General features: G+C 43.1%; 3 protein-coding genes across 3 annotated transcripts; 2 read left to right on the top strand and 1 right to left on the bottom strand.

Annotated features, from left to right (window-relative positions):
- The first annotated feature begins 3,078 nt into the window (after positions 1-3,078).
- cldn5a (claudin 5a) lies at positions 3,079-5,781 on the top strand. The gene has a single exon (XM_068005545.1). The coding sequence runs from the start codon at positions 3,365-3,367 to the stop codon at positions 4,013-4,015; it is 651 nt and encodes a 216-aa protein (XP_067861646.1). The 5' UTR covers positions 3,079-3,364; the 3' UTR covers positions 4,016-5,781.
- A 16,048-nt stretch (positions 5,782-21,829) lies between these two features.
- cdc45 (CDC45 cell division cycle 45 homolog (S. cerevisiae)) lies at positions 21,830-75,699 on the bottom strand. The gene is made up of 19 exons (XM_068005543.1): positions 75,573-75,699; positions 67,284-67,343; positions 65,688-65,780; positions 63,261-63,398; positions 59,463-59,609; positions 55,283-55,341; positions 53,693-53,741; positions 44,485-44,546; positions 44,271-44,321; positions 38,594-38,713; positions 37,457-37,588; positions 36,497-36,595; positions 35,131-35,289; positions 32,363-32,501; positions 31,522-31,605; positions 27,618-27,736; positions 26,547-26,623; positions 25,606-25,672; positions 21,830-24,614 (listed from the first exon to the last, which is right to left on the bottom strand). Exons 1-18 carry the CDS (start codon positions 75,621-75,623, stop codon positions 25,608-25,610), a joined length of 1,704 nt encoding a protein of 567 aa, XP_067861644.1. The 5' UTR covers positions 75,624-75,699; the 3' UTR covers positions 21,830-24,614; positions 25,606-25,607.
- A 4,689-nt stretch (positions 75,700-80,388) lies between these two features.
- ufd1l (ubiquitin recognition factor in ER associated degradation 1) lies at positions 80,389-109,612 on the top strand. The gene is made up of 12 exons (XM_068005542.1): positions 80,389-80,566; positions 85,830-85,959; positions 86,975-87,007; positions 87,720-87,841; positions 89,761-89,891; positions 92,705-92,777; positions 94,426-94,494; positions 95,937-96,002; positions 97,118-97,168; positions 99,315-99,403; positions 103,230-103,311; positions 109,203-109,612. Exons 1-12 carry the CDS (start codon positions 80,564-80,566, stop codon positions 109,275-109,277), a joined length of 924 nt encoding a protein of 307 aa, XP_067861643.1. The 5' UTR covers positions 80,389-80,563; the 3' UTR covers positions 109,278-109,612.
- The last annotated feature ends 9,025 nt before the right edge of the window (positions 109,613-118,637 follow it).

Below are 118,637 nucleotides of genomic sequence, written 5' to 3'. Positions count from 1 at the left end.
ATCCACAGGATGCACTGCAGCAACTCGCCAAGGCTTCTTCGACAGCACCTCCCAAACCCGTGACCTCTACCACCTAGAAGGACAAAGGCAGCAGGCATATGGGAACAACACCACTCCTCCAAGTCACACACCATCCAGACCTGGAAATATATCGCCATTCCTTCATTGTTGGTGGGTCAAAATCCTGGAAATCCCTCCCAGCATTGTGGGAGAACCTTCACCACACGGACTGCAGTGGTTCAAGAAGGTGGCTCACCACCACCTTCTCAAGGGCAATTAGGAATGGGCAATAAATGCTGGCCTTGCCAGCGACACCCACATCCCATGAACAAATGAAAAAAAAGATCCCTGAAGCACTCCACTCTCCTCCGATTGGGATTTCACTGCTACACTGGGGGTATTTTTCTTTTTATCACCCAAGCCTAAAACTAGCATTGCAGATCGGGCGTCTGCTTTTGAAATGGAAGGACTTTCCTTTGCATTAATTTTCGTTGGTATCTGTAACAATGACTTGCATTTATGTAGCACCATTAACATAGTAAAATGTCCCAAGGTGCTTCACAGGTGTGTAATCCGACAAAAATTGACACTGAGCCAAAAAATGAGATATTATGACAGGTGACCAAATGCTTGGTCAAAGAGGTACGTTTTAAGCAGCCTCTTAAAGGAGGTGAGGTTTAGGGACTGAATTCCAGATGGCTAAAGGCAACAAGAAGCCAGAGTTGAAGGAACGCAGAGATCCCAGAGGGCTGTAGGGCTGGAGGAGTTACAGAGATAGGGAGGCCTTGGAGGAATTTGAGCACCAGGATGAGTATTTTGAAATTCAGGCGGTCACCGGGAACTAATGTAGGTCAATGAGCACAGGGGTGATGGGTGAACGGGACTTGGTGCGAGTTAGGACCCGCAACGCCAGTTTTACGCTGCAGCATAGGTTGAAATTCACCCCCATCCTCTCTCCACCACAGGAACAGTGCACTTGGTAACCTGGCCACCAAAAATTCAATCCCTCGGGACCTTTGTATGGTAGCGTTACTCTCCATTTCACAAAAGTGTCGTATTAACCGTGGATTTATTTAATAATAAACAAAACACTATACCCATAGAGGGGTTTGTTGGCGGGAACCTAAATGCATCCTCCATTCTATTTGGCCTCATTCCGGGTCACTGCCCCCGCTGCAGAAACACATAAAGGGTCTGCACCCGAGAGGCGATCAGAGAGGAGGTTTTCTCTTCAGTCATCGTGAGTATTTCCAGCATGTTTCTGCTCTCGTTGCAGAAATTAATCTGAGTTGGAAATCCTTTACATAAATCATAAGCAGCCCCAGTGAAGCTGCGGAAGTTTAGTCACGTTTCCAGCTTCTGTTCTGGGGCCTCGTTTCCCGGGAGCGGGGATTGTTCGTTTCCTTATTTTTTTTCTCTCTCTCTCTCTAATGCACTTGCTCCCTTTTAAAATGGAAATGGAGAGAGGCAGGAGAAATCCGCGCAAACTCTCGGTAATCGGTCTGTGGGAAGGCTCCCAACTCCCAACTGTAACCATTAGTAGCCGATGCCTCAAACGTAAGCGCACAAGGCGCTGCTCATCTCCCATGTCAGTTTAACTCCTGTGCGTTTACGATCCTCTGAGCATTGTGTGTATTGTATATGCGTTAAAATAGCGCAGACAGGAATTTATCTGAACCTTTAGATCCAGTGCTGAAGACAGCGCACAGAGGAAATTGAACCTCAAATGTAGGGTTTCTGGTCAATGCTTGGAGAATAATTTCATAATGAAAATTTCTAAATCATATTTTTCAAAACAGTGCAACCTCACCACTGCAACTTTCTGTATATTTACATTCTCACCATTGCTTCTTCTCCGAACGTGTCGATTCTCAGCTCTCACCTCTCGGGGTCAGTTCACGGTCTCGCTGTTCACCCCTCTCTGTATGTGTAAATTCTCACCGTTGATCCCACTGTAAATGTCTATTATCACCTTTGATCTCTGTGTGTATGTAAATTCTCACTATTGATCCATGTGTGTGTGTAAATTCTCACCTTTGATTCGTGTGTGTAAATTCTCACCATTGGTCGATCTATAAGTGTAAATTCTCACCATTGATCCATCTATAAGTGTAAATTCTCACCATTAATCCATCTATAAGTGTAAATTCTCACCATTAGTCCATCTATAAGTGTAAATTCTCACCATTAATCCATCTATAAGTGTAAATTCTCACCATTGATCCAACTATAAGTGTAAATTCTCACCATTAGTCCACCTATAAGTGTAAATTCTCACCATTGATCCAACTATAAGTGTAAATTCTCACCATTGATCCATCTATAAGTGTAAATTCTCACCATTGATCCATCTATAAGTGTGAATTCTCCCCATTGATCCCTTTCTGTCAATATAGATTCTCGGCACTCATCCTTCCATGTAACTGCACTTTCTGATTATTTATCCTGAAATGTAATTATATTCTCACCACTGATCCTCCTCTGTACCTGTACATTCTCACGTTGAACCCCCTTTTGTATTTATAGATTCTCATCATTCATCCCTCTCTATCATTGAACACCAAATAAAAACAAAACAATTGTAGATATTGGAAATCTGAAACAGAAACAAATGTTGGAAACACTCGGCAGGTTAGGCAGCAAGAGTCCGCACCTGGAACGTCAACTTGTCTCCCTCACCTCCTTTAAGACCCTACTTATAACCCAACTATTTGACCAAGTTTTAATGACTCCTCCTAATAGCTCCCTGTGTGGCTAGGTGTCCATTTGTGTCCCATTACACCTCCGTGAAGCGTCATGGGACGTTTCTTCGAAATGCAGGTTGTTATCTGTTTTCTCCACAGATGCTGCCAGACCTGCTGTTCATTTGTATTTTAATCTCTCTCGAGATGTGCTCATTCTCACCACAGATTAGAACTGGTATTCGGAGATAGGAGGGGAGGGGGAATTCTGGTCCATCTCCGCGTTTTCCTGCTGTATTAGAAGGAATGGCGCAGTGTTACATTGAAGTGCCCTTTATGCAGTTGCCTCAGTCGCAACTGTGCAGCCCCCGGTCACTGGTTAATCCAGCTCCATCTAGACTCTTTGATGTGTGAACTTTTTGTTTCTGTTCTTCTCTCATTGGCTGTCCCTTGGTTCCGATGCGTGCAATCGGCTGCGGTCTGGGTTAGTCCGATTGGTCAGCTGGTCCGCCTCTGGATTTTATTCTCCACTTGCCTGTTGCCTCAGTTTCTCAATTTGAAGCGAAGGGGTTGAGGGATCGGGAGTCATGCGAGTCATGCACATCATTACCAACCAGAGCACAGGAGCTGCTCGCTTTCACTGATCAGCCTCGCCCCTAACACAAGCCCATAACTGCTCCGGGATGCCATCAGCAGGTTTGGAGATCGTGGGCCTGGGATTGTGCGTCCTGGGCTGGCTGGGAGTCATGCTAGCTTGCGGGCTGCCCATGTGGAAAGTAACGGCTTTCATCGAGAGCAATATCGTGGTGGCGCAGACACTCTGGGAAGGACTGTGGATGAACTGCGTGGTGCAGAGCACCGGCCAGATGCAATGCAAAGTCTACAATTCCCTGTTATCCCTTGGGCAGGATCAACAGGCAGCCCGGGCGCTGACTGTCATCGCCTCCATCATGGGACTCATCGGGTTGCTGGTCACTATCCTAGGAGCCCAGTGCACCAACTGCACAGAGGGGGTGACCACCAAAGCCCGGATCGTCATCAGCGGAGGTTCCATCTTCATCGTGTCCGGCTTCCTCTCCCTCATCCCCGTGTGCTGGATGGCGAACACCATCGTGCGCGACTTCTACGACCCGATCGTCCCCGTCTCCAAGAAGAGGGAGATGGGGGCAGCTCTGTACGTGGGATGGACGGCCAGTGCTCTCCTCTTCATCGGGGGCTCTCTGCTCTGCTGCTCCTGCCCCCCGAAGCAAGACCAGACGTCCTTCGCCGTCAAGTACACGGCCCCCAGGAGAGCATCGGCCAACGGGGACTACGACAAGAGGAATTACGTGTGAAAAGGTCTCCACGACGATCAGGAGAGACCAGAATTGGACACAGGGGGCCAGGGGAGCGAGCAATCGTAGAACCTGACCTCCCACCAGCTTTCTTACTCCTGCTTATTTAAAGCAGTCTTTTTTATTTAATGGATTTGTATTGTGTTTTTTTTTAAAGAAACGAAAACAGAAGTGTTCATTGTGTATCTGCAGCAGTTGTACAGCTTTGGTTTGGGCGGGTTAAGCCTTCGAGAACTGCAAACGCGCCCCGAGAGTGGCTTTACAAAGTTGGACCATGAAGTACCATTGTCAAGAGACTTTTGAACAATCATACGGACACTGATCGATTTAATTTGCAATGGACATTTCTGTGAGCATAGCTGTTTTAGTGAAAATTGCGGGGAGAACCTCTTCCCTCTCTCGGTCTCAGACGCTCTGGCTTCCTCTGTAGCGGCTCCGCCGGGAATTAGGTGGTCGATTTAGATTGAACATTGTAGAATTAATTAGAAAGTTTATTTGAAAAGGGGCAGAGAGCGGCTCCGCAATCTGCTTTTGTCCCGTGTTATCAGCCATAAGTAACCCAGCTCTTACTTGCATCTTTAGCCTGAGTCTGGCATCAGATTGTTCGATTGATTGTACAATATAGATTATTGCAGAAATTTTAATGCGGGGGAATTAGACCTTCGGGCCTGGCCTTGTATTCACACTTTAATGCGGCTAAGTTTAGTGTGCTTGATGCAGTTAGGTTTGTAAATGAGAGTCTGGTCTCGGCGGAGAGTGAGTTAGTTCACGATCTGCTTTATGTGGTTGTCTGTTTTCAGATTGGTCCAGTTAAAGTTGCTCACATTTTCTTTGTGACTTAAGTCCCTAGCGAATCGTCAAATAATCAGACCGCCTGAACCGAGATCTCACTGTTTCTAAAAGCGATGGTCGCTTCGTCGTGTTGCTTCTCTTTAGAGCATCACGACGAGCAGAAGAGTGGACTTTATTTTCACAGGGCGGAGTCCCAGCTCGCTTCTCTCCCTCCCAGTGTGAATAACGGCTCATATAACCAGATACCTATCTGTCCGTTCGAAAATTCAGTGCCTGCAGTGGGCAGCTCTCTCCGGAAATAGCGAGGCGAATATTAACGGTAGGTATTAATGATAGAGGGAGCATGGGAGATGGGGGCAGTACTGGCGATGTAGTGAGTATTAGTGGCGGAGGTAATGACCTAAACAGTATTAATGTAGTCAGTATTATCCAGTTAACGCGGAGAGAGTTTTCAGAGCGCAGTGTTGCAGATGGAGAGTGTGTTCACGATGGGAGCATTAGCAGAGATCGTGAGAATCATGGATGCAGACACAGCTCAAGATAGGTACCGTGTCTTTGATGGTGAGAATGTGTGTGGAGGAGACAGTATTATCGACGTTCATATTGAGACAGCACTAACCATAGACTGAGTACTGATGGAGATAGTGTTGATGGTTGGATCAGTATTAATGATGTCGCGACTGTTAATGATCGAGGCAGTTATACTTTTTACATTAATTTGCCAAAGGCTTCAGACAGGAATGAAGAACTGCCGACTCGTTCCAATAATGAATGCGCCGCTCTTTGTACTGTGATGTAAAGTGGTGGCAAAACCACCTCACATTTGAATCGTTTCTGTTTCCCGTTTCTGTGAGTCGGTGGGTGAGAATTCTCCAAAAAAAACCCGTTCTGATGACTCGCCTGCCACCCCCCTCCCCAGCATTTTGTCTTTTATCTTTGTCTGAATGTGAATGTAATAAATGCACAAAATAAACGATCACGTGCCTGTTTCTAAGGGGAGGGCTGCGCTGGATTGCTGGCGAGAACACATACTGTCGCCACGGTTACCGGAGATGCTGCTGGTAACTAGGAAACCTGCGACCATTTGATGGGCCCCATCCAGTGTGCCACTGAGCCCTTCATAGCACAGAGGCTTCACATCACACGCCCTCGCTGAATATACCATCAGAACACAGCCCCTTAGCAGCACAAATCCCCAGAGCACAAAGCACTTCAGTGGGCTGGCTCAGTAATCTTCTGTTCCATCCGCTTGCCCGTCTGTGGGCAAGTGAGAGGGAGGCAATTTTGCGGAAAGAAACAATTCTAATCTACACTCAGCACTGGGGAAATTTTAACTTTGGGTGAAGATGTAAAATGGAAGATAACGAATCATCCGCCCATATACATAAGGCCCGATTTTCTTTTCCATTGAAGGCAATGGAAGGGAAAATCTAGCGGGGCGCATAATGGGCGGTCAATTCTATATCGTCCATTTTATACCATCGCCCACAATTAAAATTATCCCAAATGACTTAGCATCAACAACGTAGGCTCCATAGAACCCAGGGAACCCCAACTAGTCTCAACAGGATGCTGCGATCCCATCTTCGGAAGAGAGTTTATAATCTCCCAACATTATACACCTTATGGGTGAATACTACAAACCCAGCCTCACAGGAACATCCCAATAATGTACTATAACCCCAAACTAAAAAAAACGCTACCAACTACCTCCAACGGGGTTCTGTTATCTTATCCTCACGTTGCATTAATTTTCCCCACATTAGTCATCCTTATTGCATGAGCAAGATTGCCAATTAATAGGACATTTGGAGCACAAAATAGCACAAGTACGTGTGGACCCAGACAGACCACTGGGCTCATCAAATCATTCCCCTCCATCGACCGTGTTATGTTCTCTGCCCAGTCCATCCAATCTCCTGAGGGAGACGGAAGACGAGGAAATAAAACATCCAAGAAGTAATCTGGGAAATCGTTCACTGACCACCAAGAATAATTGAGCAAAAACTCCTGAATATTATTCCAATCGTACTATCCTGGCCAGTCGGATTGGATTCTGCCGTAGTGCGCGTTTCAGGGTTTCATTCGCACGCTGTTTGTAAGTTCCAACCTCCATTTAAAAGATGGAGCTGCCCCAGGACACCTCCCCGTCGGTGACCTGACCGGGCCGGAAAGAAGCAGAACTATAATAGTGGATCCCCACTGAGCAGCATATATATATATATATAAATATGAAGTATTTGTGCGAATACATTTTTCGTGATCAATATGGGGAAGGGGCTTTAAACAGATTTCGCCCCCGCCCCCCAAGGCTTTCTTTCCTATTTGAGTTACAGAATTATCCTTGAACCCGGTCCAATGAATTAATGTCGCTTTGAAGGTGGGGTTCCAACATTGCGCAGAATGTTGTAAATGTGGCCTTACTATTGAGTTGTATACGTTTAAAAGAACCTGTTTGCACTTGTAAGTTACCCCTTGAGATGCATCTCGGTGCTTAACTAACCCCATTGATAACAGCTTTACACTGCCTGGAAACTTTTAGCGAAAGGTTCATAATCACAACCTTTTCCGTTTGCACTTTTGCTAATGGATACTGATTGATTGCGTGCAGGTTCGATATTTCCTGTGCTACTGTGTATCATCTCACATTTATCTACATTAAAAATCATTGCTATTCCTTAGCCTACCTGCTTAATTTGTTGAGAAACTTCTGAACGTTATTAATCTCCCCGTCACTTGTCACCTGCCAAATAGCTTTGTGATGTAGACTGGTTGAGACTGAACTCTACATTTTTAACGATAGCAAGGACTAGAGAGAGGAGGTCGTCACCTCTTCTGTCTAGCCTGGTTTGAACCCAATACCAGTAGTGAAAGGACGTCAAATATACTCAGCCCTACAATGACGCCCTTGTTTATTACTGTTTTAAGTTAGCAGTGGAGTTTTGTGCTTTGTTAATTATTTTGCCTGAGATCAATCATTTCTGTTCATTTCATATACTTGGATATTACCTCTGTCCTTAGTTCGCATGAGAGGGCATTAAGGGGCTGGGGAAACTCTGCTCCCGGTACCACAGCAAATTGACCAAGATTCTCATCTTCAAAAACATCCATGGTTTTGCTTTATTCTAGCTAAGTGAGCTCCTCCAGCCTACATCCCTGTCCCCATCCTCTCCTTAAGATTAATGCTTGCCCCCCAGTCCCTGAGGCGTCAGTCTGGCTCAGTGATAGCAACGTAATGTGTTCAAGCCGCACTCCATGGACTTGAGCACATAATCCAATCCAATGCTTCGATGGAGTATTGACCCAGTGCAGCATTGCCAGAGGTGCCGTTTTTTTGATGTGACGTTAAACGGAGGCCCACTCTGACTACTCAGGTGGATTTAAAAGATCACACCGCACTATTGGAAGATCGGAGCAGTTCTCCCACTCTCCTAGCCTTTTTATCCTTCAACCAACACCACCAAAAACAAATTAGCTGGTTATTTATTTCATTGCTGTTTGTGGGACCTTACTGTGCGCAAATTGGCTGCCACATTTGCAAATATAACAACAGTGACTGCACTTCAAAGTAATTCATACCCAGGAAGCACTTTGGGATGTGGTGGGAACAGGCGAGGTGTTTGTAAGAGGCCATCACTCAACCACTGCGGTCCTGGAATTCTATCCCTAAACCACTTTTTCCTTTTGCTACTTCCCTCCCTTCAAATAACCTCCAGTAAACAACAACAATTTGCATTTATATAGCTCCTTTAACGTAGTAAAACGTCCCAATGCGCTTCACAGGAGGGAAGAGGTAGGTTTTAAGGAGTGCCTTAAATGAAGAGAGAGTGGTAGAGAGGAGGAGGGGTTTAGGGAGGGAATTCCAAAGGCTAGGACTTAGACGGCCGAAGGCACGACAGCGGGAGCCCAGAATGGAGTAGCGCGAGGCCATGGAAGGGTTTGAACACAAGGATGAGAATTTTAAAATCAAGGCGTCGCCACTTTGACTGTGATTTCAGTTTCCTTCTTAAATGTCCCCTCTTTTCCGACTGGATATCTACCCTTTCGCCTTTAGGTGATCGAAGGGGCTTATTTTAGGCGAGATTCGCTATATGAGGGACGTCATTCCCTTCTTTTCTGGGAGCAACAAAAGTAACGACAGTTAACACATGTGTGAAACAAAATATTGCATTTTGACATGAACGAAGACATCGCGTTGAATGTAAAGTCAGAAAGAACTGCGATCACCTCTGATGGAAGACTGGCCTCTTTAAGGCATTCGTTTCAGTGTGAAAAGTACAATAATAAAATCCCGAGCGTCAGTGCTCACGCTCCAGGGAATGAGTTGCCTCCAGCGCTGTTGTATCTGAAGCGACCTGTGTAGGCGGTGGGGTTAATCTCACTCTCTACCCTGGCCAACAAACGGCTATGTCGGACACCAGATAATATAAATAGTGCAAGATACTCATAAAAAAACGACCCCCATTTTACTCTCTGTTCTTAAATGCATTCTGAGCAAGTATCACATAAAAAGTTGTAATTTGCCATTAGAAAGGGTTGTCTATGGCAGGCGCTCTGTCGCTCGTCAGGCTTGTGAACAGCTCCAAGAAAGTGGGAACATCCTCGAGGTAAAGCGCAGAATTAGTTTGAGCCTCATTTCAGTGCGGCTGTTGCTTGTGTCACTACAACTATGTAATGGTTTCCCAATACAATTTCTCCCAAGATTTTCTTGTGTTTCCAGCAGGGTCCGTTTCCTGAGACACTGACTATTACTGTTGCCCCTGTTGTTAGGCTACCTAATAATGTGCGTATTAATATATTCTACATCAATGTCACATTACATTGCGTGGCAGGAAGAGCTCCAAGTTGCTGTTTCCTCCAATATAATTAACGTGCTGATTAGCCTGGAATACCCTAACCTGCTCCTGACCGGCAGTGAGGGGCCCAAAAGTTTTGTGTTGGACTCATCGCTGTAGGGAAGCGAAGGATTGCCCCGAGGAGTGCGGAGGATTGCTCCGGGGAGTGCGGAGGATTGCCCCGCGTAGTGTGGAGGATTGCCCCGACGAGTGGGGAGGATTCCCCGGAAAGTGGGGAGGATTGCCCCGGAAAGTGGGGAGGGTTGCCCCGGGGAGTGTTGAGGATTGCCCCGCGTAGTGTGGAGGATTCCCCGGAAAGTGGGGAGGATTGCCCCGGGTAGTGTGGAGGATTCCCCGGAAAGTGGGGAGGATTGCCCCGGGGAGTGTGGAGGATTCCCCGGAAAGTGGGGAGGATTGCCCCGGGGAGTGCGGAGGATTGCCCCGACGAGTGGGGAGGATTCCCCGGAAAGTGGGGAGGATTGCCCCGAGGAGTGGGGGGGATTGCCCCGAGGAGTGGGGGGGATTGCCCCGAGGAGTGGGGAGGATTCCCCGGGGAGTGGGGAGGATTGCCCCGGGGAGTGGGGAGGATTGCCCCGAGGAGTGGGGAGGATTCCCCGGGGAGTGGGGGGGATTGCTCCGGGGAGTAGGGGGGATTGCCCCGAGGAGTGGGGGGGATTGCTCCGGGGAGTGGGGGGGATTGCCCCGAGGAGTAGGGGGGATTGCCCCGAGGAGTGGGGGGGATTGCCCCGACGAGTGGGGAGGATTGCCCCGGGGAGTGGGGAGGATTGCCCCGGGGAGTGCGGAGGATTGCCCCGACGAGTGGGGAGGATTGCCCCGGGGAGTGGGGAGGATTGCCCCGGGGAGTGCGGAGGATTGCCCCGACGAGTGGGGAGGATTGCCCCGGGGAGTGGGGAGGATTGCCCCGGGGAGTGGGGGGGATTGCCCCGAGGAGTGGGGAGGATTGCCTCGGGGAGTGGAAAGGATTGCCCCGGGGAGTGGGGAGGATTGCCCCGGGGAGTGGGGAGGATTGCCCCGGGGAGTGGGGAGGATTGCCCCGGGGAGTGCGGAGGATTGCCCCGGGGAGTGGGGAGGATTGCCCCGGGGAGTGGGGAGGATTGCTCCGGGGAGTGGGGAGGATTCTCCGGAAAATGGGGAGGATTGCCCCGGGGAGTGGGGAGGATTGCCCCGGGGAGTGGGGAGGATTGCCCCGGGGAGTGGGGAGGATTGCCCCGAGGAGTGGGGGGGGATTGCCCCGGGGAGTGGGGAGGATTGCCCCGCGTAGTGTGAAGGATTGCCCCGACGAGTGGGGAGGATTGCCCCGGGGAGTGGGGAGGATTGCACCGGAGAGTGGAGAGGATTTCCCCGGGGAGTGGGGAGGATTGCCCCGGGAAGTGGGGAGGATTGCCCCAGGGAGAGCATTGCTCGGGGAAGGAAGGATGGCCCCGGGGAGGGAAGGAATGCTGCGGGAAGTGGGGAGGATTGCTGGGCAAGGCTGCTCTCTCGGGTTTAGTCCAGATTTTCTGCGGCAGAAAGCTGAAATCTTTTCAGCCTTCAATTAGATAAAGAAACTCTTCATTCCTAACGTCATTGAAAGAGAGAGAAACGCCATGGCAACAGTAAAGGATTTCCCCGTTGCCTGGATACTGTGCGCTCTTTATAGCTTTGTAAAAGATGCGTTTCTCCAAGTGTCAGTTGCTACATTATCGGACAGATTTCGGCCATATCAAAGGGGGAACCGTTTCTCGAGTCGGGATCAGGGCACGGTCCGTTCCATTGTTTTCCAATCATATTCCTGGAGCATTAAGATATTAATTTTTAATTAGAAAGGACTAAGCGGAAGATGGGAGGAAACGGGAGGGCAATTAAAATGGAGAGAAATGCCAGCAGCACATCACAACGCTGTGGATTTGGGGAGGCCCAGTGAAAGGTTTAAAGTGGCTTCATTAGAACAAAGAGAACTTGGATTAGTTTGTGAGCTCCGCTCGCCGATTATTTAAACGAGAGGAGGGAGAGGAGGAACGAGATGGAGATAGTGACACAGAGAGAAGGACGGAGATAGGGAGGGAGAAAGTGAGGGGGAGGAGAAGAGATTCCAAGAGACGAAGGCGTAAACAGAAGCAGAAAGGGACAAAGGCATAAAAGCAATTAGAAAGTGCAGGAGACACAGAGACAGAAAAGAGAGACAGCAATGAGACACTTTCAAAGAAAGTGAGAATGAGCAAAAATAGAAAGCAACATACACTCAAATATCGCATCCTCTCCTCCCAGGTGGCCCCGTTAACACGCGGTCTTTAGCGCTCTTTCACAGTCTATTCAAACAAAGCCTTGGAAGTTTCCGAGTGTTTTCCTGTGCTTAGTCATTGAGTGATAAATAGCCATTTCTAATCCCATCGTGTTAGCCATCTGCAGCAGGGAGCTTTGTGAGAGCAAATGGGAAATGCGAGGATTGTTAACGATATTGTGATGACTTTATTGGAACAGATCAACTAGTTAGACGGATAAAGATAGAGGATCGGTATCACAAACACGAAGAAGATGCGCGGAGCTGCACTATAAGCGAATCGTTAAGTTAAATTCCAATATCGTACTAGGAGTGATCGAAGGCTAAACAAATCACTCTGCCTGTGCTGGTCATTAACTTGATTATTTCATATTCTCCTTACATTATCTGTCTATCTTGTTGTAACCTTACAGCAACTGCAGCCAAGGCTCAGTGTGGGATCGGATTGTCTAAGGATTTTTTTTTAACAAGTCCTAATTAAAAATGGAATCCAGGGGCTGTTCGAGTCTCAGAGTCGATGCTCCCTGCAGGGTGTGTGTTTAAAAATTGGCACTCGGGGTCCACGCGCCCTCTAGATCATAAATAGAAAATCGGAGTGAAAATAGCATTAGAACCGCAAGAACAAAGCTACGGGAAGGATTTAATGTCACAACACCATTCGAATAAACAGGTGCAAATTGTAACAGGACCAGAACACAGGTGTGCAATTCCGTCTCTCCCCAAATACCTTATCTCGTGTCCAATACAAAAGCTGGCTCCCATAGGTGATCCCACACTTCCTATGAACTGGTGAGGATTTGTGTGCAAAATAACTTGCCATGGACAACAATAGAGTCGTTTGTTAGTTCTGGGATTTACACCATGCCCATGGCACTTTATATGACGATTAATATCAGTCACTTCAGACACTTTCTAACAGACTAAAATACCAAACAGGTTTATTCACACATAAAACCATTTACAGAAGCAAGCAGCGACAGTAAGTTAGTCCAAATGGTAATAAGATGCCCGCCTTGACTCAGCGGTAGCTCTCTCTCCTCTGAGTCAGAATTGTAAACAATTTTACAACACCAAGTTATAGTCCAGCAATTTTATTTTAAATTCACAAGCTTTCGGAGGCTACCTCCTTCCTCAGGTGAACGATGTGAAAATCTGAGGAAGGAGGTAGCCTCCGAAAGCTTGTGAATTTAAAATAAAATTGCTGGACTATAACTTGGTGTTGTAAAATTGTTTACAATTGTCAACCCCAGTCCATCACCGGCATCTCCACATCCTGAGTCAGAATAGCAGCCATTCTCCAAACAGACAGTTGCAGAATTATTTTGAGGCTAGTATCTTTATTTAACATTATATTTTAAGCTAACAAATGCAACGCAGAGAGAATTTATAAACTATGGTCAAAACACTCAATTTTCTGTTCCAGCTCGTTCTTTACCACACATACAGTCCAAAGAGGACCTGAGGAATTCTAATCACACCATCAAAAATAGCCCAATTTGGACTCTATCAGAGGCCATTCTCTCTTTCTGTGTATCTTTCTCTCTTTTGCAGGAATTGCTTACGTGTTGGTAAATTTAGGACGAAGATTAACGTGAATGAGTCTCACTCCAAATGAGTGAAGCTTAGCAGGTCTGTGAGTTGGCAGTGAACCGGAGTTCCCCAGGGTTCTAAGACTTGTTGAGGTGCAGCGAGGAAATCGGTTCAGCCAATCGCTGCCAACGTATGCAAGTCCATTCGCGGACTGTTTTAGGGGAACGGGTGATCGCGGCCGCGTCCCATCCTCCTCCTTTATAACTAGAAACGCAGAGATCTGCCTTGGCCTTACAAATAAATACTGAATACGTTCCGAGAGAAAATATTTCGGATCAGATAAAAATATGATTCAGGTCTAGAAATTCAGTGGCTCGTATCCGCATATCATGATCTTTAAGTGTGCACAGATGGGGAATTATGGTTGAGTGTTGGTGCAGGTCTCTGATGCTCTGCCCGTTTACAGTTCTCTATAAATGTAGAAAACAAAAAACGAAACGAGGATAAAACGAGTATTGAGGTTATGCTGTGTATTTGTTGATAATATTAATAGTCCAGTTGAGTAAAGATACTAACTCCTCTCACTCAATTGTTACGTATATCTATTTTAAATAGTTCAGTATTTAGAATTCTACATGGAACGCCGAGTCATGTTAGCCTTTCACACATTAGTTTATAACTTACATTAGCGAATTAGTCAGCATACTTACTTACTGGATATGTCACATTTACGCATTAGAGATACCCACCACAGGTGTTTGTTTTCGGGGCTATGGAGGTAACTGAGGATATGGGTGGAAATAAGGGAATGAAAAGCGGATGCTGGAAATCTGAAATAAAAACAGAAAATGCTGGAGATGCTCAGCAAGTCAGGCAGCATCTGTGGAGAAAGAAACAGAGTTAACATTTCAGCCTCTGACGAAAGGTGAACTCTGTTTCTTTCTCCACAGACGCTGCCTGACTTGCTGAGCTTCTCCAGCATTTTCTGTTTTTATTTAATATGAGGTGGAAATAAAGGGGAGGGGCAGGCTGAGGTTCATTTGTTGGGGTGGGTCAGTTTGTGGTGAATTGATTCCTTGGTAACTATTTTTGTATGTTGGTGCAGTTGTTACTTTCCGCCCATCTTAGATGAGCCCAGCAAGAGGAGGGATGTTAACCCGGAGAAATCCAGGCTCGGTGAGTTCACCTCCCAGAGCTAGAATGGCACGGTTACTGGTTGGGTGACCGGAGACGCAGATGTAGGAGTTTGAAAATTGTCTAAATTTAGTAGGGATAGTTAAGTTCGCAATCGTTTCCCTTAGTTGCTGTAATTGTTCGGTTTGTGGGCTTTTTGGGTATATGTGAGGAGTTTGGTCAGAGCTGTCCTCCCGTTCACGGTATTTTCCCTGCTTGGGCCTAATAGTATGGCCTACAGTTCTTTTTTGACTTGGATGAGGAGCGACTTGATCATTGCCGTTTGTGGCGGGCTTCCATTTCTTGAAGTCTGTGATCCAGGTCTCGCTGGATGCGACGGCCCTTCCATTTCTTGCAGGTTGCATTGGAGATAACGGGGGTAATTTTGACTTTGGGCAGTGTAAAACTGGCGTTAGCGGATCAGGCGCCCTATACATCTCTCCCGATTTTCATTTCCCGAGGAGAGCTTTGGGGTTTTCCCTCAGTGGAGTTGTGCAGTAGCGGGCTGAGGCTGGATAGACTCTCTTTTCGGTTTCCCATCTGCTTTTCTATTATGTATTTAAAATACATTTCAAGTCAAATATATGAATGAAACCATTGCCCCGTGTGCTATAGAGAATTCCTTTTGAGCGGTTAATGCACAGCGCCTTGGAGGAGCCGTTGGAATGGGCACGGTTAGCCTTGGTCACAAGTGCTTCCGAATAGAGAAGGTGCAATTGTTGTAATCACCAGAGGCAGCCGTGGGATTTAACTGACATCCAAATGTGTTCACTTTGCCGTTTCCATAAACGGAATGAATTTACCCTTGGTAAATGAATTGATACCAGGTAACTCGGGTGCTACATAACATAGCACCACTTGATAATATTGATTTCAACTGAAATAATGGTGTCCTGGATTGATTTATACTCGTTCATGGACCTGGAGTTTCCTTATTGGGGCAAACCGGAAGTTGCACCCGAAATTGCGCCAAAAGCTGCGCTAAATTTGCGATGTCAAGTTATGCTTAAGTATCCTATGTAACTGTGACGATGGTAAACTAACCCTCCTCATCTGTCTGCAGCCATTGACATGGTTGACCACACCATTCTTCTTCAACGCCTGTCCTCCGTCGTCTTGCTGGGTGGGACCGCACTCACCTGGTTTCATTATTATCTATCCAGTCGTAGCCAGAGAATCACCTGCAATGGCCTCTCTTCCTGCTCCTGCACCGTTATTTCTGGAGTCCTCCAAGGATCTATCCTTGGCCCCCTCCTATTTCTCATCTATATGCTGCCCCTCGGAAACATCATCCGAAAACACGTTAGTTTCCACATGTACCCTGACGACACTCAGCTCTACCTCACCACCACCTCCCTCAACTCCTCCACTGTCTCTGATTTGCCACATTGCTTGTCTGACATCCAGTACTGGATGAGCAAAAATTTCCTCCAACTAAATATTGGGAACACCAAAGCCATTGTCTTCGGTCCCCGCCGCAAACTCATTTCCCCAGCCACCGACTACATCACTCTCCCTGGCCACTGTCTGAGGCTGAACCAGATGGTTCTAAACCTTGGCATCCTATTTGACCCTGAGATGAGCTTCCAACCATATATCCACTCCATCACCAAGACCGCCTGCTTCCACCTCCATAACATCGTCCGTCTCTGCCCCTGCCTCAGCTCATCTGCTGCTAAAACTCTCATCCATGCCTTTGGTTATTCCATGCTCTCCTGGCGGCCATCTTCCACCCTCCATGGACTTGAGCACATCCAAAACTCTGCTGCCCGTATCCTAACTTGCACCAAGTCCCATTCACCCATCACCCCTGTGCTCGCTGAACTACATTGATTCCCGGTCCGGCAACGCCTCGATTTTAAAATTCTCATCCTTGTTTTCAAATCCCTCCATGGCCTCGCCACTCCCTAACTCTGTAACCTCCTCCATCCTTACAACCCTCTGAGATCTTTGAGCTCCTCCAATTCTTGCCTCGTGCGCATCCTCGATTTTCATCATTCCACCAGTGGCGGCTATGCCTTCAGCTGCCTAGGCCTTGAGCTCCAGAATTCTCTCCCTAAACCTCTTCACCTCTCTCTCCTCCTTTAAGACGCTCCTTAAAACCTATCTCTTTGACCAGACTTTTTACTACATTAAAGGATCATGTTGTTTTTGTTGTTATACCCAAGTAGCCTCCCAATCTTATTACAACACCCCCCAACTTAAAATGGACTTAAATCAGCGTAAATAATGGAGCCCAATGAAACGCAAAACCCACACTCCTATATTTCTTCTTAAAAGTTTCAACTCTTTTAACCATCATTCATGCACATTAAATGCAGCATTTTTAAGAACCTGCAATCAGGGAAGTTTTACTGTGACTTATACTTGCCATAAAAATGCATTTAAAGAAACAGAAAATTCAGAGCAGGTCTGAGTGAGGATAATTTTTAAAAAACACACAAAAAGAATTTAAATTAAATGACCAGAAAAAATGACTTTCGTTCCTGATGCGCCTGAAAATCTGGTTGCAATGTTGACAGATCGCCGAACAAGTGCAATTGGAAGACACTCGCATTTGAGAGTCAGAGGCGTGGCCAATTTTGTGAACTGAGATTCGTTCTGACTCAAGGTTTGTTGGACTAACGGTGTATCTGGACCAAATGATAAGGAAACTCCAGATCCATATGTATTTTAGCGGGTTTCCTTGTACTGAGAAGCCTTTAGGACCCAGTGAGAACCTTTCTGATGGGAGGAATCTTCGTTCTCCAGGCCAGGGGAGTTCAATCCTCCCCTGGTGTGTTGAATTCCAACCCATTGCAGAATTTCTTTGATTTCTTTTTTTTCTGCTGACTTGCTGCAAACGTTTTAATAAACAAGAGGGGAATTCCAACGATTCAGAGAGTGGAAAGTGAAGCTTAACAGGGGCCTGACCGGAAACACGGGCTACTGGTTAGAGAGTAAAGACTAGCAGACAATCTGGCAAAAAAAGAGCCAACGAGACAGGCAAAAACACCAGCCTATAGCCACAAATGCTGTTACACTAGGCTGGAGACTGGCTACAGAAATAATGTTATTGAAGTCACCATTTCTTGAACTACATGGCGTTTAAAGTACCTGCTTTCCAAGGTGCTCGCTATTTGAGGTATCTACTCTCGAAGACATATATTTAAACTGCAACTGGAGTACACGCTCGAAGGCATCTCTGCTCTATGAAACATGTATTCTAAGACTTCAACTGTCTAAGGCAGGTTCCACTAATTGTTTTCATGGGGATGTACAATTTTCAATTACTAGTTTTCCCTTTGCTTCCCCCCTCCCCCGTTGCCCCTTTTCTGCTGAAGGCCGCTGCTCAGGGCGGTGCCCTGTTCCACATGTGGTTGTGGTTCTCCGGTGGACTCGAAAGAAGCCATTCTCCATGTGTGTACCTGGACAGTGTGCGTCAGTGGACTATTCAACCACCAGGGTCACCACAACTAAGCTTAACTTAGTCCTCACTCAACATGCACACAGGGATCACTGGAAAATAGGAGCAGGGATCTTGGCTATTTTTGCATCTCCATAGGCTGGGGATACTGAGGCCGTGCGGTGCCTCCCACCTCCCCGTCCCCCTCACCGCTCAAACTTGGGACCTTCCTGATCTGTATGACTCATTAGCCTCCGAGCCATCAGGAAGCTACAGGGACTGTATTGGGGTGAAATATTATTTGCTGTCCCATTGAAACTGACCAGTTATTTCCATTAATTACATCCGATTATATCCCTGAGCGCTGCTGGACTACCATGAAAACAATTAAGTTTAGCAAGTGTACTTTGTTTAATCCTTATGCACTTTACCAAATACCTAAGGTCCCGATCACAAATTATATAAAGTCTGCTGGAGTCAGCCTAGGTGAAGCGTAACAGAGCATGTGGAATGACACTGGATCTGACGTGGCAGTTATACTCGTTCTTTACATTCTTAAGACTGGCCATTCTAATGCAGACATCCTGAATTGAGCCTGAAAGAATTTGATGTCCAATATAATGTAAAACCTCGACTGGATCAGCTCCCCCATCCTTCACATTTACTCCCAGAAAACCAGTAAAATGATTCCGCTTGCAGAAGCCACTATCCACTTGCGCCATTATTGAGTTCCCCTATTGTTGAGCTGCATTCTGTCTTTCTATTACCCTGTACCATGTCACTTCTAGGTACCACCATCTGATTTGCTTCACTTACCTTCTCACTTCGGAAATTCATCTCTACACTTTACTTACCTCAACCACACAGGACCTTAATACCGTAAACCTGTTACAGGTCTTCACTGCACCACCAAGGATACTTTTCCTAATGTTCCATTATTGAGACCTTAAGGAACCCTTGGTCCTCTAGCAGATTTTCTAATCTTTCCACCTCTTCAGCAACAACTTTTATTTACACAGCGTCTTTAATGTAGTAAACATCCCAAGGCGCTTTACAAAACAGAATGGATAATAAGCAGTGGAACAACTAAGGAAGACTAATGAAGGCATGATCAAAGAAATGGATTTTGAAGATCCAACAAGTTTCAAGAGCAAAGAAGATAACAGCAAATTGCATTTATATAGTGCCTTTAATGGAAAAAAAATCCATGGCACTTTACAGGTCAGATAAAGGAACAATACCTAGCCAGGATATTAGGAAAGGTGACAAAAAGCTTGGTTGACAAGGTATTTAAAGGTGGAGAAGCAGAGGGGTTAAGGGAGTGAGTTCTAGAGAGTAGGGCTGGAGCAGCTGAAGGGTCTGCCATTAATGGTAGGGCAAAGGGAGGGTGAAACACACAAAAGGTCAGAGTCAGCAGACTGAAGAGTGCAGGTGGGGATGTAAAGGTGGAGGATGTTCTAGAAATTGAGGGAGGGGTGGCAAAGCCATAGAGGGGTTTAAAGATGAGGACAAGGATTTTAAATTTAACACATTGGGAGTCAATGTGGTTCAGGAAGGATGGAGGTGATGGCCGAGCAGGACTTACTGTGGGACAGGATATGGATGGCTGAGTTTTGGACAACCTGGAATTTATGTAGAGTGGAGGATGGGAGGCCAATGGAGAAATTTAGCCAGAATTGATAGAAGTGTGGATAAGGGTTCAAGCAGTGTTGGGGCTGAGGTAGAGGCAGAGATGGTAGTAAGTGATTTTGGTGATGGAAAGACATGTTAATCTGGAAACTGATTTGTTGAGTGCAAGATTGGGTTTTAAAAGCTTTAAGATTGTCGGAGTGAGGAAAGACCAAAGCAGGTAAGGAGCTCCACAGTTTTGAGATCCTGAAAAAGAATGAATGGTTTCTTTCTCAAACTCAATGAGTTTAGATTTCAACACAGATGAATCCCATTGGAGACTCTGAACCACAAAGAATTTTCCCGTTTTTTTGATTTGCTGGGATCCTGTGGCTTCCACAGCAACTAATGTAAAGTCACAGGCTAGTTCCAATATAGGTGCTGGAGGACATATTACAGAACAGTCAAGTGAGTAAGGATACTGAAATTACAGCAGACCATTCACAGTTTAAAACAGGGCAAGAAATTTCAGAGGAGCAGCAACCATGTAGTTTCAAAATAGGGCAGGTTGTGATGAGAGGAAATAAGATCAAATGACAAGTAAATAAATTCATTCTATCTACTGAAATAAATTCTATTAACTTTGCACATACACACTGCAGAATATAGTTGTAATTAATTTATCCAAAATTTAGTATAAAGGGCTCCTTTCAGTATCCTGTTACCTTCAGATGTAAAATTATTCTAACCATGCAAGACTGGATATCTTCTTAATTGAGAATGGCAGCAATGGGAAAGATTATGTACAAGATTGAATCAATAGCGGAGCGTTTCTGTTCCTGTTGTATTGTTGGTCCGATGTGTTAAACAGCATTTCTTACTCTACTTAATCCATAATGTCAGTTGGGGAACATATGGTCTGTGAAAGGAAAAGGTTTGGCAGTTGAATGTCCATTCTTGTTTCATGCCTCTTTTGTTCTTGGATCAATGACAAATGGGAACTACAAAAGGTACCTGCAAAAATACCGTTTCTCCCACCCTAAGCAAATTGATTGTACTCCCCTCCTTTGCTGGAGGTATTGATTTGGCTGGTTTATAATTTCATGGATGCTGGGGCACTCGCCACACAGCCCATTCATGCGCGTGACCAGTTAGTGAGTCTTCGCAGGCTGTATGACACTGCGGGCATCACAGCTAAGCCAGGTCCTGTCCTTGCTTGCCATCCCACTTATGCAATAGCTACGACCACTGGATCACAGGCAGGAAACCTGCCTCCTCCTTAGCCCAAGGATGTAGAGGTCAATTGTAGTGTCTCTTCTACCACCCCAGCTGAGATCAGCTAACTCAACACAGGTCAGTAATCCAGCCAATAACGTTCTAACATTGCTCATCTCCAACACATGATAAGTATGACAAAACCATATCTATATTAGCACAACAAGAAAATATCAAGGAGGTCTGTAAATTTATACGGATTTAAATTACACCAAGAAGTCTGGCCGAGGTGTCCACGGAAAGAGTTAAGTTTCCTCTGTCGAACATTAAGGAGACTTTTTTGGGCTGCAAGTCGAGACTGTTGCAAGATCTGTCCAAATGCAATTCAAACATCTTTTCTCAACATTCACTTAACACTGAACGTGAATTGTAAAGCAAAGAATTACATTTGGTTACCATACTGCCAGTTATCAGGAAGTTAGGAAACAGCTGCACAACTTGATGTAGTTTGAAGTCATTAAATGTCCTCCCACTTCTTTGAAGTTCTTAAGAAAATGTTGGCACATTCAAATTGCACTAAACATCAGGGAAGGCTGCTTCCCTTCTGAATAAATCGGTGAAGAATTGGATGCTTTGGGAAAAAACTATTTCAATAGTTAAGATTTAAAACCTGGATATTGCAAATAAGAATGCAGAGATAAGTTTTAAACCATAATTATAGCATAATCTCATTGTTACAGTTCAGGCATTTTCACAATGTTTTCTGTGATCTTGGTTAGACTATGTTCCATAAACAGATTTTGAGTTTCTTATCAGCAGAAACCAGTGTCTTTATTCTGGGCGGGGTATGTGTTAATGCAGCCCAGGTTTAACAATTATCTCTGACTTGTGGTAAATTGCTTACTGAGGAACACGTGGGATGCACACCATGTTCTCCTGTAACCAAAGAAGGTGCAAAAATAATACGTCACTACATCATTGCGTTTAGGCCCAAATACTTGGTCGGATTTATTTATAGATAAAATATATCAAAGCACAAAGACACAGCAAGATTCCAAACAGCTCAATGCACATACAATGGAAGTGGAATCAGATCACAAGGAGTTCACAAGGATCACAACTCTTTTCAGTAAGGTGCCTCTTACTGTCTCTTCCCACAAGTTCTTAGAAATCCAGTCTCTGATGGTAAGTTACATGAAATCAATCACCACAGAGCCCCCATTGTGATGTATTAGTAGCAAGGCAAGTGGAGAACTGCAGACCACGAGGGGTCCCTAGATTATAAGGGTGTCCTTGCTTTGGTGCAGAAACACAACTGATGAAGATGATCAGCATTGATTGAATTAGCAATAGTGATATTTTACCCCATGGAAATGTTGTCAGTCCTAAATCACATTATACATTGGATTTTCCAGTGGGTTAACAATCAGGAGTCAGCTGCATCAGACGGTCAAGCTGTGCACATTAACATTAACACAGACCTGTTCCTCAGCCATAAATGGGGTCAAAACTTTTGTTATTTGTGCTGTTGCAGACTGAGTGCCTGTCTTCCAATTTGAAACTCAGTGAAGAGCTGTGTCTATTTTGACCCTGGGTATTAAAAAAAACACGAAATCTGTGTCATACTCATGTTTGCAATTAGTATAAATTCTAAAATGGAAAATTGCTGGCGCTAAAGCAATGCAATTTGACGTGCTGCTATAGAGCAGCTAATGACTAAATTATCTTTCTTCAGCAAAATAGAAAATCAACAAATTCAAAGAGATGCCTGTAAGGGAGCAATCCCTGGGACAGTGACCATAATAGCCTTTCTTGGGAACCTTCTCAAGCAGCAGAATCAACAACTGATTTTAGAAATTCGATGCAAGTACAACACTATTTTTTTTAAAAATGCATGTTTGGCATCAATTTACAGTTGTTCTATGTGTGTATGTGGTGATAAAACTTTAAGTATGGGGTAGTTTTAACTGCATAATACACTGTAGTTACTTCCTACCTCTTAATTAGGTATTTGATCACAGTCAAGCCTCTGTTCATCTACCAGGCAAACAAAATTTGAGTTTGATGGAGCAGATGCACTCGCCATAGTGACACAGTAGGTGTAACCTGTAATGTGACATATGGACTGATGCAAGATCCAGGGTACCCTCAAATCAGTCTAAATTGGATCTTTAATAATGGCTAGCAAGAGTTGGGGATAAAGGAAAACAAGTGACGATTGCAAAAGACATAAATTCCCAGAAGCTGCCTCCGTCTCTCAACCAACAGGGATTAATTAATTTTGGCGTCCGTTAATGGAAGTGGTAAGGTTTAGGACACCATTCAGTCATGAAGTTGAGTTTTTAGGCATCAAGAAGAGTCTTGCACCAGGGACTGAAGGCAGCAAATTGAATTTGACTGTAATTGCCCCATAGTATCTTCAATGCCAATGGAGCAGATTGATCTCATTTCAAATACTTCACTTCAGCATGTGCTAGCCAGCATGGCTTTAATTTCTAAAAGGTGCTGAAGGCAGAGTCCTTCCTGATAGGACACAGGAAGTTAGTGGTCTGGAAAAAAGCCCCAGTACTGTTTATGGAAAGATCATTGTCATATTGATAAATTTCACTATTAGATGGCAGAAGACTAGAATACAGCGCCTGAGCAAAAAATAAGATGGTCCCACTGGGTAAAAACAGACCTATTGCTTAAAAAAAATAGGAACAAGTGAAAGGTCAAGACCCACAGTGCAGTGCACAGACCAGATTGTAAAGAGTAGGAGAGAGGAGTAGGTGGCCAGGATTTTCTGCTTCTGCACTCGGCAAGCAGTGATTTTTTGAGCACTTACTTTAATCGTCAGAAATCCGCAGGTCAGTGAGCACAGAAGCAGAAAGCCTGGGCGGATAAATCAAGTAGTGATCAGGCAATGCCAAATTCAGAAAAGACTTTCCCTCAATAAAGGGCATATTGCTCAGACATGTCCTGTGGACAGGGGAGGGAAGGAAGGGGGTGGGAGAAATAATTGAAGATGCCCTTTTTTTTGTTGGAGCCTCTTGCTGTGGGAAGAAATTGTATTGTTTGCTGTCATAGGAACAGGAGTAGGCCTTTCAGACAGTCACCAGGTTCCTTAATGGTGCTTCAAAATTCTTGGTTGTATTCACTACTTCACAATGATGCGAGAGGAATTACAGCTTTGTTCTAGTTCTTTAAACCAGAACTTTTGAGCGCTTTTATTAACTTGACGTGAGGCTGTACTGGTGTATTCTGGGAACCAGCATAGCCACAATGAGAAATAATCATCAGTTAAAGTGTTGGGATGAGACAGGAGTGAGGTGAAAATGATCAGCAAACATACAAGGAACCACGAGTTGATCCGTGCAGCCACATTTGTTTGAAATGTTCTCTTTTTAGCGAATGTTGGTTTTGGAGAGTCAAAAAAAAAATTAAAGCATGGATGAGTCTCAGTAGCAGCCCCAATAGGTGATTCTCTATGTCTGTCAGGAATAGGCAGAGAGCAGGCATTTCCACAAAAGAGAAAATGTATGAGGCAAAGTCATTCGGCAATTCAAACAAGTAAAATTGGCACTGATTTTATTTAAAATTTATGGCAGAAAATCTGGCAAATAGCACACCTACAATATTATATAATTTACAATCCAATACTTAATATAAAAGGTCAATAAAACACAACATGCCACCAGGACAGACAGGCAATTTATACACTTTACACAATACAAGACTAAATACAAACAAAAGAAGAACCTTGTGTCTTCTCAGAGTCAAAAATCACCAGGCATGCTCCTGAAGAACGAGAAACAGGAAATATTAGTTGAACCTCACATCAGGTTCAGGAAGTTAAAATACAGCGAAGATTTATGATATCCCTGGTTGGGCAATAAGAATTCAGAATGACACACTAGTTTGTTTAATCAAGTGTCAAGCCTCCCAAGTACATCATTTTAGAGTTAATTGGTTAAAAAAATTACCATGTGCTTCTTTAGAAAGAGGGGCAAATAAAATCAGACTTAGACACAACTTTGTGTCACTGACCTTCCATTCTGAACTCCAGGGCACGAATCAAACCCAGTGATAGGAATGATGTTTCCCAAAAAAAACTCAAAAGTTCATGGATAATTATGTAGATACAAGAGGCATAAACAGGACCATAAAACCAGCAACAATCTTGTAGCATGTGCTTGGAATAAAGAGTAAACATTGTAACAAGACCCATGATAGCCTGTAATAAAAATGCCAAAACACTACCATAATTAAGGTCACATTGCTTGCCTGTACAGCTTAGCTAGCTCCTTATTCAGCACTGTGAATGCCATTCCATTACAAACATCCGCTTATACTTTATACACCATTTTCTTTTGATCTCATCCCGATTACAGTAATATTTTACTATTTTGGCATAAACCTTTATGTTTTGCCTTTCCATTTTCCCCCCTGCAGTGTTCCTGGATAATGCAGCTCACATCTGCATCTGGTTTGTTCTGTCATCACAGTTTACTGGATAGGTTTAAAATTACAGTTGATTTCAGTTACCATTTTTATAGTGCCCTCGCTGCAAGGAGATGGGATAGTAGGTTGGATTGAAGTCACTGGTTCTACAGTTCAGGGGTCTGCCCCCAGTTTCAGGACCCACTGTTTCACAAGTCATTCCACTTCAAAAAAAAGGTATTTTTACTTTCCTTGGGCACATGATGAACAGTGGGTTTCTGGAGAGTCAGTGCCCCGTTAGACCAGAAATACTGGGTACTCCCTACTTCCTAAGTGATGCTGCACTCACCTTTATGACAGCAGAGAGATCAGTGCATCCAGAAATTTGCTACGATCCTCAGTTTTCAGTTCAATTACTGTAATAAAAAAAGACTACTGATTAATTGGAATGCTATTGCTTGGCATCCACACAGGGCTGGCAACATCTTAAACTACTTAACATCTGTACCAATGTGACTGGCAACTGGTTATGTTGGTCTGACCAAATCAAACCAGTACCAAATAGATGACTTGGGGTGGGGGTGGCAGGTGGCAGGGGGAGTGGGGAAGATGCCCTGCTGGAATAAGTCCATATGCACAAGATGTAGTACAATCAATCTGGAACAGGGCATACATCACATATGAGATACTGCATGTGAGTTATAGAGATACAAGCGGATAAAGGTGTAATTCACAATACCAGTGGTGCACAGTTGTTGCTGTGAAATGTTTATTCAGCCAGCACTGTTCTTAAGTTTACAATTAGGATATCCCACTGAACAGCGATGTTATCTCGAAAATACATTTCATATTAGTTTTCATGACAGACACGAGAGGATCAAAAACCCATTAGGATAAGTTTCTTATTTACCACATACTATCACCTACCCAGAGTATTTTTTATATATCGAATGTGAACTTTCCAAAGTTACGTCAACTTTTTTTCCCAGTTAGCATACAAACTCCATCCTATAATGGTAATAGTAGATTTCCCTCGACTGTATTATAAGGAAGTCCTAAAACAATTCTGTTTGAAGTGATGGACAAAAACCTTTGACATGTATTCCCCACACACACACACACACACACACACACACACAGACTTCAAAGGGATAACTCCCTGCAATCAATCACAATTACACTGGGAAATTAAGAAAATTCTTCCTCATACTGGCTTTCAGGGAGAGTCACTGACACCATTATTACTGAACTTGATCTCACAGCTGCACAGTGATCTAAAAGGTTACTTACTGGAAGTATCAAAGTGATCATGCAGAGTCCTTGAGCTGGTACTTTCTGCTGCCTTCTCAAATGCTTTGCCAAAGAAACTGGAAAAGAATGGTGATTATTTAATGAATTTCCTGCACCACCTTCTCAGCAATTTTACACCCTACTTCAGAACATAAAACGCAGTGCTCTACTTAAAGCTGCAGAGTTGACCCAAAGAGCAGCACATGAGACTTGCAAACCAACTGGTCTGAGTTACGAGGCAGCTGCAGTCTGAACCCACTCATAAAATATTTTTCTTGTGTGAATTTTGTGCTCAAGGTGAAAGATGTTAATGCTGTGGAATGGAACACTTTACATTTTGTCACTCAAATCAGCATCACACTGTGCACTGCAACTAAATGCCAAGTGAAGCTCATTCCACTCTATCCCAACCTCAGAGCTGCAGCCCCAATTGCACCAAAGAGACACTGTTCCATTTCCCGTACCAACCTTCCTATGGTGTTTCCCTGTGAGATTGGCTATTAGTGCTGGTTGTTTTGTATCGTAACCCATGCTCTCAGGGTCAGGATTGAGAACGCCCAAACTAATTTCACATAGAACCTTTACAGCTAGAAAAGATTTTCATCCCATCAATCAGGGCTGAATTTGAACCCAAGTTCCAAAAGTGAAAGGCCAATGTCTAATCATCACCATCACTGAGCCTCACAGACTGCCTTGATGTACATCATTAATGTTGTAGGCAAATCTGACAGACAAAGAAACCCCTCTCAGCAACTTCAAAAGCCAAGTCCTGTGTTTCTTGATCAGGTCTCCTTTGATACAAAGCTCTTATAGCAAAATGACAGTGAAGCAATAAAAAACTGATAAATATGAAGATAGAGACAATGATTCAGTTTCCTATTTGATCCTTTTCAAAACCACATTCATGGGAAGTGCTGCTCCAATTGAGATCAGCAAACTCAGCCGAGTGCCTTCCTGCACTGTCTGGCTGAGTACAGTTCTGTACCATATCAGTTGCTGCATTCATCATTGGGGGAAGTACTGCATCTCCCATTAATACACCATAAACATGGTGCTTAGTTACAGACTCACTTCTTTTTGTCTGAGCTTTCAGTTTCTGGTGGGATTCCAGTCACGATCACAGTCCCCTTCTCCAGGTCCATCGGTGCCGCCAAGACCAGCGGGAGCACCTTACACCGTTTGTTCTTGGTCTGTAGGGAAGGGTAAATGCAGTGAGCACAGTGCTTATTAAACACCAAACACAGACATGGAATTCAAGCAGCGTCCAATGATCCATTTGAACAGACAAGCTCTCTTTTTGTTTTCCTCCCTGGATCAGAAATTAAGACTGCAATTTAACAATTACTTCAGATTCCCGAACGTGACACAACTGTATTAGAATAGTTCCACGATGTACTATGGGCTCAGATACACTTGACAGTAGGTTATGGAAGCTTATAGGTTTGATACCAGTCTGTGCTTAGTTAGCTGACCTCAGCTTTGTGTTATAACAAAAAAATAAATTCACTGTAGTGGTAAACGTGTATACATCTTTCCTGCAACTCCATGTTCGAATCCCTTCAATCAGGTTTCTGCCTCTTCCACAGTACTGACATGGCCCTTATCAAATTCACAAATGACATCCTATGTGACTGTGACCGTGATAAACGATCTCTCCTCATCCTTTTCAACTTGCCTGCAGCCTTTGACACGGTTGATCACACCATCCTCCTTCAAAGCCTCTCCTACGTCGTCCAGCTGGATGGGACTGTGCTCACCCGGTTCCATTCTTATCTATCCAGTTGTAGCAAGAGAATCACCTGCAATGATTTCTCTTCCCGGTACCTCTGGAATCCCCCAAGAATCCATCCTTGGTCCCCCTCCGAGCTCATCCAAAACTCTGCTGCATGTATCCTAACTCACACCAAGTCCCGTTCACCCATCACTGAAGTATATTGGCTCCCGCTCCAGGAACACCTCGATTTTAAAATTCTCATCCTTGTTTTCAAATCTCTCCATGGCCTGGCCCTTCCCTATCCATGTAACCTCCTCCAGCCCAACAACCCTCTGAGATCTCTGCACTCCTCCAATTCTTGCCTCTTGCGCATCCCCAATTTTAATTGCTCCACCATTGATTGCCGGGGGGAGGGAACGAGAGCAGGGGGGGGGAAAGAGAGCAGGGGGGGGGAAAGAGAGCAGGGGGGGGGAAAGAGAGCAGGGGGGGGGGAAAGAGAGCAGGGGGGGGGGGAAAGAGAGCAGGGGGGGGGGAAAGAGAGCAGGGGGGGGGGAAAGAGAGCAGGGGGGGGGGAAAGAGAGCAGGGGGGGGGGAAAGAGAGCAGGGGGGGGGGAAAGAGAGCAGGGGGGGGGGAAAGAGAGCAGGGGGGGGGGAAAGAGAGCAGGGGGGGGGGGAAAGAGAGCAGGGGGGGGGGAAAGAGAGCAGGGGGGGGGGAAAGAGAGCAGGGGGGGGGGAAAGAGAGCAGGGGGGGGGGAAAGAGAGCAGGGGGGGGGGAAAGAGAGCAGGGGGGGGGGAAAGAGAGCAGGGGGGGGGGGAAAGAGAGCAGGGGGGGGGGGGAAAGAGAGCAGGGGGGGGGGGGAAAGAGAGCAGGGGGGGGGGGGAAAGAGAGCAGGGGGGGGGGGGGAAAGAGAGCAGGGGGGGGGGAAAAGAGAGCAGGGGGGGGGGAAAGAGAGCAGGGGGGGGGAAAGAGAGCAGGGGGGGGGAAAGAGAGCAGGGGGGGGGAAAGAGAGCAGGGGGGGGGGGAGGAGGGAAGGAGAGCGGGGGGGGGAGGAGGGAAGGAGAGCGGGGGGGGGAGAGGGAAGGAGGGGGGGGGGAGGGAAGGAGAGCGGGGGGGGGGGAGGGAGGAGGGAAGGAGAGCGGGGGGGGGGGGGGGAGGGAGGAGGGAAGGAGAGCGGGGGGGGGGGGGGGGAGGGGGGAAGGAGAGCGGGGGGGGGGGGGGGAGGAGGGAAGGAGAGCGGGGGGGGGAGGAGGGGAGGAGGGGGGAGAGGAGGGAAGGAGGGGGGGGAGGAGGGAAGGAGGGGGGGGAGGAGGGAAGGAGAGCGGGGGGGGAGAGGAGGGAAGGGGAGCGGGGGGGAGGAGGGAAGGAGAGCGGGGGGGAGGAGGGAAGGAGAGCGGGGGGGAGGAGGGAAGGAGAGCGGGGGGAGGAGAGCGGGGGGAGGAGGGGAGGAGGGGAGGAGAGCGGGGGGGGGAGGAGGGAAGGAGAGCGGGGGGGGGAGGAGGGAAGGAGAGCGAGGGGGAGGAGGGAAGGAGAGCGGGGGGGGAGGAGGGAAGGAGAGCAGGGGGGGAGGAGGGAAGGAGAGCGGGGGGGGAGGAGGGAAGGAGAGCGGGGGGGGAGGAGGGAAGGAGAGCGGGGGGGGAGGAGGGAAGGAGAGCGGGGGGGGAGGAGGGAAGGAGAGCGGGGGGGGAGGAGGGAAGGAGAGCGGGGGGGGGGGGGGGAGGTGGGAAGGAGAGCGGGGGGGGGAGGAGGGAAGGAGAGCGGGGGGGAGGGGAGGTGGGAAGGAGAGCGGGGGGGAGGGGAGGAGGGAAGGAGAGCGGGGGGGAGGGGAGGAGGGAAGGAGAGCGGGGGGGAGGGGAGGAGGGAAGGAGAGCGGGGGGGAGGGGAGGAGGGAAGGAGAGCGGGGGAGAAGGAGAGCGGGGGGGGGGGGGAGGAGGAGGGAAGGAGAGCGGGGGAGGGGGGGAAGGAGAGCGGGGGGGAGGGGAGCGGTGGGGGGGGGGGGGGAGGAGAGCGGGGGGGGGGGGGGGGGGGAGAAGGGAAAGAGAGTTTGGGTCAGTTGAAACTTGTTGCTCACTAGGTAAAGTAAACAGATTGAGGCATGCTTCAAGAAGTGGGTTTTCACTTCATACCTCTCACCCAGTCCCCTGCATGAGCAACATCTGTTGGGGTTTCCAGATGTCGTACAGGGACCACAGTCGTAGGAAGGCCCAACGACTGCAGTAGAAGAACGGAGGCGTTGACAAATGCTATTGATCATTTGTAAGCCGTAAAAGTATTATATTGAATCAAAAAAGTTTGAAACGTGCAAAAGATTTGGAGGTCTTCCTCTAGTCTAGTAATTTTTGCTGCAAATCCAATGTTCCAATCGAATGGAAACGTATGCTGACTAACGAGGGCGATATACTGCCACTGTTATTGTTTTAGGATCTAACATTACGTGACATCTAACACTGTTAATGGCCTGTCACAGAGCCACCCACAGGCATAACGTATTTCTTTCCCTCCATCTATTCCTCCAACACACAAAAGACACACACAGAAACCTCCAAGTTTTTTAATCCTTCCAGCAGGTTTAAAATTTCACATTAAAATTTTAAATATAGATTTAGATTCAACTGGAGGCACTAGCAACATCAACTTCAATTTTATAACATGAACGCTAAAAGTGGGCCAAGTATTTATGCAGACACGCAAGCAAATCAAAGATTCTGAGTATATATAGGCGCTCACAGAAATTCCTATTTAAGTATTGAATAAATGATTCCCAAACCAAATATTAAACCTCCATTCCTCCACCTCATTCTTCTTCATGCACTAACTCATGCTAGAACACAGTTCCCCAGGCACTAGGTACCTCATCCATGCAGCCATTCACCATGCAAGAGCCCAGACAGCAAGTGTTGTGCACCACATCAAATCCAATCCAATTCTCACTGGACATCCACACAGTCATTTTACACCATGTTTCACTGGACAGCAATCAGAATCAGAAGTCCTGACTGATGTGTCGCTCCATAGCTCAGGCGCACAGAGGCCAATTACAGCATCCCTACTGCCATCTGGCTGAGGTCAGCTGTCTCTGCACTGACTGGAGTTCAAACCAGGAAGCTCCCAAACGGTTATGTATTTTTCAGCATAAAACAATAATTGCAAACAAAATTGTAAATGAATCCAGAGAAATATTATGCTGATTTATACAGTTTGCACTAGGACAAAGCCCTCAATCCCAGTGAAGCTCTCCTTCGACCTTGGAGAGACATACGTACCGAGCGGACAAAACACTTGAGCAGGTGTTTGCACATAAGATTCATACAAATGGGTTTTGAATAGATCTTCACGTCTGGGGTACCCTGCAGGATGAAGGAAAGGATTTACTCAAAACACCACAAATACTCAATTACTTATGTTAAGTAAATCATACTCTTGGTTAAGTGCAAGAAATTAAAACAGATTGCAATTTTAAGGTGTTCTGAAGGAGGGACCGCACCTGAAAAGCAGACTGGTTGTTCTCTCCATGGATGCTGATTGACCTGTCGAGTGTTTATAGCTTTTTCGGTTTTTGTTTTAGATTTTATCTTATGTGGGTTAGGTCGGCGTATATTGTGGAGGCCTGATGTCTGCTATGTTCCTCACATCAGGGATGAGAATAGATACAAGGAAATACAGAAAGTGAAGTGACATTTGGGAAAGGAATGTGCACAGAGGCAGACAGACACCTTCTCAGGGCAACTTGGAATGGGCAAGAAATACGGCCTTGCCAGTGTCATCCCACATCCGTGAACAAATAAATAAAAAAGTGAAGACAAAACAAAATCAATGCAAATTTTATAGCAGTTTAAATTTATTTTCCTGTCTGTTTAGGGGTGTTCATTTCATAAGCTGTGCCCTTAATATATTATGTCTGTGGGAAACTCTGGTTTCTCATGATACCTTCCTTGTAAAAGTGGTATAACCCTGCTCCAGAGGCTGCACCCATTGTAGAAATGTTTACCCAAGTCTGATTTGATTTCCCTGATCATTTAGTTCACACTCGAGGCAGCCTGCTTCTTTCTAAAAGTGTTCCAATTCCCTAAAAGTTTCTCGAGCCTGTCACCAGTTGTTCCTTACCTCCTGTAAGTAACAGTACAGGAAGGGTCCCTGCGAAATGATGAGGTTGGTGCAAATGCAGCTGGCAACTGTTTGGTGAATGGCCCGGAGCTGCTGCTTGGCCAGTTCCAGACCCTGTTGCAGCTTATCCAGATTACTCCTGGAGAAGAGGAGAGAAGAGAGAACACACAGATGTCAAGGCAGTGCATCCTATTAACTAAAAGCAATTGCAGGGGGAGGAAATGATTTGGAGGTTTGCCCGCTCAACCACCATATCAGCAGCTGCGGAGATGCCATTTTTCCGGGGGTTCCGTGGCTCTTCCACTAAAATTACAGCGGACGAACGGGAAAACCTCCTCGGAATATCAGCCCCTTGGTCTTTACAAAAGGGTGCCTGAAACTTTCATTTAAATAAGATGACCGTTGATTCCCCGCAGCACCTGGAGCTGGATTGGTTTACATAAAGTTATTGGCGCTGAAATTCTGCAGGGTTCTCCCGGTCTCGTAGCCTCCGGAGGCAGACGGGCAGAACCCTTGGAGAAATGGCGTAAACGGCTGTTTCCCGCCGAAGTTATGATGGCAGATTGGGAGAATCCCCATGGAATTTCCAGGCCAACAACTGAGCACATCAGGTAAAGGTCAGGATTCAGCACATACCTTTAGTGTCTGTAGCTTCCCTTCATTTTTGTGCAATTAAAAGTTGTTTCAAAGTACATGTACACTCAATTATTTTTCACGTTTGCCATATGACAATTTTTTCCCCCGAAAGTATATAATGAGAACATAGCAGTGGGGACTGACAGCTGTCAATCCCCTCAAATGTATTCCCACTCTTAATTAAATAGAATTTATGGGGAGTTTACTCTGTTTTTAGAATTTTTTTTTCAAACTAGCTACACAAGTCACAGCAGATAGGAGCAAAAAAAAATCTCTAAATCCAACCCTGTGATCTGAACAGCTGTAACAGCGAGCTTTATTTGAAAGCAAAAGAGCATTATAGCATTGTACTGCAACCTGGCTAGAGGTTGAAATTCATCTGCTTGGTGATAACATGATGTGGAGATGCCGGTGATGGACTGGGGTTGACAATTGTAAACAATTTTACAACACCAAGTTATAGTCCAGCAATTTTATTTTAAATTCACAAGCTTTCGGAGGCTACCTCCTTCCTCATCGTTCACCTGAGGAAGGAGGTAGCCTCCGAAAGCTTGTGAATTTAAAATAAAATTGCTGGACTATAACTTGGTGTTGTAAAATTGTTTACAATTGGTGATAACAGACAGTTTTTTCAACTGCCCTGTTATCACCAAACTGTCTGTTATCACCAAGCATTGTTCTGTGAATTATAAATGCGACTTCATTTCGAGGACTTCATTTCCACATCGTTCACCTGAGGAAGGAGGAAGCCTCCGAAAGCTTGTGAATTTAAAATAAAATTGCTGGACTATAACTTGGTGTTGTAAAATTGTTTACAATTGTCAACCCCAGTCCATCACCGGCATCTCCACATCTAAAGATTACAGCATGGTTGCGCAACCATCAATATCAAACTACTTCCACAAAACATTTGAACTAATATTAAGCTACCTCCCCATCTATTTGTAAGACAGTTATACAAAACTTGAATAAGGAAAGAAACGCTATCAGCAAATTAGATTTGAAAAAAACTTCAGGGTTATGGGCAGCATGTACAAGATTTCAGATTTCCTTGAATAACATATTTGTGCCCCCCAAAATTCTCATCCCTGTGTTTAAATTCCTTCTTGGCCTCTCCCCTCTGTAATCTCCTACAGCCCGACAACCCCCCAGAATTCTACATTTCTTCAACTCTGGCCTCTCATGCATCACCCTCTCCCCTTTCATCCCACCATTGACAGCTGTGCCTTCAGCCGTCTAGGCGCCACACTCTGGAAATCTCTCCATAACAATCTCTTCCTCCTTTAAGAGGCTCATTAAAACCCAACTTGTCACCCCCCTCCGAATATTTTCTATTCAGCTCAGCACCCATTTTTGTCTGGTTATGCCTCTGAAGTGCCTTGGGATGTTTTTCTAAGTGAACGGCCCTATATAAATGCAAGTTGCTGTTGTGCTTTGGGATGGATCCAGAACAGTGTAAACTCATCCCCTCAACATTTTTCCTGACACTGAACATTTTCTGCTCGTCTTAGTTATACTACTGGTGACACATTTGTGCTACGGTAAACACTTATCAAGCCCGCTCCTGTATTTTGAAATTCATATAGCTCACTACAAATCACCTCAGTGTAATGTTCACTCCTCTCCCTTGCCGAGACCAAACTGCCACACCTTTGGTGGAAGCAGTAGATGGAATCGGAGCAGGAGACTCCCGATGAAATCATTGACAACACTGTTACGTGACTCACTGCGACAGATTTTCATGTTCCTGTGCCTGGAGCTATTTGATCATCTGGGCACCGCGAAGGCAGGAAACAATCAGGCAGGGAGAAGTGCATGGCCCTAATGGAACCCGCTTGATTTTTGGTCCATTAATTTAAATGTACGGAAAATTGGGTGGGCTACCATACTGCTGTGTGCTCCATCTCACTTGATTTCTCTGTATTCTCAGCACCCAGGTGATACCAGGTACAGAAATAGGACAATCTGCCCCAGACATTTCTGACAATTACATTTACCAGAAAAATTCCAGAGAAATGTAATATTTCTGTTTTCCCAACATGTTTCATTCCACTCCAGTAATACTACCCCATCCCATCCCGGTAATATCCGCACAGTGTATCTCAGATCCTGCCCAGTGCCAAAAGCAATACCTGGAAAGACTGTCTAAGGCTTCGATGAAGTTTTCATTCCCATCCTCTTTCTCAATGTTCTCAAGCAGAGAAGCTGCTGAATAAACAACGTCACTGGCAAGGAACTTGTTCTTAAACCCAAAATGCACGCTGAACGTCTGCACTCGGATATCCTTCATTCTGAAAAAAAAACAATGCCTCCATCAACAGTCAGTGTAACAGCTACAAACTTCTCTAATCAACTAGCCAACCATTAAGTCAGAAAACAGAGTTATTGCAGGTGTTGAATGTTGTTTTTGCTATCTGCTATCAATTCCTCTGCTGGACAAATTGAAGGAAAAATCAGTTTACCACCACCGGTACAGGTCTCTGTAAATGGGAAGCATTCCAATATGAGGAATGAGTCAGTACTGTTTTTTCAGAATAAATTAACTATAATAACTCAGTAATATTTTGCAGGCTGCATTTACCTTTTGGTACAATAACTTGTGCTGGTATAGTATCTCTAGAGAAAGAACTTGCATTTCTGTAACACTGTAACTCAACCTCAGGACTTTACAGTCAATTGATTGTTTTTTGAAAATATAGCCACTGTCAGTTTGTAGGCAAACACAGCAGCCAATTTGCACACAGCAAGGTCCCACAGACACCAAACGAATGACTAGATAATCCGTTCCTCCTAGAGTTGGTTGAAGAAGCAATGTTGGACAGGACACCTGGAGCTCTGCTTTTCTTCAGATAGTGCCATGGGATCTTTTACATCTATCCGGGCAGGCATACTGTGGCTTGGTTTAATATCTCATCCAAAGCACAGCACATCTGACAATGCAGCACTCTCTCAGTAGTGCACTTAAGTATTAGCCTAGGCTATGTGCTCAAGTCTGTGGTACAAGCAGTAGTGGACTACAGAAAAAACAATTTAATAAAAAGACCAATCAGGAGCCAGGAGCTTTGCAACAGTCATTCTACAACAATCATCTCTTAAAGCTACTTTGATTAACACAACTCATGGCTTCAGGATGAAAGTAGGACAAAGGAGCTCTGCTTCTGATGGTGTGTGCAGTTCAACAATGCTTAAAGAATCAAAACTCAAAACTTCTGAAGGTTTCTAAATAAAAGAAAGACCCCATTCTTTCCCCCCTCCAAAACTAGGCACTTCCCAATATGGTCACAAGAACTTAATCCCAAGTTGTTTACTTTTATTCTAAATGTGATATAGATTTACCCTCATCCCTTCTGAGGATGTACTTTCTAAAACTATCTACCTATAGTCCAGCATTGAGCCAATTCCCACTCGCTATTCAGCAGTATGGAGTCTCTTTGGCTTCTATAAAACAAGGCCTCAGATATTTTGTGACTGCAATTTTAAGATTCTCTTGGTTTTTACCCAAACTTATTAGCCGATTCCTCAATCATTTCTTGTAAATTCTCCTTCAGTGAGATGTCCATGGAGTTAAACTTCTGCCTGACTTGTTTTAGAGGAAGTCTGCAACATAGATAAGAAAACTAATAGTTAGATTTAATAAAACAAACCTAAGACCAGCAATTACATGGAGGTCACAACATTTAAAAGGGAGGTCAAAGGTAATATGGCATCACTGTCCTATCAATGACTCAGTTTGTAAAGGCAGGATGCAACTGAGCCGTCCAGTCCAAAGGTTCCTAGATTTTATTCTTCCTCTGCACTGTTGATCTCGAACGGGGCAGTGGTATTTGCATTAAATTTGGGTTTTCCACCCCTTGGGCTAGGGAGGGAAAAATTAGCCAGGATTCCTGCCCTTGATTGCTGGCTTGTGACTCCTGACAAGGGCAGTGTGTGAATGTTGTGCGAGGACATGATATGGCTCAGCTGTAATGTCCAGTGCCATCAAATAGCTTACCAACATTCACTGTCTAGGTTTACAAATTAAACTGGCTACTTCGTTTGGTTGGGGGTGGGGGGCGGGGAGGGTGGTGGGAAAAGACGTGCTGTGGGGCCACCAGCACCCATGGAACAGGACCCCAACAGGTACTTAGTGCCTTCGGGTGAAGAAATTAAAACAAAATAGGGTGCAGTTAGAAATGGTTCAGTAATTTAAGGCATCTTATCATTCTCCTAGAAATGAACTATTATGGGCACCAACCAGTAATTATTCATTTATATTATTTAAATACAAGTTAACTTAACAGCATTTATATTACCTTGGACAGGAGGAACATTCATTCTAATTCTGGAGTGGGATCTCTCTCAGCTAAATATTCAATTGCAATAATTTTGCAACCAAGAGGTTTGTACTTAACAAGGGTTCATTGTACATTGCAATGTTTTGGATCAGTTTGAAGGTGGAATTTGAAACGATTCACATACCCCATATCTGCAAGGAATTCCTGCAGCCTCTTCAGACCTTGCCTGGACCACAGCTTGAGATTGGCATAGGTGTAGCTGGAGTTGCACATACTCTCGTACAGTGACCAGTGCTGATACAGGGCCAGGCGTAGGCTGCAGCAGGCTTGCAGTTAAAGAAAAAAAAGTAGCCAAATATTTAGAAAAACCAGCTCCTAATCAGAGGATTACACAATACAGTTAATGAACCACCGACTAAGCTGCTGTGGTGAGAGCGTGCTGAACATATAAGCCAAGCACCTGAGTGAGACGAAGGCTGCATTCACACTACAACTGCAGTATCAGTGCAAAGCAGTTTCGCTTTGACCAAAGTTTTGTAATGTTATCGCCCCATCTGATTGGCTCCGCTGTAGACTTGGGTGCTTCGAGAGAGAAAAACAGAGCTCTCCTGACACTCCCATAGATCACCATAAAGTCTCCCAACACACAGAAACCAGTGGCACTTAGGATCATTTGTCACCCACTGGGACCATCTATCCTTTCCGAGTGTTACAGAGTATGGTAGCCAACAGGTGAGATCCTGTTTCTCCATTTCACTGAGTAATAGCTTAATTAAAGCTTCTGTTTCTTTTCTCAGTCGGGTATTTTACTATTTTCTCTCCTTTTGTTGCACTCCACTTTCTTATGCGCCTTCTAGTCCCAAGTAGGTAGGCAGGCAGGCAACGTATCCCAGAAGAATTAGTGATGGAAAGACCAACCTGTTTGCTTGCTTTTGCTGTGCATCAGGAGAGGCCCTGAGGACGATCTACACAGAGGTAATAAAGTATGCTTCTATTGCTTAAAAATACTGAATAGTCAAAGTAGGAAACTTCACAGCAATGATTTTAACACCACGAGCACCAGGTCACACTGTGATATGAAACCATTAGTTACAAAGTCACATAATATGCTTCTTGACTGTATTGAAAATAATCGAAATAAATTGATTTCAGACGTACCAAGACAATAAAGCTCAACGTAATAACACAAAGCGAATGTATTTTAAGAAATCGCAGTTGCTGCATTATAATCACATTTATAATGCTCAGTGCACAGTAACTATGGTATTCACTTGGTCATCTTTGCCCAATTGGCTTGTTCCATTCTGTGATTAAAGGATACTCATAGTCGAAGGAGATTCTCATGCAGTCAATGGAAAGCACATTCTCCTCATCCTCATTGCGATGGTTGTGTCGTGAGACATGGCGCTGCACAGTGCCAACATCTGTCACGTACTTCATGCTGCAGAAAAGAAGATATGCTGTAGTTAAGCCTCATTCTATGACCAAAAGAAACAGAAATCAGGGGTTTCACACAAGAACAAGAAAAACCAGCATTTATATAGCGCCTTTAATGTAGTAAAACATCCCAAGGCACTTCACAGGAGCGTAATCAGACAAAAATTGACACCGAGCCAAAGAAGAAAATGTTAGCATGGGTGACTAAAAGCTTGGTCAAAGAGATAGGTATGAAGGAGTGTCTTAAAAGGAGGAGAAAGGTGGAGAGGTAAAGGAAGGAAATTCCAGAGTTTAGGGTCTAGACGGCTGAAGCACGGTCGCTAATGGTGGGGCAAAGGGAGTGCTTTAAAAACTCCAAAGAAATATAGAAATTTTGCTGGTGACTTAGAGGCTTTCAGAAGAACGTTCCCATAAAAGCTGCATTTGTATGGCTAACTTTCCTATGGAATAGCTGCAAGTATAGTGGCAGTCTTAGCTGCCAATGTTCATTAACTAGTTAATAATCTCAACTGAATTTCTCACAGCATTTCCTGCAGAACCTACCAAATGTTAGAGTGTTAAAATTCTAATTCATTTTAAACAGATTTTCTGTTGTAAAGGCCAAATAGAAGACATCAGCTCTACATTAAGGAGTCCAGACTGATCAAAGAAATTTGATCAAAGAATATTTACTGTAGAGGACTGGGTTAGCACATTGTTTCATTTCTGACACCTGGATTCCAATCCGACCCAGACTAATGGGATCAAAGGGTGTTGCATAAATCTTGGATAATCCCAATCCAAGTCTGAGTACGTGTGGGCACTAATTTAGTATTCTGACTCAAATGTGGTCACAGATATGGTTTAAATGTATGAAATGGAAATTTCAGTGAAGCAGTTAGAACATAAGAACATAAGAAATTGGAGCAGGAGTAGGCCAATCGGCCCCTCGAGCCTGCTCCGCCATTCAATAAGATCATGGCTGATCTGATCCCAACCACAAATCTAAAGAACACAAGAAGTCGGAGCAGGACCCGGCCACATAGCCCCTGGGCCCTCTCCGCCACCCACAGGGCATTGACCGATCCGAACTCAGCTTCATGTCCAATTTCCTGCCCGCTCCCCATAACCCCTAATTCCCTTTACTTCTAGGAAACTGTCTATTTCTGTTTTAAATTTATCTAATGATGTAGCTTCCACAGCTTCCTGGGGCAGCAAATTCCACAGACCTACCACCCTCTGAGTGAAGAAGTTTCTCCTCATCTCAGTTTTGAAAGAGCAGCCCCTTATTCTAAGATTATGCCCCTAGTTCTAGTTTCACCCATCTTTGGGAACATCCTTACTGCATCCACCCGATCAAGACCCTTCACAATCTTATATGTTTCAATAAGATCGCCTCTCATTCTTCTGAACTCCAATGAGTAGAGTCCCAATCTACTCAACCTCTCCTCATATGTCCGCCCCCTCATCCCCGGGATTAACCGAGTGAACCTTCTTTGTACTGCCTCGAGAGCAAGTATGTCTTTTCTTAAGTATGGAGACCAAAACTGTATGCAGTATTCCAGTTGGAAGTTCTCTTCTCAGATTTGAGATACAGCAAATTGTTTGGACTGCGGGTGGACTCACTGTGGAGCATCCGCGATGCAGAGAAACTCGTGGATAGCACGTTTAGCGAGTTGGTCACACCGCAGGTAAAGGCAGTACAGGCAGGAAGTGAATGGGTGACCACCAGGAAGAGTAAGAGGTGCAGGCAGGTAGTGCAGGGGTCCCCTGTGGCCATCCCGCTCTCAAACAGGTATACCGTTTTGGATACTGTTGTGGGAGATGGCTCACCAGGGGAAGGTGGCAGCGGCCAGGTTCATGGCACCGTGGCTGGCTCTGCTGCACAGGAGGGCAGGAAAAAGAGTGGTAGAGCTATAGTGATAGGGGACTCGATTGTAAGGGGAATAGACAGGCGTTTCTGCGGACGCAACCGCGACTCCAGGATGGTATGTTGCCTCCCTGGTGCAAGGGTCAGGGATGTCTCGGAGCGGCGGCAGAACATTCTGGAGGGGGAGGGTGAACAGCCAGTTGTCGTGGTGCATATAGGTACCAACGATATAGGTAAAAAACGGGATGAGGTCCTACAAGCTGAATTTAGGGAGTTAGGAGTTAAACTAAAAAGTAGGACCTCAAAGGTAGTAATCTCAGGATTGCTACCAGTGCCACGGGCTAGTCAGAGTAGGAATGACAGGATAGCTAGGATGAATACGTGGCTTGAGAGATGGTGCAAGAGGGAGGGATTCAAATTCCTGGGACATTGGAACCGGTTCTGGGGGAGGTGGGACCAATACAAGTTGGACGGTCTGCATCTGGGCAGGACTGGAACCAATGTCCTAGGGGGAGTGTTTGCTAGTGCTGTTGGGGAGGGTTTAAACTAAAGTGGCAGGGGGATGGGAATCGATGCAGGAATTCCGTGGGAAGTAAAGTGGTGACAGAAACAAAAGGCAGTAAGGGAGAGTGTACAAAACATGACCGGACAGATGGCCTGAGAAACCAGGGCAAAGACCAAGGGAAGTCCAGATTAAACTGCATTTACTTCAATGCAAGAAGTCTGATGGGTAAGGCAGATGAACTCAGGGCATGGATGGGTACATGGGACTGGGATGTTATAGCTATTACTGAAACATGGCTAAGGGAGGGGCAGGACTGGCAGCTAAATATTCCAGGGTACAGATGCTATAGGAAAGATAGAGCAGGAGGTAAGAGAGGAGGGGGAGTTGCGTTCTTGATTAGGGAGAACATCATGGCAGTAGTGAGAGAGGATATATCCGAGGGTTCGCCCACGGAGTCGATATGGGTAGAACTGAAAAATAAGAAGGGAGAGATCACCTTGATAGGATTGTACTACAGACCCCCAAATAGTCAACGGGAAATTGAGGAGCAAATATGTAAGGAGATTACAGACAGCTGCAAGAAAAATAGGGTGGTAATAGTAGGGGACTTTAACTTTCCCAACATTGACTGGGACAGCCATAGCATTAGGGGCTTGGATGGAGAGAAATTTGTTGAGTGTATTCAGGAGGAATTTCTCATTCAGTATGTGGATGGCCCGACTAGAGAGGGGGCAAAACTTGACCTCCTCTTGGGAAATAAGGAAGGGCAGGTGACAGAAGTGTTAGTGAGGGATCACTTTGGGACCAGTGATCATAATTCCATTAGTTTTAAGATAGCTATGGAGAAGGATAGGTCTGGCCCAAAAGTTAAAATTCTAAATTGGGGAAAGGCCAATGTTGATGATATTAGACAGGAACTTTCAGAAGTTGATTGGGAGAGTCTGTTGGCAGGCAAAGGGACGTCTGGTAAGTGGGAGTCCTTCAAAAATGTGTTAACCAGGGTTCAGGGTAAGCACATTCCTTATAAAGTAAAGGGCAAGGCTGGTAGAAGTAGGGAACCTTGGATGACTCGGGAGATTGAGGCCCTAGTCAAAAAGAAGAAGGAGGCATATGACATGCATAGGCAGCTGGGATCAAGTGGATCCCTTGAAGAGTATAGAGATTGCCGGAGTAGAGTTAAGAGAGAAATCAGGAGGGCAAAAAGGGGACATGAGATTGCTTTGGCAGATAAGGCAAAGGTGAATCCAAAGAGCTTCTACAAATACATAAAGGGCAAAAGAGTAACTAGGGAGAAAGTAGGGCCTCTGAAGGATCAACAAGGTCATCTATGTGCGGAACCACAAGAGATGGGTGAGATCCTAAATGAATATTTCGCATCGGTATTTACGGTTGAGAAAGGCATGGATGTTAGGGAACTTGGGGAAATAAATAGTGATGTCTTGAGGAGTGTACATATTACAGAGCGGGAGGTGCTGGAAGTCTTAACGCGCATCAAGGTAGATAAATCTCCGGGACCTGATGAAATGTATCCCAGGACGTTATGGGAGGTTAGGGAGGAAATTGCGGGTCCCCTAGCAGAGATATTTGAATCATCGACAGCTACAGGTGAGGTGCCTGAAGATTGGAGGGTAGCAAATGTTGTGCCTTTGTTTAAGAAGGGCGGCAGGGAAAAGCCTGGGAACTACAGACCGGTGAGCCTGACATCTGTAGTGGGTAAGATGTTAGAGGGTATTCTGAGAGACAGGATCTACGGGCATTTGGAGAGGCAGGGACTGATTAGGAACAGTCAGCATGGTTTTGTGAGAGGAAAATCATGTCTTACGAATTTGATTGAGTTTTTTGAAGGGGTAACCAAGAAGATAGATGAGGGCTGTGCAGTAGACGTGGTCTACATGGACTTTAGCAAAGCCTTTGACAAGGTACCGCATGGTAGGTTGTTACATAAGGTTAAATCTCACGGGATCCAAGGTGAGGTAGCCAATTGGATACAACATTGGCTTGATGACAGAAGACAGAGGGTGGTTGTAGAGGGTTGTTTTTCAAACTGGAGGCCTGTGACCAGCGGTGTGCCTCAGGGATCGGTGCTGGGTCCGCTGTTATTTGTTATTTATATTAATGATTTGGATGAGAATTTAGGAGGCATGGTTAGTAAGTTTGCAGATGACACCAAGATTGGTGGCATCGTGGACAGTGAAGAAGGTTATCTAGGATTGCAACGGGATCTTGATAAATTGGGCCAGTGGGCCGATGAATGGCAGATGGAGTTTAATTTAGATAAATGTGAGGTGATGCATTTTGGGAGATCGAATCAGGCCAGGACCTACTCCGTTAATGGTAGGGCGTTGGGGAAAGTTATAGAACAAAGATCTAGGAGTACAGGTTCATAGCTCCTTGAAAGTGGAGTCACAGGTGGATAGGGTGGTGAAGAAGGCATTCAGCTTGCTTGGTTTCATTGGTCAGAACACTGAATACAGGAGTTGGGATGTCTTGTTGAAGTTGTACAAGACATTAGTTAGGCCACACTTGGAATACTGTGTACAGTTCTGGTCACCCTATTATAGAAAGGATATTATTAAACTAGAAAGAGTGCAGAAAAGATTTACTCGGATGCTGCCGGGACTTGATGGTTTGACTTATAGGGAGAGGTTAGATAGACTGGGACTTTTTTCCCTGGAGAGTAGGAGGTTGAGGGGTGATCTTATACAAGTCTATAAAATAATGAGGGGCATAGATAAGGTAGATAGTCAAAATCTTTTCCCAAAGGTAGGGGAGTCTATAACGAGGGGACATAGATTTAAGATGAGAGGGGAGAGATACAAAAGGGTCCAGAGGGGCAATTTTTTCACTCAAAGGGTGGTGAGTGTCTGGAACGAGCTGCCAGAGGCAGTAGTAGAGGTGGGTACAATTTTGTCTTTTAAAAAGCATTTGGACAGTTACATGGGTAAGATGGGTATGGAGGGATATGGGCCAAGTGCAGGCAATTGGGACTAGCTTAGTGGTATAAACTGGGCGACATGGACATGTTGGGCCGAAGGGCCTGTTTCCATGTTGTAAACTTCTATGATTCTATGATTCTAACATTATCTTGCATCTAATTGAGAACATGCTTAACCTGGGAGTGCTCCCTATTGACACCAGGTGTAAAAAGCATAGAAGTATTCCAGTCCCCCACACTGACAAGCACAGAAAAAAAAATAGAACACTTACTGTGTGATTTTGTCATGAACCCATTGGTCCGTTAAGCCAACAATAGCCCACCTAGAAAACAAAAAAAAAACGACACTTAAGCACAGGATTACCACAGGGAGAAAGGTAAATTGCTTCTTTTCTAATGTGTAACACTGAATTGTCAGCAAGAAAGCTGGGAATTGATTGATGAGGTTAATTTAATAGAAACCTATTAAGTGCAGGAATCACTTACCATAACATGTCATTTGAATCCTTAGACATGATCCAGGCCAGCTCAAATATCACCATGGCAGACTGCAGGCAAGAGACAGAGTTACTAACTAACAAGCTCTGGTTATTTGGATTCAGTAAGGACTTGAGCCGAAGTTCAGCATGGCAGCTTCTCAAATATAACATATACAATGCACCATGAAGCAGTTTAACCAACTCCCATGTAGTGATTTTCCAATACATCTTAGAATACACAACTCACTAAAGCCCACACTATCATAAGGTAACAAAAAACACTGACAGCACTCCCAAATACGATTCAGATCAGTTTCAACTTTGCATTTATAGCACCTGTTTTGCTGAAGCATCACAAAAGGGTTTACAGAAAGAATTATTCTGAACTGCAGTGACAGTCATGTAGGCAAACATGGCAATCATTCGACATCTCACAAGGAGAGGCACGTTAATCCGTTTTTAGATGGTATTGGTTGACAGAGCAATACTCACTAAGACTCCCTGCTCTTTATTGAATAAGGTCATAGGATTTTTTTTATGCTCACCTGAACGAACAGATGAGACCTCGGTTTAATGTCTCATCCAGAGGATGGCACTTCTGAAAATGAAGCACTTAGTGTCAGCTTGGTTAATTGGTAGTGCTCTTACCTGTGACTCAGAAGGAATGTGGATTCAAGCCCAATTCCAGAATTTAAGTACATAATACAGGGTGACATTTCAGTGTTGTCCGGAGGGAGTGCTGCACTGTCAGAGGTGCTATCTTTCAGATGAGACATTAACTTGAGGCGGTCTACCTGTTCAAATGGGTACAAAAAATTCCATGGCACTATTGGAAGAGCAGTGGAGTTCCCCTCATGCCCTAGCCTACATCCATCACTCAACAAATACCACCATAACTGATTGTGGGACCTTGTTATGCACAAAATTGGTTGCCATCTTTGCCTACATAACAGTCGCGACTGCACTTCAAAAGCAATTCACTGGCTGTGAAACAGTTTGGGACGTCCTGAGCACATGAAAGGTGCTATATTAATGCAAGTACTTTTTTAAACTCTGTACTGTACTGAAGTGTCAGTTGAGTACCCACATCCTTCTGACCCTGAGCCAAGAATACCACCAACGGAGCTAAACTGATTATTAAAAATATATAAGTGCAACTACTCAGTGAATCACCACTGGGAAGGACTTGAACTTTAAAAAAAACACAGACCTAAAAGTAATTCAGATCTGGATGCTCAGTCCTCCGTTGAGACTGCAGCAAATGGTTATCACAATGATCCCTAAGAACTAATTTTCATTTTTAATCATTGAACTTTCAGTTATCTAGTATAACCGCACTAAATGACAGTTAGTCGAGAGCAATTCTGGCTATACAGGCTTAAATTTACAGCCTAACAAGCGGACCGATCAACTCTTTTATATATGCATGGTATTTGCTCTCTATATATAGTTTATTTATCAGCTTCGTAATCTAGCAAACATGTGGTTGCAACAGCAAGCAAGTCCAGTTCTCGTTTATACACTGAATCCCGTAAAGAACAAAGTGCAATATGTATGCATACCCGAGCAAAGCACTGAATGAATACACTTGCATTAACTAACTAACTAACTAACTGTCATTAAGTCACTACAGTTGATTGCTGAACTTGAGAAGCACCTCAAAGCATGACTTGGTGCACAGGAAGGGAGAAAATTTCAAACCCAAAGTTCTATAATATTAGATGAGAAAAGGGAGAAGGTGGTGACATGAAGAGTGGGAGCCAGAAGGTGTAGCCATTAGTCAAGAGCCCATAGCCTCCTTTTCCAGTGTAAATTGTGAGGAGTTGATACAGAATCAGTCTCTGGAGGCTTTTTCTGAAGAAAACAAGAATGTTGGTAGACACAATGTGGATCACGTTACTATGGGGAGCTAGTGAGCATAGGAGTAGGCCGATGTTAATAGTGGGAGACTCAATGGTTGGCAGATAGATAGGGATGTAATTTAGAATCCAGAATGTTATGTTACCTCCTTACTGTCAGGGCGAAAGACATCATGGAGGATGTGGACAGATTTTTGGGAGGTTTGGTTGAGCAGCCAGTAGTTGTAGTCCATGTGACAACTTGGTAGGACTGTGAAAAGGGATAGGAGGAAAGCTAAAAAGCAAGACCTCAAAACTAGTATTTTCAGCAATGCTACTTGTACCACGCACTGTCAGGCAGGCACAGCAAGACTAGGCAGCTAAATGCATAGTTGGAAGAGTAGTGCAAGAGGGAGGATTTCAAGTTTGTAAGGCATTAGGATCAGTTCTGAAACAGGAGATGGCTGGTACAGGAAAGACATACCTCACCTAAACCAAGCTGGCTGCAATTTAATGCACCAAGATTAGACAAGAGTTGTGAATGTGAGTTTAAATTAGTAAACCGGGATTGTGGGGGGGGTGGATAGAGAGACTTACCTAGGAGCAAATGAGGAAGAGGCAAGAATAAGTATGGTGAAACAACAAAGAAGTCTAAAATAGTAGGTTTAAAAGAGAGGTATAGAAAGGCACACCTTAGGGCAGATAGGAGGAAGGTTATAAAAGGAAAGTGAAGGAAAGGATAAGCAAAAATAAAGGAAAGGCAAATTGAGAAATATGAATGCTGCACTGTTTGTATGCAAATATGCAAAGAAATAGAAATAAAATTGGGGAACTACATATGCTACAGCCTTGATAGAAACTTAGTTCCCAGTCCAACTCAGACTGAAGCCAAGTCTTTCTCATAAGATAGAATAGGAAAAAGTGACCATAAGCCAATTAGGTTATAGATAAACAAAAGCTGAAGGCAAAGGTGTTGGATTGGAAATGAGCTCATTTCAGTTGAATGAAAGGGAACCTAGCCATATTAATTGGTTGGAAAAAAGTACAGATCAAACAGAAGATCAGCAATGGGAGATTTAAGTAAACGATGGATAAGGTATGGATTAAATATATCCAGGCCAGCCGTAAAAGGGGTGCATCAAAGCCTGTTTCAATGGATAAATTAGAGCAAAACCGAAACATTAAAAGAGACAACTGATAAATACAGATGGGGCTATTAGAAGAAAGCTTTAGGAAATCTAAAAAGTACGGAAAGGGAAGTGAAGAGTGTGTTTAGGGAAGCCGAGGAAGCATGAAGATTGATGATCAACATACAGGGAGTAGGATGGGCTTTTAGAAGCACATAAAAATAAAAGGATAGTGAAAGGGGTGGGATCACTGAGAGAGGGAGTCATATTGTAATTGAGTAAAGGAAGGACAATAATTCTTAAGTATCCTTAAATATCCTGTTTTCTAAAGGGTGAAAATGGGACTGTAGGAGACTGATAAAGATGTGGAAGAGCGATGACTGGCAATTAATATTCAAATCAAAACTTTATTTAGAAGAGTTAATGGGGCTTAAAGCAGAAAAGGCACCAGCCCCAGATAGTGTGCATCCCAGAACACTAAGGAAGGTTGGATGGAAATCATGGAGACACTGACCATAATTTTGCAAACATTTTTGGAAACAGGAATTGTGTCAAAGGACTGGAAGGAGGCAAATATTACACACCAATTCAAAAAAGGGGAAAGGGATAAATCAGAAAATTATAGGTCAATTTGTCTTACTTGTGAGGCTGAATTTTCCAAGCAGCATTATTTTAAGGCCAAAAGTAACCCATTTAAAATAAACGGTTAACCGCTGGTTCTAAAATAATACCATCAGAAAATCCAGGCTTTAGAATCCATAACGGGATGAAATTAATGATCATTTATAAAGACAGGAGCTAAATCAGGGACAGTTAGCAAGTATTTGTAAAGGGCAGGTCATGCTTGACTAATTTAATTGAATTTTGCATGGAAATCAGAGTATAAAGGATAATGGGAATGCAATGCATGTATATTTGCACTTTCAAAAGGTGTTGCAAAGAATAAGGCACATGGAATAAAGGATATGGAGAGACAGCTGGGGAACATAAAACAAAGTAGGGTAAATGGATGTTTTTCAGATTGACAACTATAGATAGCAGTGTGCCCCAGCAATCTGTACTGGAACCTTTTTTGTTTTTCATTGATAGAAATGATTTTGACATAGGCACAAGAGGAATAATTTGAGGTTTGCTGAGGATAACAAATTAAGAGGCATGGCAAATTGTGAGGAAGAATGCAGGAATTGTCAGGACAACCTAGAGAGGTTAGTGGAGTGGGCAGATGGTTGGCAGTTCAACGCAGAGAATGTGAAATTGTACATTTTGGGAATAAGAACAGTGAAATTAAAGTATATCCTAAACACTAGGGTTCTTATTAGAATGGAGGAACAGGTAGATCTTGGGGTGCAGATCTACATGGATCTTCAAAATGGGAGCTAGGCAGAAATGAACATTAAAGTCAAATGGGATTCTGGGTTTCTTATAAAACAAAGAAATTATGTTGAATTTGTACAAGACATTGGTTAGGTCACAGTTGGGAGTCTGGGCATCCTATGAGATGAAGGGCATCAGAGCCATGGAAAGGGAACAATAAAGATTCACTAGATTAATACCAGGAATGAGAGGATATAGTTGTGAAGAAAGGTTCAAAGTTTGGGTCTTTTTTCACTGGAACAAAGAAAGATCTAACAGAGGTTTTCAGAATTAAGAATGGTTTTCAGAGAATAAATAGCGAAAGATTGTTTCCACTAGTTGGTGAATTGGTAACAAGGGGATATAACCCCAGGATAGTCACTACAAGAACGAAGGATGGTGTTAGAAGAATTCCCTCCATTCAGAGGATTTATATCATTGAATGCTTTACACAAGTGATAGTCCAACGATTTTATTTGAAATTTACAAGCTTTCAGAGGCTTCCTCCTTCCTCAGGTAAATGAGGATGGCTTCCTCCTTCCTCAGGTACATTTACCTGAGGAAGGAGGAAGCCTCCGAAAGCTTGTAAATTTCAAATAAAATCGTTGGACTATAACTTGGTGTTGTAAAATTGCTTACAATTGTCAACCTCAGTCCATCACCGGCATCTCCACATCATTACACAAGTGAGGCAGACACTATAGCATAACTTAAAAAGGAGTTTGAAAAAGCAGAATATAAGAGGATGTGGTCATTTGGAATTAGAGTGGATAGTTCCAGTTGAAGAACGAGCACCAATATAGGCATGATAGACTGAATGAAATTGCAACACAGAAGGTAGCCAATGATTCTATTCAAGTTATTGACTGGATTTACAATCATGCCCATAAAAGAAATGCTGGTCCTGAGATAGGATACATTTTAAATGGAAGTTGACGAAGTGGTGAGAATCTACATACAACTACGGATAGCTGCTGAAACACACACTCTCAGAGCATCAACCAGAGAGGGGGGATTTTAACCCCCTGTGATGGGTGGGACAGTGACAGGGGGGTAGGTTAAAATCTCAAAAATCTGAAACCTGACCCTAACCCACCTCGACCACTTCCGCTTTCAACGGAGGCAGGATGAGGGGCAGGCGACAAACATGCTCTCAAGAGGCGAGTCAGTTATTTAAATATGTTAATGAGGCTGCGCGCCTCAAATTTTAACAGTCTTTTACATTTAACGGGCGCAGGGCAGGTTTCCCAACGGAGAAAAGAAAATGCAAATGAGGTCCTGCTGTTAGATTCTACAGGACCTCCGCGTTACCCCCAGTTCCTGGCCATTACGAGTCACCCCGCTCCCGGAAATATCGCGGCCAAAGCACTGATAGGACTCCAAATGCTACAGATTACAATGATGTCTGTATTTAAAATGATGAAAAGACAAATTAGTGCTTAGTAAAACTAGACCTGGCAAAGAATATTTTTGAAAAGTATTATAATTTATAAACCACATCATATTTTTTAACTATGGTATTGGGAAGCATCCTTAATTCTTGAATTTCCACAGTAAACAGGAGAACCCAAAAGTAAACAGTTGAAGAGTAGGTAAATAAAAGAAGTTGCAGCAAATAACCTTTTAAAGTGATGAGTGCTGTGGCTCAAGAAATGTGCAATGTTCAATCTGTTGTACCACCAAAAAGTGAGGCCAGTAAGAAGTTACAACTGAACCCTTGGGTCAAATGTCTACTTCCAAATGAATTATTAATTGAGGAAGTGAGCATACAAGTTTACTCACAGACCAAACTTCCCTGGACCAAAATGAGCAAAGAGCGTTTTTTGGATTTGTAGGGTCCTATGATTCCGCCCACTTTTTGTCAGTGCATGTTGGTCAAGAAAGCTCACTGAAGGACATCGAAGCAAGCCTCATTTTTAAATGTTTGCAGCATTTATGGAAAACGTATCATTATTACTTTACACATTGATGATGATAACTGTACAGAGTACGATAGGCACTTGGCCAAAGACACTCAGTCATCACGTTTGATGAAGACGTTTATTCATGAGCCTGAGATACAGTTTGGGAGGGGGGGAGGGAACAATTCAAAGACACTGTGCGTCATCTTGGTGGTTTTCACATAGTCTCGAATCTTTGTCTGTAATTGGGAAAAACGTATGCAAACAGTGGCTTACATCATTTCCTAGTTTGTCTGCAATAGCAACACTGCAGTCTCACCATGGGTCAAATCACACAGAGAATTGAGAATTCACAAACTGTTGACTGAGGCAATGGAAAGACGCAGGTGACTGGGCTCTCTGCCAATGCCTAACCATTTTATTTCAACACGGATTTGACACTAAATCGGTTCCAACATAAGATGTTGCCAAAAAATCTTTGAAGACAACAACAAAGCAGAGGGGCTGAAAGGCCTACGAAACATATCGGATGTGAATGAGTATCCACCAAGTCTCCTAGATAGATTCTACAAAGAAATTCATGAGATACCCAAGTGATTTCAATTCTGGGATAACTTTATTAAGATAGTTATAGCTCTATATATGTTCCAGGGCAAAGAAAAGTGTTCTGTGGAATCTTCACCTTGATACAGTGCCAGTTTTGATTCCCTTTTCCTTCACCTTCGACAAGAGTCATCTGTGCTCACTAGCCCACAGGTTACCGTTCCGACATTTGAAAATTAACTGCCATGGCACCTGAAATCCACCCGCTTTTTCTACTCAATCATCTGGTTGCAAAAGTGAACATTTTTTTCTGTCGGACGTAGGCTGATAATGCTGTTCCGATGCTCTGTCAGTTGTGTAAAAGCAAGAGAGAAATCATTGGCTTTTCAATGCAGAGTACACCAGGTGGTCCATGGGTCCTTATAAGTCACATCAGAATAGAGCTTTCAGCAATGAGGGAAGCATGCAGAATGATGAAACATGTTGCAAACAGGCAGCACCCAACAAAAGTACAGGCAAGGGGGATGTTCAAAAGTCCATCCTGACTGACGCCTTATAAAATCCATTTAGTTTGCTGGATGAATATGAAACAGAAAATCTCACTAACCTCTCATTAGTGTTACTGCTTCACCAAATGTAGCAGATTCCCTTTTGAGGTCATATAGCTGGGGAAACTGCCATGGTAAAATTCACAAAAGACAGACTTAACACAAATGCCAACAGTTGCTTTGATTCTTTTAGTAGAGTTGAAAGTAATGATATTTGCCCAAATAAACACACCCGTATGCCTTTGAAAAAAGCTACAACAGCTACTAATGCAGAGTGTTCTTTGGATGTGTAGCCATGGCTGCCCAGATACATGATGTAAGTTTACAGACTGTTCTTACTTATGAGCTTTCTGTACAATTGTTCTTGATCCACCCAGAAGGATCCTTAAGGAAAACACTCAATACAGAGTTAGGAGATATTGGCATTAAAGTTTTCCATAACCATCCACAATGAGAGTAGTCTAGATTTTTAATGGCATGGCTGTTATCCAGATGATGAGAAGCTGCAACACCAATGCATTTTTGATGAGCTTGCTGATAACACGCATCATAGCTCCATTAAACAACTAGGCACGTAAACGAGTTGATGTAATCTTCAGCTGGTATGAGCAGGATAGTCCCATTAAAGGAGGCAAATAATCTAGTGGCAGGGTTTTGGACCACAACTTCTGGAGCCAAGGTTAGTGCACACCAATACCCAAATAATGGATAAACTACATCAATAAACCCATCAACAAAGCAATTTTTCCAGAAAAAGTGCAGTGGAGCTAAATTAATGTTGCTGCTGGCTCAGCAGCTAATATTCTTTCCAGAGGCACTGAGTAACTGTTGACAGTCATGAAGAAGCAGGTACAGGATGATTTTCCATGCCCATCAAGCATCTAAAAATAATCATCTCTCCAGAAATATTTCAGTCATTATACATTTACTTCCTTCCACGGATGTTTACTCATGAACTATGCTTTAGGACAGCAATGAAGGATAAAGCACAAAGTATTCCAGTACTTAGTTATCTGACAAAGGTCACGCTCGGATTCCATGCAGTAACTGAATGGATTGTACAAGCACCGAGGCACGATGGTAAAAAGTCTGAATAGTTACAAAAGTGTAAATATGATCATGGCAAGAGTGATGTGTCATCAGACACAACTCAAAGAAGTATCCAGGCCTTTGTTGCCTCTCTCAAAGAAGCACCAGCTTCACTAAATATTGTCAAAACAGAACATGATCTGTTCGGCAAATAATAACTCAAGAAGGGATCCTTGCCTCCAATTTCAAATGTTATTGATTATACATTAAGGAAAAATGATCAAAAGCACCCTTCTGATGGCAGCAAATGAAGTCCTTCCCAATATATCACCTTCAGATGGAAATGGCTGGATTATGACAGGAGGGTCTTAATCCTCCCTTTGTGAAAGAAGATTCCTGTTCCTCGGGGAGTAAGCCCCCCAGCTGTGGGTGTTCAACCTCAAACTGTACTTGTGGGCCATGCAGCTGTAAGAAGAAAGATGCTGTGTACAAATTCTTCTGTCTATATGGAAGAAAACTATCAGATTCCATTCAAGCAGGCAACTCTTGTCAAAATTCTGATGATGTTGAATCGTATTTTAGCTGTCACGGTCAATTTGGAAAGCGACAGAAATCAACAATAAATTAAAAGTATCTACAATTATTGTGATGCAAATACTTTGTCCGTATATTTGTTTAAAGAGGAAGTCTGGCCAGAAATGTGTGAAAAAGTAATTTTGATACCAGGTATCCATTCTGTGGATTTTTGTGTTATTTATCCAAATTCAACATAATATAAACATGAATGATATATTTTCTGTTGTAATAAACAATTAAGATTTTTTTTAAATATAGAAATTGTAACATTACATTCCCAGTATGGCTACAGATACGTACTGAAGTCCCATGGTATTCATATTGCTCATATTCAAACAAAATCTCTCGCCTGCAAAAGAAAGAACAGACAGATTGTTGGTAATCTACTACAGCTGTTCTCCCGTGCCTTCCCCAACACTACACTCACTCCTCAACTTTGCCACTACAAATGCCACATGTTCACCCCTATCTTACTATCAAACCCTGCTCTCGCAGCCAAACTCCCACCAGTTTTAAATTTCAAGTTACGACAAGTTAAAAGTTTAAGATAAAGTAATAGTGATTTGAAATTACAATGAAAAGCATTTAGTCAAAGCACAATTTCCTCTCTTGCAGTGATGTAATAATATAACTTATATTGGCCCACATAATTGGAGAAATTAGTGTAATACCTGGGGATACATGTCCAGACATACCAGTTAGAAAGCTCAGTCACACATCTAGAGGTATATCCCCCAAGTACACAGGTCCATAAATGGAAAGCGAGCTCAGGGCAGCAAGCTCAGGTGTACTCTACACACAAGGGTAAGTACCTCCAACTAGCGGTATGGAGTGTACCCGTTCAGTAATGATTTATATTAAATTCATTATCTCCACTGAAGGCCTTTACTTCCATCTTTTCTAGCCAATTTTCACAACTGTCTCCAACAATACAGAACTGTCTGGCTGATGCTGAGAGTGATTCAGTATAGAGTCCCTGGAGGCAAGGTATCTTCCTTTAGGAGAGTAAGGGTGGGTTGGTGGGGGTGGAAGCTGGAAAGTGAAACCACACCAATCTCAAGCACCCCAGCATAGGCAGAGACCAGGTATCAGGTCACATGCCTGCCCAGTCAAGTAATAGTTTATAAAGCAGAGGGACCAAAAAGAACACTGTATTTTATAAAGAAAAAAGAGTGGAGAATTAAATAAACTAAATAAAATATTTGGATGAGAAGTCTTGTGCAAAATGGTACCTTACTTCAGATGAACCATTAGGACACTGCTGATGAGGAAATGTTCAGTGATTCTATAGTTCTCATTAACTTGACTGTGGAAGGTATTGCATCTCCTTGCAACATAGGGCAATAACATTTGTGAAACGCCAGCTGCTACCACCAAGCGGATGAGGCAGACCCAAATAAAAAAAGGAAAGACTAAAAAGGAGAAAGACAGGACAGGAGATTATATATGTAATTCCCCACTCAGCAATGTCCTGATGTTCCCAAGAATCTGTCACTGCTGATTGTGGATGAGAGCAGCATAGCTTCATTTGTCCTCTAACTACTTCTTGGAAGAAGCACCTCACCACCATCTAGCAGCTCCCCATACTGTCTCATTGAGATTGAAAACCCTTTCAAGGGAGGAAGCCACGTCTATTTGATGGCAATCCTTCTCATTTTTTTTTGGTATTGGTGGGGGATGTGGTGTGACGAGGGGGAAAAGAGAGAAACAAGCAAGCTTTCACAGGTCGGGAAAAGATAGCAGGGAGCAAGCTGCCATCTGCTTAACTCACGTACTTCAGTATGTACAGAACATCCCATTTTGGATATTAAAATGCATTTTTTTTTAGAACTGAGACTAGGGACAGTTCAAACCTAGAGATTTACGAAATCCAATCACAGTATCCAGTACCTGTGTTCCTCCCATTGCCGCCGTTGACGTCTTCGATCTATTCTCCTTTCCATAGCTACCTAGAAGACAGTATTTTTTTTTCTGAATTACAGCAGCAAACTCAACAAAAGACAATCAGGAGATATCCTGAAAGGCATAACTCCCTCTGACTCAGAAGGATTTCATAAATATATGTATCAAATAATGGATTACAGAAGTAGAATGAATCCAAGGTTCTCCACGCTACAGTGTGCAGGACATGATCAAACTGCAACGGTCCTTTCTCATGAGTAATACCATCATACACGAATGTGGGTGAAACAAAGTTTCTATTTCAGCTCCTCTCCACAAGGTACCAAGCCTTGATGCAATATTGTTACATAGGCATCAGGGGTGTTCTGAAAATCACTCAAGTGATCATTCTTCATGCGTCAGCCTCAGGCGTAAGTGTCAAGAGGCTATTGCACTGTGGAGGGCATCAAAGCAAGGCCAATCTGATTGCCCCCAACAGGAACAATTACAGCCATGAGGAGGGATAATAAGTTAGAAGGATCATCAAATGAGACCATATGGGTTGAGCTAAAGAATAAAAAAAGGAGCAATCACACTTCTGGGAGTGTACTATAGACCCCCAAACATTCAGAGGGAGATAGAAGACCAAATATGTAGACAAATTTCTGAGAAGTGCAAAAGTAATAGGGTAGTAATAGTAGGGGATTTCAACTACTCTAATATTAACTGGGATAGAATCAGTGTAAAAGGAATAGAGGGCGCAAAATGCATTCAGGAGATCTTTTTCAGCCAATACGCAGCAAGCCCAGCAAGAGAGGGGGCAGTTCTGGACTTAGTTTCAGGGAATGAAGCTGGGCATGTGGAAGGAGTATCAGTAGGAGAGCATTTTGGTGGTAGTGATCATAATTCAGTTAGATTTACAGTAGTTATGGAAAAGGACAAAGATACAACAGGAATAAAAGTTTTCAATTGGGGAAAAGGCCAATTTCACTAAGCTGAGAAGTGATTTAGCAAAACAGCTGCTTGAAAGTAAATCAGTGACAAAGCAGTGGGAGGCATTCAAGGAGGAGATAGTGAGGGTTCAGAGCAAATATGTTCCCACAAAGAAAAGGGGTGGCACTCCCAAATCTAGAGCCCCCTGATATCCTCCCCTGTATTCTCCTTGATAAGGTAAAAAAGGGAAGCTTATGTCAAATACAGAGAGCTCAATACTGTAGAAAGCCTGGAGGAGTACAGAAAGTGCAGGGGTGGAATTAAAAAGGAAATTAGGAAAGCAAAGAGAGGGCATGAAAAAATATTGGCAAGTAAAATCAAAGAAAACCCAAAGATGTTTTATAAATACATAAGAGCAAGAGGGTAACTAAGAGTAGGGCATATTAGAGACCAAAAAGGTAACCTATATGTAGAAGATGTGGGTATGGTTCTTAATGAATACTTTGCATCTGCCTTCACAAAAGAGGGGGACGATGCAGACATTGTAATTAAGAAGGAGGAGTGTGAAATGTTGGACGGGATAAACACAGTGAGAGAGGAAATATTAAAGGGATTAGCATCTTTGAAAGTAGATAAATCGCCAGGCCCAGATGAAATGTATCCCAGGCTGTTAAGAGAAGCAAGGGAGGAAATAGCAGAGGCTCTGACCATCATTTTCCAATCTTCTCTGGCTATAGGTGTGGTGCTGGAGGACTGCTAACGTTATACCGTTGTTTAAAAATGGAGAAAGGGTAGACTAAGTAATTATAGGCCAGTCAGCCTAACCTCGGTGGTGGGCAAGTTATTGGAAACAATTCTGAGGGATAGTATTAATTGTCATTTAGAAAGGCACGGATTAATCATGGGCAGTTAGCATGGATTTGTAAAGGGAACAGTTGTGTCTGACTAACTTGATTGAATTTTTTGAGGAGGTAACGAGGAGGGTCGACGAGGGTAGCACGTTTGATGTAGTCGACGTGGATTTTAGCAAGGCTTTTGATAAGGTCCCACATGGCAGACTGGTCAGAAAAGTAAAAGCCCATGGGATCCAAGGGAAAGTGGCAAGTTGAATCCAAAATTGGCTCAGTGGCAGGAAGCAAAGGGTAATGGTCGACGGGTGTTTTTGTGACTGGAAGGCTGTTTCCAGCGGGGTTCCGCAGGGCTCAGTACTAGGTCCTTTGCTTTTTGTGGCATATGTCAATGATTTAGACGTAAATGTAGGGGGCATGATTAAGAAGTTTGCAGATGATACAAAAATTGGTATGTGGTTGATAGTGAGGAGAAAAGCTATAGACTGCAGGAAGATATAAATGGACTGGTCAGGTGGGCAGTAGGTGACAAATGGAATTCAATTTGGAGAAATGTGAGGTAATGCATTTGGGGAGGGCAAACAAGGCAATAAATGGGAGGATACTGAGAGGTGTAGAGGAACAGAGGGACCTTGGAGTGCATGTCCACAGATCCCTGAAGGCAGCAGGGAAGGTAGATAAGGTGGTTAAAAAGGCATATGGGATACATGCTTTTTGTTAGCTGAGGTATAGAATATAGGGATAGGGAGGTTATACTTGAACTGTTTAAAAAAACTTAGGCCACAGCTGGAATACTGCATACAATTCTGGTCACAATATAGGAAAGATGTGATTGCACTAGAGAGGATTCAGAGGAGATTTATGAGGATGTTGCCAGCACTGGAGAATTTTAGCTAGGAGGAAAAATTGGATAGGTTGGGCTGTTTACTTTGTAACAGGGAAGATTGAGGGGTGATTTAATTGAGGTGTATAAAATTATGAGGGGCCTAGACAGAGTGGATAGGAAGGACCTATTTCCCTTAGCAGAGGGGTCAATAACCAGGGGGCATAGATTTAAAGCGATTGGTAGAAGGATTAGAGGAGAGCTGAGGAAAAAAATTTTCACCCAGAGGGTGATAGTGGTCTGGAACTCACTGCCTGAAAGGATGGTAGAGGCAGAAACCCTCAATGCATTTAAAAGATGCTTGGATGTCCACTTGAAGTGCTTTAACCTACAAGGCTATGGACGAAGAGCTAGAAAGTAGGATTAGACTGGATAGCTCTTTTTCGCCAGCACAGACACAATGGGCCGAATGGCCTCCTTCTGTGCTGTAAATTTCTATGATTCTATGGGTCACAGGCACATACTTTCTAGCAATGGTCATTAAATAGTGAGTGGCAGCAGAAGACCTGTCTGATTTGTGTTCTCTCTAGCTCAATGATGCTGAAGCCAATTCCTGTTCACCTGAGATTGGTTAACTAGCACAGACTGGGGATTGGATCTGGGACCTTTTGGTCTGCATGGCTCAGTACCAGACTATGCAGTGCATTTACCCACAAAACCACATGGGAGGTTGTATGATTTTATTTCCAAAAATGTATTTTCATACTTTGGACATTATATCTACTAGTGGATCTTGTGGGTGTCGTCCATGGAAAGTCAGGACAAAGTAAATTTCCCTCAGTGTATTAATGGTGCAGTAGGTATAGGTAGGGATGAGGATCTATAGTTCTTGGAGCTTCTGAAGCTCCATCTAGTGGTAGGGGTGATGCCCAAATTAAGATTGAACATCCTACATATCAAACGTAATACATTATAGATACATGCAAATTACATAAACACAACTTCAAATCAAGGCGGGGGGGGGAAGAAAAAGAGTTACATTTTCAATCTCCAGTGACTCTGAAGAAAAAGTGGGTAGCAGGTAGGCAGGAGTTCCTGACTTCATTTTCTCTTTCTCTAATCTCAATGGAGACAAACTGCTGATTCAATGGATTGTTTGTTTAAAAAAAAAACATTTTCACAAAGTTCCACAGTTCAAATCAAGCTCTTTCAGGCTCCATCAAATTCTGGCTTCAAACTGCTCTGAATCAGAAGAAACAGTTGAGGCCATGAGTCAATATTTGGCCATCTATGTGCATGCCAGTGTGTTTCAATTGTGATCAGCACAATGTGCAGCCATAAGCACAAACACGCAGTGTACTGATGAACCCAAGAATCAGGCAGGCTGAAGGTCCCATTAGAAATGTATAGCAGTGTACGCTCTTATCTGACTAATTTCTTTACAGAAGCTTATACCTCGGAACAACCTTGATTTGAGTTTAGTTTTAAACATCTACTCTACCAATTCACTCACAGCATAATAAATTCTCAGAACAACTTTTGCAGTAAACGCATACTCAATATGATTCTTGTTAACCATACCCACCTCATCGAATCGTCTGCGCTTTCCAGAAGGTTCTGATCCTTCACTTTCATTTCCAGAATCCTCTGAATTCTCATTATCTTCATCCCTGAAGAGGTCATCATACGCAGGAATACCAAGGTCATCATCCTGTTTGATCAGCAGTTTAACCTAAAGGACACATGATATATTCAGCATACTAACTGCTATAAATTTCTAAGCCAGGCAGTATTGGTTCCCATCCCAAAATTAGTACTTCATAGGACATGTTCTAAAGCAAGCTTATGGATCGCCTCTGCTGATGTCTACCCTCTTTTCTCGAATTCTCCCCAGTTTTGGAGTCTGTGGATGTCTCAGAGGGAGGAGAATTCTTTAACAAAAATTATTTTGTTTCCTTTTGGCTGTCCCTTTAAATCCAGTTACACTACACAAGGTTTTTAGGAGCCAGCTGCTGATAGAATCTTCGAACAACCTTAATTTGACACTAACATTGAGAGTTTCCTTCTGTTGTCTGCAAAACGTGAGGGAGGAGGTAAGCTACTTTTGAACAAATAGACTGTGATTTGTTCAGTTATATGTATCTAGTAATTTTTGAATGTGATCAACAGGTTATTCAAAAGCCACAAAGTCCCAGTAACTGTTCTTGGGAATATTTACGGATCTGTAGCTGTTACAATTTGAGAGTTTGTTCGAAGTTCTCAAGAGAATAGGGTAAGCTACATCAGCTCCTGCAGTGACAAGAAATACACGAAGAAAAGAAACACTTTGCAAATAAAAATACTCTACAAAAGAAATAGCTTAGCATTAGATTGTGACACCTTTCATTTTTTACTGTTCAGGAGCTAGATAGGATTTCTACTATAAATGTATCACTGATACTCATTTGTTCATATTTTGTAAAATAAAGTCACAAAAGAATTTCAACTTAAAACAAGCTTTCAAGTTGTGATTCTCTATTTCATATCGAAGATGAGAGATCAATTTAAGTAACTAAAAGCAATTAACAGAAAGGTTGTTCTGTCTGTTATCCTGGGTGTGTTACTGAAAGCATATCCAGATATTAAGACTAGTGTCTCAAAGGCAAAGGGAGCTGAAACTCAACTATGAGAATGATCTAAAATTCAGGAGCCAAAAAAATCTGAAGTAAGAATGGTAAAGGCCCAAAAATCTAATGCCTCCAATGAAAATGGTGCCAGGACATACCCATACAGGTAGATTATCATCGTACCACAGTGGTGTGCTGGGATTCCAAAGCTAGGCTCCTTTAGTTTTTTCTTGGGTCCTTCTCGGAGAGATATTCACCTGTTTTGACGATCCCAAATGGAGTATAGAATGACTCAGTATACAATTTCTGAGCCAAAGGGTCACTGTCTGAGGAGAGTCCATGTAACTACATAGATGGGTCCCTCCTTGAAAGAATCTGATGTAATCTGCCCTTGGTTTATGTAGAATTTTGTGCCAATTTTTTTTTTATTATTATCGTTCATGGGGTGTGGGTGTCGCTGGTGTGGCCAGCATTTATTGCCCATCCCTAATTGCCCTTGAGAAGGTGGTGGTGAGTCGCCTTCTTGAACCACTGCAGTCTGTGTGGTGAAGGTTCTTCCACGGTGCTGTTAGTTAGGGAGTTCCAGGATTTTGACCCAGCGACGATGAAGGAACGGCAATATATTTCCAAGTCGGGATGGTGTGTGATTTGCAGGTGATGTTGTTCCCATGTGCCTGCTGCCCTTGTCCTTCTAGGTGGTGGAGGGCGCGGGTTTGGGAGGTGCTGTCGAAGAAGCCTTGGCTTCTTGCATCCTGTGGATGGTACACACTGCAGCAACTCGCCAATTGATGCCAACGATTGGTGAACTCTTAGCACAAAGAAACTAGTAAAATGATCACTTAGTATAATCCAGTACTGGTGAGTTCACAGTTATAGTTGAGTCTTTGGAACCATTCAGTAACAACCGGTACCGTTGTGTGTTTAGCGGCTGGATTTCTTAGATTTAGAGCACTTGTCTCCGTTACTCTGAATAATGTAGGAAACGTAGTGCATTTTGGGAATCCGAGGCAAATTTGACAAACCGTGTTCAGGTGTTGTTTTAAATGACATGTGAGCAGGCTATTGCATTTTAAAGATGTAGGCAGATATTAGCGCAGGCATGCTGACCCAACTATCGAGGGACTTAAGTTTGGTTTAATGCTGGCAATGTACTGCATGAGTCAATGCTGACGGGCGTGTAACATGACCACAGCCCATTTGGGACACATTCCCTTGGCTGAGTGTACCATTCCAATTTGTGCCATAACCCATTGTATGCTAATGCATATTTTTATATTCCTTGATAATTTAATTTCATAGTTTCCCTTTGCCTTCCTAATTGTTTTTTTGACTTCTTGCCTAACCTTTTCATATTCCCGTTTGTCATCCTCTCCTTTGTTGTCCATGTGCTTAGTGTTTGCTTTTTTCTTTAGTTTCAATTTTTCCCTTATTTCTTTATTCATCCATGGTGTGTTATTATTGGCTCGTTTGTTCTTGCTTTTTAGTGGGATATACTTCTCCTGGACTCTATTGATCACCGTTTTAAATGTTTCCCCCTGCTGTTCTACTACTTTGTTTGTCAATAAATGTTTCCAGTTTATTTTCCCTAGTTCCATTCTCATCCTCTTGATCAGCCTTTCCCAATTTATCTGTTTTAATTAATCCTGGGTAATTCTGTTGTTTAGATATTAGATAAGAAAAGGTGTACTACTCCAGATCATAGGGGACGTGCAGTCCACTTACAGCAGTGGTTGCTGACACCAAACCCAAGAAGATATTTAGTGCGGTAGTCCAAAAACAAGACACAGCATATTTAAAAGATTTGTTTTATATAAAAGGTTAGCTTGTTCTTAGTATAATCTTATCAACTCCATGAGTTAGATAATTGACTTTCTACTGTAAATATATAATTCTATTATATCACTGTCAGATTGTTCGCTTGTTCTTTTAATTTTTTAAAATAAATTCACAATATTTTTTAACTTAAATGATGCGATGCTCTCTTACTAAACAAAATTACAAGCCTGGGTTTGCTGTTTATTTCCCAGGCATGTTCTTAAAAGCTTACTGAGATCTCATGGCAAAGACTAACACTCTCAAAAGGTATGGGGAGTTGGGATTTACCCATGAGAGTGATCTAAGGGAGCCAAAATATTCTAGAGTAAGTAGCATAGAAAAGACCTAAAAAACACAACAGGTCCAAACAGCTAGATGTTTGACACAAGGTGGAAAGAACCTCGAGCTGGGGGAAAATGAACTGAACGCATGCTCCCCACCACCTTCCAGGTTCTACAGCTTTGTACAATGCAGCAGTAGCAACCGCATGCAGCACCATCTATCTGCAGCATTATAATGACATTTGACTATGCGTATGGTTTTCTCAGAACACATCAAAAGTCCCACAGTGTGTGTAGAATGAAGAAGAATTGGTAATATCACTGCAAAAGGCCAAAAGAATGTTTGGTGTTTAAAGTACACAAAGTATTAGTGCATTCGGGGTGTTCATTCAAGATTGGGGTTAAGGTACATTTCTAGGGCACAAGACAGGCTTCACACTGCATCTGGCCCAAGCTATTCCTTACCTGCAATTTCTTAATGCACAAGGTAGAAACAGCGGAAAAATGTTCCATTCCCCAGAACAACATGCTTCACTTTGATGAACACAATAGTTGACCAAAAGAAAATATAATAGAAGGGTAGGACAGGGAGCACAGTTCAATCTTTAGTCCAATGACTTACGCATAGAAATCAGCTTATTACAAGCTTAAGAAACTTTACTCAGTGGTAGTCAGACATACCTGTGTATCATTATAGACATTAACAACATCGATGGGTCTATGGGTATCACAGACGTAGAAGACAGCATCCTCATCGGGTTGCAACGTTTCCAGGATATCCAAATTAGCACCACAATTAATTAACACAAGGTATTTGAACTGCAAACAGGAAAGTTACAGAATTAGTGGTTTGGGTCCTGCGGGCACAGGTGGAGTTGGTGCCAGAAGCACAATAATACATTAAAATGCATCTGCATCCAGAAGTAAACTACCCCTCCAAACTTTTTGTGAGAAACCACTATACTTTTTCCTTTTGCCAGCTCTCACCTACTTGAAAAGATATAACAACCTCTCATTTTGAAACATACTGAAGAGAAAATTAATCAGCCCTAAAACCCTCCAGGAACTCTGCATTCCTCCAACTCTAGCCTCTTGTGCAACCCCTACTTCCTTTGCTTCACCATTGGCGGCCATGTCTTCTAGGCCCTAAGCTCTGGAATTCCCTCCCTAAACCTCTCAACCCCTCTCTCCTCCTTTAAGATGCTCCTTAAAACTTTATCTCTGACCAAGTTTTTAGACATTTGTTGTAACATCTCCTTCTTTGGCTCGGTGTCAATTTTTGTCTGATTGTGCTCCTGAGAAGTGCCAACGTTAAAGGCACTATATAAATATAAGTTGGTGATTTTTTTGAAGTGCAGCGAGTTATGTACAGCAACTACTAACATTTGTTTTGTATCCTTCATGCAAAGAAAATATCCTAGAATGGTTTACATGGAGGAACAATGGTGGACACTTTGTTGAAAGGAGAAAAAGGTAAACAAAAGATTAGGGATGATGTCAAAATCACAGTTAAAGAAGGGTTTTTAAAGAAGCTTTTAAAAGCAGGAAGGGAGCTGGCAATGCAGAAGGATTTAGGGAGAAAGTTCCAGAGATCAAGTAATGGTAGAAAGCATTACCACCAATGTGGGAAGGGTCAGGACATGGAATGAAGAATGAAGATTGGAGTCCTATCAAGAGTGGAGTTGCACCTAGGAATGTAAATGGGAGGAGATCATTGGGGTTAACATAGGGCAAGGCAAGATAAGGCAATGGAAGGTTCTGAAGGCAAGGGGACAAAAGATCTTAAAATCAATTTGTGAGAGCACAGGCTGCTTGGCAAGGACGAGGGTAATTGGGGATGCATGACTTCGTGCCAGAAAGGACATAGGCTGCAATGTTTCCTACATTACAATGGCGACTATACTTCAAAGGTACTTTATCGGCTGTAAAGCGCTTTGGGGAGTCATGAGGTCATGAAAGGCACCATGTAAATGCAAGTCTTTTTTTCTATTAGTTGGCAAATCTTATTCCAACATTCTGCATTAGTAAGGACACATTAAACAATTCATGGTTTAGAAGCAAATCAGTCCAACAAACTTTTAGACATGAAGTCAAAATCAGGTTGACCCAGCCTGTTTGCAACCGAGCTGAGCTTCTGGCCTCATATCCTCTCCATCACAAAGACTGCCTACTTCCACCACAGCCTCAGCCCATCTGCTGCCTCAGCCCTCCTCTCATGGCTTTGACAACGCCAGACTCTACTATTCCAACGGTCTCCTGGCCAGCCTCCCATCCTCCACCCTCTATAAACTGCAGTTCATCCAAACTCTGCTGCCCGTAGCCTATCCCGCACCATAATAACATAAAAAATACGAGCAGGAGTAGGCCATATGGCCCCTCAAACCTACTCCACCATTCAATAAGATCATGGCTGATCTTCGACCTCAACTCCACTTTCCTGCCCAATCCCCATATCCCTTGATTCTCTTAAGACTCCAAAAATCTATTTATCTTGGCCTTGAATATATTCAATGACTCAGCATCCACAGCCCCCTAGGGTAGAGAATTCCAAAGATACACAACCCTCTGACTGAAGAAATTCCTCCTCATCTCAGTCTTAAATGACCAACCCCTTATCCTGAGAGACTATGCCCACTATGCCTTCAGAACCTTCCACTGCCTTATCTAGACTCTCCAGCCAGAGGAAACAACCTCTCAGCATCTACCCTGTCAAGCCCCCTCAGAATCTTATATGTTTCAATGAGATCACCTCTCATTCTTATAAACTTCAGAGAGTATAGGCCCACTCTAATCAATAACAGTACATTAAAAGTATATACAGAAGTATAAAACCGTCTACAATATAAACAGGAGTATTTTCTGTAAGTTATTCAGTAAAACTCCATCTTCACACCATCTGCAACTGTTACATTAAAAATCCATCTCTTTCGGACACATTTTAAAAACACTGCTGACATATTTTCTTAGCCTAGGGGACCCAATCACAACTTAATCATTAATTACACCCTCCTGCTCCATGCAGACCTAAATATCTATGGATTGTAAAAGTGTATAATAGCACGTTCTCCTCACCATTCTCCCACAGACATCTAGTGGGAATTTACAAACCTGTTCTTTATGTTCAAGGAATGCCGTCTCCAGATCTTGCCATCCTGCCAAAGGAACCAATGTGTATTGGACATGGTCACACTGGAATAGGGCCTGGATGGAATGACACAAAAAAACTTCATTATCCCACACAATGGCGGTTGGTCAGGCAGCTCAATCTAACTGTGGTTTGAGTTCCTTTCTTGGCTTTCCTCCTCAATCTAAGGCAGTAAATCTTCGTGGGCTTTTTTTTAGTTTTGCAGAATGCCTAACATTCCATGAAGTTGAACGGGACCCGACAACTTTCATACACATTTCCTAAAATTCCATCTAAAATACTTATACAAAGTCCATCAATTTCTCCACCTCACCTTGCCATACTGTATAGAACTTCAGGAACTCCATGCAAAACAAATTGCAACATGTTCTGAGACAGAGAAACTGTTCCCATTGGCAGAAGGGTCAAGAATGAAAGGACATAGATTTAAGGTGTTTGGCAAAAGAACCAAAAGAGCAAAAAACTTTTTTTTTTACACACCAAGTGGTTAGGATCTGGAATGCACTGGCAGAGGAGATGGTGGAGGCAGATTCAATCAAGGCCTTCAAAAGGGAATTGGATAAGTACTTGAGAGGAAAATATTTGCAGGGCTACAAGGATAGGCAGGGGAGTGGGACTAGCCGGATTGCTCTTGCAATAGAGCCGGCAGGGACATGATGGGCCAAATGGCCTCCTTCTGTGCTGTAACTTTTCTATGACTCTATGTTGAACACACAGAGCCCTAATTATGAGGAGAGCAAGATATGTAATCAAATTTGTAGTATACAATACTCTAGACACCAAGGTATGACAAGCCATTAGGCAATGGATCCTCATCTGTAAAAGGCCATACGAGAAGTAACAATTTTGAGTAATGTTGTTCCATATCTACATTATGTGACCATATTGCATTTCTTGTGGGGATTGAGAAGTAATAAAGCTACCCCCTTATAGTGTTGTCGACACAAAATCCCTCCAATGTCCTGTCCTCTTGCAACTACAATGTAACATGGCCCTAATCAGCAGGTAGTACAGTATGACGAGTCCCTCAATCATTTCTATCATTACAATGTTACTTTGTACCATTAACTTTCTTTAGAAATAATAGGGAGCTATCAAAGTTGGGCCGAAGAGTTGATTGCCATATAAATTACCAGGTCAGTGGGCATTTCAAACTACTGGCAGGTTTTATCCACAGGGTCAAATATTATGAGTCCATAGAACTTTTGTGCTCAATCACAGGAGATTGCAACAGTTCAAAATGTCTGTTGAAGAAGACAGGGAGAATTCATTCCCACCTGCACCTTCCCCAACCTTATGGTTTCATTCAGGAGTTCTGCTTAACAAGACACTTGCAGACAATGAAGAAACACATCATAAATCTTTCCACTGTTGCCCTTGGAGTAACAAAACAAATCCTATGGTTTGGTACCCCATCGAATGAACCGCTGTTGAACATCTCTGGCACCAGACTGCCATATAAAACTGATGCAGGGACACTAAAAGCACGACAAAGAAAATCTTAATAATCCAACAAGTGAACATAATCAACAGTGAATGTGATATTTAGCACCACTCACCTGAAGGATTTTGCAGGCACACAGTGCATCAACATCTGAGGCAACAAGTAATAATACTCTCTGGAAAAAAAAACATACAAAACACAAGTTTTACAGGCTGCAGGATTTGGAGAGTTTTGTAGTGCGCTTATATACAGTGTCAGGGTTACTTAAATGTGACCCAGATTCAGTGCCAACTGCTTGCAGTTTTGCAAACTCAATTATTGCACCCAGATTTCTGCTAATATCATTGTGCTGCTGAACATACGTGGAAGAAGCACACATAGACTCTTGTTCCTATCTCAAAAAAGTCCCACTTACATCCTTTCCACACAGCTGGCTGAGATTGGAACCCATGTCCTGAATTCTTCCACATGATAGCACTAAGTATCCCCCAATATTAGCTAGCCTGTAAAGATGTCCTGCACCCAAAGTTCTACCCCTTTTTAAGGATTTTTTTGTGCTCATTAAGATGAGGGATGTTAGTGTTGCAAAATGGAAAACTCCATTTTTGGGCACTCCCTACTGCACCAGCCTGACATTTTTTCTACTTCCCACACCTGTCTGAAAGACACTGCCAGTTTAGTGCCAAAATTAGCAGTACTACTCCATGCCCACCAGAAATTAGATTGAAACTGCCCAGACTCATGTAGGATCCCTAAAAGCAGAATAGAAGAGACCTTCATCATATCAGTTCAGTCTGGGTTGGATTTGAATCCAGGTGCCAGAGGTGCAAGGCCAATATCTAATCCACTGTGCTACCCAATACTCATTTTCCTTTCTTTCCTAAAGCCACAAACTAATGCTTGGTTATGGGTCTACTGGTGCTGGTATCTAAATCAAGAAGCCATTCCTTACATGCAAGCCGAGATAAGTCAAATAGTTTGCAAACACTCATTGCATTGCAGCATACACGAAGAATGGGAACTTGGATCACAAAATAGGGTCTTCTTCATTCAAACTTTTGCCCATTTGATGTAGTTTTTCCAGAATACCCCCATTACAGCTTTTTAAAAGTTTCATCCAAAGGACACCCATTCTCCAGCTTGAGTCACTGCCTTCAGCTGAGAAGAGGAATAAAAGAAAAATGGAATGTCCTCTTATAGTCCTAGCTTAGTATCATTCCATAGTCGAGGGGAACAATTACAGCTTCTGCAAAAGTTATAATCATCCGGTAATTTATTGTACGAAGAACTCAATGTACCTTTGTTTATATGGCGATCTATTCAAATATATCGATGATAAACTTACATTTTTACATTTTGTTTCTCTTGCTCTAAGTGGTAGCTTAGTGGTGCTCCAAGCCAAGCCCCTTTTTGGTATTGCTGATTTTCCAAGTCATCCCTCTGGTCAACCTGTCTGCTTTCTCCCTCACAGGAAAGTGAATAGTGCGAGAAGATCTTATTCTTACGCCTCTTGTACTGCTACTCTGTAGCCAGCCTCAGGAAGGTACTCACTGCAGGTATCACTGTTCCTACATTGTCGCTCGGTCAAAATCCTGGAACTCCCTACCTAGCAGCATAGAGGGAGCACCTTCACCACACAGATCATAGCGGTTCTCCAGCACCTTCTCAAGGGCAACTAAGGATGGGCAATAAATGCTGGCCTCGCCAGAGACGCGCACATCCCAAGAATGAATTTTTTAAGTGATTCTTTGATCTCCTCCGCCAACATCCAACCAAGACAACAACTGAGCATATGGAGAATCATGGTACACTAATATTTAAAAACCAGAAGTAATATTTTAATCAAGAATTAAATAAAATTGAATTTTAAGCAAGTTGAAAACAATCAGGAGTAATGCTAGCGAGGAGATCATCAACAGTGGAAGCACATTTCTCTCATCTCCCAACTCACCGTCTCACCACACCCCTTGGAGTTGATAAGTGAAGAAAAAGAATTCATTGAGTATATGAAGTGGTAAGGTCACATCAAGTACAGTGAGGGAACTCTCTCACCACCAGCCCACCGCTAAGTTGCCATGAAATTCAAGAAGAAAACAAATCTAAAAGATTTTAAAGGGACTCTTCCAACAAAGCTCAAAGTGCCATAATGGAAATAATCCATCTGTTGGATGGAGCAGAAAAACATTTAATAAATTAATTTCTGACCACAGGGAATAGATTTTAATCGCATGCATCATCAGTTTTAAGATGGGAAAGATCAGCTATAACAGTTGTAGAACACACAATGCAAAAATAAATAACGTGTTTCAGCTGATCTCAGCACTTAATAAATGCTAGCATTATAGTGTTCATTTAAACAGCAATTTCACACTTTGTCAAGGCCCTTTATTTTAAATTATTTGCACTCGTGACTTTATATGGACTCGAAGGTGAAAATATGCTGTTCAGCTGAAGTTGCTAATTGGCCATCCAGATAAGGGAGAAGTCCCATTGGTGGCATTATCAGAATGTACAAACCTTTTCAGTTATTAAATCGAGAGAAAAAGTTTACATATAACTCTGAAAATGAAAGGCAGCAAAATAATGCATTTAACTGTGTAATGCAGTATTTCATTTGATGAATATTTCATTACATTTGGTTTATCCTAAGTTATTTTGCTGTCATAATCAATCAATTGTATCGAGCATTTGAAAGTTCCAAATGGAAGGAAGTCAAATCCCTTGCAGTGATCCTTCCATCTATTCATTTTATAGGAACAGGAGCAGGCCATTAAGCCCCTCGAACCTGTTCTGTCATTCAATTAGATCATGATTGATCTCCACCTCAACCCCATTTTGGTCTCCTTGTAAACAGTTTATTTTATTTCCTCACAAGTTTCTATCAGTTCCCTTCAGATATTGAACAGCACATGCAACCTAGGCTGACAAGTGGCAGGTAACATTACAACTATATATGTGCCAGACAATGATCATCTCAATAAGAAAAAGCCCAGTTATCTATTTCTAACCATATCACCACCAATGTCTCAGGGGTCACCAGTGACCAGAAGTTTAACTGGGCCAGCCATACCAGAGACAGGGTACTCTCCAAGACGTGGCTCACCTCCTGACCTCCCCATTATCCATAAGGCTCAATTCGGAAGTGCGATGGAATACTCACCACTCACCTGGATGGGTGTAGCCAAAACAACACTCAAGGTGCTCAACACCATTCAGGCAAGAGCCATTAACTTGATCAGTGCCCCTGTACTCAGTATTTGCCCCCTCCATTATTGGCACACTGTGGCTTATTTACAAACCACAAAATGCAGCACCTCACCAAGGTTGCTTCAACATCACCACCCTTCCCTACAACTTCTACCACCGAGCAGGACAAAAGAAGCAATGTCTTGGGAACAGCCTCACGCTAAATGACATATGTCCAAATAAGGATGGTCTGTCATTATTTCATCGTTGCTGGGTCAATATCCTGGAATTTTCTATCTATCATTATTATGGGAGCACCATGACTACAAGGACTGCGGTGGTTGAAGAAGGCACACTTCAGGGCAACTAGGCATGGCTAATAAATACAACTTTGCCAGTGTTGCCCATGAACAAATGTTTTTTTAAAGATTTAACAAAGCACAAAAGAGCAACAGGGACAACAGACATGATGTAGTCATCATTCCACATTCTGCTTGGCTAACTAATCTAGCAATTAGTTCAAGTCTAGGCGAGTAAGAACGCACTGTCAATTTGATTCACTGTCAATTTGACACCTACAGACGCTGAAAGATGCCCTCGTAAGAACGGGATATGACGCTCGACTCGTCGATCGACAGTTCCAACGGGCCACAGCGAAAAATCGCCTAGACCTCCTCAGAAGACAAACACGGGACGCAACCAACAGAGTACCCTTCGTCGTCCAGTACTTCCCCGGAGCAGAGAAACTACGCCATGTTCTCCGCAGCCTTCAACATGTCTTCGATGACGACGAACACCTCGCTAAGGCCATCCCCACGCCTCCACGACTCACCTTCAAACAGCCACCCAACCTCAAACAGACCATCGTTCACAGCAAATTACCCAGCTTTCAGGAGAACAGCGTCCGCGACACCACACAACCCTGCCACGGCAACCTCTGCAAGACATGCCAGATCAGCGACACAGATACCACCATCACACGAGAGGAAACCACCCACCAGGTACATGGTTCATAATCCGGTGACTCGGCCAACGTTGCAGGAAAGGATGCCCCGGAGCATGGTACATTGGCGAGACCAAGCAGACACTGCGACAACGGATGAACGGACACCGCGCAACAATCGCCAGACAGGAGGGTTCCCTCCCAGTCAGGGAACACTTCAGCAGTCAAAGACATTCAGCCACCGATCTTCGGCTAAGTGTTCTCCAAGGTGGCCTTCGAGACACACGACAACGCAAAATCGTTGAGCAGAAATTGATAGCCAAGTTCCGCACTCATGAGGACGGCCTCAACCAGGATCTTGGGTTCATGTCACGCTACAAGTAACCCCACCAGCGAAAAAAGTTATCAGTTTTTAATACAACTGGTCATTCTCTCTCTTTCTCTTCCTTTCGGATGTTTCTCTCTCTCTCTCTGTCTTTGGGTTCGGACCGTTTGTATATTCAGTAGCCCTGTATGTACTGTCTCTCTGTCTGATTGCCTTGACGACGGGCAGTTGGAAAGGTGATCTGTAATCACCAGGCATTGTTCTCTGACTATATATGCGGTAACCTTCAAGGATTCCCACACTCACCTGACGAAGGAGAAAGCCTCCGAAAGCTTGTGATTTTCAAATAAAACTGTTGGACTATAACCTGGTGTTGTAAGATTCCTTACATTTGGCTAAATAAAAGAGGAAGAATAGCAGGCCAATGTCATTACAGTGCTCGATGTACAGTGCTAAATCAAAGGAAAAATACAATTGTAATTAGTGGCCTAATTGCAGTAAAAGTGCATCAAGAATTCTAACAGCAGTTGAAGGGAAATGCTTTCTGCTGAATTGTACATAATGCTGAATGTTTCAAAGGGTCTCAGGTGACATTGCGAAATTCCAACCCAGTGACACTGCTGCCCACAATGCACTATGCACAATCATTATGTCACAAGGTTTGTCACTATTATGTCCCTAAGCAGCATTTGTGAAGCATAAAATAAGGTAATAAGGAGTGATTGAGCTCACTGATGAGAGCTTATGTGTCTCTTTATTACCTTCCCTCCCTGGCCCTCATGTTAGCTGATATTGTTAACGGTTCCCTCTCCTCAGGTCCTGTCCCCTTCCCCTTCAAATCTGCCGTCACCAACCCCTCCTCAAAAAACCCACCCTTGAGCCCGCTGTCCTTGCAAACTACCGCCCCATCTCCAACCTCCCTTTCCACTCCAAAGTCCTTGAACGTGTTGTCACCTCCCAAATCTATGCCCATCTTTCTCGCAATTCCTTGTTTGACCCCGCTCCAATCAGGTTTCTGCCCCTGCCACAGCACTGAAACATCCCTTATAAAAGTCACAAATGACATCCTGTGTGACTATGACCGTGCTAAACTATCCCTCCTCATACCTCCCGACGTGTCTGCAGCCTTTCACAAGGTTGACCACACCATCCTACTCCAAAGCTTACCTTCCTTACCTAAGAAAGGATATTCTTGCCATAGAGGGAGTGCAGCGAAGGTTCACCAGACTGATTCCTGGGATACCAGGACTGTCGTATGAGAAGAGATTCGGTCGACCAGGCCTGTATTCACTAGAGTTTAGAAGAATGAGAGGGGATCTCATTGAAACGTATAAAATTCTGACAGGGCTAGACAGACTGGATGCAGGGAAGATGTTTCCCCTGGCTAGGGGGTCCAGAATGAGCGGTCACAGTCTCAGGATACAGGGTAGGACATTTAGGATTGAGATGAGGAGAAATTTCTTCACTCAGAGGGTGGTGAACCTGTGGAATTCTCTACCACAGAAGGCTGTGGAGGCCAAGTCACTGAATACATTTAAGAAGGAGCTAGATAGATTTCTAGACTCAAAAGGCATCAAGGGATATGGGGAGAGAGCAGGAATATGGTATTGAGATAGAGGATTAGCCATGATCATATTGAATGGTGGAGCAGGCTTGAAGGTCCAAATGGCCTACTCCTGCTCCTATTTTCTATGTTTCTAAAGCCTCTCCTCTGTCGTCCAGTTTGGACTGCCCTCACCTGGTTCCGTTCCTATCTATCCAGTCATAGCCTAAGAATCACCTGCAATGGCTTCTCTTCCCACTCCCGCACCGTTACCTCTGGAGTCCCCCAAGGATTTATCCTTGGCCCCTCCTAATTCTAATTTACATGCTGCACCTCGGCGACATCATCCGAAAACACATCAGGTTCCACATGTATGCTGACAACACCCAGCTCTACTTCACCAACACCTTCTTGATTCCTCTACTGCCTCTCATTTGTCTCACTGCTTGTCTGACATCAAGTGCTGGATGAGCAGAAATGTCCTCCAATTAAATATTGGGAAGAACAAAGCTGTTGTCTTCAGTCCCCGCCACAAACTCCATTCCCTAGCCACCGACTCCATCCCTCTCCCTGGCCACTGTCTGAGGCTGAACCAGACCATTTAACCTTGGTGCCCTATTTGATCCTGAGACGAGCTTCTGAACCCATATCTGCTCCATCACCAAGACTGCCTACTTCCACCTCCGTAACATTGCTTGTTTCCGCCCCGGCCTCAGCTCATCTGCTGCAACCCTCATCTATGCCTTTGTTACCTCTAGACTTGACTATTCCAATGCTCTCCTGGTCGGCCTCCCATCTTCCACCCTCTATAAAACTTGAGCTCATCCAAAACTCTGCTGCCCGTATCCTATCTCGCACCAAGTCCTGTTCATCCATCACCCCTGTGCTCGCTGACCTACACTGGCGCCCGGTTCAGCAACACCTCAATTTTAAAATTCTCATTTTTGTTTTCAAATCCCTGTATGGCCTCGCCCCTCCCTAACTCTAACCTCCGACAGCCCTACAACCATCTAAGATTTATGCGCTCCTCCAATTCTTGCCTCTTGCGCATCCCCGATTTTCATCGTTCCACCATTGGCGGCCGTGCCTGCACTTGCCTAGTCCCTAAGCCTCTCCGCCTTTCTACCTCTAACTCCTCCTTCAACACGCTCCATAAAACCTACTTCTTTGACCAAGGTTTTTTTCACCTGTCCTAACACCTCTTAAGTGGCTCAGTGTCAAATCTTGTTTGATAAATGGGACATTTTACTACATTAAACACAAGTTGTTGTTGTTTGGGATTATATTCAAACATCCCCTTTAAAGAGTAGTTCTCCTAGTGGCCTTCATGAATGTGGGCTATGTCTGCAGTGTTATGAGTGTCAATATATGGTCCAGATATTAAAATACACAACCATATTTTTCAATGATGACAGAAGCAGGTGTCACACAATTACTCTCCAATAAGATCACATTGAATGGCGGAGCAGGCTTGAAGGGCCAAATGGCCTACTCCTTCTCCTATTTTCTATGTTTCTAAAAGTCAGTTCTGTGTTTTCCCTCCTAAAGTACAGCACGAAATTGCTTAAACTCCAAACAGTCCCACTAGCTTCATGAAGAGACCGCTGTTAACGTTTTGAGATTGGTGATCTGCAGAAAATCTGGCAACGCAGATCACCAATCTCAAAACGTTAACAGCGGTCTCTTCATGAAGCTAGTGGGACTGTTTGGAGTTTAAGCAATTTCGTGCTGTACTTTAGGAGGGAAAACACAGAACTGACTTTTAGAAACATAGAAAATAGGAGAAGGAGTAGGCCATTTGGCCCTTCAAGCCTGCTCCGCCATTCAATATGATCATGGCTGATCCTCTATCTCAATACCATATTCCCGTTCTCTCCCCATACCCCTTGATGCCTTTTGTGTGTATAGAAACATTTTGTGTCTATAGAAACATGAGGATTAAGGATATAAGAAACATTAAGATTAAGGCTACAAAGTCAACAATGACCAAAATGGCATCAGGATAGAGGGATTTACTTCAACCTTAGCACCTACCAAAGCAAAGACCAGCATAGGATTCGGATAGAAACAAAGATCTGCTACTAATTATTAATGACAAAAGTTTTTTTAATAAATGTAAACTATTTTGATCTTTGTCATTCCAAAAGTGAAGACAGTTCCCTATGTTTAAATGGATTGACGGTATCTCTTCTGCTAATCATAAACATTTCCCCCGAGAGTGACAGCTCAACACGACTCACACACATTAAACCCCAAACACTACATCGTTTCCATCGGTAGGAAGCTGTCCAGCGAGGGAGCGGTACTCGCAGTGCCGATAGCTTCAGCCTGCGGCTTCCACAGACTCCGGGCCTGCGCGCAAGCGGCAGCCCGCCGTCTCCCCCCTCGGGTTCACGAAGCTCCTCACCTGGTTTACTATCACATCATAGAATTCCTTCCGGAAATCCGACACGAACATGGCGGACTGACCCCTCGCTCCGCAGCCCCCCGGTTTCCAGCAACAACCCGCTCCCTCAACCCCCTCAAACTTGGCGCCAAACTGCCTCGCCTGCAGCCCACGGAGCCCAACGCCCGATTGGATAACAGCGCCGATTCTACCTATTGATTGGACAGGACGTTGCACAAACCAGCCTGTCTGATTGGACGGAGGGTCTGCACCCTGCACGCTGAATGGGCAGAAAGCACAGACTCGGCCTCCCCCCCCTCCGATTGGACAGAGAGTTCAGACCCTGTCCCTTCGATTAGACAAAAATCACAAAACCTCTGAATCAAAAGAAAAATACTGCGGATGCTGGAACTCTGAAATAAATACAGCGTCTCTGTACGTGTGTATGTATTATTATTGAGAATAAAGCTGATATACTGCACTTAAAAAAAGTTTCTGCCCCACCAGAAGTTCTGACGAAAGGTCTTTGACCTGAAACGTTAACTCTGTTTCTTTCTCCACAGATGCTGCCTCATTTGCTGAGCTTTTCCAGCATTTTCTGTTTTTATTACACAAAACATCATGATAATTCGCTAGCAGCAAAATAGTCCCACAGATCGTTCGAAGGAGTCCATGCTGTAATCCAATCCTTGGATTACAGCATGGACTCTTCCATCAAAAGCAAAATACTGCGGATGCTGGAAATCTGAAATAAAAACAGAAAATGGTGCAAAAGCTCAGCTAGTTCTGACCCAAGGTCTTTGATCTGAAACATTAACTCTGTTTCTTTCTCCACAGATGCTGCCTCACATGCTGAGCTTTTCCAGCACTTTCTATTTTTATGGCAGTAACTCTTACTACCTCTGTCACAATGTGGAGATGCCGGTGATGGACTGGGGTTGACAATTATAAACAATTTTACAACACCAAGTTATAGTCCAACAAATTTATTTTAAATTCCACAAGCTTTCGGAGGCTTCCTCCTTCGTCAGGTGAACGGTGTGGAAATCACGGTGTGAACGGTGTGAAAACGAAGGAGGAAGCCTCCGAAAGCTTGTGGAATTTAAAATAAATTTGTTGGACTATACCTGTCACAAGTTCAAGTCATAAGCTTTCTAGCGACACAACTGCACAATTAGACCTGTTGGCTGTTTTTTACTTGCAAGCAAGAATCCTTTTAAAATTCTGCTAACATTCTGCCAGAAGTGCAATTTAGCAATGATGCAAAGTGTCACAGCATTGGCAGAATCTTCCATAAACCATACTAATGCGGGGAAGTGTCAAGTAGCAGTTTATCACCTTCTGATGGAAAGGAGAGGGAGTTGTTCCTATGTGACTTAGGATTTGTCTCAAGAATGGCTTCCAGTTGGAGCCTGAAAGTAGGTTACTTGCTACAATTAGTGGGTGGCCTGGATGGCCAAGGAATCAGAAAGAAAATAGATACAATCGTACGCCCAGTAAAATTTACAAAACAGAACAGTACTTTCTGCCAAGATAATTAGCTTTCAAAAAAAGTACACAGCCAAAGAAACATCTTTTTCAGCAGTTGCAATAATGGAATTTCTGAGTATAGTTACAATTAAGAATTCATTCCAGTGCTCCTGACTGAAGGTTGGAGCACCATTCCAACTTTCATTGAACTCTGTTAATGGTTGAGAAATAATGTACATTCTCGACCAGTGTTCAGTTCCCTTCTGCTTAATGTTCAAGATCAATTTAGAAAAGATTTGGCACAGTATTGGGAGATACTTCTGCATAAAAATTGCTTTCCCTAGATACCTCCTATACCTTCCAGATGCCAAAATATGACATCAGGAAGACTTGCTTAGCAAACTGCCCCACCAGAAGTTACTGAGAATCGCTATCTTTTATTTAAGCCAATAGCTCAGTGTGTAAGTATGTCACATGGTGTGGCACTGATACAGACAAACCAGGAAAGTCCTGGATCCATTCCAAGATTGTGTTGAGTTCACTAATCTCAGACAGGTAGCAATCAGAGTTCTACAACTGGTGTCAGTGACTGTGGTTAGTATCTCTGAAAAACTCAGTTTCTGTTTTTTACATTGTAACTAGCCACTAGAGACGGCAGGATGGCCCCTATGGGGGACTAGCCCACCAACACATGTTGTCTGGGCAGAGAAACAAAAAGTAGCTACTTGGGTGAGCTAACAGAAATGACCAGTGCCCATGGAATCATAACTCAGCATGAATCAGCACCTTCAGGTAAAGGAGAAAAGTGGGTGAAAATTACATGAAATAATAATTCAATGCATTTTCACCAATTACAATATGCAATTCTATTGCTCCAGACAACATTTTTCTCTGCATCCAAATCTCACCAAAAGAAGCATAATGAAACTAATCAGTACAGAGTAGTACCAGTCCTCTGTCAGACACCACTTTAAACCAGGAGATGCAAGGAGGGTTAATACTCCGACATCAGTGTTTGTTTTCTTACAATTGGATCTGTACATGTGAACCTTCGTTAAACTGTCAAATATCCCTGTTCCGAACTCGGCCGAGAACATTTAGTCTAGAGCATGAGAACTGATAATGCCAGTTGGATCTTGGATGCCCAGTATCCTGGTACACCAAGGTGCACAGGATTCCCAGGCAGGTTTCTTCTGATTGAATGCCCAACTTTCATGCCATAGATCATTATCTTGAGCAACAGAATGTAGTGCCTACCAGCTAGATGCCTTCCTTGACTATTTTGCACCAGATGGAATTTTGTTTTGATTTCCCCCAATTTGACCCTTTTGATTTAACTACTTTTGCTTGTTTTGTTAAAAATTATCTTGGGTGGACCAACCCCTCCTGGAATTTTTAGTATTGTCATCCCTTTAAAGGGAGGCACTTACTTGCACCCAAGTACTTAGTCTTGCCTAACATACAATTCAACTGGCATACTTAAAATAGGACCCTGTTCCCTGTTATGGACACACTGTTTGAAATGGAACATTCAGTAATTAAGGCAGTTTCTCACTAGCTTAACAGCAGAGATTAGAGGCCCTTGTCCTTGAAAAGAAAAATAACTTGCATTTATATAGCGCCTTTCATGGCCTCAGGGCATCCCAAAGTGCTTTACAGCCACTGAGGTACTAGTTGAAATGTAGTCACTGTTATAATGTAGGAAACGCAGCAGCTAATTTGTGCTTAGCATGGTCCCACAAACAACAATGAGATAATGACCAGATAATCTTTTTTAGTGATGCTGGTTGGGGAATAAATATCAGCCAGGACACCTCTCTGCTCTTTTTCAAATATTGCCATGGGATCTTTTACATCCAACTGAGAGGGCAGACTTGACCTCGGTATAACATCTCATCCGAAAGACAACACCTCTGCACTCCCTCAGTACGTGATGTGGAGATGCCGGTGATGGACTGGGGTTGACAATTGTAAACAATTTTACAACACCAAGTTATAGTCCAGCAATTTTATTTTAAATTCACAAGCTTTCGGAGGCTTCCTCCTTCCTCAGGTGAACGATAGTACTGCACCGAAGCGTCAGCCTAGATTATGAGTTGAAATCTCTGGGACTTGAACCCACAATCTTCTGACGCTGATATGATTGTGCTATCAATGAGCCACGGTTGAAAAGTAAAAAATGTATACCAGTTCAAAAACAGTTTAAGTCATTCCAATCCTTGTTTATTTTGCACAATGATTGTTGCCCCTAATCATCAGCTGCCTACACAGCCTGGTACAAATGAGCTGTATCAATGTACAGCTATTGCACTCAGCATGCAGGTACCTGACACAATGACATCACAAAGAGATTCAATATATTACCAAGACAACCCAAACCTTTTTAAGGGGTGACTTGACAGAGGTTTTCAAGATTATGAAGGTTTATGATAAGGTAAATACTGTTTCTATTGCTCAGTGAGATGGTAACAAGAGCGTATACATTTAAGATCATCATAAAAGTAATTAAAGGGGCTGGGGTGGTGAGAAAAAAATTCTTTCCACCAAGGGTGGTTACAATGTGGAATTCTCTGCCACAGACTCTTGTTGAAGCTGAGTCCATAAATTATTTTACAAGAAAATTAGATAGACTGGCACAGACTTGTTTCTGTGCCATTTTATTCTATGATTCTAAGTTGTAAAGAGGGCACTTGGTAATATAATAAATAAGTTCAACACATTAGTCGGGGGTATGAAAAAGAGCTTGGAGTACCACTTATTGAATAGCTGCCAAGTCCTTTTGAGTGTACAGTATGTCTATTGAGCTTCACAAAACTGGAAATTAAACTGTTGTTTGTTTGTGTGGCAGGGTTAAAAAGTTTGTCTCCCCTCTTGTGCCATCAGTTTGTTGGTATGCTATACTGGTCAGTGAAACTAATGTTGACAGCTCTGGGAAGGATAAACAATTGATAAGAATATATTGATATGACCTATTTTTATTTACCTTTTATTATTTCATGACAGTGTATTTTCTTAAATTTAATACATTTTAAACCAAATTATCTTGAATTTTTTTTTATCTTCTCACCTTTTATGATCGATTGGAAATTGTACAATTGCAACACCAGCGACTCTATAGACTGCTATCCCCGACTGTAATTCCTGGTCCAATTTAGTTGAGCCTGGTTGCTAAGGCCCATCCTCTCCTTCACCCGTCACTGAACGCGGTGTGTGTGATTGGTCAGAGCTGGCCTGAATCATCCAATCATTGGGGCGCCTGTTGCGAATCCCAGCGCTGATTGGTCAAGAGTGTCATTAGCGCTCAGTGATTGGCTGCTTCGACGCGACCAGTCATGCTCCAGTGGTATGGGTATTGGCCAATAGAAACCCGTTGCCCAGGCGCCTAGCGGTGCAAGTGGTTCCGGCGGAGAGTGGCGGCGCTGAGATCGTGAGTTCCGAGTGTGCGTGAGAGAGAGGGAGGACCGATTAGTTGGGTAAAGAGGCAACGAGCGAGACCGATCAGCGACATACTCTGTACCACCACAGCCCGGGCAAGCACAAACATGGTAACGTATCCGGGGTGAGCGGGGGAGGCCCTGCCAGTGTGTGGGGGAGGGGAGGGATGAGACTGCACAGTCATTGTATATCCATGGGCATCATACACTGGCACCTTTATCCTACAGAACCCCTGTTTCGTGTCTGGGATTTGGGAATGTACTGTGGGTGATTACAAGAGCTTCTGTCAGCTCCCAAAGCATCATCATAAGCAATCTCCAATAATAACGGGGGAAAGGGTTTGTGCTGTCATACGACTAGAGGAATGCTCAATTAATTTTTTTTGAAGTACCTAAACCCTGAAAGTTTGTCAACGCCAGTTACGCAACACCTGAGCCCTGCTGTGGGTGCTCTTGTGTTGCATACCATTTCTGTTGGTGACCTGCTCCCAAGAATCTCCCAGTGCCAGCTGAAAAAGAGGTGTGTGAGTGCAGCCTGGAATGACCTACCAAGCCCCTCTTTACCAACCACCTGCTGGGATGGTAAAGGGTGATAAGTTGACTTGGAGAAATTGGGTTGCAAATCATTAATCCACTGCTCAACAGTGTATTTGTTCTAAGTGGCATTGTAAGATAACTCTTGTTGTGATGCTGGACCGTAGTTGTGATAACTCCATCAGGAAGAATATTTTGCTGTAAAACAACACATACTGGGTTATAGCAGTCCTATTTAAAAAACCAAGAGTTGCAGCAATTTTGTTTTCTTAGATTTCTGATGAGTTTGTTGCTACCTAATACATTTACAGAACTGCTAAGTCATTAGATTTTTGTGAGCCTGTCATCAGATTTCTGTGCTTTTCTGTATTTTGTTGCTTACTAGTATGTTATTTCTGTTGCTATATACTGATATCACTTTTTCCTTTGGACAGCTAATACCATCTTTTGGAAATTAGGACAGTTGTGTTTTTTTTATATAGAAATATGTTGAATTGCCAGCATTTACCCTCCATGCAAGCAAATAGTTCTAATTACATTTACCCACCCTGTTCCCATCCATATATCTTGAATGTCAACATCGGTTCTGCCTCGATACTAACCCTGGAAGTGAATTCCACAGCCTCATAACTCTGTGTAAAGAAGTTACTCCTGTTCTCTGTTCTAAATCTCTTATATCAATGGGCCCTCGTTCTTCACCCCTCTACAACTGGAAGCATTCTACTTCTATCTATCTTCTCCCATCCTTTTCATAATTTTAAACTAGATATATATTGGGCTCGCTCAATGTTCACTCTCACAAGTGGACCTTGTGAACCAGGGCGCATCTTTAACCGCCCAATATTTAGGTAAATGTAGCAGGACCCCCAGCATTGAACAGAGAAACCGTGCCATTATATTCGACTGACTGGAATATATCATGTGGTACCATGCAACATCCTCACTTTCGGAATGTTGATAAATATGCACTCTTATCAGAATAAGGTTCAGGCGATAGAGCAAGAGGACACATGAAACAATACTCAGTACAAACAGTATATTTACAGAAGTTAGAGTTTTTACTGATATCCTCAAATGTCAAAACAACAAAGACTGCTCATTTTCAACATAAAATTGATTCTTGAAACACTTAGTTGCTCTGTCTCTTTGCTGGTTTAAAACTTGAGGTAAAGTCAACCTCAGATATCATTCAATATCCTTTTGAAAATATACTGAAACAGAGTTTTTCACAATGACATAACCTGTGAATGGCCTATCAAATGTTTGTGTACACATATACATCTGCCATTACAGTAAAGTTCAAAAGATATCTCCCAGCCTGTACTCAACTAAAGTATCAAGGCAACCGAATTGAAACGAGTGACACCTGAGCAGAAAAATGTCAAGAAATACTTCTAAGGAATAATGCATCTGAAATGATTCTTTTGCATTTCAGACAGTGATGTTTATTCCTGTAGCAGAAACCAGTATTAACTGTGCGTGTGTGTGTGTGTCCAGCAGTGACGCGACACAATAGATGATCCAATGGACACAACTTCATTTGTGTCGCAAGGGGGTTCCAGGAGTATGTTGATATTGTCAGGCAGCACCCCCTACCGAGCAGTTTGCAAAACCATTGAGCTGAACATGCCCGTCGTATGGTGTAAGAGATATGTCTTTTAAAAGCATAGTGTGCTGATAACAAAGGCTGTGTGCATACTCCATCGTAATAAATATGGTGGTGAATGCTGGTTTTGTTTCCAAAACTTCTATTGTTGGTTCGTATGCAAATTGTGATGGTAATGGGAATTTATTTAGTGTACTTTATGTAATAACAGGCAAAAGTGTTGTTGGTATATCTATAGCTGTGTTTGGTGTCACCAGGGTTAGGAATCCCAACAGATGGTGTTGGATGCATTTTGGTCTGTCTTTTCTGCATGTTTTTTGTGTTGTGGTGAAGTTAATCCTCCCATGTCTCTCTGGTTTTGAGCTTTGGTATTGTGCTGTGGACTGAGTTTTTTTTTCTTTTTTCTTGAATGCTGCATTGCTTTGTTTTTGAATTACAAATCGATAAACAACAATTGGCACTCATGCAAAAGGCAGTTGTCCAGAACTGATGATAAAACGACACAGGAACAGGAGTCGGCCATTCAGCCCCTCAAGCCTATTTCACCATTCAATTCATCAACCATGGCTTACCTGTACCTGAACTCCATTTACCCATCTTTGATCTATATCTGTTGTTACTCTTACCTAATAAAAATCTGTCGATCTCAACATTTCAATTGACTTCGCATCCATAGGCTTTTGGGGGAGAGAATGCCACATTTCCACTACCCTTTGTGTGAAAAAGTACTTCCTGATTTCAATCCTGAATGGCCTAGCTCTAATTTTAAGATTGTGCCCCCTTGTTCTAGATTCCCCCACCAGAGGAAATAGCTTCTCTTTACTCTATTGAATCCTATTATAATTTTAATTAGAAAAGTTTGATCCAGCATCCTCAGTATTTTGCTTTTATTATCATTTTAAATACCTCAGTTAGATCACCCCTAAATCTTCTAAATTCAATGGAATACAAGCCAAGTTTATGCAACCTATCCTCATAATTTAACCCTTTAAGCATCTGAAAATGTGCCCCACTGATAAGTTTACAAGCCAAATACAAACCAATTGACTCTTTCCGCTAGTCATTTGAGAGAGCATTCACACCCAGGTGTATGACTGTACTCAGTGGCAGTGAGTCTCCCCCCGACCTCCTAACACTTGATCAGGATTTGTTATCTTGTTCGACATTGTAAGTGGCCATTGGATTTTGAAATTTACCTGAAATCTGATGTCCTGTCAGTTCGTGAGACTACCCATTCATACTGTGGAAGATCAGGATTGCCAAAGCAGCAGATGGAGGAACATCTGACAGCTACTACTCCTTCCTGGAGCTCACTCATCTTCCCAAATAGGATTTTCCATTACATTGTTTACCAGAAAGTAAACTTGAAGTAAATGCTAAGGGAGCCCCCTTAAAAAAAAATGTGCACATGCACAGATTTTTTAAATATTTCTTGTCAGTAACAAGATAAATGTGGTGGAATTTTATTATTTTGGAATAAGTTGGGAAGAGGAGAAGCTGGCTTCAGGGAGACTGGAGCAGTTAAATTCACTATTTAAGCATGCAGTGGAGTTTGCTTTGCTCTTTTACTCCACATCTAATTGGTCTGTGCTTCAGAACAAGGACTGAAATCTATTCAAAATGTTAGTTCAGAGGTTGGGTGGCTGAAAAAGCCAGTGCTGTATTTGTTTGAGTTTGCATCTGAATTGGATCTTGCTCTCTTTTGCATTTATATGTACAGTACAGAATAGCAGCCCTAACTGGATGATATCCTGTGACTGTCTTAAACAACAGAGTGAAAATTCTTAGCATACCCAAAAATATAAACCAAAGTTTGTAGCCAAATTTTACCTGTTGTCTGAGGGGACCAAGAACAGATTTCAGTACTATTAGAAAAGGACTTAAAGAGCCCTCCGAGTAAAGAAATCTGCAAGAGGGTGTGCAGGAATGCCACGAGATAGCTTCTGTTTGCCCTTGTACACTTCAAAATGCTAAAAGTATTTGATGTACTTGGTGTTTGCACGTCCACTGAGATTTGAAGGAGCAGCAAGGTCATATTTATTTTGAAAATGAGTTATAATACCTTCTGCATTGAGGTATCAATCTCCTATTTAAACATTTTAATGGGTTTTTATTGAAATATTAGATTACGTAATGAGTGCATTTCAATACACAAAAAAATATATTCTTAGTTTACATATTTTTATGTGTAACGCACAGGATTGTGTCTTTAGTGCAGAATATTCGGAGTATATAAGGTTGACCGCACTCTCCTCCTTTAAGATACTCCTTTAAACCTACCTCTTTGACCAAGTTTTTGGTCACCTGTCCTAATGTCTCCTTGTGTGGCTCAGTGTCAAATTTTGTTTGATCGTTCCCATGAAGCGCCTTTGGACGTTTTACTACATTAAAGGCGTTATTATTGCAAGTTGGCGATTCCAGTGAGTTGAATTTATTTCAACCTAGTGTCTAGAGTTCCCCCTGTGAGACAGTAAGACCCTGAAAAGAGGGACCTGGAGTGTTTAAACAATGACGAAAGGGAGGCATGAGTAGGTATAACTTGTCAGCCAGAAAACATGCTCATACTTGCAAAAGCATCTGGGGCAGATCCTGCAACATCCAAATAGCACAGTGAGCAATACAGTACTTAATAGAGGACTGGAGAAAATGGCCAAAGAAAGTGGCCAAGTTTGTCTACAAAAAGGTCACTGCACTTCACTAAGTAATTCAGTGTGTTGCACTTCAAAATGTGAAAATCACTATCTGTATTTATTATTATAATAATAATACATGTCCAAGGTAGAGGTGCTGCTTTATTTTTGTTTTAAGAGGTATCTTGGCAGTGTCTAGGTCCTACCTCAGTACCGCTACTACCTGCAACCTAGAACATCCTCCCTACCTTCTTCTCCTGGATCATAGAATTTAAAAAAAAATACATAGCTGAACAAACATAATAATGGCCACTGATTTACAATTTCTACTATAATATGGACATGATCACACAATTTGTATCCAAAAATACTGCTAACATTCCTATATTTTCAATAACTGAAACTGTTTTTTTTGTTAAGATTGCTGTTCATCAGTGGCCCTGACCGTGTATGTTTCAAAGCATAAGACAGTGAGTCCCCTGACCAACCTCACAGGAGTTTTAGTATATGTTATTTTTTCTGCCCGTTACCTTGGGGTGAAGCATTATTATATTTTTCTTGTGTGACGATGGTTTCTTGAATTTTTTTTTCTCTTTTGGTGTAGTTCGCCTTCAATATGTTTGACCAGGCAATTCCACATGCGTTTCGGAATCGCTTCTCAACGCAGTACCGATGCTACTCGGTCTCAATGTTTGCAGGCAGCGATCGATCGGATGTAGAGAAAGGAGGGAAAAGTAAGTGAGTGGTGAAATGGGATAGTGGATAGCATTCCACCGTGTGTTCATTAGAGACAGGTTGGAAAATTGCTGGGGAGGCCTTTGCCACCACTAATGTCAGGGTTTTTACATTTGATCTGTGTGCTTACCCTTGTACTGTAGTGCCCTAAACCAAACTGCGGGCAAATGGAATGCTGTCCCACTTCCCACCTAATATTGGCATCAGGCACTCCCAAGTAGTGTTTAGCAAAGGTTAGTTGCAGAGTAAAGTTTTATATGTAATTACCCCTAATCTCAACCTGCAAAGACCACCCTCTGCTGCACCAGTATGACATTGGCCATCCAGTTACGCTTGTGGCCTGAGTGATGGTGGCAGTTTAGTGCCAAATTGTGGGTAGTTTTATGCTGTGGGTCTGTGCTCACCAAGACCTGAGTCGAAGCTGCCAAAACTCATTTCACTCTGGGTCCTTGCAACCCAATAGTCTGAGCTGGATTGGAAGATGACCCAGAGCTGAAGAGACATCTGCTAACCCACTGTACTATCCAGTTCATCATTAACATCTGTGCTAAGGAAGATTGATGTTGAGAACTAGGTGAACTTTCTGAAATCTTAATGCATCAGGCTTTATAAAGCTGCTTTCCTGCACAGTGCATTATGCTCTGCATTAAAAAACTGATAGATGATTTGTTGCTGTTATCAGCTACTTGGGGGTAATGTCTCCTTTTTTTTCGATTTGGAAAATACCTTTCCCTCCACTTCTTCCTTTGCAGCAGACTGGCCAAGATCAATTAATCTTTAATAGGACACGAGCCTACACTTGCCATCCTCTTGGCACAGTTGATGGCTGAGCAGCTTTTCTGACCCAATAGGCTGAATCACTTTTTTTGTTGCTGCTTTAGAGGCAACTTACTTCAGAGCGTAGGGGAGGGGGAAGAGAAAGAGTGGGACTTACTTTGCCTGTTGCTAAAGCAGAAATGAGGCTGTCCTATTTTTCATTATACTGATCTGGATTGTGTTTGATTTCTTCTGCAGTAATTATGCCACCCTCCGCTCTGGATCAGCTGAGTAAGTACCTGAAACACTGAGTATAGCCTTTTACCACTGTTTGATAGCAACTTAACGATACTTTTAAAAGTGAAGTTTTGTGCCGTACTGGTGCATTTATGGAGTGCCAGAGACGTCTGGTAAAAGGTATTGGATCCTCTCGCCTGGGTAGTATTTGTATCTATAAAAGTCCTGGCAGATTTATATATTTTTTAAAACAGTTCCTCACTCTCATTCCTAAAGTGTTTCATTAACCCCTACCAAAGTTTTTTTATTCCTTTTTTAAGGTATTTATTGTGTTCCGATTAAGAGCTCCCTTTTGGAAAGGAGGACATATTGAGGTGTTCAGCTTTATGAAGGGAACTGACAAAGTTGATTTAGGCAAATTGTTCACTATGGTAAAGGGCTCAACTACCAAGGGACACAAGTTAAAATTAGGAAGCCAAGCAGGAAGAAAAGTTGGATTGACCTTTCTCCACCCAAAGGCCAATAGATGTGTGGAATAAATTACCATCGAAGGCCATTGCTGCAGACAGTAGAAATTGGTTTGATAAGTAATTAAGTAGGATTGATAGATATGGCTAGAAGGCAGGCGGAATTTCATATTCTAAAAAGGGATGGGCTTGTTGGGCCTGTTGGCGTTTTCCTGTTCCTAAAATGTTTTATGTTCTTCTCCTGTTGTGCTACCTTCCATGGCTTGACTGAATCCCTATTTTCTGTTTTATTTTGTCAGGTCGTCTGAATATTACATACCCAATGCTGTTTAAACTTACCAATAGAAAAACTGACCGAATGACACATTGTGGCGTCCTGGAGTTTGTGGCGGAGGAAGGGATTTGTTACCTGCCTCACTGGGTGAGTGGGGATTCATGGGGAGTGTGACCGCAGGGCCATATTGCAAGTGCCATTCTCTTAAAAAGACAGCCCTGTGAGTATTTTACCTACCTTGAGCTAACCACAAGACAATGCTTGGGAGCTGAGGCTGGGCAGGCAGATGTTTCAGCACCTAGTGCCAGGAATGTTGCGAAGATGGTGGCTGTAATCAGGAGGCCCGTCATCTCATAGTATGTTTATTTCAATTATGTTCTCAGGGATGCCTTTTTCAGATGATTACTTCAGAGTAAGCCTTCATCTTGGAGTATAGACAATTAATAAGTCCTCATTATGCCAAGTCGTCTTGTGCTAAAAAATGAACAATTTGAATTAAGCAACGTATGCAAGTCAGCACAGTGGGAATTTAGTGCCAAAAATAAATTATATAATTTGAATGAAACATCTTTTAATTAAGTGGAGTAGACTGTACCAGATTACAGTCGTTTTCCTTCGGATGAGAGGTTTATCTCAGTTCCCTTCTGCTGGATATTAAAGATCCCATGACACTATTCAAAGGCGAGCAGGTGTTCTGGCCAACAATCTTCCCTCAACAAATGCCACCAAAAAACAGGCTAACTGCTTACATATCTCACTGCTGTTGGTGATTTGCTGTGCATAAAACGTTCACTGCATTTGCACCATAACAGCAATCATTGCACTTAAGTGTAATTCATTATATGTGAAGTGCTTTGAGATGTGATCAGGTGCTATTTTCAGCCCTGATATGGAATGTGTGTTTTTTTTTAAAGAAGCTTGGATTATTTAAAAAATAGCTTCTGCTGCTTGATCTGATAGTGTTTGATCCATTTACTGTGTGCCTCAGACTGAACTCTGCGTTAAAGACACTGACTTTAGGTGAGAGAACAGCCTAAAACTCAAAGTTTTGAGGCCTGTGGACACCCAGAAACACTAAGAAAAAGAAAATTGCAATGCTTTAGCCATCCACTGGCTCCTCCGAGGTAGGAATGAGTAGGTAGGCTGTTCGTGTTTCATTTCTGAAGTGACCAATATGCTGCATTTATTGGTCTTGGAGGGGGTGCAGTGCAGATTCACCAGAATGATACTGGTACTTAAAGGGTTAAATTATGAGGACAAGTTGCATAAATTTGGCTTGTATTCCCTTGAGTATAGAAGATTGAGGGGTGGCCTAATCGAGGTGTTTAAAATGATAAAAGGATTCAATAGGGTAGATAGAGAGAAGCTATTTCCTCTGGTTGTGGAATCCAGAACAAGGGGGCACAATCAAAATTTGAGCTAGGCCATTCAGGAGTTAAATCAGGAAGCATTTTTTCACACACAGTGTAGTGGAAATCTGGAACACTCTTGCCCCAAAAGTCTGTGGATGCTGGGTCAATTGAAACTTTCAAGACTGAGATCAGTAGATTTTTATTAGGTAAGGCTTTCAAGGGATATGGAGCAAAGATTGGTAAATGGATTATTTAAAAAACAATGGAGTTGAGGTACAGGTCAGCCATGATCTAATTGAATAGCAGAACAGGCTCAAGGGCTGAATGGCCTCTTCCTACGACTACTAGGATGGATGAACAGAACTCGCTCTACCTCCAACTCTTTTTATTCCTCCTTGCCTTTCCCGCCCCACCCCCATTGGAGAGGTGAGAGGCTGCTTTCTGCTTGACACGTTTGTGTGACAGTACAGCTGAGATTAACCGAGCCAATGTAGGGGAGGTCAGGTGCACAAATCCGTGTCTACCAGTGCTTATGCTGCAAATACAGTCTAACTTTGCCAATCTGAATGGATGTATAAGCATGTAAAACAAGTGTGAAATTGATGTACTCCAATTCATGCCACATTAAGAATACATTTGTGTAATGATTTGCTTTCATTGCAGTCATCCTGTGTCTCTGTTATGATTAACCCATATTTCTCTCTTTGTCTCCAGATGATGCAGAACCTGCTGCTGGAGGAAGGGGGCCTGGTCCAGGTAGAGAGTGTGAACCTCATGGTCGCCACTTATTCCAAATTTCAGCCACAGGCTCCAGACTTCCTGGATATCACAAACCCCAAAGCTGTGTATCCTTCTGTCACTCCTCAGAGGTGCAACTGCCTAAGGCGGAGGGGGGGAGGTCGGAGAGGAATTTTCCAGATTTCTTTCTCCTAATTGTCCTGAGACTTTAACCTGGTTTTTCGCCTCTCCCATGACTCCTAGATGGGGTGGAAAGTGAATATATTGGGACGCACAAGACATCACAATTATATGGTACAGGCTGGATGGACCAGTAGGTCTTTTCCTGTCCATCATTTTTTGCAGATTTGAACTCGTCTCATATCTGTACTAATCTGGCTTGCAATTTGAAAATAGGATGGACTGCAGTTCTGAATAAGTATTTATTCTCTTGATAAAAGTGGCAGCAAATTATTTTAATATCGTGGCAGTGAGTGAAGAAAAGAAACAACATGTGTGACTGATCTTCAAAGCAATCACTCCTTTAAACACCAAAATTATTGAGCAGCCGCAGAGAGCAGTGTTGCCTTTGAGGACGGCAACTGCTGTGATGTGAATGAATGACAGCTCCCTGAAAAGGTCCTGCAGCTAGGATAGTTTCAATAACTAAATTATTTACTTCAAAGCTGCCCATTGCTCTGTAGGGAATACTTATCATTCTTAACACTCATGGGTACAGCTCCTGTGTAAGAGCAGTGAGCGCCTGTTAAATATTGAGTCTGTCCCCTGGCTATTCCTGGTTAGCTGGGGTCACTATTTGAATTTGCATTATCAATCCCAATAATTTTTTTAATGGAAGAATTCTAATCGATAATGATTTGTTCACAAAGTAAACATTACTCTGTTCAGGTCTTCCCTTTTTTATTGCAGTTTTATTTTCTCCTTGTGTGCGTACTGTTTGGTATCAACTTGCTCCTGGACGTCTGTTGGTGCTGCTGTGTTCCCACTCATAGGGAAACATGTAAGGTCAAGTATTTGACATGTGGGACTGTTCTAGAAATGCGGCAATGTGGTAATTTGTTAATTTAGGGATCAGCTATGGGTTGTACAGAAGAAATACATATCAAAGCATTTGTTACAATTTTTAACTCCTTGGGGTAGATTTTCCAAATCCTTGCATACCACAAGCGCACATCAGAAAATCAGAGGCAGCAAGCTCATGATTTTCCAATACCTGCTCATGATGTGCAAGGTACCTCGCTGCAAGCGAGGACTCGGAAAATTTATCCTCATCAGACAAGACTGGTCTGCAGAATGACAAGTGACTAACATAGAATTACATGCCAGTGTTTATGCTCCACACAAACCTCCTCCCACTCTATTTACTTCATCTCACCCTATCAACATATCCTTCTATTCCTTTCTCCCACATGTTCTGATCTATCTCACCATTCTGAGTGAAGAAGTTTATCCTGAATTCCTTATTGGATTTATTAGTGACTATCTTATATTTATGGCCCCTAGTTTTGGACTCCCCCACAAGTGGAAACATCTCTATGTCTACCCTATCGAACTTGTGTGTGCCATTCTGTAATATATTAAAAGTCTTATATCTGCCTACTTCCTGGCTACAGAACCTTATTTCCTGGTGTTTTAGCATTACTTATTATAAATTCCTGTATCGACATTTATAATGGAAACTGCTTATGTAAACTTGTCATGTTGTAATTACACACTCTCACCACTGGTCACACTGTAGCCCACCAGTTTTGTGTCTCCTAGCTCCTTAACCTGTGTTGCAGAGAAACTCCTATGTCCCAGCCCTGGTTCAATTATCCCCTGCCCTCTAACCATGTTTCACCTGAAGACTTGATTCCATGTGTACAACACCATGGACGATCGACTAGTTGTAGAATAAATGATCATATTGGACCATTGAAACCATCTGTGAAGCTTGTTTTATTGAATTGTGTGAGCCCCTAATGGTTTGTGCATCCATCCATTTTTGATTTTTGTTGCCAGCGTGGGAGCTGAGCATGGGTTTAAATTACATCGTTCTCCTTTTCCAAAGTCTGTTTCTCACTCTTCCCGCAATCCTAGTCCAAGGTCACAGATACAATGACTGTGCAAATCAGAATCTTATGTCAAAAATACACCTCAGAAATTCTCCCCATATATGGGTGCAAGGTGCAGTAACTCTTTTACTGTACTGGAAGCATCCACTGTAACTGATAAAAGATGTTTCAACTGCAAGCCACAGATACATATTTGTTGTACGAATAACAAGAGGTAAAATGCAGACTGTAGTGAAGCTGGTGCTCCTGGCTACTGTCAATCAGCTACTCCATCCTGAGTCAAATTGGATTCTGGTTTTACAAGGGAGGGCCTAGATTCCAGCTGAGCAACCCCTTATTGTCAACTCACTTGGTTTACTTGGGAAAAGGTACAATAACAACAACTTGCATTTATATAGTGCCTTTAATGTAGTAAAATGTCCCAAGGTGTTACCGAGCTTGGTCAAAGAGGTAGGTTTTAAGGAGCATCTTAAAGGAGGAGAGAGAGGCAGAGAGGTTTAGGGAGGGAATTCCAAAGCTTAGGGCCTCGGCAGCTGGAGACACGGCCACCAATAGCAGAGCGATGAAAATCGGGGATGCGCAAGAGGCCAGAATCGGAGGGTTGTAGGGCTGGAGGGGGTTTCAGAGTTTGGGGGGGGTGGCGAGGCCATGAAAACAAGGTAACAAGATTTGCAGTGGGCATCATAACAATAAGTGGTTGCTTTGTTAGAGCAGACCGCCTTATCCACATATTTTATGTTTCACCTAGAATCTGATGAGTTTTTGAGTTTAATGCTGAAAGTGTTCATTGCTAATTTTGCTGGAAGTTAGTTATCCAGCTGTTTGGCTCCTGCATTCTGTCCTTTTTCTTAACATTCTCCTCTCAGATTGGAAAATGCCTTGAGGAACTTTGCCTGCTTGACCACTGGTGATGTCATTGCTATTAACTACAATGAGAAGGTGAGTGGTCGTTGCTTCTTGTGGGGGGGGGAGGATTCTCATAACTCTCACTCTTCCTAATTCATGATAAACATGCAACTCCTGGTTATAACTATTTCTCATTCCTGTATGTTACATAACGAATACCAAGTCATAGATACGATTTTAAACTGTGTGAGTGGGCTGAATTAATAACTTGTGTACGATTACTTACTGAGAGTTATGGGTAGTCACAAGTTGGATTCTAAAGGAGATTTTCTGCTCAGGCTCAGAACAGCATGCACCAAGAGCATACGTTGGGGAAACTGCGTCAAAATTACCCCCAGAGAGTACTTACAGTATCTATATAACCCTGCCAGTGTAATCCCTCAATAATTGCTGTACATGTGTAATGCTGCTGGTGTAAACCAAGGGAGTGCTTACAGTAGCCAGGTAACCCTGGTTGAGTACCTGTGCAGCCACTTGCGATAAAGTCATGGGACTAAAATTATGAATGAAATGGTACCCTACTTTTTTTTTCCATTTTCCCTGCCCCCACCACTCCCCTACGTTGATTCTTATTACAGTATATGTGTGTCTCCTTCCTGGAGATCCACATGACATGATACCTTTTCCCCCTCCACCGCGAATGCCTTAATACTGTTAATATAAAGGGGGTGGGGCAGTCTGTGCAACTGGAGTGACAGAGCACAAGGTGATGACCCAGCACAAGATGTCGCTCCCCTCCTGCCTTAGCGTTCTCCCCTTGTCGCCACAATATATGTACTAGGATGCATTGTGCATCAATTTCAACAAGCTCCATGTATTATCCCACATGCACTATGTCAATTTAATGTACGTACAAACATACAAATTAAGAGCAGGAGTAGGCCATTTGGCCTCTCAAGCCTGCTCTGCTATTTGATAAGATCATGGCTGATCTGATTGCGACCTCAACTCTACTTTCCCGTCTACCTACTATAACCTTTGACTCCCTTGTTAATCAGGAATCTATCTAACTCAGCCTTAAAAATATTCAATGACCCTGCCTCCACCGCTCTCTCGGGAAGGGAGTTCCACAGACTCACAACCCTCTGAGAGAAAAAACTTCTCATCTCTGTCTTAAATGGGAGACCCCTTATTTTTAAGCTGTGGCCCCTAGTTCTAGTCTCTCCCACAAGGGGAAACATCCTCTCAGCACCTACCCCTTCTAGTCCCCTCAGGATCTTATATGTTTCAATATGATCACCTCTCATTCTTCTAAACTCCAGTGTATACAGGTCCAACTTATCCAACCTTTCCTCATAAGATAACCCCCTCATCCCAGGAATCAGTCGAGTGAACCTTCTCTGAACCGCCTCCAAAGCAATTATGTCCTTTCTTAAGTAAGGAGACCAAAACTGCACACAGTATTCTAGATGTGGTCTCACCAATGCCCTGTACAATTGTAGCAAAACATCTCTACTTTTATGTTCCATTCCCCTTGCAATAAATGACAACGTTCCATTTGCCTTCCTAATCGCTTGCTGTACCTGCATACTAACTTTTTGTGATTCATGTACGAGGACACACAGATCCCTCTGTACCTCAGAGTTCTGCAATCTCTTTCCATTTAAATAATATACTGTACTGTGCCTTAACCTGACCTGTAAATGTGGGAAAGGTTTTCTGAAGAGTTTCTGTGTTTCAGATCTATGAGCTTCGGGTCATGGAAACAAAACCAGACAAAGCTGTTTCCATCATCGAGTGTGATATGAATGTAAGTCTAATCCTTTGGCTCTGAGTTTAATGTTTCGTGCTCTGAATAATTGTAATATCTCGTTCCTAAAATTCTAACGTTGTGTGGTAAGGACATTGTGCCTGCCTTATCTGCCAGCATGTTGCCAACCCCTCTCCTCCCTCTTTCTCCCCCCCTCTCCCCCCCCCCCCCCCCCAAAAGTGGTCTGCAGAGTTATTCAAGGTGTCGGCCTTCAGCTGAGTCAGGAAGTAGTGGGTTCACACCCCACTCAAGCACTTGAGCACATAATCTCGACTGACACTTCAGTGCAGTGCTGAAGGAGTGCTGCACTGTTGGAGGTGCTGTCTTTCGGCTGAGATGTTAAACTGAGATTCTGTCTGCCCTCTCAGGTGGACATAAAAGTTCCCATGGCACTATTTGAAGGAGAGTAAGGGAGTTTTCCCAGTGTCCTGGCCAACATTTATCCTTCAACCAACACCACTAAAACAGTTTAATTGCTATTTGTGGGACCTTGCTGTGTGCAAATTGGCTGCCATTTTCCCTACATTACAAAAGTGACGACACTTCAAAATTAACTTCTTGGCTGTAAATCATTTTGGGACTTCCTGAGGTCATGAAAGGCACGATATAAATGCAAGTTTGTTCGTTCTTCCTCCTTTCTATGACTGCTCCTCCTATGTATTAGCACATTTCACTCTGTTTATTGGCTGATTTAAGAAATCAAAGCACTAAATGCCAGCATCTACCATACAGCAGCTCATCTTTAATTTGGAAACCAATTAAACCCTTCACCTGTTGTTACTGAGTCTTGGAGGAAAGGCCTTTGTAGTAGTTCCATATTTGGAGCTGTGACTGCCCGGGAATTAAAAGCCTCGAAGATTCAGTCTTATTCAACACCAATTTCCTCTGCTGCTTTCCTGAAGGCCTTGATTCCTTGCATGGTATTAGTTCTTCATCCAAGTGAACATTATTGATGTGTGAGACCTGATGGTAAGTATCAGCAGCATATTTGACCAAACATCACGACCAAGCCCAATCCTGCCCTCACTTGTGTTTCCACATGTAATTCTAGCAGAGTGTTGGAAAGCAATCAGGATTGGGAACCCTGGTCGACTTTTTCTTTTTTTTTACTCCGCTCCAAAATCCACTGGTGCGGAGGCTAATTGTAGTGCGTCCACTGCCAGCATATCCACAGCTGAGATCAGCAAACCCAGCACCAACTGCTAATCAAACCTGGGAAGCTCCTGGTTGAATAGCTCAGCTACCCAGTACATAAGTTTGGTGCACCATTGGGCTCGATATTCACATCTGCAGGCAGCCTCCTCCAGCATCTCACATGTCACAAGGATCATTATGCTACAAATCTTTTCACAACATTAAACTTCTTCTGCATATCTGTTGTTTCCTTCTGTCTAGTGTGTGGGAACTCCTCACCGTTCATATTTTCTTTGTTTACTGTGTAGGTAGATTTTGATGCTCCATTGGGGTACAAAGAGCCTGAGAGACATTTCCAGCCTGAAGACACTTCGGTATGAAACTACTGTAACAAAGTCTTTTTATAAATTCAATTTTAAATGATCATATGGAGGAGGGTTTCAGTCAGATATAGAATTAATTTGCAGTAACATTCACCCCAAGTGTATTTGTGCTAGTTCTCTTGATGTGGCTGTGCCTTAGTGTTCATTTGCTGCACAGTAGTTTGTATCTATTAGGCCTAGTGTGTGTCCATGCATTTTGATTAGTCACAATCCAGGTTAACAAACCATTTCAATTACAGAATATGGGTAAGGAGCTACTTAATCTGTTGCTTGAAGTGGACTGTAAACTTTGGCCACATTACTCCCTTGCTAATGCAGTTCTTCACAACGAGAAGAAAGGACCCATGATGTGTGTGTGTATTTCAATGATATCCACGTATGACATGGAGAGTTTATGATTGAACTCCTATGAAGAAACAGTGGCATTTATTTAATAGTCTGCCTGGTCTGAAACCATGTGTTACGTATACCTGCTCATGCTCACTGAATTGTTGTCCAGTGTGCGAAACAAGGTTTGTTGGAAGACATGTTGAAAGTTTCAAATAGAGGTGGAGAATCACTATTGTCCTGGCCGAAATTTATTATCTTCTTATAGCAGAGATAGTGACCCACCTGGTTAAAATAGAAAAAAAATTAATCACTCTCTTTGGCTCGCTGTAGTACAAGGGGAAACAATTTTTGGAATTGATGGAAACCATTATCATGGCATCGAGGGGACTGGTGGAATTGACCCCTCGATTGTGTTTCTTAGCCGTAGTTTTTTTTTGGTGTAATTTTGATCCTTCGGTGTAACTAAATGTTCGTTGATGCAATTAGCAACGTGTCTCTCCTGCCTTTATTTTACAACCCAGTTTTCATCTAATTAAGAATTCTTTTGACGTTTAAACTCAACAAGCTGAAATGCTTTTGAACAGTATGTAAAGGTTGATGACCACTGAACAACTGAGTGTTTCTTTAATATAATACAAAAGCAATTTACTTCTAGAATCACCTCCCATAAACCAGTCCTTTCAGCCGTAATGTAATCTGATTCAAAAGTCTATTTTAACTTTCATTTTTATGCTTACTCTGATATTTTATGTAGATTATCTTTGTTTTGTTTCTAGGATATTGAGGCTGACCACACTGCCTTTGTGCCAATTGATTTAGGGTTCAGGGTAAGTAGAAAACTAAGCACTATTTATGTCCTGTAATGGGATACCTGGGATTCAGTTTTAGTTATAGGGCAGTTTATAGACTGCCTCTCTGACCCACTTGCAAGACTGGCTGTCTTCCCCACTTGCAGTCTCTATGCAATCTGTCTCCTGAGCTAATGATACATTCTATTCTAACCTCCTTACCCTGGATTATTTTGGGTATTGTACATTAGATTGCTCTCATGGGCAAGTCCCAAACTTGCAAGAATGTCTATCCTTGCCTTTAGATCCAGGTAAGCATTTGGTAACCTACCCAGATAAGGAAATGGCAAACCCTTTTTGGTAAATGCTTTTGAGTACCAGACTGTCTTGTGCCCCCATCATGTTCCACATCCAGTTTTTGAAAGCGATAGAATGTCACATGAGATCTTGTTCAAAGCTTATAATATGAAACAATTTTTTGACAAATAATAAACAAGCAGTCTGTGATATAGTTGTGTATTGACAGTAGGATGTTTGTTTATCTGCCTCCTCAAGTAGATAAAATAATAAAACATCACAACTCTTAATAACTAACCTAATCTTTTAGAACAGACTTTTAAATACACATAGTATTTCTGTACCTGTCAGGAATAACAAGCTTGTTGTTTCTTTTGAAACTGTCCCCTGCCTACTTTTAAGATTTGCAAACTGTGCCTTATGAGAGTCTCCAACTGCCCAGATTCAACCAGAATTGCCTCCCATATATCCCATATCAGGACATCCTGGATTGTTAATACCTGACCTTTCAATTTAAAAGAAGAACTGTCCTATCCACAAAAAAACAGGATAAATCTAACCTGGCCACTTGCCGCCCCATCAACATCCTCCCAATCATCAGCAAAGTGATGGAAGGTGTTATCGGTCGTGCCATCAAGCGATCCCTACTCTGTGGTCCCAACCTCATTGCAGCCTTGATCCAGACATGAATGCAAGAGCTTAATACTTGGGGAGAGGTGAGAGTAGCTATCCTTGACCTCCAGTAACATACAACCAAGTATGGCACCATGGAGCCCTAGCAAAATTGGATGTCAATGGGGTTCAAAGAAAAAACCCGCAAATGGCTGAGTCATGCCTGATGGAAAGGAAAATGGTTGTAGTTGGCAGACGTCAGTCATCACAGCCCTAGGACGTCACTACAGGAGTATCTCAGAGAGGGTCCTCAGTCTAACCATCTTGAGCTGCTTCATCAATGACCTTCCCTCCGTTATAAGGTCAGGAGTGGGGCGTTTCATTGACAATTGCACAGTGTTCAGCAGCATGTATAACTCCTCTGACAATGAAGATGCCCATGCAAGCTTACAGCAGGACCAGGGTAACAACTAGACTTGGGCTGACAAGTGGCAGATAACATTCACACCACATAAGTGCCAGGTTCTGACAATCTCGATCAAGAGAAAGCCCACCATCATAGAGTCCCCCCATCAACATCCTGGGGGTTGCACTTGACCAGAAGCTGAACTGGGCTAGCTACATCAAAACCATGGCTACAAGAGCAGAGTAGAGGCTGGCTACTCTACAAAGCTCAAGTCAGGAGTGTGGTGGAATATTTGCCATTCACCTGGATCGATGTCTGCCGTTCCTTCACCGTTGCAGAGTCAATATCCTTGAATTCCCTACCTAACACCATTGTGGGAGTGTGGTTGAAGGAGCAGGCCCATCACCACATTCTCAGGGCACCTAGAGGATGGGCAAGAAATGCAGCCTTCCCCAGTGTCTCCCATATCGTGAGAACAAAATAGGAAAAATACAAACTAGTCACAAAGTCTATATACTTAGATTTACTCTCACACCTGTTAACAGGGAGATTAAAACAACAAATCTCAACATTGCATCAGTATGAACTTTACCTGGCTGGTAAACTCCCTTTGCAGAATAATTGCGTTTTTAAAGTGACAGCTGCCAAAACAGTAGACCAAAATACATAACGTTTGTCTCACCCGCATACAGACCAGTAAACTGCCCCTCACTTCTCTTAACCTAGCCTTATCTACTATCCTTTCTACCCCACTCCCACTCTGGACCAGCAGTCCAGAGATCAGATTCAATGCAGTATTCCCAGAGGATGATGCATACTATCATCCATGATTAAGATAGTGATGCAATCTTTGGTTTGTTGTGCTCTCAGGCATTTACTGGTGCCGGCAACCGGCTAGACGGGAAGAAGAAAGGAGTTGATCCCAGTCCAGCGCAAATCAACCCAGAAGATATTAAAAGGTTAGTGTCAGACTGTGTATCAGATGTACAAAAAAAAAGTACTGTCTGTGGTTATTAATGGTTTGCTTCAAATAACTAACTGATCCAAGTATTGGATTTCAGTGCCTTGGCAGTATTGGGTGTTCCTGATGAGTGTTCTGAGGTCTTCACGGTCTCCATCTTTGAGTCCTCATTGACTAGTGCCTTTAACTACCACTCTTGTGTGCTTTCTCTTTATCTATCTATGAACACACTCAGGGCTTTGAATTGAGACCAGAGATACAGATACTTGTTCAAGGGCTAGATAGGGGAGAGAACGTCTTACGAGAAAAGACAGCCATCATATCTGGAGACATTATAGAACCATAGAAATTTATGGCACAGAAGGAGGCCATTTGGCCCATCATGTCTGTCTGGCCGAAAAAGAGCTATCCAGCCTAATCCCGCTTTCCAGCTCTTGGTCCGTAGCCTTGTAGGTTACGGCACTTCAAATGCATATCCAAGTACTTTTTAAATGCAATGAGGGTTTCTGCCTTTACCACTTTTTCAGGCAGTGAGTTCCAGACCCCCACCACCTTCCGGGTGAAAAAATTTCTCCTCAGCTGCCCTCTAAGCCTTCATTCAAATACTTTAAATCTATGCCCCCTGTTTATTGACTGCACTGCTAAGGGAAATAGGTCCTTCCTATCTGCTCTATCTCGGCCCCTCATAATTTTATACACCTCAATTAAATCTCCCCTCGGCCTCCTCTGTTCCAAAGAAAACAACCCCAGCCTATCCAATCTTTTCTCATAGCTAAAATTCTCCAGTCCTGGCAACATCCTCGTAAATCTCCTCTGTACCCTCGCTAGTGCAATCACTTCTTTCCTATAATGTGATCAGAACTGTACACAGTACTCTAGCTGTGGCCTAGCTAGTGTGTTATACAGTTCTAGCATAACCTCCCTGCTCTTATATTCTGTGCCTTGGCTTTTTTTTTTATTCGTTCATGGGATGCGGGCGTCGCTGGCGAGGCCAGCATTTATTGCCCATCCCTAATTGCCCTCGAGAAGGTGGTGGTGAGCCGCCTTCTTGAACCGCTGCAGTCCGTGTGGTGACGGTTCTCCCACAGTGCTGTTAGGAAGGGAGTTCCAGGATTTTGACCCAGCGACAATGAAGGAACGGCGATATATTTCTGGCTAATAAAGGAAAGTATCCCGTAAGCCTTTTTAACCACCTTATCTACCTGTCCTGCTAGCTTCAGGGATCTGTGCACTCCAAGGTTCTTCTGTTCCTCTACACCTCTCAGTATCCTCCCATTTATTGTGTACTCCCTTGCCTAGCTTGCCCTCCCCAAATGCATTACCTCACACTTCTCCGGATTGAATTCCATTTGCCACTTTTCTGCCCACCTGACCAGTCCATTGATATCTTCCTGCAGTCTCCAGCTTTCCTCCTCACTATCAACCACACGGCCAATTTTTGTATCATCTGCAAACTTGTTAATCATGCCCCCTACATTTAAGTCTAAATCATTGATATATATCACAAAAAGCAAGGGACCTAGCACTGAGCCCTGCGGAACCCCACTGGAAACAGCCTTCCAGTCACAAAAACACCCATCGACCAAGACCCTTTGCTTCCGGCCACTAAGCCAATTTTGGATCCAACTTGCCACTTTCCCTTGGATCCCATGGGCTTTTACTTTCCTGACCAGTCTGCTATGTGGGACCTTGTCAAAAGCCTTGCTAAAATCCATATAGACTACATCAAACGTGCTATCCTCATCGTCCCTCCTCGTTACCTCCTCAAAGAATTCAATCAAGTTAGTCAGATGTTAGTACAACTTCTGTCACTCCCACTGGATTAAAAAGTGACCTATAACATGTCCAGTCCCACAAACAGACTTGACAGTTCTCAGCACGTGGACTTGGATAAAACTCTGAAAATGAGGCTAGAAATGGTTTGTCAGTTAACTTGAACATTATGGAGAAGCCTCACATTGACTTCAAGGAAGACGAGGTACTGGGATGTATATCTATGGCTTTGGTCACCTGTTAAAACAGATTTTAACCCAGCACAACTGGTTAATTCACATTTGGAATGATATGTGCAATTTTGGGCACCTACCTTCAAAAGAATATAAAAAAATTGGAAGGGTTCAGATGAAAGCTGTAAGGATTATTACAAGATTCAAAACATTGTTGGGGCAATTTGTAAAAGTTAGGCTCATTTCTTGTCAGAGAAATGAACCCTTCCTCACTACCTCTTGTGCCAGCTGTGGCTGAGATGTCAGGTGATCTATTCCCAAACCTTCTTCAATGCCACTCTTAGCCCTTGGAGCACTGCTAAGATTGGGAACTTGAGAGTAAAGGAATCTAACCTGCACACTTCCACATTTTTTGATGTGTTGCTGTTTCAACAGGAGTAATTTTAACCTCCAAGAACAGGTGGGTTGGGGGAGGGTGGGAGGTTAAAATAATAACTTTTTGGAGCGAGACCGGCTCCAACGTGCCCACTTCTGGATTTAACCCAGGCAAGTTTGTCTGCATGTGCAGAGCAGACACCAGGAAGTCCCGCCCCCACTTAAAGCTGATGGACCTATACTTAAAGGGGCAATGTACCTCATTGAAATACTGGAGGTACTTAATATTTTGTGCATTGGAAAACTTAAATGAATTTAACCTTACTTATGAATCGGAAGCCCGAATGTCAGGTGAAAGCAGGCGGAAAGGACCGGATCTATGAGGTCAGTGCCATTATTGCACTACTTGTGGGCCCAGAGGAGCAGGAGTGTTTCATCCAGGCCCAATAAGCTCACCTGGCCAATAGGACTCCCGCGATCGGCTGACATGATGCCCCGCCCCTCCCCCACTTCTGATGGTGGACACGCCCCCCCTATCTCCGATTCCGATGCTGGCTGACCGCTCCCCCCTCCGATTTTTTGCAGTGCTGATGATCGATCTCTCCCTCCCGCCCCTCTCTCTGATTTGCAACTCCTTTTACTGCCGACAGGCAGCCAGCCTATCAATCTGGCTGTCTTGTTGCGTGGGAAACCCGGAAGCACAAATATTCACCTTCAATTGAGTTGTGATAGCAGATTGCGATGCACTCAATTTGCTTCCGGATTCCCCATGCAAATATCTGCAGACGCGCTGGGTTCCCGGTTCCGAGTGAAAATCGTGCCCAACGGACCTGCATTATGATCTGAATTTGAAATGCCGAAAGTCGTGGATAATGGAGATGTACACAGAAAAAAGGAACTTGCATTTATATAGTACTTTTCATGACCTCAGGATGTCCCAAAGCACTTCACAGCCATTGAGTTACTTTTGAAGTGTAATCACTGTTGTAATGTAAGGAACGGCAGCTGCCAGTTTGCAAGGTCCCACAAACAGCAATGAGATAAATTGCCAATTAAACTGTTTGTGATGTTGCTAGTGGGATAAATGGCCAGGACACCAGGAGAATTCCTCTGATCTTCAATTAGTGTCTTGGAACCTTTTACGTTAAACTGAGGTCCTGTCTGCCCTCTCAGGTGAACATCTCATCCAAGAAAGAAGCAACTCCAACTGTGCAGCACTCCCTTAGTAATGCACCGAAGTGTCAGTCGAGAATATGAGCTCAAAGCTCTGGAGTGGGCTTGAACTCATGACTTTCTGACCGAGGTGAGAGTGTTAGCATGGAGCGAAGGCTGATACCTATATTTAGGAGACTTAAGTTTAAACAGTGATCAAATGAGTAGAGGACAATACAAATGATCAAGAATCTGCAAAATGCTCAAGATCAACATGTGTTCAGAATTCCAGGATAGTTTCAGTAACGGTAACTGCAAACTAACGTTCTTTTTTCCCCAATCACCACACAGAGGAATCCCAAACTATGAATTCAAAATAGGAAAAATTACCTTCATCAGGAATTCGCGACCACAGCCCAAACGAATAGAGGAGGTGAGTGAGTGATGGGGGGTAGTAAATGTATTTAAAATGTTAACCTGAAACAGGCAGAACACATTCATGTGCAATAATAACATAATTACACAATGAAGTAACATAGAAAATAGAAGCAAGAGTAGGCCATTCGGCCCTTCGGGCCTGCTCCGCCATTCAAAATGATCATGGCTCATTGTCTAACTCAGTACCCTGTTCCTGCTTTTTCCCCATATCCCTTGATCCCTTTAGCATTAAGAAAGATATCTATCCCCTTCTTGAATACATCTAATGACTTGGCCTCCACTGTCTTCTGTGGTAGAGAATTCCACAGGTTTATCCCCCTCTGAGTAAAGAAATTTCTCCTCATCTCGGCTCTAAATGGCATACCCCGTATACTGAGACTGTGACCCCGGTTCTGGACTCCCCAGCTATCGGAAACATCCTCCCTGCATCGACTCTGTCTAGTCCTGTTCGAATTTTATATGTTTCGATGAGATCACTTCTCATTCTTCTAAACTCCAGTGAATATAGGCCTAGTCGACCCAATCTCTCCTCATACGTCAGTCCTACCATCCCAGGAATCAGTCTGGTAAACCTTCATTGCACTCCCTCCATGGCAAGGATATCCTTCCTCAGATAAGGAGACCAAAACTGCACACAATACTCCAGATGTGGTCTCACCAAAGCCCCGTACAACTGCAGTAAGACATCCCTGCTCCTGTACTCAAATCCTCTTGCAATGAAGACCAACATACCATTCGCCTTCCTAACTGTTTGCTGCACCTGAATGCTCGCTTTCAGCGACTGGTGCACAAGCACACCCAGGTCTCGTTGCACCTCCCCTTTTCCCAATCTATCACCATTCAGATAACCTGCCTTTCTGTTTTTACAACCAAAGTGGATAACCTCACATTTATCCACATTATACTGCATCTGCCATGTTCTTGCCCACTCACCCAACTTGTCTAAATCACATTGGAGCCTCTTTGCATCCTCCTCACAGCTCACATTCCACCCCAGATTTGTGTCGTCTGCAAACTTGGAAATGTTACATTTAGTTCCCTCATCCAAATCATTGATATATATTGTGAATAGCTGGGGCCCAAGCACTGATCCCTGCGGTACCCCACTAGTCACTGCCTGCCACCCGGAAAAAGACCCGTTTATTCCTACTCTCTGTTTCCTGTCTGTCAACCAATTCTCAATTCATGCCAGTATATTCCCCCCAATCCCATGTGCTTTAATTTTGCACACTAACCTCTTGTGTGGGACCTTATCAAAAGCCTTCTGAAAATCCAAGTACACCATATCCACTGGTTCTCCCCTATCTATTCCATTAGTTACATCCTCAAAAAAACCCCAGTAGATTTGTTAAGCATGATTTCCCTTTCATAAACCCTTGCTGACTTTGTCTAATCCTGTTAATGCCCTCCAAGTGTTCTGTTATCACATCTTTTATAATGGACTCTAGCATTTTCCCCACTACTGATGTTAGGCTAACTGGTCTGTAAATCCCTGTTTTTTTCTCTCCCTCCTTTCTTAAATAGTGGGGTTACATTTTCCACCCTCCAATCTGTAGGAACTGTTCCAGAATTGATGGAATTTTGGAAGATGATCACCAATGCATCCACTATTTCCAGGGCCACTTCGTTTAGTACTCTGGGATGTAGATTATCAGGCCCTGGGGATTTGTCAGCCTTTAGCCCCATTAATTTCCCTAGCACTATTTTTTTACTAATACTGGTTTCTTTCAGTTCCTCCCTCTCACTAAACCCTTGGTTCCCTAACATTTCTGAGAGGTTATTTGTGTCCTCTGTGAAGACAGATCCAAAGTATGTGTTTAATTGTTCTGCCATTTCTTTGTTCCCCATTATAATTTCCCCCATTTCTGACTGTAAGGGACCTACATTTGTCTTCATTAATCTTTTTCTCTTGACATATTTATAGAAGCTTTTACAGTCAGTTTTTATGTTCCTTGCTAGTTTACTCTCATACTCTTTTTCTCCTCTTAATCAATCTCATTGTCCTCCTTTGCTGAATTCTGAACTGCTCTCAATCCTCAGGCTTGCTGCTTTTTCAGGCAATTTTATATGTCTCCTCTTTGGATCTAATACTATCCCTAATTTCTTTTGTAAGCCACGGTTGAGCCAGCTTTCTTGTTTTATTTTTGCGCCAGACAGGAATGAATAATTGTTGTAATTCCTGCACACGTTCTTTAAATATTAGCCATTGCCTATCCACCGTCATCCCTTTTAGTAAAGTTCCCCAATCTATCATAGCCAACTCGCACCTCATACTTTCGTAATTTCCTTTATTTAGATTCAGGACCCTAGTTTTGGAATCAATTACTTCACTCTCGGTCTTAATGAGGAGTTCTATCATGTTATGGTCGCTCTTCCCTAAGGGACCCCGCACAACAAGATTGTTAATTAATCCTTTCTCATTGCACAATACCCAGTCTAGGATCGCCTGTTCTCTTGTTGGTTCCTCAACGTATTGGTCTCGAAAACCATCACGTACACACTCCAGGAATTCCTCCCCCACAGTATTATTGCTAATTTAGTTTGACCAATCTATACGTAGATTAAAGTCACCCATGATTATAGTTGTACCCTTCTTGCATGCGTCTCTAACTTCCTGTTTAATGTCCTCCCCTACATCTCCACTACTGTTTGGGGGCCTATAGACAACCCCCACCAATGTTTTCTGCCCCTTGGTATTTCTTAGCTCCACCCATACAGATTCCACATCGTGATTTTCCGAGCCAATATCCTTCTTCACTATTGCATTAATTTCCTCCTTTACTAACAACGCTACCCCACCTCCTTTCCCTTTTTTGCCTGTCCTTCCTAAATATTGAATACCCCTGGATGTTCAGTTCCCATCCTTGGTCACCCTGCAGCCATGTCTCTGTAATTGAAACTATATCATAACCATTAATATCTATCTGCGCTGTTAATTCATCTAGCTTATGGCGAATGCTCCGCGCATTAAGACACAATGCCTTTAGACTTGTCTTTTTAAGATTGCTAGTCATCTTAGTTTTATTTTGCACTATGGTCCTGTTTGTTTTTCGCCCTTGTTTTCTCTGCCTTCCACTATTGCTTATTCCCTTTCTGTCTTTTTGTTTCTATCTTTTTTCTATCTCCCTGCTCAGGTTCCCATCCCCCTGCCGTTATAGTTTAAACCTTCCCCACAGCACTAGCAAATACCCTTGCGAGGACATCAATCCCGGTCCTGCTCGGGTGTAACCCGTCCCACTTGTACAGGTCCCACCTTCCCCAGAACCAGTCCCAATGTCCCAGGAATCTAAATCCCTCCCTCCTACACCATCCCTGCAGCCACGCATTCATCTGGTCTATTCTCCTGTTCCTATACTCACTAGCACGTGGCACTGGTAGTAATCCTGAGATCACTACCTTTTCAGATCCTACTTTTTAATTTATCTCCTAACTCCTTAAATTCACCTTGCAGAACCTCATCCCTTTTTTTAAACCTATATCGTTGGTACCGATACGGACCACGACTACTGGCTGTTCACCCTTCCCCTCCAGAATGCCCTGCAGCCGCTCCGTGACATCCTTGACCCTAGCACCAGGGAGGCAACATACCATCCTGGAGTCACGTTTGCGGCTGCAGAAACGCCTATCTGTTCCCCTCACAATTGAATCCCCTATCAATATAGCCCTGTCACTCTTATTCCTCCCCTCCTGTGCAGCAGAGGCACCCGTGGTGCCACGACCTTGGCTCTTGCTGCTTTCCCCTGATAAGCCGTCTGCTCCAACAGTATCCAAAGCGGAATATCTGTTTGAGAGGGAGATGGCCCTAGGGTAGTCCTGCTCTATCTGCCTAGTCCTTTTACTCTGCCTGGCGGTCACCCATTTCCTTTCTGATAGATTCTACTATGTAACGTACCTGGTGCCAACCTTCATGCTCACTCTGCTAATCTGACATGTGTAATAAATGCAGGTTAGTCAAATAGCAAAATAGAATTTCACCCACCAAACACAGGCTGCAAGCTGGCAATGTGGCTCAGCATTGCTGGATTTGAATTGGATGTATTCGATTTTAAGCTGTGCTTGTAGAAACAGGTTTCACCTTGGCCAAACACCATCATTTATTTGTCCTGTGAATTTTGTGCTCAAGATGAAGAATGATTTTGCTGAGAAATTGCAAGCATCTCGTGTCAACATCAAGTACTCCTGGGTCAGGTGTAGCATGGAAAGATGTGAGTGAAGTTCCCTTTCCTTTATGGCTTGCCTGATCTTTCCACCCATTCATTTCACCAGGCAGAGAATTGAACAGGCGACAAAACCAGTGTACTGACCGTGCGATATTCCGATTAGTGCTCCTGGTGGGCAAAGTTCAGAGTGGGCTGTGCTATGTTGTTAGTCCCACATTAACTGGATGGCTGGTGAATGAAGTGGGGGAAATAGGTCTCAGTGAAAATTGGGGGATTCTCTTTTGAGGTTGGAGCTGAGCCACAGTCTTGAGGCAGAGTAAAGGGGACTCTACTCTGGGTCCTGCCATGTGGTACCTGACCTGACAGTACTTGATGTTTACACTGGGTGCCTGAAACCCAGCGCTGACATTCCTCACCTTGAGCACAATATCTACAAAAAGAAAAGTAAGTGACGGTGCTTGAAACATTTCCTTTATAATGGACAGCTTAAAATCCAACAAGGTGGTTAAGAAAGCATATCGGATACTTGGCTTTGTAAATAGGGGCATTGAATACAAAAAGAAGGTAGTCATGCTAAAACTTTACAAATCACTGGTTAGGCCTCAGCTGGAGTATTTTGAACAATTCTGGGCACCACACTTTAGGAAGGATGTCAAGGCTTTGGAGAGGGTTGTGAGGAGGTTTATCGGGATGATACCAGGGATGAGGGACCTCAGTCATGTGGAGAGATTGGAGAAGCTGGGATTGTTCTCCTTGGAGCAGAGAAGGTTGAGGGGAGACCTAATAAAGGTATTCAAAATTATATGGGGTTTTGATAGAGCAAGTAGGGAAAAACTGTTTCCTCTGGCAAGTGAGTCAGTAACCAGAGGTCACAGATTTAAAATAATTGGCAAATGAACTAGAGAAGACATTTTTTTCACACAGAGGGTTAAGATCTGGAATGCACTACCTGAAAGGGTGGTGGAATCAGATTCCATAGGAACTTTCAAAAGGCAATTGGACATGCACTTGAAGAGGATTAATTTGCTGGGTTATGGGGGGAAAAGCTATGGGACTAAATTGGACAGCTCTTTCAAAGAGCCGGCATAGGGACGATTCCCGAATGGCCTCCTTCTGTGCTGTAAGATTCTATGATTCTATGATCCGGTTCAAATCTAATGATACCAAACAACATACGAACATGATGGGCAGGAAAAGACCAGTTGGTCCATCAAGCCTGCCCCAACATTAACTGCTTGTAGCCTGTGTTTGTCAAAGGAAAGTCTGTTTTGTTATTTGATTGATCTGCTTTTGAAAACCATATCAGATTAGCACAGTGAACATCAAATCTAGTAAAGATTTGAGTTGTTCAGAAAGTGACACTGTTTCTGCAGATAGTGACCGGTTTCCCTGCACTTGAGTTATTTCACAGGCAGAGGAAAAAGCAACACTTCTCTGCGTTCAGTACTCGTATTGTCTTAAACTTAAAAGTTTTTATTTTTGTATTATTAAACCAGATGGATCGCTCCGTACCCTCTCTGCTTTATCAAGCAGTTGACCTGACACTTGTCCATTCTGCCTGTTATTAAATAGCTATTTGGTTCGTGTTGGAATATTCAGAGTTCACATTCCCAACACAGCCATCTTTCCTGTGTAACGTGTGTTTTATTAGATTTAGAAAGTCCTTAGCTCTGACCCTGTGAGGCAGGATCAAGTTTTATCCTCATGGTCTTTTCTGTTGGTACAGGACACTGGGGCCAGCAGGTTTATTGCTTTCTCCGGAGAAGGACAGTCTTTACGCAAGAAAGGAAGAAAGCCTTAGAACACCAAGCACTTTGGTGGGAGGAGAATAGCCTTATCCATTTGGGGGGAAAAAAACACATGAGCTGGAAAGGACTGGCTCACCTCGTCTCTTTAACGAAACCTTTGCGGCTCCCGAATGGATTTCTTTGCACTATCCCTCCCACAGACTGGATTTCTCTTTAGTGTGTCTGGTGGTTTTACATGGACAAGCGATTTCAACTGAAGTGACTGGTTTAAGAGTGAAATTCTACACTGCAGGCCAAATGAAAAGCATTGCTGAATACTATTAGGTGTGTTTATAAATGTAACTTTTGCTCTGTATATATCTTCCTTTAGTAAACCAGTTTTCTGACATTTTGGGCTTGCAATTTTCTTTTTCTTGTAAGATTATGATACCCAATTGTAACACAAATAAGCACAAGATCATAGAGAGAAGTCAGTAAAACTCTGGATTTAAATTTTAATTTAAAGTCTCGGGCGGAAACCCTGAAGAAGAATGGGTAGTAAAACTCTTCAAACATCGCTTTCAAAATGGTGGCTTAAGGGATGGCATAGTGCAGTGGGGCTCCAACACTACACTGTGGAGTGGTGGTATTTGTGTATTCATCATTTCATTTCTTCCATTGGCCATGATATTATGAGCGAGTGTCCAGAGGAGGTCACGAGCCTCTCAAAAGGAATGAGATACCTGGCTGGCTGATGAGGCTAAATGTTCCAATTATTGTCTCATGCGATTGAAATTTCTTCTTGAGATTTTTTGAGTCTTGACCCAACATGCACTTGGCTATAAGAATATTGAAAGGCAAAATTGCTGTTCAATGTAAGCAGTCTGCTGCATTGTTCAGGCTGTGTTTCAAAACCCATTCTGAACACACTTCATCTTTTCTGCCCAAAAACGTGTCTTTCCCCCCTGAATTTATTATATATCCAATTCACACTCGAATCTTTCAACTGAGTCCATAACTAATGCAGGAGATGGGAGCCTATCTATAACTCTTTAAATGTGAAGAAATTATTCCTTAAATTGTTTTTAATTGTGCCTAACTTATGTCCTTTTGATTTTCCTTCTGGTTTTACACAAAATGCCCCTCCATATCCATCTAGTCAATTTTCTATTTCAAAAACCTGGATGATTTGACTCTTGCTGGAATTTCCGCAGGGCTTCTCTGACAGGAGATCAGTGGAATTCCAGGAGAAACACCATAAATGGCTATAAACTGGCATTGACGCCATTTCCCCAGAATTACTGCTAAAGTAACAGCCCCGCCCATGAGTTTAGCTTCCTCGGCCTCCCTTCATGCCTCAATGATCTGAAACCTAGCATCATTGCTCTTCATAAAGTGGAGTTGAGGTCAAAGATCAGCCATGATCTTATCGAATGGCGGAGTCGGCTCGAGGGGCCATATGGCTCCTATTTCTTATGTTCTTTTGTTTTTATGTCAAGTTCCCTTAGAATCATAGAATCCTAGAATGATTACAGCGCAGAAGGAGGCCGTCAAGCCCGTGCCAGCTCTCTGCAAGAGCAATCCAGTTAGTCCCACTCCCCTGCCCTTTCTCTGTAGCCCTGCAAATTTTTTCCCTTCAAGTACTTATCCAATTCCCCTTTGAAAGCCATGATTAAATCTGCCTCCACCACCCTTTCAGGCAGTGCATTCCAGATCATAACCACTCACTGCGTAAAAAGGTTTTCCTCATGTCGCCTTTGGTTCTTTTGCCAATCACCTTAAATCTGTGACGTCTGGTTCTCGACCCTCCCGCCAACGGGAAGAGTTTCTCTCTATCTACTCTGTCTAGATTTTGTACACCTCTATCAAATCTCCTTGACTTTTTCTGCTCTAAGGAGAACAACCCCAGCTTCTCCTGTCTATCCACATAACTGAAGTCCTTCATCCCTGGAACTATTCGAGTAAATCTTTTCTGCACCCTTTCTAAGGCCTTCACATCTTTCCTAAAGTGCGGTGCCCAAAATTGGACACAATACTCCAATTGTGGCCAGGTCAGTGTTTTATAAAGGTTCATCATAACCTCTTGGCTTTTGTACTCTATGCCTCTGTTTATAAAGCCCAGGATCCCGTATGCTTTTTTTAACCGCTTTCTCAACCTGCCCTGACACCTTCAACAACCTGTGCACATATACCCCCAGGTCTCTCTGTTCCTGCACCCCCTTTAGAATTGTACCTTTTATATTGCCTCGCCTCATTCTTCCTGCCAAAATATATCACTTCTCACTTCACACTTCTGTGTGTCAAATTTCATCTGCCACATGTCTGCCCTTTCCACCAGCCTCTCTGTCCTTTTGAAGTCTGTCACTATCCTCCTCACTTCACTACACTTAAAAGTTTTGTGTTATCTGCAAATTTTGAAATTGTGCCCTGTACACCCAAGTCCAAGTCATTAATATATATCAAGAAAAGCAGTGGTCCTAGTACCGACCCCTGGGGAACACCACTGTATACCTTCCTCCAGTCTGAAAAACAACCGTTCACCACTACTTTCTTGTTTCCTGTCTCTTAGTCAATTTTGTATCCATGCTGCCACTGCCCTTTTTATTCCATGGGCTTCAACTTTGCTGACCAGTCTATTATGTGGCACTTTATCAAATGCCTTTTGAAGTCCATATACACCACATCAACCGCATTGCCCTCATCAACCCTCTCTGTTACCTCATCAAAAAACTCAATCAAGTTAGTTAAACATGATTTACCTTTAACAAATCCGTGCTAGCTTTCCTTAATTAATCCACACTTGCCCAAGTGACTGTTAATTTTGTCCCGGATTATCGTATCTGAAAGCTTCCACACCACTGAGATTAAACAACTGGCCTGTAGTTGCCGGGTTTATCCTTACACCCTTTTTGAACAAGGGTGCAGCATTTGGAATTCTCCAGTCCTCTGCGGCACCACCCCAGTATCTAAGGATACTTGGAAGATTATGGCCAGTACCTCTGCAATTTCCACCTTTACTTCCCTCAGCAACCTAGGATGCATCCCATCCGGACCGGGTGACTTATCTACTTTAAGTACAGCTAGCCTTTCTAGTACCTCCTCTTTATCAATTTTTGGCCCATCCAGTATCTCAACTACCTCCTCTTTTACTGTGACTTTGGCAGCCTCTTCATCCTTGGTAAAGACAGATGCAAGGTATTCATTTAGTACCTCAGCCGTGCTCTCTGCCTCCATGAGTAGGTCTCCTTTTATGGTCCCTAATCGGCCCCACCCTTCCTCTTACTACCCGTTTACTATATAGAAGAACTTTTGGATTCCCTTTTATGTTAGTTGCTAGTCTATTCTCATTAGCTGTCTTTGCCCCTCTTATTTCCTTTTTCACTTCCCCTCTGAACTTTCTACTTTCAGCCTGGATCTCACTTGTGTTATCAACCTGACATCTGTCGCATGCCCCCTTTTACTGCTTTTAAAAATTCCTTCTGTTGACTCATTAACTTTTTTTCATCTTGGGACAATGGCCACAGCTGGACACAATACTCATTTATGTTTTGTGAAGTTCTCACAATATTTCCTTTGACTTGCATCCTGTAGATCCAGCACTACATCCAACGCTGAATTTACTTTTGTAACAGCCACCCTACAATGTAGTGTGGTCACTAGACTTATTTGTGCCAGTACACTATAGGGGAAAAAAGTATCACTAAGGCCAATACACAATATGCTGCCTGTGTGATATTAACCCTTTAAATTGTTTCCATCACCAAAGGCAGACCAGTATTTTGCTCCATCGTTCAAATGCTCTCTCTACACACAACCAAAGTATAAAAGGACAAAATCCATGATGTTGCTGTGTTTCAATAGTTCAAGTGGACATATGAAACACACACACACACACACACCCTTTTATGCTTTGCAGATATCCTTGTGGCAACCTACTCTGACACTTCTCAATGTTTGGTCAACCATTAGGCACACTTTTCCTGACTCCTTAACTAATATCTAATAAAATGTCTTTTTGGTTTATATTCATATTATATTTCCTATTTTAAATAAATATGCATGACCTTCTGTATCTTTCAATTGTATGAATTTTAGCCTTTTCTTCCTAATTCCCTGTTACACAACTCTCTTTTATCTATAGATTTCATTCTATTTTTAAAACCTAGTCAAACATTGTCTCTAAATAGTATAAACAATACAATTGCCATTGCTGTTATCTGGGATAAGCTGTTGGTCATGACTGTTTAATTAAAATGTCTACCACGGGTCCATGTGGCTAGATAATTTACCAGAATTACTACTTCCTTTATCTCAAAAAAAAACTTTTGCTTTAGTCATGAGTCCCTCAGGAAGCATCTTATCAATTGCCTTCTGAAAGTCGATTCACAAAACCAGTTGTAATACTTTCTCAAAGAAATCCAATACATTTGTTAAGTTTATAAAAGTCATGTCATCTGTCTGTTGGTTTGGAGTTTTTATCTGTCTTGTTCGATTGACAGTGCTTTACTTGCACTGATTTGTTTGTGCTTAACTATTTTTGCCTTCAACCACACTATAATTAAGGTAAATTACACAATAGGGGAAAATAAAGCTGAGGAGCCCTCTCTCATGTTTTAGACAGCTGCACAAAGGAGATTTACTCGAATGGTACCAGGGATGAGGGATTTCAGTTATGTGGAAAGACTCGCGAAGCTGGGATCGTTCACTAGAGCTGAGAAGGTTACGGGAAAATTTAATAGAGGTGTTCAAGATTACGAAGGGTTTTGATAGAGTAGATAGGATTAGGGTTTCCACTGGCAGGAGGGTCGATAACCAGATTTAAAATAATTGGCAAAAGAATCAAGGGGGAGATTAGGAGAATTTTTTTATGCAGTGAGTTCTGATCTGGAATGCACTGCCTGAAAGGGTGGTGGAAGCAGATTCAATAGAAACCTACAAAAGGGAATTGGATGTATACTTGAAAAGGAAAAATTTGCAGGGCTGTGGGGAAGGAGCAGTGGAGTGGGACTAATTGGATAACTCTTTCAAATTGTTGGCACAGGCACGATGGGTTGAATGGCCTCCTTCTGTGCTGTATGATTCTATAAAATCATGTGTAGTTTCTTTATTTACCAACATCAGCAGCTGTTGTTTCCAAGTGCAATTTATTGAGAGCCGAATTGCACGCTTTCAGATTTTTGGAAGGTTTATTTTCAAGTTTGATACTATTTTCTACTTTTTAAATTTAGCATTACTGTTTACGCTGTCTATCTCCAGGGTTATGCTGGTCTTCCACCAAAATTATAGAAGGAGATCGGAACAGCCCCCTGGAAATACCAGGCATTTTTGTTTAGTTTTGGACTTGGATTTGAAGGGTCATGCAACAATCACAAAAAGAAAGACTTGCATTTATATAGCGCCTTTCACGTCCCAAAGCGCTTTACAGCTAATAAAGTACTTTTGAAGTGTAATCACTGTTGTAGTGAATACTTAAGAGTATAAAAGCTGGCTTCAGTTAAATTCCATGCCCCAGCCTAAATTGGTACATATGTTATGGGGCATGATCAGTTTTCTCCAAGTTTCCAGACTTGGAGAGAAACCAAGTTATTAATTCAAACATGAGTAATGCTGTGCTGTTTTTAAAAAAAAATATTCCTGGAGCCCTGGCTACAGTTTAAGGAGCATTTAAGTAAACTGAATTGTTCCATTCAGAAAGCTTGGTTTGGAATCTTTATGGGTTAGGTCAGACCACAGTAGCTCCCAGTGTGATGACAAATATAACAGTCGCCATATAAAATATTAATAATAATTTAGTATAGAAATTGTGAATACTTGTTGCTTTTTTAATTTATTGTGATTTGGGTGACACAGGCAAGGAGCATTTGTTGCCCATCTCTCAACACTCTGAGGGTGTTGAGAGTCAACTACATATTGGGCTGGAGTAATGTATAAGGGTAGCAAGTTCCCTTTCCCGAAATACATTAGTCTTTGGCTTTTTAAAATGATCTGGTAGCTTTCATGGTGCCACAAATTACCAGATTTATTGAACTGATGACCGATGTCTCGGTTGCTAGTCTAGTACATAGAACATAGGAAAAGGAGTAGGCCATTTAGCCCCTCGAGCCTGTTCCACCACTCAATGAGATCATGGCTGATCTGTGACCTAACTCCATATACTTGCCTTAACCCCATATCCCTTAATACCTTTGGTTAACAAAAATCTATCAATCTCAGATTCAAAGTTAGCAACAACTGCCATTTGTGAAAGAGTGTTCCAAACTTCTACCACCCTTTGCGTGTAGAAGTATTTCCTAACTTCACTCCTGAAAGTCCTGGCTCTAATTTTTAGGCCGTGTCCCCTAGTCCTAGACTCCCCAACCAGCAGAAATAGTTTCTCTCTATCTACCCTATCAGTTCCCCTTAATATCTGAAAACTTCGATCAAATCACCCCTTAATCTTCTATATTCCAGGGAATACAACACTAGTTTGTGTAATCTCTCCTTGTAATTTAACCCTTGGAGTCCAGGTATCATTCTAGTAAATCCACGTTGCACTCCCTTATATATCCTTCCTGAGGTGCGATGCCCAGAACTGAACACAGTACTCCAGGTGTGGTCTAACCAGGGCTTTGTATAGCTGTAGCATAACTTCTACCCCCTTGTATTCTAGTCCTCTAGATATAAAGGCCAGCATTTCATTACTATAACCACTAGGCTACCACACCCATGTTTTCCTTTTGAGGAACTAGATAATACAGCTAACTATACAAGTTATGTATTACTGTTATTTATTTGATTGTTTATTAAATAAATTTGCTTGATAATCGAAGTCTGAAACAAGGTTTTTGACATTGTGATATATTTTTTTGTTATCATATCCCCATAGCCTGCGTTATTCTAAAAGTGTTTAAAAATTATGCAAAAATGGGAGAGGGTAGATAGAAATAGATTTATTCCAGTAGTTGAGGAGTCAAGAATGAGAGACCAGAGATACAAGGTTAAATGCAAGAGATTTAGAACAGAGTGCAGGAGAAACGTCTTTACACATGGATTTGTCAGGCTGTGGAATTCATTTCCAGGGCTAGTGGCTGAGGCAGAAACGATGTCAACATCCATGATTAGATTGAATATTTGAATGAAGTCAAAGGGGTTGGAGGGATATGGATACAGGGTGGGTAAATGTGATTAAAACCATTTTCTCGTGTGGAGAAAACACAGACGGGTTGGGCCAAATGGCCTGTTTCTGTGTTGTGACTTCTATGTATTTTCGTGACTTTTTAGAGATGGAAGAACGATCCTATGGCGATGTAGGATAATACCAGTAGTTAATGTAATTAACAATAAGGTTTTTTTGTACATTATCCTGGGTGGGTTACCAAAAGTTTATCTAGATAGCAGAGCGAGTGAAGATACATTTGAGGTCAAAGCAAGCAGAGAGTAGTCTAAAATATGGATGCCGAAAAATTTAGACTAATGAAGGTAGAAAAGATCCAAATATATAATGGGAATAATTAACTGGGAGTGACAAAATAGGACAACAAAAATTCAGAAAGACTGTGGAAAGATTTAAAAGGCATCTCAACCAAGGCTGAAGAGGGATGGGAATAAGAAGTGACAAGTGAAAAAATAAAAAACCCAAGCTACAGGCAAGTGACAGTGCAGTCCAGCACCCGTGCCCCTGTTTGATGGCTGCTGAAGAGAAGGTGGTACTGCATGAGGTCGTTGTAAGGAGTGATGGCCTCGATGTCACTACATGGCAGCACCACGACAGATCAGCATTGCAGCACGCCTGCATGGAGGTGAAGGCAGGCTGGAGACTGCAGCTGACCATTACTATCCACCAGCTGTGTCAGCCCTGTGCTGCGAGGGTCCTTCAGCAGATGGCACAGCTCTGCAACCGCCCCTCTGCCGACCCACAGTAGGTAAAGACTGTTCACCACAGTCAATTTCTGTAAAGGCAGGGGAACGCACATGGCAGCATATGCAATGTTACACTAGCTGGTTTTTGCAGCAAGGATTCTATTGTAATGATCCTTGGGTCACGCGATCATTTAATAGATATTGGGCAGTGAAAGGTGCACTCCAGATTCTGGAGACACAAGGTCATTTTAAGGGAGTGACCAGTGACACTGAATCAGAGAATATCTAGAGAAACACCTGATCGTTTTTGATATTCATGAAAGCCTAAATGGCAGCAGAAGAAAACAAAATGAAAATTAAGAAAATTATTGCAGAAATGGCCTCAAAACTGTTTGTTTAATCTTCTTACTTTGCCCCTTTAAGTAAACTTTGTCTGCAGTTGATTCCCTAGCAACTTTTTGGATGCCCATTACATACGGGCATGATTTGGTAGTGGTGCAGCACCAACATAAAGAACAGAAAAAGATGCAGGAGATGTTATTTGAGTATATTAACGAGGCTCCTGCACCTGCCTCCAAAGCAGGCGGAAGTCATGCACAAATGGGTCGGAGACCTGGCATATGAGTCTCTGCCCCTTTTTTCCTCCTTGTCCCATTCTGTCTCTCAACCTTGGTTGCTTTAGCTCAATCTTATCTCTTACACTTTGAGCCTCAGTCAACAGCTCAGTGTAGGTCCAGGTTATGATCTCACTGCCCAGCTCCTCTCACGATGACTCTCAGCGAGCCCCTCACCCAAGCTTCCATCTTGCCCTTGTATCCTACTCTCCCTGGTTTTTATCCTTGTTGTACTTAGCTACTAATTCCCACCTACTGTTCTTCTACTCTTTTAGTTTGTTAATTATTCCTTTCCCTGAACTCATGCCTACACTTCCTTATTAGTTACTTCTTTTTTTGATATCTCTCTCGAGTTACACAGAATCTACAGCACAGACATAGACCATTCAGCCCAACTGGTCTATGCTAGCGCTTATACTCCTCACGAGCCTCCTCTGACTCTAATTATTGTCCCCCACCCTGCCCCCGTATCCTTCTATTGGGATATACTGGCTCTCAGTCATGTGCCAGCTGACGTCTATCCAAAATGATCGTGCATTCCCGTGAAGCATTGGCATGATTAAGATGGAAGCATGACGAAACTGTCTTCAACAGTGGGCTTAAGTCTCCACTTTTTGCAATAGTCACCGATGGTTGCCATATCTTGTTCAAGTTGTCCTCAATATTAATACCATGAAAACATTCAGTAGCATAACTTTGCCTGTAAGGGAGATTTGTCACAAGAAAACAGGTAACTGTAACCAGATACCCAATAACACCCTGCTCAAAAGCCAGGTATCTGCAACCTAACTTGTCGCACAGCCACATTCACTAAATTGTAGAAATCTCTAACTCACAACATCTCCACAAGTAGCCCACAACAAGAAAAAATAAAAACCCTAGCCATTGTCTTGAGCTTTGCATCTTGACCCATGAATTCAATAGGTTTCAGGACAGGACGGGGAGAAAGTCAAAGGAGGAACCCCTATTGCCCCCCCAAGA

The sequence above is a fragment of the Heptranchias perlo genome, chromosome 25 (assembly GCF_035084215.1).
Source record: "Heptranchias perlo isolate sHepPer1 chromosome 25, sHepPer1.hap1, whole genome shotgun sequence".
Classification (NCBI taxonomy): domain Eukaryota; kingdom Metazoa; phylum Chordata; class Chondrichthyes; order Hexanchiformes; family Hexanchidae; genus Heptranchias; species Heptranchias perlo.
This window is presented reverse-complemented; position numbering and strand designations above follow the sequence as displayed.

Bases quoted from the DNA above. Each gene is read 5' to 3' on its own strand.
- cldn5a (XM_068005545.1), top strand. From the start codon at position 3,365: ATGCCATCAGCAGGTTTGGAGATCGTGGGCCTGGGATTGTGCGTCCTG.
- cdc45 (XM_068005543.1), bottom strand. From the start codon at position 75,623: ATGTTCGTGTCGGATTTCCGGAAGGAATTCTATGATGTGATAGTAAAC. The intron at 32,502-35,130 runs GTATTGCTTTTG...CCTCTTCTCCAG, and splicing joins GCCTTAGACAGTCTTTCCAG to GAGTAATCTGGATAAGCTGC. The intron at 26,624-27,617 runs GTGAGTCTGTAA...ATTCTTTTCCAG, and splicing joins GAAAGCTCAGACAAAAAGAA to TTTCTTTGGCAAAGCATTTG.
- ufd1l (XM_068005542.1), top strand. The intron at 92,778-94,425 runs GTGAGTGGTCGT...TCTGTGTTTCAG, and splicing joins CTATTAACTACAATGAGAAG to ATCTATGAGCTTCGGGTCAT. The intron at 97,169-99,314 runs GTAAGTAGAAAA...TTGTGCTCTCAG, and splicing joins CAATTGATTTAGGGTTCAGG to GCATTTACTGGTGCCGGCAA.